The sequence below is a fragment of the Drosophila elegans genome, unplaced genomic scaffold (genome assembly GCF_018152505.1).
Source record: "Drosophila elegans isolate 14027-0461.03 unplaced genomic scaffold, ASM1815250v1 contig_476, whole genome shotgun sequence".
In the NCBI taxonomy this organism is placed as follows: Eukaryota; Metazoa; Arthropoda; class Insecta; order Diptera; family Drosophilidae; genus Drosophila; species Drosophila elegans.
Window position 1 is genome coordinate 19,710,657 of NW_024545863.1, and position 119,313 is coordinate 19,829,969.

General features: G+C 40.5%; 14 protein-coding genes across 21 annotated transcripts; 13 read left to right on the top strand and 1 right to left on the bottom strand.

Annotated features, from left to right (window-relative positions):
• Window positions 1-4,219: 4,219 nt before the first annotated feature.
• On the top strand, window positions 4,220-29,907 carry LOC108139230 (histone-lysine N-methyltransferase trithorax). 3 transcript variants are annotated; one of them, XM_017261896.2, is made up of 9 exons: window positions 4,220-4,847; window positions 13,225-13,642; window positions 15,385-16,698; window positions 17,671-18,862; window positions 18,919-19,125; window positions 19,183-27,475; window positions 27,542-27,675; window positions 27,791-27,966; window positions 28,030-29,907. In XM_017261896.2, the coding sequence occupies exons 3-9, from the start codon at window positions 15,538-15,540 to the stop codon at window positions 28,201-28,203; spliced, it is 11,337 nt and encodes a 3,778-aa protein (XP_017117385.1). In that variant the 5' UTR covers window positions 4,220-4,847; window positions 13,225-13,642; window positions 15,385-15,537; the 3' UTR covers window positions 28,204-29,907. The 3 variants fall into 3 exon arrangements, with proteins under 3 accessions (XP_017117385.1, XP_017117386.1, XP_041565593.1); XM_017261897.2 differs by lacking the exons at window positions 13,225-13,642; window positions 15,385-16,698; XM_041709659.1 differs by lacking the exons at window positions 4,220-4,847; window positions 13,225-13,642 and having other exon boundaries at window positions 15,373-16,698.
• On the bottom strand, window positions 29,892-30,821 carry LOC108139231. Its single transcript, XM_017261898.2, has one exon. It carries the CDS (start codon window positions 30,759-30,761, stop codon window positions 29,952-29,954), a length of 810 nt encoding a protein of 269 aa, XP_017117387.1. The 5' UTR covers window positions 30,762-30,821; the 3' UTR covers window positions 29,892-29,951.
• A 579-nt stretch (window positions 30,822-31,400) lies between these two features.
• Window positions 31,401-32,386, top strand: LOC108139156. Its single transcript, XM_017261774.2, has one exon. The coding sequence runs from the start codon at window positions 31,482-31,484 to the stop codon at window positions 32,271-32,273; it is 792 nt and encodes a 263-aa protein (XP_017117263.1). The 5' UTR covers window positions 31,401-31,481; the 3' UTR covers window positions 32,274-32,386.
• Window positions 32,387-32,634: 248 nt separating this feature from the next.
• LOC108139353 (methionine--tRNA ligase, mitochondrial) lies at window positions 32,635-43,018 on the top strand. Its single transcript, XM_017262077.2, has 6 exons — window positions 32,635-32,807; window positions 32,868-33,148; window positions 33,630-34,052; window positions 34,145-34,409; window positions 41,521-41,718; window positions 42,388-43,018. Exons 1-6 carry the CDS (start codon window positions 32,714-32,716, stop codon window positions 42,849-42,851), a joined length of 1,725 nt encoding a protein of 574 aa, XP_017117566.1. The 5' UTR covers window positions 32,635-32,713; the 3' UTR covers window positions 42,852-43,018.
• A 2,890-nt stretch (window positions 43,019-45,908) lies between these two features.
• LOC108139105 lies at window positions 45,909-49,196 on the top strand. 4 transcript variants are annotated; one of them, XR_005977691.1, is made up of 5 exons: window positions 45,909-46,302; window positions 48,487-48,662; window positions 48,723-48,728; window positions 48,787-48,891; window positions 48,950-49,041. XR_005977691.1 is itself a non-coding variant. In XM_017261718.2 (4 exons), the coding sequence occupies exons 1-4, from the start codon at window positions 45,933-45,935 to the stop codon at window positions 49,057-49,059; spliced, it is 825 nt and encodes a 274-aa protein (XP_017117207.1). In that variant the 5' UTR covers window positions 45,909-45,932; the 3' UTR covers window positions 49,060-49,196. The 4 variants fall into 4 exon arrangements, 3 of the variants coding, with proteins under 3 accessions (XP_017117207.1, XP_041565567.1, XP_041565568.1); XM_017261718.2 differs by having other exon boundaries at window positions 48,723-48,891; window positions 48,950-49,196; XM_041709633.1 differs by lacking the exon at window positions 48,950-49,041 and having other exon boundaries at window positions 48,723-48,724; window positions 48,787-48,805.
• A 964-nt stretch (window positions 49,197-50,160) lies between these two features.
• LOC108139160 lies at window positions 50,161-50,925 on the top strand. Its single transcript, XM_017261777.2, has 3 exons — window positions 50,161-50,395; window positions 50,458-50,626; window positions 50,720-50,925. Exons 1-3 carry the CDS (start codon window positions 50,192-50,194, stop codon window positions 50,776-50,778), a joined length of 432 nt encoding a protein of 143 aa, XP_017117266.1. The 5' UTR covers window positions 50,161-50,191; the 3' UTR covers window positions 50,779-50,925.
• A 7,958-nt stretch (window positions 50,926-58,883) lies between these two features.
• LOC108139154 lies at window positions 58,884-60,102 on the top strand. The gene has a single exon (XM_017261771.2). The coding sequence runs from the start codon at window positions 59,025-59,027 to the stop codon at window positions 59,916-59,918; it is 894 nt and encodes a 297-aa protein (XP_017117260.1). The 5' UTR covers window positions 58,884-59,024; the 3' UTR covers window positions 59,919-60,102.
• Window positions 60,103-61,561: 1,459 nt separating this feature from the next.
• Window positions 61,562-63,557, top strand: LOC108139368 (serine protease gd). The gene is made up of 3 exons (XM_017262093.2): window positions 61,562-61,818; window positions 61,879-62,050; window positions 62,288-63,557. The coding sequence occupies exons 1-3, from the start codon at window positions 61,612-61,614 to the stop codon at window positions 63,232-63,234; spliced, it is 1,326 nt and encodes a 441-aa protein (XP_017117582.1). The 5' UTR covers window positions 61,562-61,611; the 3' UTR covers window positions 63,235-63,557.
• Window positions 63,558-64,408: 851 nt separating this feature from the next.
• LOC108139370 (serine protease gd) lies at window positions 64,409-66,638 on the top strand. Of its 2 annotated transcripts, none has more exons than XM_017262096.2 (4): window positions 64,409-64,540; window positions 64,815-64,980; window positions 65,080-65,797; window positions 66,178-66,638. In XM_017262096.2, exons 1-4 carry the CDS (start codon window positions 64,424-64,426, stop codon window positions 66,584-66,586), a joined length of 1,410 nt encoding a protein of 469 aa, XP_017117585.2. In that variant the 5' UTR covers window positions 64,409-64,423; the 3' UTR covers window positions 66,587-66,638. The 2 variants fall into 2 exon arrangements, with proteins under 2 accessions (XP_017117585.2, XP_017117584.1); XM_017262095.2 differs by having other exon boundaries at window positions 64,485-64,740.
• A 1,910-nt stretch (window positions 66,639-68,548) lies between these two features.
• LOC108139106 lies at window positions 68,549-69,144 on the top strand (the record flags this gene model as incomplete). Its single annotated transcript, XM_017261719.2, is given in 2 exon segments — window positions 68,549-68,659; window positions 68,661-69,144. Coding segments are annotated over 2 exon segments (585 nt in total), but the record flags the coding sequence as incomplete, so codon positions are not given.
• Window positions 69,145-69,558: 414 nt separating this feature from the next.
• On the top strand, window positions 69,559-71,782 carry LOC108139372 (serine protease 44). Its single transcript, XM_017262099.1, has 4 exons — window positions 69,559-69,768; window positions 69,994-70,159; window positions 70,219-70,972; window positions 71,176-71,782. The coding sequence occupies exons 1-4, from the start codon at window positions 69,559-69,561 to the stop codon at window positions 71,591-71,593; spliced, it is 1,548 nt and encodes a 515-aa protein (XP_017117588.1). The 3' UTR covers window positions 71,594-71,782.
• A 2,319-nt stretch (window positions 71,783-74,101) lies between these two features.
• LOC108139379 (serine protease gd) lies at window positions 74,102-76,645 on the top strand. Its single transcript, XM_017262105.2, has 4 exons — window positions 74,102-74,422; window positions 74,810-74,975; window positions 75,402-76,038; window positions 76,096-76,645. The coding sequence occupies exons 1-4, from the start codon at window positions 74,213-74,215 to the stop codon at window positions 76,517-76,519; spliced, it is 1,437 nt and encodes a 478-aa protein (XP_017117594.1). The 5' UTR covers window positions 74,102-74,212; the 3' UTR covers window positions 76,520-76,645.
• Window positions 76,646-77,127: 482 nt separating this feature from the next.
• LOC108139135 (serine protease gd-like) lies at window positions 77,128-79,431 on the top strand. Its single transcript, XM_017261748.2, has 4 exons — window positions 77,128-77,438; window positions 77,713-77,878; window positions 78,262-78,886; window positions 78,944-79,431. The coding sequence occupies exons 1-4, from the start codon at window positions 77,229-77,231 to the stop codon at window positions 79,365-79,367; spliced, it is 1,425 nt and encodes a 474-aa protein (XP_017117237.1). The 5' UTR covers window positions 77,128-77,228; the 3' UTR covers window positions 79,368-79,431.
• Window positions 79,432-80,056: 625 nt separating this feature from the next.
• LOC108139278 (dopamine receptor 1) lies at window positions 80,057-117,856 on the top strand. 2 transcript variants are annotated; one of them, XM_017261974.2, is made up of 6 exons: window positions 80,057-80,876; window positions 90,669-90,774; window positions 91,077-91,256; window positions 95,049-95,178; window positions 102,499-102,744; window positions 104,767-117,856. In XM_017261974.2, exons 1-6 carry the CDS (start codon window positions 80,565-80,567, stop codon window positions 105,305-105,307), a joined length of 1,515 nt encoding a protein of 504 aa, XP_017117463.1. In that variant the 5' UTR covers window positions 80,057-80,564; the 3' UTR covers window positions 105,308-117,856. The 2 variants fall into 2 exon arrangements, with proteins under 2 accessions (XP_017117463.1, XP_017117464.1); XM_017261975.2 differs by having other exon boundaries at window positions 90,669-90,729.
• The last annotated feature ends 1,457 nt before the right edge of the window (window positions 117,857-119,313 follow it).

The following is a 119,313-nucleotide window of genomic DNA, read 5'->3' on the forward strand; positions in this document are numbered from 1 at the left end:
TACTACTGAAATATAAAAAAATATTTTTGAGTATAAAAATTTAATAAAAAAAAATTATATATATATATCACATATAGTGCGAAACATGTTGCGATTTGGATAATTTTTAGAAGTGTATAATAGCAAAATAATGTTGATAAATTATCGTAATTTTTTCGAAAAATACATAAACGATTTTGAGAGTTTTTGAAAATTAAAGTAAAGAAGCAGCGCACAGAGATTGTTTTGGAACGAATACATTTATATTTTATCTGTAAAATGTTACATACCATAAAATGTTTTCTATCAGTTTTATCAATACAAATATTCAAATTCTTCAGAAAAAACATTTATACTTTCGTTAATAAATGTTTAGTTGAATTTTTATGTACTTATAATAAAAGTATAATCATTACTTCACCGATGTTATTAGCTACAAATAATAGTTAGTGGACAACGTAGTTGACATCGGGGTAGACGGTGATTATTTTGACTACAATATGTATAAGCTGTCCCGAGAGATTAACTGCTTAGGCGAACAATAAATATTTTGTATTAAATATATATATATATATATATATTACATTAGTATTCCTTTGGGTAATGTATTGCCATTCAAAATATTTTATTATTATTTTGTGGTAAAAAGTATCTAGAGATCATCTGACATCGATTAATATGACTCTGATTAAACGAAGTTTAAGTGTCTTCCTTTTCAAATTACAAGTATAAATAAGCATTGTTTCTTCTTTCTTAAAAAAAATATCACACATACGTAGTGTTGGCTTGGCGACCCTAATTTTAACCTTGTCTTAAGTTATTTAACGTAATATGTATATGAAGTTCTAAATATTTTCAACTCAGAATCAGAAGCATACTCATGTAATAGTGTCATTGAAAAATACTATACACAGTAAATACTGTATTGTACGACACTGTACTTACATATATGAAAAAATGTTCCTGTAAATTTGTGATAATCACTTAAGCAGCTCTCTCTTTAGTTTTCTGGCGCTCTCCCCGATTATTAAATGATAACGAGATGACGGTGATAGGTGCACAGATATAATGATAACATTGCTTCTCGCGCCCTCTATGTGTTTTGGTTTTGTTTCGCTAAGTTCGTCACCAGTTTAATTAACATGCAAGATAAGCTTTCGATCTGAGGAGGAATCCCTTTTCAGCGATGAGCAGGGAAATTTCCAACCAGGTGACGTCATTACTTGCAATGCAGATTGCGGTAAAGTTCAGAAACTATTTTTAGAACTCCGGTGATAGCGAAAGCATGCCCGCATGTTGTCAAAACAAAAATTTCATTATGACTTGGTGGACAAAATAAGCCGGGAACGACAGTCACAGTACAAGATAATCCATGTTAGATGTATTGTTATCGATGCACCTTATCTTTGCGTGGCCTAAACGGACCGACTAACGATGATGATGTGGAATAATGTGTCAGTAGACCTAAACATTTCCTGTTACCAATAGCTGATAATCGAATTTGTTATGTGTTCATAACATTCAGAAAACTATTTAAAAAAATTATAATATTATAAAGTCCAATTTTTTAACTTATCATTGTAACTTATCATTATTAGATAGTTGTTTTGTATATTTTTATTATTTCTATGGGAGCTATGTGATATAGTCGTCCGATGTTGATGAATTTTAATTCTGAAATAATTAACCAATACTATATGTCGAAGAACTTAGAAAAAAATTAAAAAACAGCTAAGTTTTAATTTTGTTTCCTTTTTTTTCCGATTGTTCCTATGGGAGCTATATGATATAGTCGTCCGATTTCGATAAAATTTTGACCGTAATTCTGAAATAATTCTGAAATTATAGGTCGAAGAACTAAGAAAAAAATTAAAAAACAGCTAAGTTATAATTTTTTTTCATTTTATTTCCGATTGTTTCTATGGGAGCTATATGATATAGTCGTCCGAACCGGCTCGTTCCGACTAGTATACTACCTGCAATAGAAAGACAACTTTTGGGAAAGTTTCATGCAGATAGCTTTAAAACTGAGAGACTAGTTTGCGTAGAAACGGACAGACAGATGGACAGACGGACGGACAGACGGACATGGCTAGATCGACTCTGCTAGTGATGCTGATTAAGAATATTTATACTTTATAGGGTCGGAAATGTCTCCTTCACTGCGTTGCAAACTTGTGACTGAAATTATAATACCCTCTGCAAGGGTATAAAGACAAATCTCTCAGCCCTATAACTGCAAAATAAACATGTTTTTTATTATCCACTTTTTGAGAACCCTTAATTATCCTAAATATTTTATTGAGTAATAAATGAAAATGTATGACACAATGATTAACAAGTCCTTCGTTGGGAACTTTCCAAAACGATCGCTTTTATAAGATAACATCTTATGAATGTAGGTTACCATTCTTTGTCACCGGCAAAAAGATTTGCAGGCGACCAGTGATTCAATTTCGTGCGAATAAAAGTGAAACGCCTTCGAAATGACGTTGATAAAAACACCCAAAATTTCGTCCGCCCTTCCTGTCTCGCCCAGCAACAATTGAATTTACTTTGTGATCCAAAAATGTGTTAATTAGCCAGACACGTTCGAATCGTTGACCAAAATTTATTTGTTTACTTCGCGCCTTGCGAATGTATAAAGCGTTTGTGTGTGTTCCCAAAAATTTGGTTAATAACTTTGGCAAAGTACCAAATTCGAGTGGTCGCAGCTGACAAGTTGTTTATGTGTGTCCGCACATTATGGCTTCATTATGAAATCGCAACTAATCTGAACTACACATACTGATAAATAGGTTTGCAAATGAGGTGATTGATATTTGCCAATTTGACGAGGGCAAAACAGATCATATGGGGCTGAGGAAGAATTCCTGGTTACCCAGTCGGTTTCTTTTAATTAGCCAGTCTTAATAGTAAAACCAAAGTATCGGTGAATGAAAAGTGTCCAAAATGTGGTAACTGAAGGCTGATGTTATTCACAATAGCAGTTCTAAGCAATTCAATTACCATATATTATTAAAATTAGCAGTTACACCAGTTTCAAATTTTTTTTTACTTTGTTAACCACAAACTCGTCCACTTGGTTCACAAAATGTTTAATTCACAACAAAATGATTCTAAAACCTTTCCATTTTATTCGAACAATATTTGTTTATTATAATACAGAATAATATATTGTATCCATATGGGAAGGGCAACTAAGGCTTTTACATTTTTTTTTTTACCGTTACTTTTTTCTCCATTCTTATTTGTCCCACATAGAAATACGAACTTAAAACATGAGCAAACTAGGTATTTTGAATTTTCGTTCAACTGCTATGCTTAATTTTACTGCACTTTGTTTTTTATTTTATTTATTTCAGTAAGTTGACAACATATACTGTACTATTTAAATGGCGCGCTTATTTTTTTAAATCTGACCAGATCGTATTTGCGCCGCTGGCGTTGCCCCATCTAGCATAACTTTAATGTTGGCCCTTAGCAAGGACACCATCCATAATTAGCGAAGACGCGCTTCGATACAAGCAAAGACCCGCAATAGCGAAGACACGCTCCGATATGAGCAAACTGGAGAAACTCTTCCCAGTTAGCGAAGACACGCTCCGCCGTTAATATTTGTTAGGGACAACCGCTGTTGTTGTCATCGCTATGTAGGTGTAGATGCCTTTCCACCTCTAGCGAGAAAACTTGAATTTCTGTAAGGAAAACGTTGTATTTAAGCATTACATTAAAGCAGTTGCTTCAAAATTTCTTTCGCTAACTCTGCATGTAAACCATGAGTGTGGATGCTGCACTCGCTAAATTACATGTCTGTGCTAAATACTAAATTTTAATTGCAAGCTGAATAGCCACCTATCGGACTGTAGCGAAACTGGTGGAAATAATAAGTTTCTAGCAGTTGTTTCTGCCCTCCTGTAGGTGTAGCCAAAATTTTTTTTTTTTCAAAAACGGACACTTGGCGCCACCTGTTGGTTGAGAAGAAAATATCGTCAGAGACGGAAAAGCATCGATAATCTCTGCCAAACATCGATAGGAGCTATATTTTGAAAACATCGATGACATCGATGTTGGCATCGGTATTTACGCACCGCTAGCGGAGAATTTGCGTGCATGTGGTGGGTTTCTGTTTTGTAGTGAAATGTTAGCGAAACGTCGAACTAACAGCGAGAGAGAGATGGACGGATAAACATCGATAGTCTCTACCAAACATCGATATTTTGAAAACATCGATGTTCGCTCGATGTTTTTCCACCTCTAGCTCTCGAACTCGGTCGTTTCGCTCGTCAAAAAAGTCAGAAAATGTGGAAAATAATTGATAAACTGTTCTGAAAAGTGTGTGTAAATGCTATGTAAAGTGTCTGTTTGTGAAATTTCATTGTATTTGCAAACCGGAATGGCCGAAAATGTGTAAAAATCGAGAGCAGCAAACCTGATTTTTGTGAAGAAGAAGCAGGCATTTTTCATCGTCGTAAAACGCGTACATACAGACACTCACACACAGATATATATATATGTATATATCAAACGCGCGGGCGCGCGAGAGTGAGAAAGCGAAATAACAAGAGAGCGTGTTTTTGTGCGTTTGTTTTGTGCGACAAATAGAGAGCGTGAGAGCGGCGAATGTGAGAGCCAAAGCAAAAACCAAGAAATAAGTGAACGAAAATAAAAACGAAAATCGCAATGTCCAACCCTGTGTTTTGTGTTTACTAGTGTTTTGGATGTTTCTGTGCCGTTTTGTTGTGGAAAATATAGGATTTGGATTATTCGTGCACTAAAAATGTAAAAATGCCGAACGGTAAATGCAGCCTAAACAACCCCTGAAACTGAATCTCAATCTGCATCTGGATTATTCGCTCGACAAAAAGGTAATTAAAAGATCGACGCGATAAAAGGCGTCGCCGGCTGCCGATGAGTCAGTCTACCGTGAATATATATGTACTCACTATATATGTATATTATGGCAGATATTGATTTGGAATGCATCCGGAGACATCAACACAATCAAAATCGAACACATTACATTATCATACCTCATCATTATCATATTCATAATCCCACACTAACCTTTGTAGACCTCTAGTGAGTAGTTTTAGAGTGTTGTTTCTAGCTAGAAATACCAGCAAGTGTCGTTCAATTATTCACTCGATAATGCAAATTAAGCTGCACAACCAATACTGTTAGTTTATGGCCCACGCTGCGTTTTATGGCTACAGAGGCACCTTGATATGGTGGATCTACAGTTGCCGCGCACTTCTGTATTACCCTAAGACCTCAATTAAACCCTAACGTATTACTTTGTCTTAAAAGATTTTTGTATATTTTTGTTTTCCCCGAGTTGATTCCCAGAAAATTGTAGATCAGTTCAGTATAACTTATTTGCCTGGATGTTTTGACTTTTTTATGATTTAAACTTTATTTAATGTTTGTCCATATAATTATGTTATTTCGACAATAGGTTTTATTCTCCTGAAAATGCATAATCTTTACAAAAGTTTATTGCACACAAAAATATGTAACGAAAGATTTAATTAATATTAATATTTCTAGACATTAATGAAATATTTTTTATATGGGGGCCCATAATAGCAAATATTAATTATATTGCTTTGGAACTGAAATGTTTTTTTAAAACCTATTAAAGACAGCTTTTTAAATAAAAACTTGCTTTCTTTATTTTGACTAAATTTATTGTTGAGTAAGTTCCACCGTAGTAAGTTCCAACCGAGATTTTCATCTACGACGTTTTCCATTATTTACCACCCGTAAAACGAACGGTAAATGACAGTCGCTGGCACACCCACACACAAGCTCTCTGCCGAGCTATAATAAAGCAGCATCGATAAATAAAACTTAATGTGTGACCAGTTAATTGCTTTTGTTGTCGCCTCATTCTAAATCAAATTCAGCCGCTCTCCTTCTCTCTTTCTCTCTCTCGCGCTCACATGGCCAAGTGTTTGTATAACTAAAATTGTTGTTTGTTTTGTTGCTGGCGCTGTTGAAACTTTTAATAAATTGTACAATAACATGAAAAACGATCTCAACAGCAGCAGCTAAATCGATTGCTGCTGCTTTTCGTTGCCTGTTGAATAATTACAAAATATATATATTTATACATAAGGTTGTTTATGTATTTGTTGACGCCATTTTTTTATTTGCCATCAAAAAGGCAAATTCCAAATCGCCTAGTCTGTTTGTGTATGTGTGTGTGGGAAACTACGCGCCAAATAACATTGAGGCGCAAAATCGCAAAATGAGTAATTGCGCATATTAAAATTCGCCTTTCAAAAGTCGGCCCATTTGACGGGCGACCAACTGAGCCGCAAGCTAATGCGAGATCTTGAATGTGAATGAAAATGCGAATGGGACGAACTGACGCTCATCCGAATGCAATTTTAACGGTCCACTGCACAAGCAACTCGCCGATCACACCTCGCTTAATCATTAAAATTTGGATTACAGTGGTATAAGACATTACGAAGTTAAGCGTAAGGAACAGTATAACTTTTTTAATTTTCTTCTCTACTTTAGTTTTAATTTGCTTTGTTCTTTATGTAAATTTTGATATTGACTTTATAAATTTTCAACAATATTTAAAAAAAAAAACAAGTATTTAAAAGCAATTATTTGATTTTAAAAAATGTTGAATTCATTCCATATTTTGTTAAGAATTCTTCGGTATTGATTTTTAAAACCCATTTCTCAATCTTTCTATTTCCCAATGATTTCTATTTGTTTCGGTGGTCAAAAAATTAATGTGCAGTATTGTTAGCGGTATTTACTCTTTTGTTTACAGTGCGATTGGAGAGGCTGCTTCTGGCAAGTGGGTTATTTTATTATACAAGCGTTTTGTTACCTTTTACCAAACATTAACCATCAGCAACCACTACAGCTACAAAACCAGATGTCCACACACACATCAACAAGTATTTAGTTCATGTTTCGTGGCAAATTGGACATCAAAATTGCGAGCTGCCAAATCGGCTCTCAATTTTCAATGCTCATTCATGGCCCAGAGATATATACATTCATCCCAATACTAAATCGTAACACACCCATACCAATACCCCCTTTCGCATATTATTGGCGCGCACATTTTTCATGTTTCACCTTTAGCTGCGTGTTTTGATTTACAAGCAAACACACAAACATACTCACTCCCCCGCGTGCGCTCTCTTGTACTCTCTTTATTTTTTATGGGATGGGGCTCTCTCTCATTTGTTGATTCAACTTATTCAGCTGCTTTCTCTGCGCTCTCCTTATTACACTGAACAAAAACTCGACGAGTTTTATATGGAATTATTTTAAATTATTATTATATTAAATATTGCATATAAAATTATTATTTTTTCTTTTGAAAAATGTATAAAAAAATCAATAGGATTAAAAAAAATTGTTTGTGGTTTCTCCACAATTTCTTGGCTTTGACTTGGGGCGTATATAAAAAATGAAATATCGACACTGAATTAAAAAAATGTATATTAAATTTATATTTACTAAGAAAAATATAAAGAGGCATTTGATCTAACATTATTCCCTTATCAAAATGGTATGGAAAATATAAATCGAGTCTTTCTTTTTTGCAGTGCAAAGTATTTAAGACATTTTTGCATAATTTCATACAAATTTACATATTTTATGTGCGAGGTTGACTTCGATTTTTTCCAACTTGTCAATCGAGTTTGTATATGAGAGTGTGTGGCATGCAGATAGTTGTCTGTTCGGTAAATGTGTGAGTGGGTTGTATGAGTTGTTGTGATTGTCGTGCTCGTGTTTATAGCTCTTAATAGTTCGTTACCTGTCTCTCTCTATATCTTCTTCTTACTCCCCATTTTCCTTCTACCTCCCACCCTCACTCATTTGCCATCTCATTCTGCTCTCGTGTGCTTGACTTTAATCTTCTCAATTACTCGCAATTTGCAAGTTTTGTACTCGCGCCTCTTTCCCGGTTTTTGGTATGCAGTGGGAAAGAGACAGTGAGTGTGAGAGCAGGTTAGGGTACACAACAAAAAACGTATAATTAGATGTCAATTTTAATCAATTAAGCAATTTATGAACATGTTTTCATATCACTTAGCAGCTCAGACCCATCAATGTGAAATTAAAAGGCGCTGATTCGACATGTAGTCATTCGAAAGATAAGATAGGGGATTTGTTTTGAAAGAGATGCTTTTTGAAAGTCAATGTAGTTCAAAAATAGTTACTTATTTATGTAAATGCTATTATTAAAGTTAAAAGTTCAGAAAAGTACAAAAATTTTTAGTTTTTCTCAGCTAACCAAGCATATCCTTGTTAAAATGACATCGCTTTTAGAAAAAAACTAATGAATTTCTAACTAAAAACTAAAGCATAAACATGAAAATAAAAAGAAAAGATTAATCAGATTTAAATTATCACATTAAGTTGCAATCAAAAATTATTTTTAGGCAAAATTTTCAATTGTATAGAACAGAATTTTGATTATACCTATTGTAAGATTTTATGATTATTCAAATAAGGGTAGAAGTCAATAAAATTCTCCACCTACATATGTATGTATATTCAATTTTGTTCAGTGCCCGTATTTCGTTTCATTTTTGTGGCCCATTCTTCTTATTCAAGTTCTTGTACGTTTGCGCTTGTTTTGATTTCTTAATCTTTTTACCATAATTGATGGCAATTAAACTAAAGGTGTGTGAGTTGGCTCTCTTTCCCTGACCCACCACCTTTCCCTCCTCCTCCTTTTTGGTTTAGTTTTCGTTTATCTTCGTGTTTGCTCGGTTGTCGATTTCGAGGGAGGCGATGATATGATGATGATGACGATGCAATCGAATTTCGAATTGGCCTGGCCAGTTTTACTTTGCCTCGTTATTCGCCGTTCGCCGGGAGATTGTTCGTTTGGTTGGCCGATTGTCTCTTCGCCCCTTTATATTACTCTCCCCCTCTTCCCACAGCTTCTGCCACTCCTCTTCACGGCCTCCCTCCCCCTTCACGCTTTCCGTGTGACTCTGGTTTTTATGACTGCACTTGGATTACAGTGAAGCCGACACTTGAGTTCCATTAATTGGGTCTCAGGATACAGTCAAACGGCTCAATTTCAAAACAGTCAAATAAATTGCTGCACAAACTAATAAAGAAAAACAAGAAACATTTGGAAAATAACTAGATTTTTAATACAAATATTTTTAGTTTATACTTAAATTAAAATTTAATCAAAATGTAAACCACCTAGTAATGTATAAGAATTTATAACTTTAGTCTTAACGGTGGCTTAATAACATGAATGTTTTTATTGAAACGTGACGAAATTAGGGTTTTGATGACTCAAATGTTGGTTAATAACATTAATTTTAATTTGACAACTTCGTTCAGCAGCAAAAATGAGGTTGGTAAAAAGCTACTATGATATAGTATTCATCAAAAATACGGCAACTAGCGTAGTTAATTTGTCGAATAATTTAGTTATACGACGAATTGTTACTCACCGTTTGTAAAAATATCCTATTTCTGAGCCATCATTTGGTTTACAAAAATGTGAACAGTCTGGTTGTAAATTACACTTCCGACCCCATAATTTCCAAAATGTCAAAGGAATAACTAGAAATAAAAAGTAGTAATTAATCCAAAATTGTTTGTCCCCCTATTTCTTTAAGTAACACCTTTTCTACTTAAAAACAAATGGTTAGTAATTAGTGAGCACCCACTGTTCAGGTAAACACACCGTATCCTTTTAAAAAAGCATCTCCCTATAAAATAAATTGTCCGTTCCTAAGGAGCAACCCCTGTGCAGTCTATCCATTTTAATTTGCTCATTTTGTCGTCTTTATCAACTCGTTTTGTCATCGTTCTGTGGGATTTTATTGATTCGTTGAAATATTCATGCTGAGTTCTCCCTGCGCCTTTGATGTTATTGCCGCCGTTTGGTTGGTGGCACATAATTAAAGCGTTTTAGTTAATTGATGTCAACACACAACGTAGTTAGCATTCTGCTGCTGTTTGGGCATTTTCTTGGTATTTGTGTGGGTTTCTCAGATACAATTTGTGTGCAATTTGTTGGTGAGTGATTTTCTGATTGTTTCTTGCTTGTCTGCCAACTTAAAATACCCTCCCCATTTTGCCCCTACATGGGTATTAAATTGTTGACAATTGTTTTGAGCTTGAGAGAATTAACCTTTAGTTTTTTATGTCATGATATATTTCTAGTGTTTTCGCAATTAAATGGCCACTAATATTTTATTGTTTATGTATTTCGTGGCTTAATTTATTTTTGATTTAGGATTAGGATTGATATCAGGCCTTGACGATGCGGTGCAGAAGATTACAAAAGTTTTTTAAATAGGTTTCCGTTTGTCATCAATCATAAAGTATGAGAAAATTATTCCACTCGCATCTGTCAATGACAGAAAATATATTATTTAACATACCTTATTAATTTGTTTCAGCAATTGATTATAATCGATTTGTTAATTAAATAAAGCAGGTTTTGTAAGGTATATAATAGCTTTAGTTTCATCAGCTTTTTTAAATAATTACTGTTGTTACAAAAGCAATCATTTATTACCTAAAATCTGAAAATATGTATAGATTTATATATGTATCTTTTTTTTGTAAAACTAAGCTACGAACTACTTTTTATTTAAACCTGTAAATAGTTTTGTAAACCTCAAAGGCATCAGATAAAAAGCAACAAATCACTTGCATCATTGGACAGATTAAAATCTTTATTAAGTATTTTTAACACTCCATCATCCATAGATTTCAAATGCAAATTTTCAATTTGCATATTGAGTATTAGGTATTCAACTCACGGCAACTCCGCAGCAATTAGTGTAATCGCCGTGCAAATACGGAGAAGTGTTGTCCAATTAAGCCTGGTTTAGTCCCAGTCCCATTCGCAGTCTCAGATCCCATGCTTACATCATGCCACCGCTGGGGCCATAAAGATACAACTCAATGGTAGAAACAAAAACCAAAGCAAAAGCGATATAAAAAAAACGAGGAAAATCGACAAATACAATCACAAATCGCAAACAACATTGGCAGGAGACCGAAGCTGAAGTACAGTGGGTGCACATTATTGCTTATTGTCTTAAGCATAATTATCTGACCAATATTTAAAGAACTTATACTATATTTGCAGACTTAAAAATATAAAAATGAATGAAATTTGGTTCAACTATTTTAGTAGTTTAAACATAAAATTTTTAATTAAATTTTTTCTAACTTGATGATGATAATTATAAATAACAAGAAAGAAAGCAAACTTCGGCAAGCCGAAGTTCATATACCCTTGCAGCTATTGCATGAATTAAATACTTTTGAAAACATTTAAATTATGATTTACTTGAGTATATGCTGAAAAACATTGAAACTATGATGATTTGCAGCTCAATTATTAGATAGTTATTTTATATATTTTTATTATTTCTATGGGAGCTATATGCTATAGACGTCCGATTTTGATAAAATTTAAAACATAATTCTGAAATAATTAAACATTGCTATATGTCGAAGAACTAAACAAAAAATTAAAAAACAGAAAAGTTATATTTTTTTTTCATTTATTTTTCCGATTGTTCCTATGGGAGCTATATGCTATAGTCGTCCGATTTTGATGAAATTTAAAACATAATTCTGAAATATTTAACCATTACTATATCTCGAAGAACGAAACAAAAAATTAAAAAACAGCAAAGTTATAATTTTTTTTCATTTATTTTTCCGATTGTTCCTATGGGAGCTATATGCTATAGTCGACCGATTTTGATGAAATTTAAACCGTAAATCGGAAATATTTAACCATTACTATATGTCGAAGAACTAAACAAAAAATTAAAAAACAGCAAAGTTATAATTTTTTTTCATTTATTTTTCCGATTGTTCCTATGGGAGCTATATGCTATAGTCGTCCGATCCGGCTCGTTCCGACTTATATACTACCTGCAATAGAAAGACAACTTTTGGGAAAGTTTCATGCAGATAGCTTTAAAACTGAGAGACTAGTTTGCATATAAACGGACGGACAGACGGACAGACGGACGGACAGACGGACGGACAGACGGACATGGCTAGATCGACTCTACTAGTGATGCTGATCAAGAATATATATACTTTATAGGGTCGGAAACGTCTCCTTCACTGCGTTGCAAACTTCTGACTGAAATTATAATACCCTCTGCAAGGGTATAAAAATGTTTTGATTTTAAATCCCGTTTTGCAAAATGTTTCTCCAACTGCATTTCTATATGTACGAATGCGCTGGAATTGACTTGCTGGAGAGCAGTATGCAGTATAGTTGACAAGATTGACTAACTAACGATGCAGGTAAGCCAGGTAAACTTACTGACTTCCAAACACCTTTGAATGGAAACCAGAGGCGAAACGGAAAACAATTACGACGTACTGAGTCATGCTTTTCGGAAATGTGGGGAAAGGAGTTGGGAAAACTGGGGAGGACCAAAGCGTCGACCGCCAGCCCGAAATCTCGAAAGTATTTTCACCTCATTTCGACCACTTAAGCTCAAAATGCACACAGATAAAAAGTAATAGATATTTTAAGGTAATCTTATAATTAAAGCGTTGTTTTATTAAAATATACATGCATATATATTTAGAAAGTTTTTCAATTATTTTAAACACATCTTTTACCTCATTAAGATATATTTTCCTCTACAAACGTAGTTTTTAATCTTATTGATTATCATTGTGTTAAATTAAAGTATTATATGAAAGGTTGAGATCATTAATTATCCATTGATAATTTTGACTTGCACAATTCTTTATCAACAAATGCTTAATGTTGACATTTTTCTGGTATAAAGATCCACTATAAAACTAATTTTAACAAAAAATCTGAGTATAAACTAAACGAAGATGACTTACTTAGATGTCTAAGAGCATGATATTTTATAAACTCAAAAGTTTGATTGGTAAATTACGAATGACTATGTTGTTAGAAGCCTTATAAAGTGTTTTAAACTGTTAAAACTAATGTTTGTTTATAAAAGAAAATATATACCTAATTATCCAAATTTCTTTCTGTGCACACTCATACTTACTCACTGATACACACACACACATGTATAATCATCGCACATTGTCACCCACACAAACATCCGCACACACGCTCAAACACTCGAAAAGTCAACTTTCAACTTGTTTGCCCAACTGCGACGATGCGAACTAATAAATTTCTACTTGTTTTTTTTTCTCGCCCCCTTTTTACCACCCAACCACCCACCGCCACCCCCTCGATAATTTTTGCAGATTTCAAGACACGCAGACTGCAGACTTTTATGCACCAGTGTGTGCGTTTGTGTGTAAAGAAGTGTGGTGGAAATGGGATGATGTAGACCGAGGATATATAGAGATGATGATGGGGATAATGATGGTAATGATAATGAGCACCATGTGGCCGCCAACACAAACCAGCATCAATCGAAACAACAACAGAAACAACAAAAGCAGCAGTTACAGATGAGAAAAGTTGCCGCGAAAGTACAGCAATGTGGAAAACTGTGAATTCGTCGAGCAGAAACTCCAAACGCAGAAAAACTAAACGCGCAAAAAGAAGAATTTTCATCAGGCCATAAAAGCGAGAACAAAGAGAAAAACTGTCGTAAAAAGAGGCAGCAGGGAAAAACCCACCACTTAATAGTGGCCCACAACAGCAACAACAACAAATGTAAGAATTTCAATTTCCAGTAAACAAAAAAAATATTCGAGAGAAAAAACAAAGACAGCAGCAACAACCAAAGCCAAACGAGAAAATCCTGCAAAGAAAAAAAAACAAAAAAAAAAGAAAAAGTTCAAGTCTGAAGTAGAAAAACCACTTAAAACGTCGATGACAACTAACCCGCGGGAGGGAAAGAGAAAGGTAGACCCAGAGAAGAAGAGAGCAACAGAGTAGTTGGAGTGAGAGAGCCTTTCTTAAAAAGGAGTCTGTGAGAGAGAGCGCGTGCTACGTGCCAAAGGAATGAGTTTAAGGAGCCCGCAACGCAGCAGTTGTTTTGCTTCAGTTTTTATATTTTTATTTTGTTAACTGCACACATTTAGTGGTGGCAAAGCGTGCAAAGGTGGTGGTATCTCAGTGCAGTCAGCTTGGTTGTTTTTCCGCTAGAACTAGCCAAATAGTTTGGAGTGTTTGAAAAGAATATGCGATACTTATAGTCCTTTTACGAAAGTTGTTGCATACCTCATAGCGATAATCAAAAAGAATCCTACAAAACGGTTACTTTGAAAATTATCCTATTGACACTAAGGGTTTTTAATTTTAAATGCACCAGTGGTGTATTGTATTAAAGTTATTTTTAATCACATTTTACTCGAAATTAAGAATATACGATAATTTAGTTCAAAGAAATTTGTAACACTTACAATACAATGTGTTGCACTTGTGCTACAAAAATGTTGGATGGACCGAACTAAATGTCCGGCTATTTACAGAAAACAAATTTTCAGGCATATCTGGCTCTGGTGTGAGGGTATTAGTGGTCACGCAAGACGTGAGACGGCGGCAGGAGGAGCGGAACAAAGGCAGCTGCAATGCAATTGCACCTTTAGCGCGTTCCTTTCTCAGGAGCAGGAGAGAGCAGAGTCGTGCCCGAGATAGTGCACTTAAAAAAAATGGTCAATCTTGTCAGTCATAAAAAAAGATCTATTTTTTTACAAACTATTTAATATTTTACCCGGTTAATATTCTGTAAAATGTATTTAAAAAAAAAACAGATATTAAACACAGAAGGAAATATCTGCATTTAAGTTTAAAAAAATGGTTTAAAGGGTTTTTTTTGCATAATTTTTCCTGAGAATCAAGAAAGAAACCCAATCTTTGAATTACTCTTTTCCTTTTCTCAAGTAATGTGACTCGCTTACCTTGTAAATAGAAATAAATTTTAAATAAAAAATTCAAATTATCTAATAAGACGAATTTTTTAAAGAAGGTCCTTTTAGTTTAAAAAATTGGAGTTTTTCTTGAAGTGTAAGGAGCGACTGAGAGAGCGCGTTCGGGCGCGAGAGAGCCACAAAGCCGAGACTGTCGAGCTGCTACGTCACCTTCGGCTTTGTAGTTGTAATTCGCAAAGCAAGGAGCGCGCAACGGAGAAAAGAAACGCGCGCGAAAAAGAAATAAATAAATAAATACCCAAGAAAAAAAGAGTGTGTGCAAAAAGGAGTGAGTGAGTGGGCAGTGAAGGGGGCGTGAGGCAGGAGTGCAAAATAAACGAGTTGCCACAGCAACAACAACGAGATTCGCAAAAAAAGGGGGAAAATTGACGCATTCCAAACGCGCGATTCGGCTTACAAGCATTGTTTTTCCATGGAGCTGTGTTGTTGTTGGTGTTTTTGTTTTTGTTAGTTTTTTTGCTAATACCGGTCTTTTTGGTCGGTCTCTCATACTTGAAGTTTGTGCCTCTCTCTTATCCACAGTGAGCTATCCACAAGTCCAAGAAATCAAACAAATTGAAGAAATCAAAGAAAACAAACTGCAAGTCGCAATCTAAACAGAACAAAAAACGAGGAAAATCAAATTAAAAGGCAGGCAAATGCAAATGCAAAGGCAATCGCAAACGTACTACTATTATGGGCCGCTCCAAGTTTCCCGGCAAACCCTCCAAGTCAATCAACCGTAAGCGGATCAGTGTCCTGCAGCTGGAGGATGAGGCCAACCCGGCAGCGGAATCGCAGCAGCCACCGGCGGAATCTCAGCAGCCAAGTGGATCGGGATCCGGTTCGTCAGGGGCGCGGGAAAAGGGCAACAATTGTGATAACGATGAGGATGACAATGCACCAGGTGGTGCCTCGATTAGTGGCAATGCCGCATCTTCGTCGGGCGCCACATCGAGCTCTGAAAACAGCGGTAATGGCAGCGGTACCGGTTCGGGATCGGGATCATCCGGTTCGGGGTCCACCAATGGCGGTGGAGTAAATGGCGGAACCCATCACAAAAGTGCTGCTAATCTGGATAAGGAGGCTGTGAACAAGGATAAAAATGGGGATAGTGATAAAACAAGAGCAGCTGCCTCAAGACCAGGAGCGATACCCACTGAGTCATCAAACTCTGGCTCATCTTCAGGAAAATCATCTGTAGTACCTACTGGAAAATTCTCTGGCAAGACTTCGAAAATTTCCTCAGGATCTTTTTCTGTAACATCTTCTGGGAGGTCCTCTGGTTCATCTCCGGATGCTAACTATGCAGCATCTTCTGATGGTGCATCTTCGGGAATATCTTCTGGCAAGTCTACAGAGACAACAACTGCAAAGTCCTCTGAAGCATCATCTGCAGCGTCTTTCGGAATATCCTTGGGGAAATCTGCAAAGGCAACTGTAACCGGGACTTGCTCTACTGGAAAGACCTCAAAAACATCTTCTGGAACCACTTGTGAGGCAACAACCTCCGGAATGATTGGTGCAGCATCATTGAAAGCTCTGTCTGTAGTCACACCGGCCACATCCACTGGATTAGCCAGTGCCCTTGCCTCCCCGGGAGCATCCTCGCCAGGAGGAGCCTTTGCTATAAGTGCCGCTTTGCTGAGAGCCCGCAAAAATAGCAATAAAAAGTTTAAGAATCTAAACCTGGCCAGGGGCGAAATAATGCTGCCCTCCACATCCAAGTTGAAGCAGCTCAGTTGTCCGGTGGTGGACAGTCCCACCACCTCGGCAAACGCCTCGGCTTCCCCGCTTGCTTTGGAGGGAGTTCTGGGAGTAGGGGGCGTGTCCAGCCCAGGCGAAGATGTGTCCCTGGTAAGTTGAGTTTCAGATTGTCGGTGCTTGGTTGCCGGTTTCATTCCCAGGTGTTGCCCCCTTTTGCTTTTATTTATGAATATGTTTAAGTCGCTTTTTTCTGCCACCTTATTCCCGCAATCCGGACAACTGATTCGAGTTGCGTGTGCACCCTTTGTACATACATCCTCGGCCAATGCCACAGTCCAATTCCCGCCAATGTAAATAAGTGAACCCCCTCAAGTTGGTTTACTCATGGTTCTGGTCGGGTTATTAGCCCCCTTTATACCCAACCACCCGCCTCTGACGCCATTGTTACCTGCTCGCTTACCTGCTTAATTGGCTTTTATGACGTTTTAGCGCTTGCAACTCTTCCACATGTGTCTGCCTGCCGCAGACGGTTGACGGTCACAGTGGCAATGGTGTCTGTTCCCCGCTTATACTTATGCTTAGTAACTTGTTTTTGCACCAATTCCCCTCCTTTCAACCCATCTTTGTAACCCCCTACGTCCAAGCAATCCCCATCGAAAAGTTGCACTTGCTCCTGGTCCTTTGCATGCTTCTTTGTGTTTTACCCTTACACTGGAAGATACAATTGGCCTAATTCTTTGTATTCTTAGTTTCTGAAACCTACTTAGGTGTATGAAAAATACCACTTAAGATCTTACGATCAAAACAAATGTTTAAATAAAAAAGGGCTTATGCTTCTGAAATTATATGTTAACTAACACTAATTAAACTAATATCAAATTTTACGTTCTTATAGTATTGAACTGAAATCAGAAATAATTTAACACAATTTACTTAAAGTTGTATAACTAATTTCTTGCTGTGTATATTTTGCTATATCTCACTGCATTGCTTTCCGCTTCGCATTTTGTGAGCGTGTAGTTAGTGCCATGAATTATTGATTTGCTCGGACCCCTACTCCAACCTGTCCTACTCAACCCTAACTAAAACCCACTGAACCCTTTTATTTGTGTACTTCTTCAGAAGCGCGTCTTGAGCGAAATGCCCAATGAAGTCGACCCCGAAGTCGCTTCATCCGGCTGCCCTGCACCGGCAAATGGTGTTACATCGGGAAAGGGAGTTGCTCCGACTGGAACACAAGCAACAGGAGCATCAGCTGGAGGCAGTAGTCCTAAACCAGGAGCAGACGCAGGATCTTCGACGGCATCAACGGCAGCCAAGCAAAAGAAGACCGTAACGTTTAAGAATGTGTTGGAGACAAGCGATGATAAGTCGGTGGTTAAGCGGTTTTACAATCCGGATGTCCGCATACCAATCGTCTCGATCATGAAAAAAGATTCTCTGAATCGACCCCTGAACTACTCCAGAGGAGGCGAATGTATCGTGCGGCCCTCCATCCTGTCAAAGATACTCAACAAGAGCTCGAACATCGATAAGCTCAACTCACTCAAATTCCGATCGGTGCCAGCGAGCTCATCTTCTCTAAACCGGGAATCAGGCACCAGCGTGTCTGGATCCTCTCCCAATGTCTTTGGTTTATTGCGTGCTTTTGGCGCACCCATGGATGAGGACGACGAGGGTGGTGTAACCTTTCGTCGCAATTATTCTCCTGAAGTTCAAAACAACGAGGAGAATGAAGAAATGGATGAAGATGAGGACGACCAAGAAGTCGAGGAGGAGGAGGAAAATGAGCCGGATGACAACGATGAAGCAGCCTCCGAAAAGAGTGCGGATACGGAGAAAAGTGCAGGCTCTGAAGAGCGGGATCCGGAAGAGAGGCAACTTGTCATGGACTCGCATTTTGTACTTCCCAAGAGGAGTACAAGATCCTCTAGAATTATCAAGCCCAACAAAAGATTGCTCGAAGAGGGTGCTATCAGCACAAAGAAGCCTCCGCAATGTGGCGACTCCAAGGCTAAGAACCTCTTTAGCGCAGCTTCCTCCAGTGCTGTTACCTCTGCGTCCACCTCTGGAAGTCAGAAGCTCGCCAAGGAGGGCTTCTCCAGCTTTGGCAGCCTGAAAACAAATAGCAGTGCAGGTGAAAGCTTTGTGCTGCGACCTCCGCGACTGCAATTTCAGGCGGACAGCAAGCAGGGACCCTTCGCTGTTGCCAAAGCCTGCCCAACATCGCCCAGTGCCATTCCGACGCCAGTTAATTCTTTGGCGGTTTCGTCTTTTGGAACGCTTGCCAGTCCCAGCTCAAGTTCAACAACAGGTAAGTTACATAACTTTCACCACATTTCTTGAGATACTATTTTCATTTCTTCTTAGGAACACCTGCTCCCAGTGTCTGCTCCGTGTGCTGCGCGGCGGTCAGTAGCAAAGAAATGGCCCAGGCCCGCAAGTATGGAGTCGTGGCCTGCGACGTGTGCAGGAAATTCATTTCGAAGATGACCAAGAAATCCATATCGGCTACTTCGAGCAGTGCCAATGCTTCTTCCGCCACCCAACAGCAACTACAGTGCAAGGGAACCGAAGGTATGTCAAATTTAATTTTCCGTTACTTGCATTTATGAAATCTATATTCCATTGCAGGATCAACCTGCAGTATCCATTCGGCTAAGAGCCAGTTGAAGAACTTTAAGAAGTTTTACAAGGATCGCTGTACCGCCTGTTGGCTGAAGAAGTGCATGATCTCCTTTCAGCTGACGGCAGCGCACAGGAGTAGGTTGGGAACCATTTTGCCACCAGGAATGCGAGTGGAAGCCTCAACCCGCGAAGATAAAACCGCGGAACTGCTATCTCCAACGGGCAACCTAAAATATACTTCCTCTGCGTCCTCTACTTCCTCATCTGTGATTGCTTCTTCTGCAACTGTTAAATGGAAATCCAGTGGAGATTCCACCTCTGCGTTAACCTCTATTAAGTCCAATCCTTTGGTGGAGAACAATGTCACATTTGGGAGTACCCCTCTGCTGCGTCCAGCGATTTTGGAGAAGCCACTCTTCCTGAAAATAAGCAATGCAGCAGATCAAAAGCTCACAGCACCTGAGAGCGTTAGTCCCAGTCCGTCGAGAAAGACGAGTAAGCAGGAAAAGGAAAAGGTTAAGGAACAGGAGCAGAGCGAGAAGCCACTTAGTCCCACTTTGGCAGCCACCAAAAAATCTACAGCAGTGGAAACTCCAGTTACAGAAGCGCAAAAGGACGAGGCACCGCATGCTTCTTCAACAGCAGGAACAGCTATACATTCTGCAACTTCCAATGGAATGTCTCAAAGTGGTACTCAACCAGACGCTAATGGGGATACCAATACTACGGGCGACACCTTAAAGCGTCAAAGGATTGATCTGAAGGGGCCTCGAGTCAAACATGTCTGCCGCAGTGCCTCTATTGTGCTCGGGCAACCTTTGGCCACCTTCGGCGAGGATCAGCAGACCGAGGAGGAGGCTGAAGTGCTCCAAGAAATTGCTACTCCAGTGCCATCAGGAATTCCAGAGCCTGTCCCTAACAAACCAACTCAAATGGTTACGGATGAGAACGATAACTGTGCTAGCTGTAAAACTGCTCCTGTTGAAGAAGCGAAGCCTTCTAAGTCCTCTGGAACAACTCAAGCTGAAGTAAAGAAGCTAGCACCAGCAGTAAAAGAAGCACCGGCATCTACAGCATCTTTAGCAACAGCACCTGCGAAGGTCACAACAAGAAATGCAGCGGTTACATCCAACCTAATAGTGGCGCCCAGCAAAAAACAACGAAATGGGGACATTGTTACCTCCGGTTCAACCACTCAATCTTCTAACCAAACCCAAGGACGTAGGGCGAAGGAGCAGAGGCAGCAACGTACGCTCATCTCTATCGATTTCTGGGAGAATTATGACCCAGCCGAAGTGTGCCAAACGGGTTTTGGATTGATTGTAACTGAGACAGTGGCTCAGAGGGCACTGTGCTTCCTGTGTGGTTCTACGGGCTTGGATCCACTGATCTTCTGTGCCTGCTGTTGCGAACCATATCATCAGTACTGCGTCCAGGATGAGTACAACCTGAAGCACGGATCTTTTGAGGATACAACGCTGATGGGCAGCCTGCTGGAAACTACGGTCAATGCTTCTGGTCCAACATCGTCATCCCTGAATCAACTGACCCAGCGCTTGAATTGGCTGTGTCCACGCTGCACTGTTTGCTACACCTGCAACATGTCATCGGGGTCCAAGGTCAAGTGCCAGAAATGTCAGAAGAACTATCATAGCACGTGCTTGGGGACAAGCAAGAGACTTCTAGGAGCAGATCGTCCTTTAATATGTGTCAATTGCCTGAAATGCAAATCTTGCTCCACGACAAAAGTGTCAAAGTTTGTGGGGAATCTACCGATGTGTACGGGCTGCTTTAAGTTGCGCAAAAAGGGCAACTTTTGTCCGATATGCCAGAGATGCTATGACGATAATGACTTTGATCTAAAGATGATGGAGTGCGGCGATTGCAGCCAGTGGGTTCATTCAAAGTGCGAGGGACTAAGCGATGAGCAATACAATCTGCTAAGTACGTTGCCGGAATCAATCGAGTTCATTTGCAAGAAATGTGCGCGTAGGAATGAGAGTTCCAGGATAAAGGCAGAAGAGTGGCGTCAGGCGGTGATGGAGGAGTTCAAGGCCAGTCTATATAGTGTACTGAAGTTGCTTAGCAAATCTCGGCAGGCCTGTGCCCTCCTAAAACTGAGTCCTCGCAAAAAAATGCGATGCACCTGTGCTGCATCCTTGAACCAAGGAAAACTTCAACCGAAAGCCCTCCAGTTTAGCACTGGATCGGATAATGGCTTGGGCAGCGACGGAGAGTCCCAAAACAGCGACGATGTTTACGAGTTTAAGGAGCAGCAGCAGCAGCTGCAAAGAAATGCGAACATGAACAAGTCACGAGGGAAATCCCTGTCCTGCACCTGCCAACAACACATCAGTCATTCGCAATCCTTTAGCTTGGTGGATATTAAACAGAAGATTGCTGGCAATTCATACGTTTCCCTGGCGGAATTCAACTATGACATGAGCCAGGTTATCCAGCAGAGTAATTGCGATGAATTGGACATCGCCTACAAGGAGCTGCTGAGTGAACAGTTTCCCTGGTTTCAAAACGAAACGAAAGCCTGCACTGATGCCTTGGAGGAGGATATGTTTGAGTCCTGTTCGGGAACCAACTACGAGGATTTGCCAGACGGAGTAGGAGGCAGTAGCTCTGTCTACAACGAACACTCTACTTCGCAGGCAGAGTCGCGTTCTGGTGTCTTGGATATTCCCCTGGAGGAGGTTGACGACCTTGGCAGCTGTGGCATCAAGATGCGATTGGACACCAGGGTGTGTCTGTTCTGCCGGAAGAGTGGCGAAGGCTTGTCCGGCGAGGAAGCACGACTCCTGTACTGCGGTCATGATTGCTGGGTGCACACCAATTGTGCGATGTGGTCGGCGGAGGTTTTCGAGGAGATTGACGGTTCCCTGCAAAATGTCCACAGTGCGGTGGCCAGGGGAAGGATGATCAAGTGCACGGTGTGTGGAAATCGAGGAGCCACTGTCGGTTGCAATGTGCGATCTTGCGGTGAGCATTACCACTACCCATGTGCCAGAAGCATCGACTGCGCCTTTCTCACAGACAAATCCATGTATTGCCCCGCACATGCCAAGAATGGAAATGCCTTAAAGGCCAATGGATCCCCCAGTGTCACATACGAATCCAACTTTGAAGTATCCCGACCCGTGTATGTGGAGTTGGATAGAAAGCGGAAGAAGCTAATTGAACCAGCCCGTGTGCAATTCCACATTGGATCCTTGGAGGTGCGGCAATTGGGAACCATTGTACCCAGATTTTCCGATTCCTACGAGGCCGTGGTACCCATAAACTTCCTCTGCAGTCGTCTATATTGGTCTTCGAAAGAACCCTGGAAAATAGTAGAGTATACTGTACGCACCACTATTCAGAACAGTACGTCAACCCTAACAGCCCTGGATGTGGGCAGGAACTATACTGTGGACCACACGAATCCCAATGGCAAGGAGGTTCAGTTAGGTTTGGCGCAAATCGCCCGCTGGCATACCAGTCTGGCCAGGAGTGATTTCTTGGACAACGGCGGAGCCGATTGGAGCGGGGAGTTTCAAAATCCCAACTCTTGCGTACCACCAGATGAAAACACGGAAGAGGAGCCGCAACAGCAGGCTGACTTGCTTCCGCCAGAGATCAAGGATGCAATATTCGAGGATCTCCCCCACGAACTACTCGACGGCATCTCCATGCTGGACATTTTCATGTACGAGGACCTTGCGGATAAAACAGACCTATTCGCCATTAGTGAACAATCAAAGGATGGTACTCAGGCCATGACATCCGGTCAGGCTCAGAGTCAAAGTCAACAAGGCGGAGGAGCATCTGTAAGCATATGTGATGAGGACACTCGAAATTCGAATACGAGTTTGGGAAATGGCTGGCCAGCCAGCAATCCCGTGGAGGATGCCATGTTATCCGCAGCCAGGAACTCCAGTCAAGTGCAGATGCTCAAAACTTTAGCCTGGCCAAAGCTTGACGGAAACAGTGCCATGGCTACGGCTATTAAGAGGCGAAAACTATCTAAAAACTTGGCTGAAGGAGTGCTATTAACCCTGAGCAGTCAGCAACGAAGCAAAAGAGAGATGGCCACGGTGGCTGGCGTATCCAGGAGGCAGTCCATCAGTGAGGCATCCACCGAAGGCGTGGCCTCCACATCTGGGTCGGTGAGAAGCAAGAGCTTCACCTGGAGTGCGGCAAAGCGTTATTTCGAAAAGAGCGAAGGACGGGAAGAGCCAACCAAGATGAGGATAATGCAAATGGATGGCGTGGACGACTCAATCACCGAATTCCGCATAATTGCCGGGGATGGAAATTTATCAACAGCTCAGTTCACGGGACAGGTTAAATGTGATCGTTGTCAGTGCACTTACAGGAACTACGATGCTTTCCAGCGCCATTTACCCTCCTGTGGACCCTCAATGTCCACCAATGAATCCGAATCCGATGTGAACGCAGCAGGAAACACCAATAATTCCGCCCAGCTGAGTGCGGAAAGCTTGAATGAGCTGCAAAAGCAACTGCTAGCAAATGCAGGAGGCTTAAATTACCTCCAAACAGCAACATCGTTTCCCCAAGTGCAGGGCTTGGGTTCTCTGGGTCAGTTTGGCTTGCAGGGATTGCAGCAGCTCCAGCTGCAACCACAATCCCTGGGCAATGGATTCTTCTTATCCCAACCGAATCCCACTACCCAAGCGAACACAGATGAGTTGCAAATCTATGCGAATTCCCTGCAAAGTTTGGCCGCCAATCTGGGTGGAGGTTTCACGTTGGCTCAGCCAACGGTGACAGCTCCAGCGCAACCTCAATTGATTGCTGTCTCCACCAATCCCGATGGCACTCAGCAGTTTATCCAAATCCCCCAGACGATGCAGGCCACAACAACTGCTCCAACGGCAACGTATCAGACCCTGCAGGCCACCAATACGGATAAGAAGATAATGCTTCCCCTGACGGCAGCCGGAAAACCCCTGAAAACAGTGGCCACCAAGGCGGCTCAGCAGGCGGCGGCCAAGCAGAGGCAACTGAAGTCCGGCCATCAGGTGAAGCCCATTCAGGCCAAGCTGCAGCCGCATCCCCAACAGCATCAGCATCAGCAGCAGCAACAGGCCCAAGTGCAACAGCCCATCACGGTGATGGGTCAGAACATCCTCCAGCCGCAGCTGCTGTTCCAGAGCAGTGCCCAGTCGCAGGCACCGCAGCTAATCCTCCCGCAAGCCCAGCCCCAGAACATCATTTCGTTTGTGACTGGAGACGGAAGCCAGGGACAGCCACTGCAATACATCTCCATACCCACTGCTGGGGACTATAAGCCACAGCCGCAGACCACGGCGACGCCCACTTTTCTGACAACCGCTCCCGGTGGTGGAGCCACATACCTGCAAACGGATGCAAGTGGAAATTTAGTGCTAACAACTACACCCACTAACTCCGGACTACAAATGCTTACGGCGCAATCGCTGCAAGCTCAACCCCAAGTGATAGGAACACTCATCCAGCCGCAAACCATTCAGCTGGGCGGGGGATCGGATGGGAACCAGGCAGGCAGCAATCAGCAACCGCTGATTTTGGGTGGAACAGGTGGCGGTGCCACTGGCTTGGAGTTTGCCACCACCACGCCCCAAGTGATTTTGGCCACCCAGCCGATGTACTATGGTCTGGAGACGATTGTCCAGAATACGGTCATGTCGTCGCAGCAATTCGTGTCCACTGCAATGCCCGGAATGCTCAGTCAGAATGCTAGCTTCTCCGCCACTACCACACAGGTCTTCCAGGCAAGTAAAATCGAACCGATTGTTGATCTGCCCGCTGGATATGTGGTGCTTAATAATACTGGAGATACAACGACTACGGGGACGTTCCTGAACGCAGCCAGTGTACTGCAACAGCAGTCGCAAGATGACACAACCACACAGATACTGCAGAATGCCAACTTCCAGTTCCAAACAGTGCCCACATCTTCAGCTGCCTCCACATCAATGGATTACTCCGCACCCGTTATGGTCACGGCCAAGATTCCGCCAGTAACTCAAATGAAGAGAACGAATGCTCAGGCCAAGGCAGCCGGGATTTCGGGAGTGGGCAAGGTGCCACCGCAACCGCAGGTGGTGAACAAGGTGCTGCCCACCAACATAGTCACCCAGCAGGCACAAGTACAGCTTAAGAACTCCAATCTCAAACAATCTCAGGTCAAGGCCAAAACTGCATCTGCCACGGGTACGAATTGTGGAGCTCCACCGAGTATTGCTTCGAAGCCTCTTCAAAAGAAAACCAACATGATTCGACCCATTCACAAGCTGGAAGTGAAACCGAAATTGATGAAGCCCACGCCGAAGGTGCAGCAACAAAACCATGTAATGTTGCAGCAACAGCAGCAGCAGCAGCCACAGCTGCAGCAGCAAATTCCAGCCGTGGTGGTGCCCAAGGTGGCGATCTCTCAGCAGCGAATCCCAGCACAACCTCAGCAGCAACTTCAGCAGACGCAGTTGCTCCACATTCCCCAGCAGCAGCAGCAGCAACAGCATCAGCAGCAGCAACAACAACAGCTACAGATACAGCAGCAGCAGCAACAGGTGCAGGTACAGGTGCAACCCTCGATGCCAATTATAACAATTGCTGAAGCACCTGTGATGCAAACCCAATTCGTGCTGGAACCGCAACTGTTGGAGCAGCAGGAAATGGCGAACCGAGTGCAGCATTTTTCCACCAGTAGCAGTAGTAGTAGCAGCAACTGTTCCCTGCCCACCAATGTGGTAAATCCTATGCAACAACAGCCACCACCAACATCAAGTAGCTCCACAACAAGGCCAACAAATCGGGTGCTACCGATGCAGCAGCGCCAGGAGCCTGCTCCTTTGTCCAACGAGTGTCCAGTAGTTCCATCACCTACTCCTCCGAAGCCTGTCGAACAGCCGGTAATCCAGCACTTAAACAACGCCAGTGCCTCCAAGTGTTATGCCCAAAAGACGGCGTTACCTTCACCCGTGTACGAGGCGGAGCTTAAGACCAGTTCGGTTTTGGAGAGCATTGTGCCAGTTACCACGATGGATGCAATTTTGGAGGAACAGCCAGCCACGGAGTCCATCTACACGGAGGGGCTCTACGAGAAGCATTCGCCGGCGGAGGCCAAAACCGAACAACTTCTGCTCCAGCAGCAGCAGCGCGAGCAACTGAATCAACAGCTGGCCAGCAACGGGTATCTGCTCGACAAGCACACCTTCGAAGTGGAACCCATGGACACCGACATCTACAGGGGGGATGATCTTGAAGAGGAGGAGGACGAGGATGATGACTTTAGCCTCAAAATGGCCACATCGGCGTGCAATGACCACGAGATGTCCGACAGTGAGGAGCCGGCGGTCAAGGACAAGATCAGCAAGATTCTGGACAATCTGACCAACGACGACTGTGCGGATTCCATAGCCACTGCGACGACGATGGAAGTGGAAGCCAGCGCTGGTTATCAGCAAATGGTTGAGGATGTCCTGGCCACCACAGCGGCGGCATCTGCTCCCACCGGGGAGTTCGAAGGTCCTCTGGAAACTGCAGCTGTTGAAGCAGCAGCCACCTATATAAACGAAATGGCCGATGCTCATGTTCTGGAACTCAAGCAGCTGCAAAATGGAGTGGAACTGGAGCTCAGAAGGAGAAAGGAGGAGCAACGGACGGCACCACAGGAGGAACAGGAGCCCACGAAAACGGCCTTAGTGCCCACAGCATCTGCTCCAGAACCACCGCCACCAATTCGAGAGCCCAAGAAGATCAGTGGACCGCATCTGCTGTATGAAATCCAAAGCGAAGATGGTTTCACGTACAAGTCCAGTTCAATCGCTGAGGTCTGGGAAAAGGTCTTTGAGGCAGTGCAGGTGGCCAGGCGGGCCCATGGACTCACTCCGCTACCAGAGGGTCCGCTGGCGGATATGGGTGGCATCCAGATGATTGGCCTCAAAACGAACGCCCTGAAATACCTGATTGAACAGCTGCCGGGTGTTGAGAAGTGCTCGAAGTATACTCCAAAATATCACAAGCGAAATGGCAACGTATCCACAGCGGCGAGTGCAGGACATGGCGGGAATATAGGCGGAGGCAGTGCATCCGCTGCCATGGCGGCAGTTTCTGGTGGCGATCCGCAAGGCCTACTCGACTATGGATCCGATCAGGATGAACTGCAGGAGAATGCCTTTGATTGTGCCCGCTGTGAGCCGTATGCCAATCGCAGCGAGTATGATATGTTCAGCTGGCTGGCATCCAGGCATCGCAAGCAGCCCATTCAGGTGTTTGTTCAGCCATCGGACAATGAACTGGTGCCCAGGTAAATAAATATTTAATTTTTTATGTAAAAGCCTTTATAATGGGGAATTTATTGTTTTTTCTTTAGACGCGGAACTGGCAGCAATCTTCCCATGGCCATGAAATATCGCACGCTGAAGGAGACCTACAAGGATTATGTCGGAGTCTTCAGATCGCACATCCATGGACGTGGTCTGTACTGCACCAAGGATATTGAAGCGGGTAAGGTTTCAATTAAATGATACTAGTAGTCCTAACAAAGGTTTGATCCTTAACATTTTAAGGCATTTAAAACTTATTTCAAGATGTACCATTAATACTAAATTGTATTTTCCAGGTGAAATGGTCATCGAATATGCCGGCGAGTTGATTCGCTCCACTCTGACTGACAAAAGGGAGCGCTACTACGACAGTCGCGGCATCGGCTGCTATATGTTCAAGATCGATGACAACCTCGTTGTAGATGCCACTATGCGCGGCAATGCGGCGCGCTTCATCAATCACTCTTGTGAGGTGAGTAGAAAGTGACATGATCTATACCTTAGGGGATGTTAACATTTTGCTTTTGTCTTGCAGCCAAATTGCTACTCGAAAGTGGTGGACATCCTGGGTCACAAACACATCATCATCTTTGCGCTGCGCCGAATTGTGCAGGGCGAGGAGCTGACCTACGACTATAAATTTCCTTTCGAGGAAGAGAAGATACCTTGCTCATGCGGTTCCAAAAGGTGTCGGAAGTACTTAAATTAATAAGTAGGGTCAATGAATAGGGATGGGAACCAAAATAGACGCTGGGCGTCTAATTTAATCCGTTTACTCAGAAAATAGGGTTGGTTTTTGCAAGAGATCTTAAAGTTCTTAGGGGTGGAAAGTGCTATATAAGACAGATGTCATGGATACTTTGGTTTTAATATCTATTTTGACCTTTTGCCAGAAGAAAATCGTTGACATTTTCGTAGAAAGTATTGTAAAGCAATAGTCCAATACAAAAAACCTAAATAACCGTTTAAAATTAAAAAAAATGGCACACCACTAAGGTGTACATTTTCTTGTTACGGTTGGACTGTCGTAATCGATTTTTACTTATTCGCGTGTTTTTTTTTTTTTAGTTCTTTTTTAATATTGATCGATCAAATATTTTCTTAGACTGAAAACCATAATGAAAAAAGCTTTGTTTTTCTTTTGGAAAGAAGTAACGGACTCTTAATTGTGCAGAGATTACTTTCCCTCCTGAATTTTCTTTGCTTAAATCAGATAACCTGTTGTACACGAAGAACACACACCTGGAATGAGAATTGAAACACTTGTAGTTAACGGTTATATCGATCTATGTTTGGTCAATCGTGATACTTTTCGTTTTAAAACCCATATACGTCTTAAGTAGTTGATATGTAAAAGTTAAACAGTTGATATTATTATATATCCCATATATAAAAAGCACGGCACATATAAGGCAACGAAGCAAGTGGAAGCCGAGAAATCGGAGTGAATGAACAGAAACTCGACGATGTCAGTATTCAGGGGGAGAATAATTAAATGTATATTAAATATGTTACGTATTAGCTGTCTACCACATACGGATAACGATATGCAGATCAGTTAGCTAACTAGACTAAGGCTCCACAGATTCTATATACAGCATACACATAATAAGCTAAGCTAATAAATATAACACTTGTTGGGCTTAGGCGAATGACAGATAAACGATGGGAGACATTAAAAACGATTACTTACAGGGGCTTGTGTTAGATTGTACATACATTGCATACGAATTATAAATATCTATATTATATACCTACTGTAATGAGAAATTAACTAACCTTAAGTTACCAGGATTGTGTAAGAAGAAAAACTATTTTATGTAGAGCTCTGCGTATTTATGTTTGTTAACAATTAACCAAACGATTAATTGATTGAACTACGAATAATATCCGCAACCACATGCTTATATATCTATTTAGAGAACGAAACCAAGCATCACTTTTGAAATTATTGTATTGTGAACAGGCAACCACAACAACACCACCCAATTGTAATTGTACGAACTCAATTGATTGTATATTTATTTTTTACACCTAAGTTTTAAAGCATGTACATTTTTGAGACCATTTGTTTGCCTTGATCGGAGCCCAAGCATAATCATAACTTGTAACGCCTAATTTTAGTTCAGCTCCCTTGTATTCTATTATTTTAACGATTGTTTCGCTTAAGACTAGCTTTAGTCCGCTCTGGTATTTGTCCAAAATTGTACACACACACACACACACACACAAACAGCAGGCAGATATGTATATTCCTATCGGGGCGATCGGTCGGACTTGTACAGGCAAAGTTCCATAGCATTTTTGGCAGCCATTCAAGACGCGCGCACTTTTTGCACGCTGTCGAGGAATTTTATATTTTTATTCCCTAAAGAAAAAAGTTTAATAAACTACAGATTATAATTCAAAGCAATTTCTCGTTTCCTTTATACGTAAAATATATGTGCATATGAAATATCAGTGGAATTCTTTGAACTGCCGCCAAGCACGTCGGATTCTGCCGCGGTCGCACTTTTCGGTGGCTTCCGAATTCTCTATACGCTGCTTGGCTTCTTGGGCGGCTCTGGCTGCATTGTTTGCCGCCTTCTTGGTCTTCTCGTAATCTATGCGAGCTTCACTTAATTGTTGCATTAGAACACTAACCCTTCGCTGTGCAGCCTCCAAAAGAGCGGTTTTGTCGGACTGCGATTGTTGCCACACGGCGTATACTTGATCCGAAAGTTCCCGATTTTCTCTGGCTATTTTAAGAACCGTGGCCAGAATCTTCAGCTCCTGCAGGGCCAGGTTGTGGGCCTTCATGGCCAGCTGAGCATTCGCCTCGGCGGTGATCAGCTCCTGGTTCTCCTCCTGCACCACCAATTCGCCCTCGCGAACCTCCGCCTCCAGTTGCTCCAGCAACTGAGCTTTCCCCGCTAGCACTGCTTCGGCGGCTTTGGAGGCCGCGGCCGCCTTGTCGGCATATTCGTTTTTGATTTTATCGGCGGCCACCTTCACAGCCGTTGCCATGTCCTCGTTGGCCTTTTTTGCCTCATGGGCAGCCTGCATGGCTATGCCGGAGCCCCTTTGCTTGGCATTACCGTGGACTCTCATCGACTTCTTCTCCGGCATGTCGCACACAGCTCTATCCCCACCGCCATCACCAGCCATACCCATACGATCCATCAGCTGCATGGGTTTCCGGCGGGTTCGATAGTGGCTGCCAGTGGCGGATCCCAGGAGCGAGGACAACACAATGATTAGCCACATGATCTGAGCGTCTATTCGCATTTTCCGTAGTCTCGGGCATTTTTCTGGCTGTCAGACAGAGGGAGAGGTTGACAGATGGGGCTGTCAGCTCCGGAAATCGAGTTTATGCTATATTACCAGGCAATGTGCCTTATTTTGGACAACATTATCGTGCGTTGTCCGGAGCTATCTGATTAAAAGTTAGTCAAAAGCTATTTGTAAAAAAAAGTTCTTATTCGAAATTCTTTTCTACAGGTGCACAACAAACATCAGGCAAGGAATTACCCGGATTTTGTTTCGCTGAACGGGAAAATTAAAACTGGAAAGGGAGGAGGAAGCAGAATTTGATTCATCTCCAGCATTGCAATAAAGACAAGTAGGTGGCGGATCTCATACAGAATATCTTGAATCATTTGGGAAACGAGCTATAATATCACAACTTTCTGTAGAGCACACAAATGAACAGGAAAGAAACTAAAAAATATGTATTAGTAACAAAATCTGTTCTGAAAACTCTCTGAGCTTAAAAATATTATTCGTTTTTAATAATTCGACTTTTATCATTTCCATTTATCCTACTTCAAAAACCAGAAGTTCTAAGCGTGTAGGTTTTTAGTTAGAATACACCTTGGTAGTAGTAAAAAAAAACCTGTCAACATATGTCATACCGGAGTACCGAAAATCGTTAGTTCCAACTTCTCTGTCAGATCAGGCTTTCCGAATGGAGTCAGGGCCGTGTGTTTCCAAATATTCGATTGGAATATGCCTGGCACGAAAGCGCTGCTTGTCGTTTTGCTACTGCTGCATGTGTTCCCCCGACTGGAGTGCTTCCACTATCGTCCTGCCCAGTTGTACGGGGATTCTGGCGGAGGAGAAACCGGAAGCGGAAGCGGGGACTGCACGGATGCAAAGTCCAAGAAGGATTGCAGCAGCATGGACTTCAGCCGCGGCGATTCCAAGACCAAGGCATCGAACATTGCCCAGAAGGCCGCCCTGGAGGCCAAGGCCGCCAGCGATTCCCAAATGGCGGCAGCCGAAGCGGCCGCGTCGCAGGTCAAGTCAGAACTGGCCGCCAAAGCGGCCCAGTCGGCGAGGGCTGCGGAAGCGGCATTGGCCGGAAAACAGCAGATTGTGGAGCAGTTGCAGCAGGAGATGACCGAGGCGGATGCGGTGGTCAATGAGGTGACAAATTCTCTGCAAAATACCCAGGTGAATGCGAATGCCGCCGCTTCGGCCGCCCACGAGGCCCAAGTGCAGCTCAATCAGCTGAAGAACCTCGTAATAGCCGCAACCGCCAACATGGCCAATATCGAGAACGTGGCCAATGGGGCGCAACAGGAGCTGGCCGAGAAGACGCAGCTCCTGGAGGCCGCCAAGCATCGAGTGGAAAATCTCGCCCGCCAGATGACCGATGCCAGGACCGACTTTGAGAAGACCAAGCAGGCGGCCTACAAGGCGGCCTGTGCTGCAGTGGAGGCCAAACAGAAGGCCCAAAGGGCGCGGCGGATGACCAACCACTACCAGCAACAGATGCGATGGGGAGCTAAGATGTAGCACAAAAGCCTGGAGTCAGTCGATCTCCTATATATTTTGTTAAGGTTCAATTTTGGTTTTTTAGTTGGCCATTAAAAGTTATAGTTTTAAGGCATTTGTAAAGGCCACAACAAGAAAATGGCTTTTATATGAATAACGTCCGGTAAGAAGTGTTTTTTTTTTATTTTCACTAAGCTAAGCTTATCATATTTTTGTTTTGCACTGGTCCCCAAATTTAGTTTTTAAATCTTCATTTTTCTTTAAAATAAAATTTAAATACAAAACCGTTAAAACTGTCTACACTGTAAACTAACATAGTTGCAAAATGCCACTGTTAGGCGCACTGTTAACCGGCTGATGGGCAGCACTGGTCGAACAGCTGTTCAATGTTATAAAATCAACCGGCAAATGTTTTAAGATATTTTTATTTCGTTTTATATATAAAAAGAGCTTTAAAAATCATGCTCATAAGAAGAATTAAGTGCCTGCGGAATCTGGGAATCCGCTACAACAGTTCGCACTATGTGACAACTCCAATTTTTTATGTAAATGCAGGTGAGTGTTTTGATGGCTTTAGGCAAATTTATAATAATCTTAATCTTAAATTATGGATAGCCCCGCACATTGGCCACCTGTACTCGGCGGTTATAGCCGATGCCCACTGTCGCTATCAGAGATTAAGGTATCCGGAAAAGACAGTACGACTCTGCACGGGAACGGATGAGCACGGCACCAAGATTCAACAGGCGGCCTCTCTTCACGGGATCCCCGTGGCCAAATACTGCAATGATATATCGGAGCGTTACCGGGAGGTGTTCCGGAGTGCCAGCATCCAGCCGGACGACTTTATTCGCACCACGGAGGAGCGACACAAGCGGGCAGTGGCCCATTTCTGGGTAGGTTTGGGTATTTAATGTTTTCCATTAAGAAAATGAATGCAACGAATACCATGTCATATTAAGTTTTACTTCATTTATCTCAACCCTATTCACTAAAGCATAATGTCTTATAATATAAGATAAATTTCTTCTTTACCTTACATAAAATTTAAATTTTAGGCGTCCTTTATTAGATCTACTTTCTTTTAGATGTTGTAGAATTAAAAAACTTATTTTTACTACTTATTTCAAAAGTAGTAAAATTTTGCATAAAAATGTCGAACATTTTATGAAATACAAGTAACAACTTGGGTTGTAAATGTTATCCTTTTTATGCTTGAGTTTGTAATGAAATTAACTTTACAAGATAATATTAATATTAAATGCCTTTAAATATATTTAATTTTAAATGTTATACATTGTCCTTTTAAAAATTCGTCAGATTTTCTAGGGCCACTTTTCTGTTAAAATTTAAACATTGTTTGTCTTTAATCCTTAGCGAACACTCCACTCACGTGGCCATATATACTCGGCTGCCTACAGCGGTTGGTATTGCGTGTCGGACGAAACCTTTCTTACGGACTCACAACTGAGACAGGATGAGTCCACTGGGACGCGTTTTTCCATGGAATCAGGACACCCTGTCGAGTGGACGGAGGAAACGAACTACATGTTCCGGCTGTCGCAATTCCAAGATGATGTGCGGCATTGGGTGAAACAGGAGGCTCGCATCCGTCCGGCCAAGTTCGAAAAGATTCTGCTGGACACTCTCAGCGAACCTCTGCCGGATGTTTCGGTATCACGGCCTTCCAACCGCGTTCACTGGGCCATTCCCGTCCCCGATGATGACTCGCAGACTGTCTACGTCTGGCTGGATGCTCTGGTCAACTATCTCAGCTCCGTTGGATATCCCAATGAGGAGGTGAGTGCAATACCTTATTGGTATTTTTTACCTTAAAACTGTAGGCATTGGGTGACGAATTCCAAATAATTATTTATATCTCCTCATTCCAGTTCTCCGCCCACTGGCCACCGGCGCAGCACGTGATTGGCAAGGACATCCTCAAGTTCCATGGCATCTACTGGCCAGCATTCCTCCTGGCCGCCGGCTTGGAACCTCCTGGGCAGCTTCACGTTCACTCGCACTGGACCGTCGACGGACAGAAGATGTCGAAGAGCAAACACAACGTAGTGGATCCCGTGCAGGCGGCCCAGCAATACACCATGGAGGGTCTAAGATACTTCCTTCTGCGGGAGGGCGTGGCCCACAGCGATGGCAGTGAGTGAATCGAAACCGCGAAATCCCTTTGATGTCTGTGGCGTGTTCACTTTGCGGCTCCAATGCCATATGACCACCATGAAAATTCGGTAGAGGGAAGGATTGTGGGCTTGAATGCCCTGCCTGTGGTTATTCAAATAGTTTTTCCATCAAATTATCAACCGAAACTGTTGAGGTGCCCCTCAAGTATTCGTATGTGAGTGGCCATCTGTCGTCGTTAGTTCTACGACTATGCTTACCTCTGCTTTAATTTGCATTTCAATTTTATGCCCGAACTGACAAACCAAAAAAGAGGGAACTAAAGTCGAGCGCTGAGCAAAAGTTTTTGGTCTACCAGGGAGGCGAGATCTGACTTTTGTTTATTTGCCCCGAAAGTTTTCGTATTCCCCGAACTTGCAGAATTTGCATAAGGATGGGAAAACAGTTGGGGTAAAGTTTTCGTCCGGAATTAATCAATTGTCCGACAGATATGATTAGGTGTGGAATCGGTTTGGGCTATCGAAAGCAATTAACACACTTCGCTGAGTGTCACGGGATGCGTTTTGATTGATTCGCCAAACCTTTTCGGTTTTTCATTTGCATAAATTGCTGGCCTTACGCTCTTAAAATTTAATTTTCAATTATTGCTGACTTTGCTTTAGCGACGGATTTTCCAGACTTTTGACTATTTTCACGTTTGCCTTTATTCAATTTGCGCTTGTTGATGTTTCTCATTTTTTTTTTTTATGGCCCGCTGCCTTGCGGCTAATTTAATTGCATTTTTATTGCATTTGGCCAGCAAATTGAAACCAAAAAACAAAAAAGTTTCGATGAAAATGTGCGAACTGCTGCAGTGCGTCGTCGTCGCATAATTAAATTACAAAAGTTCGACATCGCGAACATTTTGCATATTTGTCGGGCCATGAATGATTTATGCGCGCGGCAGATAAATTTACTTTAATTTGAGTCGACTGTCATCCATTAGGTGGAAAATCACTCATTCTCCCCATCAAACAGTTGCCTTCAAATTCGATATTGTGGCCCAAGGCCGTTCTCATAATGCTGTTAGGACAACATCATTATTAAATGCTCAAGTTTTCATTACAGGCCAAACTTCCGCAACACAGAAATTGCATTTCGTATTTGCCAACATAACACAGCTGCTGCTGAGGGAGCAGAAATATTGAACGGACCCTCTGCGCTTATGTTAGAAAAAGTTGCCCAGGAAATGCAAATGGGGGAGGTACGTTGATGCAATCAACTTCCTTGGGGCGTCACTCAATTTTTAAATTTGAATTCTTAAACTTGTCACTGGGGACTGTTTATGCTTGCGAAAGTTTGGTGGCGATAGAAAATGTATATAGTATTGCTTTCCTTGAAAATTATTGTGGCCTGTTTTCAATCTGAGAAATACGGTTTACGCCCACATCAAAACTTTTACATTTTAAATTGGTGAAAGTATAGAAATAATAAAACACAAAGCTGGTTTTGAAACCTTGAGCATAGAACAAGGTTGCAGAGACTTTGGCTGTTTTAAATAACAAATTTAATCAATTGTGCTGATAACAACTACGCTCATTGATCTTAACCTTTCGCCTTATTTTTGTATTGATTGATAACAAAATTAATTTAGTTGTTTATATCATCATCAATTGAAGTCTTATCAATTAAGCCCACAAGTATATAGGCTGTTTAATGTATTAACACAGAGTGAAACATAATTGAAATTTAATACGAAAAGAGGGGCTTACAAAAATGTGGTACAATTGAATTAGAAGACTTAAATTTCTTTCATTTTTTAATGCATTAAGTGAAGAGAAGTTAGCCGCTTTGTCTATATCCCAGCCTAGGGGCTCGAAGTATTTCTGAAACATGCATACTACGGGCTATGCGAGCTGTAGTCCTGGGTTTTTCGTCTGTGGGGAGATTATATAGTTATCAGTAATATTTTTTCAAAATACTTATCACTCACATTTTGGGTTGGAGCAGAGGGTATCCCCATTTAGTCGAAAACCAGTCAACATGGGCAGCTCGCCGTTAATGTTCATAAACTCCACGACCATTTCGGCGGGCTTACCGCTTCTGACATTGTCGTAGCACTCCTCATTGGATGGATATGGATTGAGATAGTCGACTTGATCCTACCAGGAAACACAAATTGCCAACGTTTTTAAATTTTAGGTACAGCTTACCACTTTGTTAAGCTATCTGTCAACATACCACATTGGCCCCGCGAGACGTAAAGTTTGCCTCCCAGTAAAACTGATTAATGTCGGTCCTGTGTGCCCTTAGAACGCCGAAGTATGTTTGACCATTGTTCACGGTAGAATATCTAAAATAATCGCAATAATTATTCGGCACTTTAATAGGCTGGGCCGAAATCAGAGATACGTAAAAGCAAATCCAAAAAACTTTAGACATCGCGCGGCTGAAAGAGACTAATTCAAGACTAATGATTTGCTCACTTGGACCGGGAATTTATAAGAGCTGTGCGCCAATTTCTTATCGCGCGATTCCACTGAGAAAAACTGAGCCAACAAAATATTAACACATACATACATGGAGATATGCCAGTTAATCCTTTGTTTGATCCAAACTTTCAAATGGCTGATTACCAAATAAGTCGGCCGATTTTAGTTTACTCTTAAACGCAACGCTGAAATTCAGAATACCTTACAACTTAAAAACCGGTTTAAGAAGAAAGCTACAGAAAAAAGTGTATTTAAATTTCAAAGTTTGTCAATTTAAAGAAAGCGAAAAGTTCCGAGAAAAGCTTCTGATAGGAGCTATATAGTATGAATATAATCGTAAACTTGTTGTCTTGGGATAAGAGTTTTTTTTTTTCAATCTCTTATCAGTCCTCAAGAAAAACCGAGCTATCAAAAAAATTCTTTTAATATAATGAAAATACTAAAAAATTTGTGAAGTTATCTTCTCCTAAAGACATAAGACAAGCTATTTAAAGGTATTAAAAGGCTAACCTGCCTGATTTATGTAATAACCAGTAGTCGGTTTTAAAATACGTTGGTATAAGCCAAACTGTAGCGGCAACAGAATTCATGGTTTTAGAGATTCTGTGATTTTCAAATGAAAAAAAAACAACTTAAAATGAAACACAATATATTTCGATTTTGGCCAAGAACTTTAATAAAAACAAATATTTTTTTATTAAATAAATTTACTAGGTCTATTCATTTATAATGAAACAACTTCGCTGGTTAAATTTCTTTTAATAATCCTTGAGGAATTTTCGTAAAATCGGACAGACGGACATGGCTAGATTTAATCTCCAGGTGATGCTAATATATATAAACTTTATGGGGTCAGACATATCCCCTTCACTGCCTGGCAAAGTTCTAACTGAATCTATAATACCCTCTGCAAGGGTGTAAGCAAACGCTTAGAATTATTAGGCTTTGTCCTATTGGTAAAAACCCTTTTTTGTCTCATTTTCATGTTTCTTCGATTAGTGTTTGATCTCCATTCAAACCTTTTGGCGTCTTCCATACTACTGGCAATGAAAACTGTAGTTGTGGGTGGTGAGTCTGCAAAATTTCATGGTGACCAGTGGTAACATTTCAAAATATATTATTTTACTCACATGTCGGATGGGAGCAGAGGGTTACTCCATTAAGTGTAAAACTAGTCAGCATGGGTAATTCGTCCGTAACATTCATAAACTTGACGAACATCTTAGCGGGCTTTCCATTTTCGACATTTTTACGGCACTCGTCATAAGTGGGATATGGATTGAGATAATCGACTTGATCCTACAAGGAAACATAAATCATCAGTATATTTCTTTTTGGAGTATAAATTACTACTTTGTAGTGTTATCTGTCAACGAACCACGATACCGCGAGACGTGAAATTTGCCTCCCAGTAAGATTGATTAATGTCGGTTATGAATACTGTAAAAACACCGATGTAAACACCCCCGTCCAGGGTGTCATATTTAAAGTGCTCATCGCATTTATGATTTGGGAAATTTACTAGGGCCGAGACTAGAGCAACGTAAAAGCAAAGCCAAAAAACGACGAACATAGCGCAGCTGAAAGAGGCTAATCGCCAACTAAAGATAGTTTAGCTTAGGCCGGGAATATATGGGTATTAGACTTACTGATAGAAATCGGACTCTGATCGCCAAAAAATGTAAATCTCACTCCAATGAAACATATAAGAGATTTCGAATTCATTTTATAAACGCTTATCAGAACACTTTCACTAAGAAAAATCCGAGCACTACAAATATAGATTAAAATTTAAACTTTAAAACATTTACATTCAAAAACAAAAAGTAAATAAAAAAAAATAAGTTTTGATTAAAAGTTTTCATTTGTGAAATTCTGATTTTATTTTAAAATTAAAAAATCAAGCATTGGAAAACGGTTATTGTTAAACAAATTTAAAACAAGATTAGTTTTTGTTTACTCAAACCCGAAATTCTGTCACAGTTATTTTCTCTAAAATTTTCTTCTTTGTCCCATTTAACATTTATTCAACCCTATATTCTTAGTTTACTCTTTTAAAGGGCAGACATGAAGTTAATGTTCCTGTGTTGCTCAGGCAAATTTTTGCTGACGCCTCCGACTGGCTGTCTCCGATTGCAGAGCGGCTGGTTAAATATTTGATGGCCCACCTCTGTACTTAAAGCCAAGTTTTGTTGGAAAAAATACAGGAGGGCTGGAGAGCACTGCAAAATTGTGTCAAAGTTCTCAGCAGGCGATGGCAAACTAGAGCAGAGCGACAAGTTATTCAAGTTATTTAAGGCGCAGCCGAACAGGCAACAGTCCACATTCGAAGTGCAGCTCTTGGGGCACGTAAAAAAGTATTATTTATATTACTGCCAGGAAGAACGGCTGCATTTGTCTGAGGTGGCACACCGCCTCCTCGGTCACGTGGCAGCATGTGCAGCGTGCTTAGAGTTGGTAGCAAGTGTTGTGCCCGGCTGCCTCGTGCCGTCAGCAACTTTTGCTTTTTTGCACAATTTGTAGCTGCTCACGTAAGCAGTTAAGAGTTGCCCGGACCAAGTCCGGACTTGAGCTTCGGCAGGTAATGCCACATACAAAATACAACACGAGTTGCGGGTCTCTTCGCACAATTTCATTAGAAAGCAATACTCGATTGGCAGTCGGTGGGGAGCGTGCGAGGAGCTGCTAATAAAGGCTGATGCAATTCACATTGCATTTCTGGCCAACGGCAGTCAAACGTTGGCAATGCCATCGAAAAGCAATGCATTCAAAATGAAAAGCCTGCCAATCGGTTCAGTTAGCTCGTGAAAATCCACAGGACTTGATGGTTACCCTTTTAATACATAGTTTTGTCCTGCTTTTAATAATTTGAAACAAATAATTTAACAATGGTTTGGGTCTTTAAACAATTAAAATGTTATAATTATTGTCATGTTAAAAGAGGACTTATTGAATACAAATTTTTATACTTTGCATAAGTCTAGCTAATTTAAATTGTGCTTAATTTAGTATTTTTATTCATGTTTAGTTCAAAAGAAGTTTAAGGCTTTAATGGCCAACATTTTGCAAACTAAAGTTGCGAGGTAGCAGCAATTCTGATAACAATTCCCAGTTTTCACACGCCGAGTGGCTCCACATGAATTTGATTTGGAGAAACTAACGTCTATGCTGTGAATTCAACGCAACTCAACTCGACACTCTTTCATTTGAATTCGGTTGACAAGCAGACTTTTGCCATTTGGGGCGGGCGAAACTTTCTGCTATGTTTCTTCTAGTTTCGCAACAAATTAATGTTTCAGGCAACACTTTTTGGCAGTTATATTTCCCCAGAGAGTTCGGCAAAGGAAACCTCATTTGGCAGCACAGGTAAAACAAGAGCCCAATGGAGATAGTTGAAAATGCATCAACGAAATGTACTTGCTGTTGGTTTTATTTCCAATCCGAAATCTGATCATCAAAATTTCGAGCAGCAATTATTGCTTGCCAGCAGCAATAACCCGATTATTGTCTTTGCAGGCAGTGCCTTTTTAATTACCAAAAGGATGCAGCTGCAGTTTCAGGAATATTTTTGTGGTTCCATTAGCAATTGCCGCAGCTACTGCCGCATTTTTGGCCGGCACTGCCATTTTTATGGGTTTTATTTTTAATTGTCCAAGATTGGCTTTGACATACGTAATTAAGAGGATACTCAAAAAAAAATGTTATTATCACTGCAGTTGAGTACATAAAATAAATGAATTCCCCTTAAAACTTCGTCACTATATTATTCTGGAGTATCATTTTGCATTTAATAAAATGAAAGTACTAGCTAATTAAAGCAGAGGACATTTATTATTTGCAATTGAGTGCATAAAATAAATGCAATGGTTGTCTACTTAATTCTTTCAAGTTTCCTCCGGCGAGCTTATCATCATGCTGGAATCATGTTCTTACGAGACACTCTTTTATCCCTTACACTCTCTTCTTCATTCAGTTCAATTTCCCTTCGGGCAAAGATTTTGCAACTATTAGCGCAGTTTAAATCCTTTCGTGTTCAGCTTTGCTCCCACAAAGCCACCTGCAGCACCAATTTGTGTGACGAAGGAAAATGGGGAAATCTCCTTGCCGGCTGGTTGTTGTTAACTTATACGGATTTTATGTTAACGGGCTTTGGTCGAAGGACAGGAACTCTGCTAATCCCCTTAATGGGCGGCTGGACATACGGCAGCTAATGCCCAAGCAGAAAATAGTTAAATGAAAGATTTTCATTTATCTCTCATACGCCAGGGCTTTCCACGCTAAGTAGTCGATTTTAATATTTACTTGGTCAGCACTAACAACCATGAAGTTAATAAAAAAGAAACTGTAAAACATATTCTTAGAAAAGTTTTGATTTGATTTTGTTGCAGTAATTTTTATTTAAAATATATTAAATACAAATTTAAACTATTATTTCATTTTTGTAAACCTTTAATTTTATTTACTTTTAAAATAAGATTAGTATTTTATTATAATGGGTCAAAAAAATGGTAACCTTAAGTTAACATAATGAATCTTTGTGAAAAAATCCATTATCCTTTTTAATGGCAAAGTGCTGTTAAAAATGGTTGAACATCTACATTATCTGGGTGCAGCTCCTTGCTGGCCAAACTGACAAGTTGTCTGCTCTGGTTTGCTTTCAGACTACAGCCACGTGAAGGCCCAGCGCATCCTTAACTCGGAACTTGCGGACACCCTGGGCAATCTGCTATCGCGTGCCTGTGCCAAGGCGCTGAATCCCGGCCAAATCTATCCATCAGCCGACGCCGAGCACTTGGCGGATCTGCTCCGTACCCTGGATGCGACCAGACGCCTGCAGGAGTCGCTTCTGCAGCTGTCAGGTGAGTGGATCGGAATTTAAAGCAGTGAAGAGGATTGCAGTGGAGTGGAGTGGATTGGAGTGGAGTGGAGCGCTGTTTTGTCATTTTAATATTTAAGCAGCCAGGCTCGAACTGAAGAGGCGCCTTCTCGAGATAGAGATGGTTTATAATCTGCATTTGCGTTTGCATCCGCATCCGCTTCTGCCCGAAGCACTTCCGGCCAATCTCCGTGCGGCAAGTGCACTCGAGAGTGTGGCCAAGCTAGCCAGCTTATAGCTTTAAGTGCGCCAAGTGAAGCTATTATTTTGTATATTGTATTTTGTGCACTTCAACAAATGGGTAATTGAATTCCTTGTTTTTAAACTAGAGTGTTAAATAATAAAAAAAAAATGTTATTATCTTTTCAAATTAAGTAATTAGTTGATTGATTAGACCTTGAATTTTATATATTTTCTTTTGTTGCATTGTTTTTAAAAATGCATTACAATTTTTGTTCTTAGTATTGAAACTATAACAACCATTGAACTAATGTTCTCCCATTTTATGTTGCTAAAAATGTTCTTTAAAATCTTTAAGAATTTGAAATTAACGATATAGAATCTCCTAATTTTAAACAAATCATTTTGTAATTTGTTCTTGGATTTGCGCAACATTTGTTCTCAAGTGCTTTCCATGTTTCGTTATTTGCAGAGCGATGCGAGTCGCATTACGAGTGCAATCACTTCCACTTGGTGGCCGACACTGCAATGGCGACTCTGCATGCGGCCAACAACTTCTTCGAGAGTTCCAGACCCTGGACGCTGAAGGCGGGCACGGCGGAGTCCAACCAGCCGCGCTTGGAGACCATAATCGCCATGACAATGGACGCGTTGCGGCTCTGCGGCATTGTGCTGCAGCCCATAATTCCCCAGCTGGCCACCCGTTTGCTCGATAAGCTGCGAGTCCCGACCGCGCAACGTGGCTGGAATTACTTGGCCAAGAGTTTTGCCACCAGTCCCGCGCATCTCGACGGGAGCCGTCAATTGGACGGGCAAACCAGTGCGCTGCTCTTCCAGCGGATTGTCGAGGAAAACCCCACTAAGGAGGAGCACAAGCCGCAGCCAGCCAAGCGGATCAAATCGAAGAAGAAGGACCGCCGCGAAACAATGTCCTGAAGTGGCCGTAATAAACTGATTCCAAAGCCAAACTACCGGCGATATTTGTTCATGACGAGGACTTTATAACACTGGGCTACAGGAATCTTTCACTCTACCAAAACAATGTTCTTAAAACGAAAACTGTATTCAATACATTTCAGTATAAACGGCAGGGTTTCTTTAAATTTACTTTTTTAATACTTCTCAGTCTCTAAATTACATATTTTTTAATAGTTTTAAAATAGTATATGTTATTTATTCATAAGCTGTAGAAATAATATTTTTTTTAGATTAACTTCAGTAGACAAATTTCATGTTGAGGTAATTAAATTATATATGTTTAGCAAAAATCCTTGTAAACTAGTGCTCCCTCGTTGCGCAAGTGGTCGCAAATCAGAATCGCAGGCCAAGCAACTCGGCTAAGCCTGGTTTTTGTAGGTCTCTTGCTCCAACTCCGAGTCTCATTAAAATCCACTTAATTATGTGCAGGAAGGAAAAAGCAGGGCCGTCAGCAGCATTGCTGTCTCATATTCCTTTGTAATTTATTACGCGTAATTGAAGTCAGCATCAGGTGGCAAGAATGGGAAGTTATTTATGGCCTTCAATTGCCAAACAGGTTGAGGGCTAGCCACCAGGCCAAACTTGAAGCCAGACTTTTATTTGTTAATTTATTTTAATTTCCACTGGCCGGAAAAAAAGGAAAAAAGGAAAAAAGAAACGCACACCATAAAAAGAACCCACAAGCAGCGTAATCAAAATAAATGGCAATGTGGCTCTCCATCCAAGTAGGAGTGCATGTGCTAGTGGGTTGGCTGAGGGCCAAGTTAAGTGCAACCATTCGAGTCAATTGCTGGCTGGCCGAGAGGAATAGACAAAGCTGATTAGATTATTCAAAAGCCAATGCCAGACCCGCTTCAGGAAAATAGTTTAATTAAGGTTTCCCCTGAAAGTCCGATCGCAGCAACAATTAAGTTTCAAGTCCAGAAGTCGAAAATCATTGGTTAACAGATTGCAGTTTTCTTCACTATTTGCTTTTCCGCCTTTCCTCCAGTGTGTTGCAGTCGCTGATGTTAAAGGATGCTTAGGTACATGTTTTCTTTGAATTTTCTGTATTTGGTACTTAAAACATTATATATGCGTGAATCGACAGGTAGTGCTATAAATTTATTCTGAATATTTTTGGCCATACATATTCTAAATTAAAATTCCGCATTTTAAACCCTACTAGAGTAGTCACAAAATCCAATACCTTTTGCATCACTAGATTCTGTTGATTGTACGCTAATGGCAGACATTACCGCCGCTATCAGATGCAGGTAAACAACAATTTAACTTCATTTTGCAGCTGTCCGTCCATCACTTTAGCCCTTGCTGCAGTTTTCTGTGCCCATGTTGGCAATTAGCCAGCCAAAATGTGCGGGCTTTTGGGCCCAGTTAACCTGCACTTTACCGTGCACGATGAAGCTAGGTAGATTCTGATGCGAAAATGGATACTGCTGCTGGTACATGGATGCACATGTTGATGCAGACACTTTACTATTAAGACCAAAAGCTAACACATGAGATAGATATCCCAAAACCTAAAGGGGGTGAGAAATTAGTGAAATGGTTTGCTGCATTGTTCGCAGTAAAATCTGGACCTTGCCATCCCAATATTTAGACATTAATGAGGCTATAATTTGATTTACCTTTTAACTTACAATAGGAAATTGTATTTAGTAAAAGGAGGATAGAGGAAGTATCTCTTAAATGAGGCAACATATACCTCCTAGTGTTGTGTTTCATTATTATTATTTACTGGCATGGAGATTTTATAAATTAATGCTTCCGAATTTACCATTACATTAACATTTGTTGCGAAATTTAAAAAGTATGAGCTTCTCAAAAGATTTTTAAATTCTTTAAGTGAAAACATTAAGATATGTCCTTAATATCCGCAATCGCAGTAACTTCGTTAATCGACCAAAAATGTAATAACTCATTGACTGTGCAACACATAAGCCCTCAAAACTAATGTTTGCATTAAGACTTGAAACAACTTTAAAAGCAATGGTTAGTTTGTGATGGAAAACAATGAGTGGTTGGCAAAGTGTAGAGTTGAAAAGTTTAATATAACCAACTTTAAATTTAATGTTAGCTTAGGTTATTAACTTGCCAACTCTCTTTTGGCAAGATGTATCCTTATCGATCTGCTTTTCATAATTTAACATCCCACAGGGAAAAATTAAATTTATAGTGCAAGCAAATTAAGTTGACGTTAATGAGACGTCAGAGGACAAAGAGAAAGCATAAACATGCTTGACTTGCAAAAAGTTGTTAAGTTTGCATTTAAAATGAAATTACGCAGACTGTGGTGGTGAAGTCAGGTAATGAGGTTAATGGTTCACTTTAAATGCTGCTTAAGCTCGAACGCAAAACCCAAAGCAGTTGTTGTTCCAGCGGATGCTGCCTCTTGTTGCACTTTGATTAATTATAAAGTTGCTTTGTCCTGTCGAGATTGCCGCCGTCTGCCGGCCACAACTTTCCACCTTGGCAATGCATAATTTAATTTGCCTGCCAGCCACGTGGCGTATGCGCAATATTGTAAATGAATTAGCCCGCACTCCAAGTTGCCACTTGTAGCTTAAGTATTGTTTCTTAGTGACTACTCCAAGAGAGTGAAATTGATTTGCTTTTAACTCCTGTTTTTTATACAGGAGTCTTTTTCAGTATATATGTATTAACCAACCGGCATCTAAAAGACTTTTGTGATATATGTAAATAAATATTCACTCAGTTTTCTTATTAATAAAAAGAAATAAACTTAATGTTATTAAAAAAAAATAATAGGAACATAGGCAAACAGCAAGCAATGCGCAGTGCAAGACCATAAATTCGATGCGCAAATCATATTTCATATTTAATTTTGAGTGTTTTAATGACCTTTTCATAAGTTAGAAGCTAGAAATAATTGATTTCGGTTTCGGAGTTCGCGAGAGGTTTTGTGCAGATCTTTAGACCTTTACTGATAAGACAGTCTCGGTGTTTTTATACAAAAGTTCGGATGACGACTGATAAGGAACAGTCCGCGCACAGCCTCCGTCTAGAACTTATATCAAAATGAAGTTCGGTTTTCAGGTTTTTGTTTTCGTCAGTCTGGGTGCTGCTTTAGCCATAACATTGCCAGAACACAATTGCACCGAGTTCTTTACATATGGCGTCGAGGACGGAAATACTTTTGTAGGTTTATTCACGGCACCCAAGGCGGGTCTACAAAGTATATCATGGCATATAAAGCTAACGTGGCTGGGATCGGATGACAGTCCTGTGCACACAATAGATCATTATCCCTCGGAAGAACAGGCGGTTCAAAATATAAACAACGGACTGTGGGCCCAGCTGGTTGTACGATTTCGAAATACCTCCCTCGAGATGCCAAAGCTTACCCTTTTGGAAGTCAATAACATGACGCTTTGCAGTAATCCCAAATGTGAGTAACGCCATGGTCTTGCTTTCGTATAAATCTAGTATTCCCTGCCTTCACAGCTCCTCTGCCTTCAAATACTATTACTATAAATCGTGGAATTGTCTCCACACGAGAAATAACTACAATTAAAGCCGAAAGAATGAAAATGCATCCCGTTCTACCGAAAATAATGCCAACACCTTTTATTAATTGAATGTGCATGGGTACAATAGCAGTTTTACATCCAATCGTTCAATGAAAACAAAAAAATTAAAGCATTGTCGGTATTTAAAGCTCTAAAGATTAACATAATTTAGCGATTTTTCGAGAAATTTCCTTGGCTTTCCTTTAACATTAATCAAGAGAATAATGCCAATAGCTACCTGTAACCAAAGCACAAAACACAATTAAATTCTTCGATTTTGCATCTATCAAGAGCCTTTCGACTTCGAAATATGCAAATTCCACAATGGTTGACATCCGATGAACGAAATAATAATGGCGAATGTCGCTTAACTAATTTACTAAGTCAGCTCAAAAGTGTTTAATGTATCGTTGCCAGGGCCGCAAAGCAAAACAGTTGTTGTACTTCTCCAATAAAAGCAATAAAATGTGTAAATTAAATCGAGCGTGTTGGGCATTTAATTAGAGCCGATTTATGCACAACCGAGTTGGATAAGTGGACGTAAGTTTGCCACAGATGCGACATCAGTCTCAGTATAGATTTTGGCTGGCTCACATAATCCGTAATTAAATTGCACTAAAAAATGCCACTCGAATACTTAATCCTTGGACACTCGTGGCCCCACTGCCACAGCAACTATGCGAGTCGTTATCCCTTTTAATGAATTTTTTTGCTGGCCCGCCCGGCCTTCGCTTTTCATTTTGCCGGGCAGCAAAGTTTATTTTCCCATAACCCCTCCCCATTTTCTGCAACCTTTTTGCGCCAAAGTAAATATTTTACTATGCCACTATTTAAAGCATACTTTCAGGCGGCTGTCGGCACAGCTGGAAAACCACAGCTGGAAAACCTGCGGCGAGTTGGCGAAGGAGAAGGAAAATGCTGCTGAAGCAACAGCCCGGCAGCCATTTTATTTTTGCAATATTTTCCAGGTCAAAATGTCGTAGAACTTTTATTAACTTCATGCCAAAAACCCCCAGTTCGTTTTTGTGTCTCGTCCCTGTGTTTGTGTCTAAACATTAAAAGTAGCTTAGTGTTGTCGGTTGTTGGTTGTCGGTCGTCGGTCGTTGGGCGTAAGTGTTTGGGTCTCATGTTGATAACTTATATTGGGGATGTCAACAGCCGAATGCGTTTCGAGTGGATTTTGCATCACAGTCAATGGCCAAGAATCTTTGTCCTTGCCGGGACTTGAGCGTCCTCGTTTGGGTTGTTTTATGGCCTGGAAGGAGGCCACTCAAATGACCAGAGCCGCAAGCTGATTTTAAAGTTTCCCACAACACTTAAAATGCGTATTTCAAGAGCGAACTCTTGAATAGGTTTTCAGAGAAAACTTTCCTTAAAGCATTGGAGCGCTGTTGATAAGTAAGACACATTAATGTGCTGCACTTTTTGCATTACAATGCAGGATTTATGAACAACAGCGGCCAACACAAAGGGCAGGGGAAAAATGAAAAATGTAATTTCAACGAAGACAAAGGCGTCGACAGACAGCAAATGAGAGCAGGAAAATTAAATTCACCTTCGAAAAATACTTGTGCTTGGCTGGCTCGGTGTTATTCGTGTCTATCGGCCCTGTTCTCAGTTTGGTTTTCGAAATATTTGCTTAACAAATTCATAAAACTTGTGTGCTTTTCTTGGATTTCCATTAATGTTAGATTTAATATTTACGGAATTGATGAATTATGCGAAAATTACGCATCTATTTGCCTATTTTAAATCATTTCGGATGTTTTCCTAGATTTTGTTATCAGTGTTTTTATCAATTTTCGGTTTTACTGTTAGGATAAAATATAAATACTTCTATAATGGTTTTATTAATCCCTACACATCCAGAACAAAACGTTTGATAGTGAGTCAATCTTAATTCCAGCTTTTGAACTTTGTTTTTGAAATCTTCTCTGAAGAGCATTTTGATACGAATGTTTTTAGTGTGGAAGAAGAACAGAATCGCGCACAGCTACCAGTCATTGTTCAGTCTTTATCAGCAGAGGTTCTTGACATGTCTATTATTGGTCTGATTTTTTTAGGTCTTTGTCTGAGCTCTGCCCAGGCTCTACTCGTGCCTCAGCACAATTGCGATAACCACTTCAGATACGCCACGGAGGATGGTGGAAGGACCTTCATAGGCATTTTCACGGCGCCTAAGTTGAACATTCACAATTTTAAATGGCAGGCGATTTTCGAAGTCCGAGGATCTCGCTCGGTAAGCAATTACTAAGTCAAGTGCTGCAATTCATAATCAGACTTTTTGTATATTTTAAAGTTGTTTGTAAGTGCTTTGCAAACGTATCCCAACAATGATGAAGCTGCCATTTATCTTCTGAAAGGTGAGCCGGCTCAAGCTTATGTGCGGTTCTTAAATGTCACCACCGAGCTGCCCAAACTGTACTCTTTGATTCTCAACGGAAATGAGCTGTGCTCTAATGCAGGATGTGAGTACAAAATTGGGATTCCGCAACTATCCACAGTAATCACAAATTTTTTTCACAGACCCTTTTCCCAAGACTAGAGCTACTGTAAGGCATCATATGTATGTTAACGTTAAAAAGACAGTCAAGGAACCACACTACGGAGGTGTATCCACCGATCTATCACAATAACATCCGAACCTTTGAGTAATGTGGCAACTAATGTGATTTATACTTATATCTATTGAAAAAAAAAAAAATTTGCCCTTCCTATATCACATTATTTCAATTATAACTTTTAATTAAAAGGTATACAATTAAATCGCACAGAGGGAATTCGTTTGTGTTAGTTTAAAAGGAAGAAAATCAAATATTTTATGGGTTTACTAAACTTAATTCGATGTAGTTGAAAATCATTGCGGCTGAATGCGTCTATAATTATGCGTTTAAAAACTATTTGTTCAGTAATTTATAAGCTGCAGGGTTCTAAGTTATGTGCCCAAACAAGTTAATTTATAAATTATAAGTCAATAACAATACGATTTAAATAGGTATTGTTTTTCATTTCACTTGTTCGAACACATCCGTTAAAAGCAGGGACCGTAATCACGATAAGTTTTCTAATAAAAGATTCACTTTAATAATTATTTTTTGAGCAAAAACTTATTACATATCGAAAAATTTCGCTCAAAGTCAAATTACTTTTTTTACAGCATTCTTCAAAAAGATTGTATTGCAAAAAAACCGAAATAAAACCAATTTCAAACTAAATTGTTTTTTATTTTTCAATTAAAAAAAATTTTTTTTGAACTGTGTTTTTTTTGGTGCGGGTGATTCACTTAATAAGCTAACAATACGATCTTATCGGACTTTGTTTCGCTCACAAAATATTTATTTTGATTAAATCTAACGCACAAGAGAGCGGATTACTGAATTTCTCTTTTGTGTTTTTCGGTTTTCTTAAGTATTGTATAATTTTGTCCACTTCGCAAGTAATCTCTTCAAATTTCGAAACTATAATATATATGTCATTACTTTTATACAATAAGAATATTAAAGTTAAAAAAAAGGGCAGGTATGTTTAACAATTTAATTAAAATTTTTAAAAATTTAAAGTATTATGGATTCATTGATACCTAAAAAATGAACAAAAATTTTCATATATTTCAAAAAATATTTTTAAATTGATTTAAAATTGTACTTTTTAAGAGAATCTGCTCTCGATAGAAATTTTGTGGGAAGAGCGTTTCATTGGAAACAGATAACCAAAAGTTGTTCAAAGCTATCAGTGCTCGGCCAGAGTTAATCGGTAGTGGGTTCTAAAATGTCTATAATTTGGCTGTGTTTATTCTGGATTTGTTTAAACTCAGTACAGGCCGTTTATGTGCCTGAAAACACTTGTACAGATTACTTTCAATACGCCTCGGATATCAATGGGAAAAGCTATGCTGGCATTTTCAAGGCTCCCATTTCACGGAGACAAAGGTTTGAGTGGAGTGCGACTTTTGTAGTACACGGTCATCACGGGGTATGCGGTTATCTGCTGAGGTGGTGCACTTAAATTTAACATTATCTTTATATTTTTTTAAGGTCTTTGTTAGCTCACTAATGCCGTATCCCAACAAGGATGATTCTGTTCTTGACCTTTTAAGTGGTCAGCCAAATAGGGTTTATGTATACTTTGTGAATATCAAGAACGAGCTGCCCAAACTGACCCTTTTGAGTCTGAATCAAATGACGCTGTGCAATAACACCGGCTGTGAGTAAAGAATCCAATTCAATCCATAACAAATAATATAATATAGTAATATCCACTCGATCAATAACCTTTTGTTCCCGATCCCTTTCAAAGACGGAATTCCCTCGACTAAAATTACTGTGCAATACATAATGGACCAAACCAAAAATTAAGAAGAGGGAAAGAAGTGTTACCAAGTTCACTAAGAATTAAACCATAAACGAAATGAAACTCCCGGTGAAGATCTTATTTAGTAACATAGTTATTTAAAATTAAAAATGCTATATTGTATTGTACGAAAAAAAGAAATTTTTAATTTATTTTTAATGTTTTTTATTTTGTATAATTAATTTTGATTGCCTCCGTGTTTTGTTTTTCCGCAACCTATGCCAACCCGTTAGTAAAAAGTGATCATTAATTAACATTTTTGGTGCCTGCACAGATAAATTTATAATAATACATTTTGTTAAATTTGTTTTTACGTTTCTGTGGAAATAAATTTAAAACCAGTTCAAATTTGGCAAAAATGGGAACACCTTTATATCCTTTTTTGAGTATTTACCTGACGTTGCATGCGAATATTTGACAGCAAGTGAAATGGCGTTGTTGTGGAACTTTTTCGCTGGTGCCAGAGAGTTGCTAATGTTGCCTGCGCCCAATAATCAGGGTCCTCAACTGGAGCAGAAAGAGGAAAGCGAATGATGGAGGGCATCCTTGAAAGTGTAAGCCCCTTGTAAGTTGAACAGCGGGATGGCAACGAAGCCTTGAGCCTTGCTCTTCTTTGGCACCTCCTTTGCAGCTCCTGCACCCAATAAACATGCATATTAATGGCCGTGAGTCCGGTGCCGTAGAACTCGGTGTTCGTGCGCCCATTTGCCTTGCAAAGCGATCAAATGAATCAACGATACTTGCAATTTCCTTGTCGAGTCTTTATGTGAGCGCATCTCGGAATGCTGGAAATGAATCTGGAGCTGGATGAAGATGACGATGACAGCGGCAGCGGATGCAGTAGCTTACCCAGAAAGCAGTGAATATAAATCAAAATGGAAGGCATTCATAACGAAAGCTTTAAATACATGAAGTTTCGGGTGAAGTCATAAACTAATGGCTGTTGATGGAGGGAGATACCGTTTTGGCATTATTTTTAAAAGCGTTTTTTTAATTGTTTAATCTAGAAAGCTCCTCAAAAAAACATAAAAAAGGAGTCATAGGCCATAGCAACTAAGTTTCTGTTTATAATTTAGGTATTTTTTTTACGATTTTTAACAATACAAAAAATATAAATTAAAACAAGTTTAATTCTTATCGTAATTTTTTTTGCTACTGTACATATTAAGAATCCCTGAGAGCATTGCACTCAATCAGTAAAAATCATTATCAAGGCCGATGGCCTTTTAATGGGTTTCTGCCGAAGAAGGCAATTAAAAATGAAACAAACGAAGATTGACATTACATTTTTGTGACAATAAATCCACTTGACTTATTTGCCATATGATGGAGCCCAAAGGCATCTGAAGTGGGTCAAAAGAGGCTGTTGGAATAAAGGAATTTATTCCAACATGTTGCTCCTTCTGAGCGGCTTTAAATGTTTTATATATTTTTCGTTCGTTTGTTTCTGTTTGCCTCTGATTTCCTTTCAGCCCGGACAGGAAATAAAAAAAAGAAGCAACAGCCAGACATTTGGCTGCGAAAAACAGGAACAAAGGACAGATAAAATAAGACGACTATATAAAAATAAAATCAAAATACGTGAGCGGTGGGCGTTGCGAGCATAAATCTCATCAATCAAATGGAATTGTGCGCATAAAGTTATCGGCTCAACTTACAGCAGATAACTCAACCCGAATCCCTCCGCCTAACCTTCCGCCCCCGCCCGTCCCCTTCTGTCCTTGTCCCCCTCGTCCTCTGGGGCAATTTGAGTTTATTGTTTCAATCTGTTAAGGCAACCCCAGGGTCTGGAGAAGTGCGACCCATAGCTTAAGTAGCCCCCGACTTGCAAGCACAAATGGGTGCACTTGCAGAAAAGCATGATAGGTTTTATTAAATTACAGTATCAGTATGTTAGAACAGATTTGCCGTAAAAAAATAAAATTAGAGGCCTGCAAAATTAGTTACAGTAAATTAGTCTTTAATATTTTAGTAAAGTGTCTGTTTTAAATGTCTAAAATTGTTTAAAATGCAAGCTAAAAGATATTGCTTTAAATTCACCTTTAATTTCTATGTTATCAAGTATGTATATATAATAACTGTGCTAAACAGAAAAATAAAATAATAAATAGGCAATGAAACACATAAACCTATAAAGAAGTTAATTTCTCAGGATGAACTTTTTCTATTTCTGCATAAAGCAAACAAATCAAGCCACTGCCCCTGGGCCAGTTTTGATTGTGGGTCTCGATTTGGTCGCGGTTTTGGTGCAGCCTTCGGCTCTTGTTAGATTTCAGCTTTGTTTGTTTTTATTTTGCTTTTTATAAACTGCTTTTGCTCCTAGAACTTTCACACTTCTCTGCTTTTTGTGTAAATCCGATTTATTTGCATTTGCTTTGAGTTGTCAGTCTGAATTCTGCCTATAATTCTTAGAATTTTTCTTGTGTTTTATCAGTAAATGGTTTTGGTTTCGTGACCTGCCCGGCTTTATCTGAGCTTCATTCAGTCTCAAAACTAAAACATGGGGTCTTTAAAGGTAGAAAATCATCTAACATATTAAAGGAGACCCAATTACGTCGCCTAATTATTAATGGCAGCAATTGGCTTCGGGGGCATTTCGCAAGCAAGTCGCGCAAACAATGAAGGGCAAACAGTTGGTCCGTTCTGTATCCGCCCTTCGGCCATATTGATTAGGTGCGTAAATATGAGCAAGATGGCGGAATATTCCAGTTTATGTCAACTGCGATTCGACATTGATGGGCCCAATGGCCTCTGAAGAGCCACACTGTGAAGCGGGCTCTCAGGATCAGGTGGCGAATCGGAGTATGTATCGAAGGGATACTATCGGTACATATGTTATAGAAATTATGTACTTCAAACTTGAATTCGGATTGAATAAACAAATCTTAAAGTTATAGTAGGACAATTTTGTTTGGACATCAAGACATTTTTTTTTGCTGATTTGTCTAAGCACAGTTTACTGCTGCTTAATTATTGGCCATAAATGGTATTTTTTTAAGTTTTATGATCTGAGGCATATAAAAATTTTTATTTTTCAAAAAGCACTCTAACTGTTATTGAAATTTCTAAAAATAGGAAAAAAATCAAGAATCTACGGTGGCACGTCAAGTGCAGTTTATGCTGAAGGCCACCGCAGCGAGGGTTTTCCAGCGAAGTGGCCGACAGTTTCCCGAACTGCTCTAACAGCAATAAAGCGTTTAATGCTGTTACTTGCCGCACTGTGGGTGGCGGGGAATGGGGCAGGGGGAAAACGCAAACTTTGTTGTTATTGTTGTTGTCGATATTTGAAAAGTTGCTTACTAATTTCGCTTAAGGAGTTCGGAAACTGCAATTCGCCGTAATTAACTGAAACGTTTGCATTTTAATAGACTTTACATTAATTGTGCGATAAGTTTTGTGCAAACGAAACATCAGGGGGCAAATTGAAGGTGCAGGGTCAGGGCAACATTATGAATAAAGTTTTAGGATATATACGTTATGTGATAATCGATAAGTTGAGTTGTGAATGGGCATGCGGTTGTGGAGTGGCGCATCGAGTATACGCAACGTTGGCTAGCTCATGAGTGCGTGTTTGTTTGTGCAGCAAAGCATGACTAATGACAGCTTTGGCCCGAGCCATGTACACGCCAGTATATATCATTTCGTTTAGCAAATAACAAATATCACTGTCCGAGTTGGAACAGCGACATAGAAAGTGAAGAACGGCAGGCAGAACGAGACGGAAATAAAGATAAATAGTAATTTTGAAATGTTTTCATGTTGCCTCTGCAGATGAAACGAAAATTGTTGGACATTCGGACGATGTGAAGCTCCTGGGAGCATCCAGCTCTAGCTGCTCACTCTTGCTCCTCCAAAAAAAACTCCCCATTTCTCGTCTCTGTATCGTATAAATATATACGAAGAAAACAGCGCATTTGCAACATTTATTGAGTCGTTGAACGAGTTGAATGAGTTTGGGTTTGCGTTTTTATTTTTAAACGCTGGCTGGAAGCCTCCAGAGCACCAGGCAAAGACTAAACGAGCGTACACAGTTTAAATATTGATTTACGACCACACACACACGCTGGCGGAGAAAGATACGGCTAGGGGGCGTGGAAAGAGAGAGAGAGAGAATAAACGACCGCAAAACAATGCAGGCAACTGGAATTTGTTTTTAAAATATGACCAGCCGAGAATTTCTATTTAACTATGAAATCAGTTATTTTCATGATAGCACAGAGGATTTTAATAAGAGGAAACAGCCTGAAATCCGATTTTCTTGTTTTTAGACTGCTGTGGAAGCCCTCAATAATTTATATAGCATGGACACCACAATAAAATCATTGTTCAATAAATTAGTTATCGTACTTTTGTTTATACGGACACAAGAAAATAGGTTAGATTGCCCCAGCTTACAATAAAAAAGCCTTTAAGGCATTGCCTACTTTTTGGAAGATGTACAGCTTCAGTATTTAAGAGACAACCCAAAATATATCCTGTGATGGTAATATATGTATATAATAACGACCGAACTCACAAAGATAAGTGATTAATTGAGTACACAGTTTTATTTTAAAAAGTGACATGGGGAAAGGATTTCCTTTCAGTAAACCGCAGACCCATAAGACCCATTAGGCCATTCAATTCATTTTCGGGAATTTTGAGGAGTCTCCTGCTAATTGAAGTCATGCCAAAGCATAAAGCAATGCAGTTGCGCCAAATTCACCAGTCATTAGGCGGCTCTAAGGGAAAATTGAATGTCAAGTGCAGGCCGAGGGAAATTGGAGGAGAGCAAACTGCTGCCACTCCATGACTGCCTGCAGCCAAGAACAAGAAGAAATTCATGACGATGCGATGCGATGCAGACAGAATGCGCAAATTGGTTTCACTTCGCAGAGCAAGCGTGAAAACGATGTTGTCCTAGTCCTGCTCGACGCTTTCCCGCTCGAGTAGTGCTGGGAAAACTTGGCCCAAGTTGCGGTAAACTTTTGCCCAGCACGTTATACATTCGCCGCGTACGCCGACACGCCAACATGGCGGATGACAAATGTTTCCTCTGCTGATTCGCAAATCGCTTGGTCCAACACTAACCATTAGAATAGATTAGAGCAGCTGGGAGCTCCTGGAACACAGCACTCAGCACTCAAGGTGTTGGTAATCTCTTTGTCGGCCTCGGTTATTATTGCGGCCTGTTTGTGTTGCCCTCCAGTGTCATAATAATTAAATGGAATCTTTGCCAGGCCAGCCAGAAATTCATCACTCTCACCATCTTTTGATGTGGCTGCTGCACTGCAAAAAAAATGTTAATTTGGCTTAAAGTATAATAACAATTTATTTTAAAACAGCTTATGGTACGACACGATACTCACTATGAATATATATTCTAGGCTGTTGATATTGTGTGCTATAACCAATTTATCAGAATATTAACTCCATCAACATTTTATATTAAAATACTAAAGTGTTTGTTAACAAAAACTTAAATAAAATGATTTATATTTTAATGCTATTTGTGTTCCACTTTTTCTAATTGAATAGCTCTTTATAATTTACTCGAAAAAATTATAGTTTTTGAAAATTTAAACGTATTCTTAGTAAAGCCAGATACATCAATATTTTTAATTTAACAAGATGAATTTTTTTATAAGCTATAAACATTTTTGATTTATATTACTTCGAATTAACAATATTAAATATTGCTACTGTTACTATTGCCAGTTTTTAAAAGATTTAGATCAATTTGCGAATAACTCTAAACATTCTTGACATTTTTTTTCTTGTGTTCGGGTGCGTGTCGCACTCGTTTAGTTATTTAAGGCAAGGTGGCAGATTCATTTGTAAGCCAGTCCAGGTCTGCAAACCTCGGGAATCGCTTTGTTCGTTGGTTTTGTTTTCCTTATGGATTCCCGGCCTTGAACTAAGATAAAGAAGCTGTCGTCCGACTTCCACTCGACTAACATATTACGGATGTAGGCGGTCTTAGGAAAATTTTCAATAAGACCTTGTCATGCGTGTCCGACTTTGGCCTTCACTGCCCACGCGAATTCGAATGTGGATGCCTTATTTGCCCAATCAACTGGCCATTTCTGGACCTAACATAACAAGGATTGAATATTTAAGTTGGCGCATTTATCAATGTCTCTTGGTAGTGATTCATAATGCACATTCACATTCTGTCATCTAATTTATTTTAATATTTTAAGATGAGAGCAAAGCTAAGCTTTGGACATTTGTGTAATTGTGCCAATTGGAGTAGAAATTATCTAAAAATACGTACTAAAATATATATTTCTGATTTATTAACTTGCATTGAGATTAGCAGAGAGAGAACCACAAAATGTTTCCATGATTGATGGATGAACGCGCTTCATTAATCAAATTTATGCACTTCAGCGATAGTTTGATTGATATTCAATAGTCTGACGTTATAAACTTGAAAAAGTCCTTTTATTATTCCTAGTACTCAAGTAGTCTCCTTGTCACCGCCGAATTTCGCGAAGCGGTTTTTGCTTGTACAATTCAGAAAACTGATTATTTATGTAGTAAACCCGGAACCGCAAACGGGTTCAAAGCGCATCCACTGGAAGTTGGTTTGGCTTTTTTATGCTGCGGTGTGCCAAGTCAAATGCATAACCAAAAAAATATACAACTTTACTTTTACGCTCCAGTTTTGTTTATTTTTTTCCGTTTGATGTTGCGGGGCTGCTTCTCCATCTGCCCAATGCTTAAAGCCATTTGAAAATGATTGGCTTTTATGTCAATAAGCGTCTCAGTTGTCCTTACTTGTTTCAGTTATTCTTTGGCATGACTTTTTTTCTTGACTTATTTTTATACAGCGTTCACTGCTTTTTCTTTCTGTTTTTGCTCTCGCGGTATTCTCTTGTAGTCTGTCGCTTAAGTGCCCCAATTAAATACAATAAATATACACATAAATTTTTATATACATCGCGCATATATAATAACAACTTGTTTTGTGGACCAAAAGCAGCAAAAAGTTAGCGCTTTTAATAGACGAAAAAAAAAGAAAAATGTAAAGCAAATATTTGTGCTGACCTTTGAGTCATTTAAAGTGCTTGTTTTTCCAGCGAGGGCACATTAAATTTTCACTTTGGAGAGCAGCTGCCAAACCAAATGCCATAAATCTTCCGGCTGAAATTAAAATCCAGGGCTCAAATCAAATTTTCACACTGAAAACGAAAATCAGTAAAGGGTCTGCATCAAATTTGCAATAAGTTGCTAAACATCGAAGCGTAAAATAAGCATTCATCACTCAGTTTTAGGTGCGTCGACATAAATCTTAATTCAAACCTTTTGTGGGTTTGACTTTTTAGGTGGTTCGGATTTGGCACGCACAATTGATTTATGAAAATGTAATGCTCACATGCAGAGGACTAAAAAACACCGAAACATCCTGTGATAGGCAATATTTTCTCTTTGAAATTAAAGCCGCCTCACAGACGGCAATAAAACCAAAGCTATAAAAGCTAATGAGCCCGAAAACTCGTCGCCGTTGTCACAGCCATCGCCCCTCGAATTTGCCACGCCCACCCCCATAAAACTAATATACGAGCCGGAGCATAATGAAAATCGCGGCCATCGTGTTGCGCTTGCATTCCTTCATAATATCGAATTTCACCTCGCTGTTTTGGCTCATAAAATGATGGCGATCGTCGGCTACCGTAGGAATATACGGCGTGGAATGTCATAAAATTTACGCATTGTTGTTGCTGATTCCCGATTCCCGATGAGAATGCTTGCTTACCGTTATTGCCTGTGAGTGCGCATAAATTGAGGTACAAATACAAACAAACAAGTTTTTGTATAGAAAGCACGGGAGGTCTTTGTTATAAGGGGGCGTGGCAATGGCTGATTTATTTGCAGATAACAAAATGGAATGAAGGCACTTACACTGCTGGAAATTGGCTTATATTTAATTTATTTTAATTTAAAGTGTCTGATTTTGCAAATTATCATGAAATATTTGAAGATTTTGATAATCTTTCATGAATAATTTATTAAATCAACTAAAAGGTCGTTAAAATACTGTAGCTTTTTTTAGCTAGCATCAAAATTTTCTGGGTATCTTATAGTCTATTTTATTTATCGTTTGAAATTATAAAATTCCATGTAAAATATGCGAACCATATATTTTTCAAGGTGTAGACTAGTAGATTTTTGTCACTCCACTGAGCAGTAAATAGCGAGGCGAAGGCAATTCACACACTCGCTGGGCAGGCCAAATTAAAAGAATAGAAATTCCAAGTACCTCAAAATGAGTGAACATCGAAATCCCTCCAAGGGATCGTCAGAAGGTGGGCGAACGATGGGCGTCCCATTCTTCGATGCGCTATGGCCGCTGATCCTGGACGAGAATCCCTGTCACATCGAGAGCAAGGTGGAGGAATATTTTGTGCCCAGCAAACCCTTTAATCGTCTAGAGTGGCACACTTATTTGGCTCGGGTAGGATATCCTTTCTACATGGCGCCGCATGAGCTGCGCTGTTGCAAGGGCGCCCGGCAGGAGGAAATGGAGGATGAGGACGCGGAAAAGGCCTTGAACAAGGAGGTGGAGGAGCGGAAGGGACCCGCACAGGCTGACTTCCTGTGCCGTGGAGCCCGTCAAATACGACCCGTAGATAAGGAGGTGGAGCAACTGAAAATGGAGCAGGAGCGTCGACAGAAACTGGCCTACGACTTTGCCAATCGCCGATATCCCTGGACCATGCAGACGCCCAGCCACGAATTGGGATTCACGATTACCGAGGAGCTGCAGCAGTGCTTCAAAGCACCCATGGAGCTGATCATTCTGCAAAGGATCCATGACCACGACTGCAAGCTAATGATCATCGATCTGGGTGCCGAGGTGGACATCAAGGACTGCCAGCGCTGGATCAAGTTCCGACCTTATATCCAATTGCTAGCCCTGGTGCGAACGCCTCAAATGGAACGATCGCTGCAGCTGCTAAATGTCTTTCACACCCTTCTGGTGGAGGAGTCGGCGGAGAACTCATGGAATGATGAGTTGTCCTGCTCCCTACGCACCGGCTTTATGTACGCCCAGAAAATACAGCTTCTCAAGTCCTGCGGCGAGCCATTGGTATTCGTCTTTAGCCGACTTCGCGGTATCTGCACCTGCGATAACTTCAAAATACTCCGTAGAGCCTAGAAAGAGATCCTCCAATTATTGCACACCTCACTAAACAAAATTAACTTGAAAGCTACAAAAAAAAATTGGTTGTGAGTTGAGGAGAATATTGTGTTTAATTAAAATTATAAAAGTGAAAAAAAATCAAATGTTGATGCAAGAGACAAATGCTAAGAATAACTTGCAATAAAAACATCAAAATTGTCAGAATGGTTTTAAATAAATGGGTTTTATAATAATGTTATGCATTTGTAATTATTTGATACTATCAGTTTATCTATTTAATAATATTTCGATTGTGTAGAATACAATTGTTTCAATCTCGTTTCCCAGTTCAAAGGGTTTAAAGCCTGGATTTGAAATGAATGAAGAACAAGCCGAATTTTAGGATCCAACACTCTGCTGGTAATTTTGGCCTAGTTTGGCCGTCATTTACGATTCCCCGTTCATGAAGCCTAATTTAATTGGACTTGATTTGGATGGCTTGGCCAGGCCCATCATGTTGAAGTGGCGCCCGAGCAGGAACCGCTCCAATTAGGGCGCTCAATTGGCGCTGCCTTCGAGTGCAGTCAGACGCACTGCTACCTTCCATTTGCCACCCGATTATTGACGCAGCCGGAAGCCTGCACCACCGTCTTCCGACGTGGTGTCAAAGTGCCTCCGCTCGGCTGGCAAACTTGAGCCCCAGGCACAATTCACAAGAAATTTGTTTGGGGGAAAAAAGAAATCGGAAAAGCAGCGAAAATTTCGCGCCAAATCTCAACAAATTATTACAAAGCTTAACAAACTTGGAACTGATTATAAAAGTTGCCGCCAGGCGGTTGGGGCAATTGGGGAAGCCGGCGGCCACAATGCAACAACAATTGAGTTGCGGGTGTCGCGAAGTTAGGTGCCTCTCTCCCTGCCCTCGTTTCATTTTTTTGTTTTGTTTAGAAAAGTTTTTGGCAAATGTGTTGTCGCTACTTACGGGGCTCCAAAAACACAATTTTCAATAGACATTCACATAAATCGCCTTGAATTATATTATTAAAAGTTGCTCATGCCTCGACAGATAAAGACCCCTAAAAAAGCTTTCATGGAAAGCTAAATATGAATCTTACTGAAATCCTGAACTCTATGAAATAAAATCTTTAATAAAGACCAGAACTTCAACAATTATATTAGTAATTTTCGCATCGTTTTCGCAGTTTTCAATGAATGAAGATATCTGTTTAATCAACAAGTGTGACATTCATTCGAAAATGTTTCCTCGTTGATAATTAATTTAAGATAGTTTAACTCAAAAACTATGCTGGAAACTTTGTTGTCTTAATGAAGTACTAAAGTAAATATTATTTATCTTTCAACTTTGTGCATTTGAGCAAGATCATAAAAAGAGAGATAGTAAGAGAGAAGAGAACGTTGCCTAGCTACATAAAAATGTTTTTAGCAATTCAATCCCAATGTTTATTTATCAGGGGGTTTTCCTCCAGAGAGCAGCTTACCTGAATGGTTTTAAGTAGAATCGAGCTCTGTAATGAGCACTTGGACGGTTACAAGTTGGGGCTTGGGGAGAAACACCCACCAAGTCAGTCTCAGTCAGTGGGGTGTTCCACAATCTGCGGAGAGATCAGCTGTTGCACCGAGCGGATCTGCATTGAAATCCGAGTGAGAATTGTGGCCCCCAGTTCCAGTTCTCGTTCAGCTCCAATCGGCATCGGTTGTTCCCATCGCAATGACAATCTCGCGGCTGACCTTCCTCGGCCTTTGTCTCAATCTGGTTCTCTGCTCGGCGTTGCAAGTTCCGCAGCACAATTGCGAAAGTTATTTTTCGTACTACAGAGAGGACAGTGGGGCCTACATTGGCGTTTTCACGGCTCCCCGCCCTGGAATCAATAGTTTATCATGGGAGGTGGTCTTCACGGCTCACGGAACTAACCAAGTAAGTGCCTTCCTATTTTGCATCTTTAAACCTTTTATTCTACATTCCCCTAATTTGCAGGCGCACACTGTCAGCTCTCTTATGCCGTATCCCACTAAAACTCGGGCCTTCGAAAATATTCACAATGGAGAACGTGGGCAAGTGTTTGTGCGCTTCCAGGATTTCGGGAATGAGCTACCCAAACTTACCCACGCGGAATTTAATGGACAGGTTTTGTGCCAAAACAATGAATGTGAGTAAGGCTTAAATATGTTTGATTGTCATAAATAAACTTTCCTCAGAAAAACGTTAAACAACTTAGTAAATCACATTTAAAGAAAAGCATTATAATTGTTATTTACAATTTTATCATTTAAAATCAGTAAGGTTCTGTAGGTTCTAGCATTTAGAAATGTGAGCTAAGCAGTAACATAATTTCACTCTTTAAAATGCAAAGAGGACTACCCTAACATTATTCTAACTTTTTCAGACGATGCCCCTTCCAGCACAATGACCAGAAGGCAGTCGATGTCCACCTCAACGCCCATTAGTCAACACTCCGCTCCAAGAGAAATGGCAGTGCCTCAGTCTCGTCCAAGACCGACCACAACGACCCAAAACGAGCTTAATCCGTTCTTCAATCGCCCGAGGCCACGGGTAGAGACTGACTTTGACCAATGCGGAGTGGAGGGCTTTGCGCCCCTGCAGATCGGAGGTGAACAGGTGACCAGGGGTCAGTATCCCTGGCTGGCGGCCCTCTACGAGGGTGAGTCTTCCGTCAAATACATGTGCGTTGTCTCGGTGATCTCTAAACGGACTGTCATCACGGCGGCTCACTGCATTCACGGCAAAAGTGCCAACCAACTGTGGGTCTATCTGGGCCGGCACGATCGCAACGAGAATCCGGAGAGCGGAGCTTCGTTGGTCAGTGTGGGCAGAGTGATCACGCCACCCGCGTACGAGGGCAGTCCAGTTCCGGACACGGACGTGGGTCTTCTGGTGCTGAACCACCCGATGGTGTACACCAAATACATTCAGCCCCTCTGCCTATGGAGCAAAGATTTCAGACTGTCCGCCAACGAGGGCGAGAGTGGCGCCGTGGCCGGATGGGGATATGATCGCACTGGCGAGAAGACCCGTTTTCCCAAGACAGTGAGTGTGCGATTGGTGCCGCAGGCTCAGTGCCTCAAAGAGATGAAGCGCGCGGAGGATTTCCTAACGCCACGGACCGTTTGTGCTGGAAATCCGGAGGCACATGGTCCCTGCTTCGGAGACTCGGGGTCTGCACTGATTGTGCTGCGAAATAACCGGTTTTACATTCGAGCCATCGTTTCCATATCGCCCCGCCAGGGAAATATCTGCGACCTTAGCAAGTACGTCATTTACTGTGATGTCTCCAAGCATATCGATTGGGTGCGGGAAAATATGGTGATGTAAGCAGATCATTTGGGTGTTCAAATACTTTAAATACTGGCAAGTTATATAATATTAAGTATAACATTTGCTGTATTAAATCTTTAATAAACCATTTATTTTGGCTCCAAGGATAGGCTTTTGCCAAGTTAGCGCGAATATTTTAATTTTACACTAAATAGACTTTCATTAACCCAAATATAAGAAAATCGTTCTATACCTGATGTTACTTCAGATTTGCCAACAACATGGAACATTTAATATTATGAAATTAATACTTAGTTAAAAGCTTCTGACTAAATAATCAGATGTATACATTCACTGATTAAATGTGTTTTTAACAGTAATAATCGTTTGACTTATTATACTCAGAGCTTTGGGAATTTTATTTGATTCGATGATCAGCTGCGAGGAAATTGAAGAGAATTAAGTATATATTGAGCTAGCAATATTCAAAAGCAAAAGAGATTACATCTATCTTGTCTTATTTTCACTTAAGAGTAAATAACAAAATCAGTTGTATCTCGTATTCTTATCAATAAAACGATGAGCCGGTGATTATCCCCAACAAAATGTCTAAAGTGGAAATTAATTCTGTGATTCCCAATTGGCAGGGAAAACTATAATCTCTTACAGTTGGAGAACACTTTGTATGTGAGGAAATAAAAACAACAATAATAAAGTAATCTGAAAAAAATTAGTGACGCCATTTGTTTGCTTATTCAGCATCTTCGATGTTTATAATGTGAATTTCACTTAAAGCGCAGATGAGCAGATCACTTATTAGCTTCTTAGTCTGACTAGCTGATGCCCTGCCTTCATTTAATACAGGTAGTTAAACATACCTGTATAATGTGCTAATAGAAAGATTTTCTTAAGGTAGAAAGTCAGATAACTTACACATTGAAATAGTAAAGCGAAGGCTAACTACATGGGAACTTGTTTCTACTTGTGTGTTACAATAGTGTACAATAAAAATGAAATTAAGAAATCGCTGTTACGCTTATATTAAACAAGGTGCTCTTTTCTTGAGTTCTTATTTTTATGTTTAATAATGCTTTATTAAGTAACCAGTGTCAAGTATTAAAACGTCGCCTGAATCGTTCTTTACTGGTTGGCTGGCAGCCGTGCCTTATAGGCTCTGCACGATGCGGAATTTCCAGTTTGCTCAACTCCGAAGCGCAGTGACTCAACAACCCGTCGTCGAGATTCAATGTATGTAGATGGGAGCGGGAACCGTGAGCGATACCTGATACTCAATCGGTTTTATTTGCCCACCGTCGCTTGTCGCGTGCGGAACCGAGCTTCGATTGTCCGAGATTCCGGAAAGGTATGGGTCTGGCATTGGCCGTGGTTGTATCGATAATCGCCCTTTCCGGCGGCCAACTTCTGCCGGAGAACTCGTGTCCCGACTACTTCGCATATGTCAACGATCCCTTCGAGGGTCTCCAGGGCGAGGTGACACTGCCCGCCTTCTCGCGCGGTCGCAATCGCATCGATTTGCGGTTCTCGCAGCGGGGTGATCAAGATGTATGAGCTGGCCAGCGATCTACGCGCTGGAATGACAACCGACCTGACCTCTTTGTCCCCTTCGCATTCCGCAGGCCTCCGCCGTGGGCGCCGTTACTCCGTATCCGGATGAGAGCGCGGTTCGCTCCAGCAGGGGGTCCTCCAAGTTCCGGATCTCCCTCAGACCGAATCCCACGGGTGGTTGGCCCAAGCTAACGCGTCTCACCTACAACAATCAACTTCTGTGCTCGGCCAGCGAATGTGAGTAAAGTGTTTCTCTAACTAAATATAGATTGGTTCTCCAAATAAGTCTTTTCTAATTGATTTGTTGTTGCTGAACATTTTTGAGCCCTATTTCAGACACACCACCCAACAGTTTCTTTAATCGCTTCTATGAGCTTCAGATCAGTGGATCGCTGGCGCCTTTGCCTTCCACTGGATTCAATACCTTCCCGAGAGATGGCTTCGATGTGGATGTTCAGACCGTGTTCTTTCCGCCTTCTCGCGGGATTGATGTTTGGCCTGGCTTTATGCAGACCTGGCAAACGACCCCTTCCTTGAAACCCCAGTTGGCCACACCAGCGCCCACGCCGCCTGTTTTCTGGCCAACTCCTGGGCCACCTTTGACTACAGAATCAGCACTATTACCATCACCGATTGAAACCAATTCTCCATCAATGTCGGTTCAATCTGTACGGTTTAATCCGCGATCTCCTGCTGCTTCCATAGTTTGCGGGAGAGAGGGCAGCCTATCTCCGTATATTGTGCGGGGCAAGGAGTTCCCGCGTGGAATGTATCCCTGGCTGTCGGCCATCTACCACAAGGAGTCGCGATCGTTGGCCTTCAAGTGCGGCGGATCCCTGATCTCCGCGAGCATCGTGATCAGTGCCGCCCACTGTGTGTACCGAATGGCGGAGAGCCGCGTGGTCATCGGACTGGGACGCTATGACCTGGACGACTATGGAGAGGATGGCGCCGAGATGCACAATGTGATGCGACTGCTCTGGCATCCGGAGTTCAACACCCGCTTGCTGTCCGATGCGGATATCGCCCTGATCACCATAGAGCGCCCTGCCAAGTATGTATCTTAATGCCCAAGAATACTTTATTTTCTTTTCGATATTTTACTTTTAGCTTTAAGAGTAATGAAATAGAAGGCTGAACATTATTTTTCCTTGGCGAGAATATTAATTAAACTTAAACAAAGAATTCGGTAACAGCACAAAAATCAATTACACTTAAACAAAGAATTCGGTACCAGATTCTTGATTCTAAATTCATAAGGCTAAGTTAACAAATTTAATTTTAAAAATCTTGTATAATTTAAAAAGCTCAGTTCAGTCAAGGAAGAACAAAATTCAATGATAATTTATTACTCATTAATTGCAAAATACTACTTAAATCTAACACTTATCCAGTGTTGAAATTATATTGATTCGCATGTTTTTTTTTTTGCAGATTCAACGACATTATTGGCCCTATTTGCCTTTGGACAGTGGAAGCGAGCAGTACGTTGTCCACATCCGGATTCATTGCCGGTTGGGGCAGAGATGAGCAGGGAACCTCAAGGACCCAGTATCCCCGTATAGTGGAGGCGGAGATCGCCAGTGCCACGAACTGTGCCAGCAATTGGAAGGCATCGATGGTTTCGGATAGAAGTCTGTGCGCCGGAAACCGCGATGGATCTGGACCCTGTTTGGGGGACTCCGGCGGAGGACTGATGGTCAAGCAGGGCGACCGCTGGCTTCTCCGGGGCATTGTGTCCTCCGGAGAACGAGGAACTAATGGCACCTGCCAGCTGAACCAATATGTACTGTACTGCGATCTGTCCAAGCACATCGACTGGATAAACGATAATATCCGCTAAGCCCCGGATTCGCTTTGTTTATAATTAGATTAAAAAACCCCCGAGGCCAAAACATGTATGTGTTTCATTTTGTGGTGATTTTTGGCAAAACGAGTTTGCGGCTCACATATCTCGATTATTTTGCTAGGATGGATGGTTGATTAGTTTGTCAAAAAAAAAAAAACCACAAACCCCTCAGCTTGTATGACAAGTAATTGCTATTCGCTTGAGGGAAAATAAAAATTACTTGATCAATTACTTATGAGGGGATGGGTTGAACAGTTGTGGTATGTCTGATTAAAATAATCTTGAACGATGGTCATTGAAATCCAAACTTATATATAATATTTTAATATTTATGATTGATATTTCGCAAGTATTAATATGCAATTTAACTATCTACAAAAACTATTTTTTTGGACTAACTATCTTTAAAAATATATGTATAATACTTAATTGCGCCTTGATATCATTGGCAATTAAAAGCACTTTAACCTTTAAGTTTCAAATTTAAAAACAAGAAAGAAAGCAAACTTCGGCAAGCCGAAGTTCATATACCCTTGCAGCTATCGCAAGAATAAAATATTCTTGAAAACATTAAAATTATGATTTACTTGCGTATATGTTTAAAAACATTGAAGCTATGACGATTTGCAGCTTAATTATTTGATTGTTCTTTAATATATTTTTATTATTTGTATGGGAGCTATATGATATAGTCGTCCGATTTTGATGAAATTTAAACCATAATTCTGAAATATTTAACCATTGCTTTATGTCGAAGAACAACCCAAAAATTTAAAAAACAATAAATTTATAATTTTTTTTCAATTATTTTTCCGATTGTTCCTATGGGAGCTATATGCTATAGTCGTCCGATTTTGATGAAATTTTGATCATAATTCTGAAATATTTAACCATTGCTATATGTCGAAGAACTAAACAAAAAATTAAAAAACAGCAAAGTTATAATTTTTTTCAATTATTTTTCCGATTGTTCCTATGGGAGCTATATGCTATAGTCGTCCGATTTTAATGAAATTTTAACCATAATTCTGAAATATTTAACCATTGCTTTATGTCGAAGAACAAAACAAAAATTTAAAAAACAATAAATTTATAATTTTTTTTCAATTATTTTTCCGATTGTTCCTATGGGAGCTATATGCTATAGTCGTCCGATTTTGATGAAATTTAAACGATAATTCTGAAATATTTAACCATTGCTATATGTCGAAGAACTAAACAAAAAATTAAAAAACAGCAAAGTTATAATTTTTTTTAAATTATTTTTCTGATTGTTCCTATGGGAGCTATATGCTATAGTCGTCCGATCCGGCTCGTTCCGACTTATATACTACCTGCAATAGAAAGACAACTTTTGGGAAAGTTTCATGCAGATAGCTTTAAAACTGAGAGACTAGTTTGCATATAAACGGACGGACAGACGGACAGACGGACGGACAGACGGACGGACAGACGGACATGGCTAGATCGACTCTACTAGTGATGCTGATCAAGAATATATATACTTTATAGGGTCGGAAACGTCTCCTTCACTGCGTTGCAAACTTCTGACTGAAATTATAATACCCTCTGCAAGGGTATAATAAGGTCTTTTTTTGTATTAAAATTGTTTGTAAAATACGTATTTTTACGTTTTTTTTTTGCGGTGCAAAAATATTAGTTAGATATGTGGCGTAATATATAAACACGTTTAAGCACGTGTTGACTGCTCACTGATTGGCATCAGCTGAACAAATGTTTGCCAAAGCGAGCGGCATGTTTAAATGGCCAATGCGTTATCTTTATAAGGCCAGAGCGATTCGAAGCCATTGACGAGGCTGGCGGAAAGTGGCAGCGGACCATCTGGCTGCTCTTCCTGCTGGTCCTGTTCGGCAGGGATGGCGAAGTACTGGGAAAAGATCCTGCCAATGCCATTAGGTAGTAGTCAGGAACCGAAGGAACCCTACCCAATGAACCAGAGCAATCAACAACCTACAGAATGCAAATGAAGAAACCATTTCCCAGTACATGCTCAACCTTGAAAGTGCACTGAAGGAAATACTATCCGATCTACCCGATACCCGGAAGAAAAAAAAGGCGTTAAGCCCTGCAGAAAGCACTGGCAGGATTAGCTGGTTTAAAGCAGCAGAGGGAACTAATTTGGCAACTTAAGCATCAGGAGGAATGGATGTTTTCGGCTGCAGCTAAGGCTGAAAAATGCCGGAAAGCTGTGAGGGACGCACTTAATGGCCTCCAGGATGCACCACAGAATCTCCATGACCTGTGGACCGAATCCGATAAGATAAAGGATACCCAAAAGCAAAGTAATCTTTGCCTGGAAAAAACTTTAGATGAATACGCCGAAGAGCGGATTGAGTTGGAAAAGCAGCTGAAGAATATAATCGATGAATATCGAGAGAGTGTAACCACCGTCCAATATAAGGTGAAATTTATATATTTATCCATATATAGCATAAGCAAACATAAAGTACAGACAGCACATAAGCAGGACATCTACGGCACCAACAAGTCTAAGGGCAGCATATTAATAATAAAGTTATAATTTCATTGCGTTTGATGTTTATTAACGTTTTAATCTAGCCGTATTGCGGAAAAATCATATTCATACTTAAACACGTTAGTTCAAACACATTGTTAATCGCAGTCGCAGATTGATCAAAATGCAAATGATCAATCAAGGCAAATTATAAATGGAATTCCAGCTTCAAGAGAGACATTTTTTACATAATTGTTCTAACAGTTGAAAATGCAAGCTTCGCCCAAGAATATAACTCAAAACAAAGCTTAGATATTAAAAAAAACCTACAATGTGGGGAGAGCCATTGACGTTATGAATAAACTTTAGCTTAGGGAGAGTCTTTAGATCGGGTAAAACACGTGCTCTTTGAGTGAAATGCTTTGGCATTTGAGTGAGTGAATATTTTTCATTAAAATGGATTGGGAAAGCTCTCCCCTAAGCAGTTGCAATGAGTCCGCTTCAGCTATTGATCGCTCTCCTCCTGGTGGCTCTGATTAAGTCGGGTCTTGGCCAGCTGCCCCAGAACGACTGCTTTCCGCGTTTCAAGTACAACTCCTTCCAAGGGCAGTTCATCGGTCTGGTGGAAGTGCGTCATCCCCCGGTCAACAACCATACACTAATCCTTCAGTTCTCCCAATTGGGCTATCACGATTTCTCGGTGAGATATAGCATTTTTTAGCGGGGAAATTCTTCACTCTTCCGATTCAACTGCATCTGAAGCTCTTATCATATTGCTTGCTTGCGGTTGTGCTTTTTCCCAAGCGGCAATGGTAATTGTTTTTGCAAAAGCAGAAACACAATCTTTGTAAACACGTCTCAGGGAGAACGAGCTGCTAGCTTATAATAAAAAAATATAATAATTTCTATTCCTTTTTATTTTTAGAACAATGTAGGCAGTATTTCTTTGGTGGACGATGATGAGACGACTCAGAAGAATTTGCGCCAGGGATTTCCGGTTCGATATCGAGTGGATTTTCCGATTCCCACAATTCCGCCCAAGATCACAAGCATGCGATTAAATGACATAGAGCTTTGCGGTGGATCAGAATGTAAGTGGTGGCTATAGACTCATGCCTGTAAATCCGTACTTAACTAAATTGATTTCTAGACCGCAAACCAAGAACTGGCATTACGCTGCGGATCACTTGGACCACCCCATACGTTTCTATATTTGAGGTCAATCCTCAACCATTGCCATCACGACCTGATCCAGTTTGGCGACAGGAAGAAGATCCACAAACCGAACAAAGTGATTGGACCTATAATAGTCCGCCAAGGATCACAAATAATGAAGAGAGATTTGGAGGAAGTAATGGATCGTTGCAACTATTCCCCAGTCCTGGAAGGGGTCCTGTGCCGCAGCAGACTTTATCTAATCCAGTTCGAGGAACTGCCCCCCGGAAGCCGGTGCCAATTCCTGGTACAATTAATACCCCCCAGCAGCCGGTCACAAATCCTGGTCGCAGTTCTGCCCCCCAGGCAAGCTCTTCCAATGGGATTCCGTGCGGAATTGAGAGGACGAGCACCACTCCCCTGATCTTCCAGGGCAGAAACCTGCAGCGCGGTCAGCTGCCATGGCTAGTGGCCATCTTCGAGAGAAGGGAAAACAACGGTCCCGCCTTCATTTGTGGCGGCTCCCTGATCTCAACTTCCACGGTACTGTCAGCGGCCCACTGCTTTCGGTTTCCTGGCCGGGATTTGACCGCGGATCGCACGGCCGTCTCCCTGGGACGAAACAGTCTGGCCATTCACTCCGAAGGTGAAATTCGGGGGGTGTCCCAGTTAATCATTCACGAAAACTATCAGATTAAGCAATTTACGGAGGCGGATTTGGTACTGCTCAGATTGGATGAACCAGTGAGGTGAGTCTGTGAAAAGTTGTAATTTAAAAAAAAGGTGTTGAAAATGGAATATAAGCTTTCCAAATTGATAGATGAAATAATATGTTTATAAATTAGAAAAAACTTTTTAATAGGACAGGATTTTGTTTTTACTTTTCTAAATAGCTGTAAGATATTTATAAAAACATATTAAAGGTAATTTCTAAAATATCTATACATTCCAGGTACAACGACTACATAGTACCCATTTGCCTGTGGAGCAGCAGTAATCGGATGGACCTGCCGCAAGGGCACACGACATATGTGGCTGGCTGGGGACCGGACGAGACCGGCACCGGCAACTCGGATGTGTCGAAGATCACCGACCTGAAAATCGTAAGCGAATCGAACTGCAACCTGGAGCTGCCCCACACGTTGGTCCAGCCGAGCACGCTGTGTGCCAAGAAGACAGGCAGCGGACCCTGTGCCAGCGACGGAGGCGGACCCTTGATGCTGCGGGAACGGGACGTATGGGTGCTGCGGGGAGTGATCTCCGGGGGGTTGATTAACGAGAAGGAGCACACCTGCGAACTAGCCAAGCCATCCGTGTTCACCGATGTGGCCAAGCACATCGACTGGGTGCGCCGGAACATGTGGGACTAAGAGGAAAAGTGGAGTTTGTCTGCTCTTTGGGATTCACATAGATATATGCATTTCAGACACGTAACTGGCAGATCCAAGTGCTGAGTTACTGTCTCTTAACTGGCCTCTACTCATCGGGTAATTCTCACTAGATTCATTAATCATTGAATGAAATAAATTGAAGAAGCTTATCTTGTGTACACTACAACAGATTATTAATTGTGTTCGATTTAAAAACATAAATGTTACAACTTTGTTATAACTTTGTTCATTTAGAACTGGCAAGAAATCGAAAAAAACTCTTTAACATGCTAAGCCTGTAAATTAATTCTGCAGTTTAATGTCCACTGGTATTTCAAAACGATAGTTTGAATTTGAAATCATTAATTTATTTGGCATATATGGTAATTTTTAACTTTATATACTAACGGTATATAATACTGAGATAAACAAGAAAGAAAGCAAACTTCGGCAAGCCGAAGTTCATATACCCTTGCAGCTATTGCATGAATTAAATACTTTTGAAAACATTTAAATTATGATTTACTTGAGTATATACTGAAAAACAGTGAAGCTATGATGATTTGCAGCTCAATTATTAGATAGTTATTTTATATATTTTTATTAGTTCTATGGGAGCTATATGATATAGACGTCCGATTTTGATAAAATTAAAACCATAATTCTGAAATAATTAAACATTGCCATATGTCGAAGAACTAAACAAAAAATTAAAAAACAGAAAAGTTATAATTTTTTTTCATTTAGTTCTCCGATTGTTCCTATGGGACCTATATGATATAGTCGTCCGACTTTGATGAAATTTAAACCGTAAATCGAAAATATTTAACCATTACTAAATGTCGAAGAACTAAACAAAAAATTAAAAAACAGCAAAGTTATAATTTTTTTTCATTTATTTTTCCGATTGTTCCAATGGGAGCTATATGCTATAGTCGTCCGATTTTGATGAAATTTAAAACGTAAATCGGAAATATTTAACCATTTCTATACGTCGAAGAACTAAACAAAAAATTAAAAAACAGCAAAGTTATAATTTTTTTTCATTTATTTTTCCGATTGTTCCTATGGGAGCTATATGCTATAGTCGTCCGATTTTGATGAAATTTAAACCGTAAATCGGAAATATTTAACCATTACTAAATGTCGAAGAACTAAACAAAAAATTAAAAAACAGCAAAGTTATAATTTTTTTTCATTTATTTTTCCGATTGTTCCTATGGGAGCTATATGCTATAGTCGTCCAATAGAAAGACAACTTTTGGGAAAGTTTCATGCAGATAGCTTTAAAACTGAGAGACTAGTTTGCATATAAACGGACGGACAGACGGACAGACGGACAGACGGACATGGCTAGATCGACTCGCCTAGTGATGCTGATCAAGAATATATATACTTTATAGGGTCGGAGATGTCTCCTTCACTGCGTTGCAAACTTCTGACTGAAATTATAATACCCTCTGCAAGGGTATAAAAATCAACAATATGGAAAAAACGTACCTTTCCACTTGTTTTTATACCCTTGCAGAGGGTATTATAATTTCAGTCAGAAGTTTGCAACGCAGTAAAGAAGACATCTCCGACCCTATAAAGTGTATATATTCTTGATCAGCATCACTAGGCGAGTCGATCTAGCCATGTCCGTCTGTCCGTCCGTCTGTCCGTCTGTCCGTCCGTTTATATGCAAACTAGTCTCTCAGTTTTAAAGCTATCTGCATGAAACTTTCCCAAAAGTTGTCTTTCTATTGCAGGTAGTATATAAGTCGGAACGAGCCGGATCGGACGACTATAGCATATAGCTCCCATAGGAACAATCGGAAAAATAAATTAAAAAAATTATAACTTTGCTGTTTTTTAATTTTTTGTTTAGTTCTTCGACATTTAGTAATGGTTAAATATTTTCGATTTACGGTTTAAATTTCATCAAAGTCGGACGACTATATCATATAGCTCCTATAGAAACAATCGGAGAAATAAATGAAAAAAAAATTATAACTTTTCTGTTTTTTAATTTTTTGTTTAGTTCTTCGACATATGGCAATGTTTAATTATTTCAGAATTATGGTTTAAATTTTATCAAAATCGGACGTCTATATCATATAGCTCCCATAGAACTAATAAAAATATATAAAATAAATATCTAATAATTGAGCTGCAAATCATCATAGCTTCACTGTTTTTCAGTATATACTGAAGTAAATCATAATTTAAATGTTTTCAAAAGTATTTAATTCATGCAATAGCTGCAAGGGTATATGAACTTCGGCTTGCCGAAGTTTGCTTTCTTTCTTGTTTTTTTTTGGTTTTTTTTTCAGTGGATGTAAATAAACCATTAAAAGTTTAAACGACGGAGGAATCTCCCAACACACTCGTGCCGGAAATCGAGTAACTAACTCTGATCAGGTTGAGAGAGACCAAAAGCTTTGTCTCGAATCTGAATCTGACTATTCAGCTAGATCGGAAACTAATGCGAATTAGCTGAGCCAATACCAATCATTCATCGCGCGACTTTCATTGAGTGCGGTTTCAATCTGTAATTCTAGAGCGCAAAACTCTGGCATTGCAGTTGCATTTGTTTTTTGTTTACATTTATCGTTCCGGAAGGGCTCTACGTTCGTCATGTGCCAAGTCAAACTGTTCGGTTTCCTGATTACGATATTGCAAATCTGCTTAATAAGCAGTCAAAATCTGCCGTTTATTGCCTGTCCGGATCTATTTCGGTACCTGGAATACAATAATGAGTATATAGGACATCTCCAACTAGTTTTGGATAACCAGAACACGGATAACGTAGTGCGTGTTGAACTTTCGCAGCGTGGCAGAAGGACGGTAAGATTTGATTCGCTTAAAATTAGGTGTTATGTCAGTGCTATTGGGCATTGACCTCACTTCCAGATTGGATGCCTGATTTCCCTTTATCAAGCTTGACGAGCTCGCTGGTCAAGTTGATTTTCATGGGAATTGCATGGCTGATAAGACAAATCACGCTCGGGAAAAACCCCTTCGCCGAAAGCTCCCCAGTTCGATTCTCTGCCGCTTTTCTCAAAGTTGTGGAACGGGTTTGCCGTACGCTCGAAGATATGTCGCCCGGGCTCAGCCGGCAATGTTATTATTGTTCTGCTTGAGGTTCGGTTTTGCCAGTTGAGTTTTGTTTGCAAATTTGCTCCCTGTGACAACGATTGGATTTTATAGTTGCCCTCTGGTGTTTTCTTTCAGTCTGAACCGGGATCCCTCAACTTCTTGGAGAACGAGGAGTCGCTCAAATTTCGCTTGTCCAACAATGAGCCTGTCAACTACCGAATCGACTTTCCCACGCCGGGTGTGGTGCCCAAACTTACCATGGTTTCGATCAATGGAGAAGTTGTGTGCCAAGCCAAGCCGTGTAAGTATATCTTTGGATTGACTTACACGAAATTCACTTGAAACATTTAAAGAAGGAAAAGTGCTTCTGAATCCATAAAAAATGTATTGTGTTGTAAATTCTAATTTTTGAATTACAAGCCAACCAAAAACACTATTGTACCAATTTAGAAAAGAGATAAGGTGGTTTATTGACCAAAAATGTATAGTTTTTTCCAAAGTCTTAAATCGTCTTTGAGGATATATCGTATATTCCTTAAGGACGATTTGAAAAAATGTTCGTTTAAAATTTCACAAGCCTAGATGTCTAGTTAACTACATCTTGTTAAAAACAAAACAAGTTCTGTTTTTAATTTACAAGCATAGATGCCTAGTTAATTATATGTAGCATTTTCTGCATATCTTTATTATATTTAATAAATTGATAACCTATTTTTTTTCTTAAAAGTTGGAGCACCTAGCACAAGGCTATCTTTATCCCGTACTCTGCGAACAACTGTTCCTTTGGCGGCTTTGCCGACACCTGAGCGGTCCCAGCCCCCCCTGCGGTCCCAGGAACAGGATCCCTCTCAGAGAAGCCGACAACAACAGCCTCCTCCAAGGCCGAGGCCCCAAGGACCCAGGTTCGAGAGCACAACCAGAACACCACCACCACCACCACCACCTTTGGTCCCGCCCGTGCAAGCCACCAAGTCCGTTCCCCGGACAATCGGACAGCTGAGTGGAGTTTGTGGGCGGGAGAAGACCATCCAGACGCCCTTCATCCACAACGGAATCGAGGTGGAACGTGGTCAGCTGCCCTGGATGGCGGCCCTCTTCGAGCTCGTAGGCAGGGACTACAACTTTTTATGCGGAGGAACCCTAATCTCGGCCAGAACGGTGATCTCGGCGGCCCACTGTTTCCGCTTCGGCAGCCGGAGTTTGCCAGCTGAAAGGACTACGGTCTCACTGGGTCGAATTTCTCTCGACTTGATATCACCCGGAAAAACTAGTGGCGTATCACTTCTTTTGCTGCACCAGGACTACAATCCCAATGTTTACACCGATGCGGATTTAGCTCTGCTCCAATTGACTGAGACTATTCAGTGAGAACTAGTGAAAATGATAAAAAATGCATAATTTCATTTAAAGAACACTTTCAGATTTAATGACTACATAAAGCCCATTTGCTTGTGGAACGAGAACTTTCTGCTGGACCTGCCCTCGGGCTACAAGTCCTACGTGGCTGGTTGGGGAGAGGACGAGAAGGGCAACCGGAACACGCGGCTGGCCAAGATGACGGACACGGACATCATCACCCACTCGGAGTGCCGCGGCAACCTCTCCGAGGAGAATGCGCGCTTCATCACCTCGCACACGATCTGCGCCAGCAATGCCCAGGCCTCAGGACCCTGTAGTGGCGACTTCGGCGGAGGGCTGATGCTCCAAGAGGAGGACATATGGATGCTTAGGGGCGTCGTTTCGGCCGGACAGCGAATGACCAACCGATGCAACCTTACGTTGCCCGTCATCTACACCGATGTGGCCAAGCACATCGAATGGCTGCTGCGAAGCATGTGGTTTTGAGACATACTGTGCGACGAAATAGTTGAACTAAGTGCCAAAGTACTGAGAGACCATATGGTTAATAGTGAGATTAACTTAAACTTATTTAATGAATACAAAACGTTTTATACCTTGAAGAAGGTAAAATTTTTGTTTAATTCATGTTGTATATACATTTTTTTTACCAATATTATGGAACAAGTAAGTGAAAAGCCATTATTATTCTACATTGTTTTGATAACTACACAATTTAAATTGTATATTTTTTGGAACTTAAAATTGTCTTACTTTAATGGATAAAAAATCAAAACATCGGAGGAAATCAGATTTAACTATATATTTTAATTTAAGATGCTAATACTGATTTAAAAAGGTCAAACTATTGTTTCCTTACATTTGCAATATTATTTTGATTTTAATTTAGTGCTCATTAAAAGAGCTCTTAAGACGGCTGAATCTCTCAGTACGGTCATGATAGAACAAGTATGTAATCGAGTTACTTATTCTGATCAGGTTGAGAGAGTCAACAGATTTGTCTCGAATCGTACTGTTCATCTAGATCGGAAGCTATTGAGAATTTATTGCGCTAAAACCAATCATTCATCGCGAGACTCTCATTGAGTGCGGTTTCCGGAGCGCTTTTATCTGTGATTCTAGACTGTAAAACTGTGAAATTGCAGTCGCATTTTGTTTTATAAATATTTATTGTTTCGGAAGGCGTGCGTTCGTTATGTGCCAGATGCAACTGTTGGGTGTTCTCATCACCATATTGCAGATCAACCTTATTACCGGTCAAAATCTGCCCTTTATTGCCTGTCCGGATATCTTTCAGTATCAGGAATACGGAAATGAGTATAAGGGACTTTTGAAATTATTTCTAAATAAAGATGTGGAAAACGAGATGCGTGTCGACTTTTCGCAGCCCGGTAGAACGGAACCGGTAAGACTTCCCGAGTTTACCGAGCATAAGCCTCCCTCCCAATGTGGATGCTTGATTTCCCACTACTGATAATGACTCCTTAAAGTTGGGAAACAGGTTTAACGTTGAGAGAGCTACTGTCCAAGCTCAGCTGGCAATTTTATTATTTTTCTGTCTGAGCTTCAGTCTCGCAAGTTGACAAAAGTGTTTATGTTTGCCCCCGTGACGTCGACTGAAATTTACAAATGTTGACTAAATCTGGCTTGAAGCATTTGATTACTAATTTTTCTTCTAGGACTCCCCGGGATATTTTGGCTTATCAGATGATGAGAAGTCGGTAATTTTAAACATGATAAACAATAAGCCCATAAACTTCAAAATTGATTTTCCCACGCCGGGTGTAGTGCCCAAACTTACAATGGTGTCGCTCAATGGAGATACTGTGTGTCAGGCTATGCCGTGTAAGTGAATGTTTTGTTTTATTTTTGGGTTATCCGATAATGTAAAATAGGTTTATACATAACATATAATCAAAAACTGAAAACATATTTATTTAATTTACAATATAATTTTTTTTAACTGTGACCGAAAATACTCGTTATATGGTCCTTTTATTTTTAAAATTCTTTGATTTGGCTGATAGTAGACAAGTGTTTAATGGAGCTTAATTGTTTTCAAATTTTAATGGTATTTGTAGTTTTGTTTGTAATTTTTTTTATAGCAAGAAAGGAAGCAAAAGCATTAACAAATAATTTGACCAACAAAAATATGACTTATTAAGAACAAAATGTAATCTTTTTATAAAATTAATGATTCTAACAATGTTCTCTTTTTCGGCTTTAAGTTGAACCCCCCAGCATTACACTAACTTTGACGCGAAGGCTGGGAGTGTCTATTCCTTGGAATAATCCCCACTGGACAGGACTGTCCCAAGGACAGGAGCCCCCTCAGAGAAGCCGCCCCCAACAGCTTGCCCCAAGCCCGCGGCCACAACAAGTGCCACAGTTACCAAAGCTCGAGACCACGTCCAGAGCTCCACCACCACCACCTTTGATCCCGCCCGTGCAATCCACCAAGTCCGTTCCCCGGACAATCGGACAGCTGAGTGGAGTCTGTGGGCGGGAGAAGACCATCCAGACGCCCTTCATCCACAACGGAATTGAGGTGGAGCGTGGTCAGCTGCCCTGGATGGCGGCCCTTTTCGAGCTCGTGGGAAGGGACTACAACTTTCTATGCGGAGGAACCCTAATCTCGGCCAGAACGGTGATCTCGGCGGCCCACTGCTTCCGCTTCGGCAGCCGGAGCTTGACAGCTGAAAGGACTACGGTCTCACTGGGTCGAATTTCTCTCGACTTGATATCACCCGGAAAAACTAGTGGCGTATCACTTCTTTTGCTGCACCAGGACTACAATCCCAATGTTTACACCGATGCGGATTTGGCTCTGCTTCAATTGACAGAGACTATTCAGTGAGAACTAGTGAAAATGATAAATAATGCATAATTTCATTTAAATAACACTTTCAGATTTAATGACTACATAAAGCCCATTTGCTTGTGGAACGAGAACTTTCTGCTGGACCTGCCCTCGGGCTACAAGTCCTACGTGGCTGGTTGGGGAGAGGACGAGAAGGGCAACCGGAACACGCGGCTGGCCAAGATGACGGACACGGACATCATCACCCACTCGGAGTGCCGCGGCAACCTCTCCGAGGAGAATGCGCGCTTCATCACCTCGCACACGATCTGCGCCAGCAATGCCCAGGCCTCTGGACCCTGTAGTGGCGACTCCGGCGGAGGGCTGATGCTCCAAGAGGAGGACATCTGGATGCTAAGGGGCGTCGTTTCGGCCGGACAGCGAATGACCAACCGATGCAACCTCACGCTGCCCGTTATCTACACGGATGTGGCCAAGCATATCGAATGGCTACTGGGCAGCATGTGGTTTTGAGAGATTATCTGATGGATTGGGTGCCGCGAATGCTAAAATAAATGATAAAGTAGCTAGTTCCGAATGTAACGTAAGCTTATTCATTACACTTACAGCCAGATAGAAACGGGTAGAGTTAACATATTTACTTTTTAATTTGGAGTTGCCCAAGAGTAAGCCCCAAACAGTCTTTAAAATTTCTCTTAAAACATAAAGAAACTAAAGTTGTTTTCCAGAACTTAGAGTACCCCATTTGCAAGGGTCTTTCAATTGAAAGATTGCATCGGCCTGCAGGTCTGCCGGCGGCGATTTGTCAAAGCCAGCAATTGCATTCCATTTGCATGCAGTTGAGGCAGTCACAGTCACTCGGCTTCGTATCATCGTTCTCTGTCTGCTAATGAGAACAAATGGAGGTGGCGGTTAGAATCGCGCCGGAATCGCTTTCAAATCGCTGGGAAAACGCGTCGGTGGCACAACAGGTGCTTTTCGCTCTTCTCAGCTCTCTCGAAAGCTGCGCGGCGCACATATTCCGTCTACTGAACGGCGCATCCTGTTGAATGGACACCTTCGGCTCCGGCGGAATTGGAAAGTTGTTGCATACTCTACGGCATTGGTCGCTCGCCGCGGTCTCCGGCGTTCTCGGCGTACTCGTATTGAAACTGAAACTGAAGCCGTTAGTCGTGCATGTCCAGACAGTCGACGTTCAGACTTCAGTTCGCACGGTTCGGCAAGCGGTGGCAGCCATTAATAACAAACCCCACAAAGAGCCATATCTAAAATCGCAGGGGCTCGGACTTAATCCCGTGTGCCGATCGAGAATTCTTGACGGGCGTGCGTGCGAGTGTGTGCAAAGTGTTGCGGAGTGTGTGCGTGTGTGTGTGCAGATGATATAAACCACCCAACAACCAGCATATATAATTAATAATTCAAGGACTGACTTTAATGCTGCAATTTGGCCTGATTGATGGCTAAACATGACTCTTGGTCGCGTTTTCCGCGATGTTTGCAAAAGGGTACACCCAGCCTGAATCTGGTATCCTGCCGCATTTAGAATCGAAGCTTATTAGCAGAATGCTGCATTGCCGTATTCGGGCAATTTGTTGCCTCACCCCCAACTGAGAGTCGAACGGAGAGAAGAGGAAACAACCATCAGCCACACCCCTCCAACACGGTCCTAATTTCAGTTCAGCTTCATCAAATTTCACCAACTTTCATCCAATGACAAATGCAATGCGGGCGATTGCTGCACTCGCTCTGACGGCCGCCAGTGCAGGAGTGGTCTCGGTGGCTGCCTCGGTGGTCAGCACCACCAGTTCCAGCAGCAGCAGCACCTCCTCCACCACCAGCACCTCCATAACGGGTGGCGGCACCACCATCAGCGGGACCAGTGGCAACAGTAGCAGCGGACTCGCCTCGAATTCCTCGCTGCTGGACGCCGATCACCTGCCGCTGCAGTTGACCACGGCCAAGGTGGACCTGGACATTGAAATCGACATTCAACTGCTGACAAATGGCTACGATGGCACAACGGTGAGTGCAAGGAGGTGGGGCAAGGTGGCACGGGAGTGGGTCGATTGTATTTATGTGGCTGCCAACGAGGCATTCATTGGGCTTTGGCTTTGGCTTTGGCTTTCGCGCCGGCTTCAGCTTTAGCTTTATGTCCGATGTGCAGCTCGTTAAATTCGCTGCTCAGAGGAAAAAATACAAGTACACCTAAATATATATTCCAAATAAATATTTGGCCAGTGAAAGTTAGTCAAAAATTAATGTTAAAAATAATAATAATAACAAACAAAATGTTGATTCCTTATTTTCAAATGCAATAAAAAAAAAGTTTTCAAAATTTGACTGAATTTTATGATTTGGTTTCGTTTCAAATACCACAATTTAAATTTAAGACATAGCTTTATATTCTAATTTTTTTATAGACAATAAAGTACTAAAACGATAGAGAACTAAACTGTTTATAATCAGGTCGTGAAATGATTTTTTGTATATATTAGTTTTGAAACGCTATTTTGGAACTTTGGAAAAGGACTTCTGAGCAGTAATTTATTTGTATATTTATTTATTTTTGTTTGTGTAGCTTCAGGTATCCATTGCTGCCACTGTAATTCAGAATGTCTTTGTCTTCGATCGGGCAATGGCGGGTTTGGCGTGTCTGAACATTTCACTTTTATTACGTACTGGCATATTTCCCGAACATTGTCGTATAGTTCTGGCTGGTTCGCTGGTTTATGGGGCGTATACGCAATCTAGCAGCAGATTACTTAATGAATTGTCAAGACAATGGGGTACACAAAAATTCCCTTATGAGCGGGGTGATTATCACACGATTTTTACACATCCCACACGCCTTCATAATATTTAATACAAAGTTTAAATTATCACAAAAGCTTGGGAGTCAGCAAAAGTTTTCTCCGTTGGCATTCCTTTTAATTTATTTCACTTCTAGCCAACCAGCTGGTAAATGAAAATGAATGTGAGCCTCATTAGCAGCCAACACATAGGGAAACTTTTGCCAGCATACACACCTCCATCGATGCATAATCGGGCTCTCAAAAGGAACACCGTCAAGGATGTATACCGAAACCAAAGTTTATCCCTTTTTTCGCTCGTGTGTTTTTTATTTTTCCTTTTTTTCGGTGCTTTTTGCGGGAGAACGAGCAATTTACGTGCTTGGTGTGGCAGCAGTAAAGGATATGAGCCAACGTATGCTGACGACGGAGATATAGATCTAAATACTTGTTGTGCGGAACGACAAAGTTGTGCTCATCTGTTCGCACGTTTAACTTTCAATCGAATGTAAATAATGAGTACTACGTAAGTTGGGTAAAAACGCGCCGGGGGAACTGCTGACATTTATCGCAGGATCATGTTGTCATCACGTTTATGTGCCGCACATTTTCCACGTAAATAGATTTTCAACTAATTTATAAACAGTTGAGGGCGTATTTAATCTGTTTTAGCAAACGCTAATGGAACTGGGTCATTTTAAGCTAATTGCCAGATTAAACGTTTTAGGTTTTGATGATGAATTTTTAGTGAGTGCACTTCTGTTGTAGAGGCAATTTAGTTTTGACTCAATTGATGTAAGCTAACCGCAGGTTGACACTGACACTTGTCCCCTTCATCTGTTAACAGTAAATTGTCTTTCGGGGCGTCGTCGGTTTTCCCCGTTTCTTTCTTTTGACATTTGCATAATGCATCACGCATACGCCGCGTTGTGCAATCTAATTGAATTATTAGTCTGCACTCGACAAATCTTGGCTGCATGAATAAAAGTTTGTTTATGTTCGTTCTTTTCGTGAACAGTCCTCCGCTCTTCATCGTCCCCCTCAATCCATTGTGTTTTTTCGTTCTTGGATGGAATTTCTAGTCGCGAGGAAAAACTTTGGCTTGCCATTGTTCGCAGACTTTGCATAGCAATAATAATAAAATATTAATAGCCTTATTTGTTATTGCTGCTGCCATGTGGATTGCGCTTTCCATTCAGCAAATCCACCTCCATTGTTGTTCCACCGCATATATACATATATATATTTGATTTGAACCAGAGCCTTTGGAATTCGGCAAATTTCCGCAAGCAATTTGTCCAAATCAGTGGGCTGCAGACGTGGGGGGCGTGGCCTTTGGCTATCGATAGCCTGCCAATTGAAATCGGGCCTACGAGACCAACAATAATTGTTTGCTTTGGCGTCTAAGCAAATTATTTGAGTATAATTGAAGGCAATTTCTCATTGCCCTAAAGCTTATTGCTTTTGTGATATTCCTATCAATAGCATTTAATCAACGTGAAAACTAAATTTTAGCCTTATAAACAGTAAGGTAAAATCAAAAACTAAAGCTAAAATGCTTATCTCCATTCTATATATAGTTCAAATGATATTGATTATTTTCCGAGGGCTTAGTAAATATAGATTAATCATACTTATCACTGATTTTATCACTGAATTCTGAACGTTTATTAATTCTGAAATTTGAATCATATTTCTCACTGATAGCAAAGATACAACAATGAAAATAAGACTGATTTAAGCAATGCATGTTCCTAATTATTTTAAAATATAACTTTTTTTAAAAAATTTAAATCAAATTATAGATAGAAGAAGCTTACTCTTTTAATGATTTCTTTTTTATAGTTTATGCAGAACAAACGTCAAAGTGGTTTTTATAAAATGCTTCTTCTCCATCTATATAATCGTATACTTAGCTTAGTTATTGATGCAATTTTGTTGTTGAAGTATTTAACTTATTATTTTAATATTAATTTAATTAAGTTTTTTATTTGGTTTTGCAATTAAATGTTCCCATTCTAAATTTGATTCCTTCGCTCTGCTATTTTCAATTAGATCCTGACCCCAAAAAACAAGGAGTCTGAGACTCGGATAAATGGCACCAATTTCGCCTAATTAAATGTGTGTGACAGCTGCCTGCCATAATCACGGGGGTAGCCGCAATATAAATGAGCAACACGATACGGGTCACGAATATATGGGGTACATTTATGTATATATAGAAACCGCATGGGACACACACATGCCAGCACCACGGCGAAATGAAGGTGCATCCCGATCCGGCCATAGTGGCCATTCACATTAGTCTTGCCCACAAGAACCACAGTGTGTTTGTGTAGGTGTTGCCATTTAATTGCACTCTCCTCTCTTTTCCAAGGATCCGTTCATTTTTTACTCGGTTGGAGGCAAAAAAGGAAAAGCAAATGAAAATAGCAGGTTTTTCGTGATTTTTATGTTGTCTGCATTTCGTTTACCTGTTTCATTTAAGGGTCAGGTGAATGGAGCTAAAAATTCTCGACGAGCACTCAAAGGGATTCAGTAAACTCAAAAAGGCTCGCTGCTGATTGACCATAAACCCCATTTTTATTTGCTGCTGCTAGTCCATGTGTGTGCTCGGGTTCTTTTTGCTTATTTGTTGTCCTTTTGTAGCCATTTTTTATGGCGCTCTCCTCTTCGAGTTGAGCCACTGGCATCAGTGACTCGGCAATGACACAAAAGTGCAGAACGATTACTCGTGACAAGTCAATTTAATGGGGCCACGACCATATAATATTCCTAGGGTCATGTCAATCACCCGCGCCGGGTGTGCAAGTTTGCCAGCTATTGCCAAAAATACAATCAAGATAATCGACAACATTGTTATTGTTGAGAAATCTGAGTATTTTCTTAGACACTGAGCAAAACTATTTAAAGTAAATAAGTGGGTAGCTGATCTGGGATTCGAATTTGAAATGTATTTTATTTGCGGGCATCTAAGCATAATGAAATTGTAATCTGTCGTCCGGTAATCCTAATATATTTCATAGAATAGATTTTTTCCTCGTGCTAAAGCTTTAAAAAAATCCTCGTACAGAAGAAGGAGAAACTCAATATTTCTCAAACATGAGTCCTTCTGCCAATAGAACCACTGTTCAAGTGCGAGAAACTTGACACGGCTTGGATATATCCAAGAGATACAGTCCTATCTGCCATTCTAGTTTCCACTTTTACTACTTCCTTCAATTGAAACAAGTGCAGTTGCATTGATGTATCTGTATTTACACTCTTGTGACGTATGTAAAAGTGCATTGGTGTCTGTGTGCCGACGACACTTGTGCGAGTTAACGGAATGTTTGTGTTAAGCACACAACTGAGTGCCAATGACTGACAACGTTCACTTGCAAAGTTTTTCACTCCGGTTGAGAGGGAAATCCCAAAAGGAGAGTATATGCCTGGAAAAAAGTATATAATCGATGCAGCTGCAAAAGTGTGGGATGGGTAGATGAGTACCATGAAGATTAAGTTGGATAGAGTGACTGGTGGAGAACGGAGACTGCACTTACAATCAGCTTAAGCGCCTCTGCAAGTTCTTCCCTGCGATGCGCTCCAACCCGTCAAAGTCATCTCCTGTCGCAGCTAATTATCCTGACGTCGACAATATGCCCGAGGCAAATCAACAAGGCAATTTGCTGAATAGCTGCCAAAACAAGCAATCGCCGGCTCCCCGAAAATTGGCAGGCAATAGAGCAGCAATAAGGCAAACAGGGCAGAGCATTTGATTTACCTGCCAAGATACACACAATGGCCAATCGCAGCCAAGCAATCTGGTTTTCGTAATTGTCATTGCTGCTGGGTGTACTAGCATACAGACGTTAGTTCTTATCAAATTTAATATTGATCCGATAGCTAACAAATGAGCACTTAAATAACGTTTATGAATTTTAACAAATAAATGAGAAACAAAGTTATGACAACTCATATATCAATCAATGATCGACTTAGATTGACAATAAAACAAGAAACATTTATGTCAATCAGAAAATATCCACAAAACATTTACCTAAATAAAAGTTTCAACATTTGTTCAAATTCTGACTTTATTAATATATACATTTTAAATAATAATATATATGCATTGGTTGAAAATAGAGCCAGAAAAATGAACTTTTAAATAAAGATCCTAGTGAAAAGTTGTAAATTTATAAAACATTAATTAAGCTTTCGTAATTTTCAAAGTAAAATTGTTATTTGCCCTCATCAAAAATTTACAAGTTTCTGGTCAGCTTATCTTCCTGAGGTAATTAACGATGTTAAAAGCGCAACCAACTAAAGTATTTTCCAAGGATGTGCCACATCCACATGACTAAAGTATAATAAATTTTTAACAACATTTAGCCACAGCCAGAGGCAGAACTTGTGGTGTCCTTACTTCATGTCCATCACTGGGTCAGTTTAATTATTTATCCGTAGACAAATTCGACAGGAGCGTGTCAGAGTCCTGCTTGCGGTCGAATAGTGTCCCTGCCACGTCCGAAAAATGCTCGTCACTCAGCGCAAGTGTGATAATCCCGCTGGAGGGCGAATAAACTTGTTATCCATCAGAGCCAGGCGGGGAATGTAATTAGTTCATTCATAATTGAGGGCGCTGCTCATCTTGGGAAGTGCTCATGTGGAGGAGGAAAATCCCTACTTAATGTCACACACTTTTCCGCGCCATCAGGCGCTCATTTGCATTTAATGCCCATGCATACATACATAGATGGGGCCTCAATTACGACAGTCCTGACAGCTAGACACATGTGTCTGCAAGTATTTCCCCCTTTCTTGACTTTTAGCTTCGCTTAATTAAGCCGAAATTTCAACAATGAACATATACACACACACAAACACACACATCAGCAGAAGCAGCATTGTTGACAGCTGTCTGCAGGAGCAACTCCTTCTTGGTATCCTGGAGGCCCTTGCAATTGTCAACGGGCATTGACAGCTCAGACAATGGCCATCAGATGAGCGATATCTGACTTTCGCAATTGTCACTGCAGTTAGCATCTGCTCGTGTTTTCCTTCCCCCACTTTTCCATTGCCATGTTGCATAACGAGCCAGTAAACTTGGCTTGGCTTAGGCAAAACTTTAAGTTCTGTTGGAAAGTTTGCGAAGGCAAACAATAAATATTTGCTCGGCGCATAAATCAGCTGTCTACGCTCTAGTATTATCGTTCCTACGTGAGATTCCCATCCCGTTGTGTACATATGCCTTCCCACGACTTGCAAAAAGACTCCCACAGCATTTCTTGTTTATTGTAAGAATTTAAATGTATGCTAAACACCACGGCGTAGCGACTTTAGTTGGTTTTGGCCACCCATTCGAATCGGGTTCATTGCGCCCCAGAAACTCTGAATCGTGTGGGCAAAGTTCAAAGTGCAGGGAAATTGAAAATTTATTATTGCACTGAACACAACACGAGATATTGCGAACAGGTTTTGTAAGAAATCAAATTGAAATCTGCAGGGAAATTTAATATGACGTAGTCCACTGAACCAAATATAAGAAATTTGGGAGGACAATCTTAAGTTTTTTTAAGATTATCAAGCCTATTAACGTAAACAAAAAAATAAAATATTTTTAAAGTTTTAATTAATATAAAAAATACATAAAATATTGGTTTTAAAACAATTAATGAAAACCTAAAAGAATTGTAAGCCAGTAAAGTATTTTTTTGCTATAAAACCAGCCAAGTTATGTAAAAATATTATGTTTGTAACAAATTGTAAGAGAACCAAGTTCAAGAAGCATAATTAAATTTTGGTAGTCCTTAGCTGTAAAGTCATAGTAGCTAGACCCCCTATAAACATTTAAAAAAATGTTTGTGTTTCAAGTGTGTAAATTGTAAATTTCTTAAACGTTCGACAAGGAAATCGCATTATACATACAGAAATGCTCTTTGAACTGAAAAGTAAGCTGGAACACGGCAGCTATGTTTTCCCAAGGTCCTTGGCAATTGTGAAGAGTTTTCGGTCTAGTAATTGTACGGAGCACATAATTAACAACTATGCTGTGCCCTGGGTCATGTAGCTCTGGTTCTGTTGTTTGTTATCGTTGCCAGTCGTGTTGCCGTAGGCGGAAGTGCTCGAATGACACTGTAAAGTGTGGAGTACTAGGCGAGTCCCTTGGTGCCGTTTTGCTTATTATTCAGCCTGTCTGCCCGTCCTTTTCCACTTGTAAATCACACTACTTCCGCCTACCCAGGCGGCCAGACAAAGGACAGACAGTGGGACGAGCGGGCAACAATTCCGCCTTTTCCTGTCGTCCTGCCAACAGGTTTTCTGCCTTATTATTGTATGGCCTCCAGGTGGGTTTCGAGTGTGGGTGTGTGCTGACGTTTAATCAACGCATTGTGCTATTTAGCTCTGCAAACAATGCCAAAGCACCCAAGTGCGACTCTAGTCTGGTATTTCTCACATCCCGCCACGCAAGTCTGTGTCCTTTATTCTTCCCAGGAGCTGCTGCCTTTGCTCCTTGTTTTCTCTAATGGCCTTCGGGGAACGTGGACAACGAACATTTGTTGTCCACTTTTATTGCCAATTAAATGCAGTAACTTCTGTCACAGTTGTTCCTTCTGCTCCCCTTTCTCCAACTGTTTAAATTTCTTTTAGCACACACTTGGCAGATGCTTTCTTTATGCTTTCTCTTTGCGCGTTGTTCCGTGAAAACATCTAAATATTCGCTTATAGCTTTTAGAATAGGAGAATGAGCTTTAAAGCCGTTTACAGTTACCATCTTGTTTTATAAATTGTTGGAACTGTAAAGGATTTATTAGGCAGACCATAACAAAGAGCATAATCTTGATTATTTTAAGACACACCACAGACACAGACATTTTGTTTAACTAAAGCCTTTAAAAGTTTTAAATTTAAACTGTAATATAAAATGAAAAGTTTTTTAAAACTGACAATCAATTATTTTATTAAAAAGACAAACTGATAATTAAAAATATTCTCATTCAGTTTTGTCTTAAAAGTGACATCTGGTTGTATTCTCAATAATAAAATTTTATTAAGACACTCTCAATTTATAAAAAAATTCAGGTGGGAGCATCCCACTCCGATTGGCTGCAAATTGAATTTTTATCAGGTCCTTGGCCCTCTGATGTTAGCCATCGCAGAGTCACGCTTCCACTTCCGGGCTGTTAACTGTTTTTTAATGATGTCTTTGCCGCTGAAAAGGCTGCGAAATGAACGTAAACATTAACATCAGTTAAGTATATAATGAATTTGTGCAGCAGCTGCCGGTGATTTAAATGAAAATTCACTTGACACGAGAAGGCATTTCGTGTCATTTTTATAATCTTAAGTGTCTTTTATTGTGAAACGCATTTCGCTCGAAATGTGAAGCATCAATTAATTTTGTTTACTGTTCATTTATGGTCCGTTTCACGTAGAAGTCCCTTTAGTAACTCTGCCCTTGTGAACTTAAGGGTTGTGCTCTGCTGGCTAATCGATAGTTTTCATGAATAAATAATCCCTTTTTAGTGCATTTATATTGCCGCGTAGAGCGCTAGGTGCTTTGATCCAGTTAAATATTTACGCAATTTAACTAATGTTCTGAGTGTACATGTTTGCCTCAATCAAAGCATAAATAAATCAGCCTGGGCAAATAGATAAATGTACAAGAAATTGCGCATACGTCCTGTTACGCGTTCGTTAAGTAAGCTTCATTTGTGGCATTCTGCAACCGCATTTGATATGATTATATCGAAGTTTCCATTTCAAATAATTAACAACTTTAAAGTTATTAAGCTTGCTACGCTCAGCGCACACCATAAATTTAATTAAACAAAAAAGAAGGAGGAAAATATTAAACAGTCTTGATAGTAACAGGGAAAACATTTATATGCCGTCGGCAATTTTAAGTTTAAATTAATTAATTGCGTATGTCAGCAGTTTCAGGTCCGCTGTTGAGTATTTTATTATGGCTTTCATTACGGTTATTTGTTGCCGGCTGCGCGTTTACATTCCCCTGGCAATAAAGAACAAGCGGATTCGGGGCTACTCCGAATCCCTTTTCCAGCCAGAGTAATTTCACTGTACCCTTCGGTATTAATTTATAAATTCGTTTACACAACTCAATTGTAAGCGGTGCGTGCTAGTGAGCGGTTTGGTTCAATCGAGTAAATAGTTGTAGCCACTTAAGCAAAGGCAACCGCCAAAATGCCAACATGTCTGGTGCAGTCAAAGAAACCGCAAGGCAAATTCCAACCCAAAGTTGCCACAAACAGATGGATAGATATACACATGTAAACATCTATGAGAAAAAGGCGATGGGCGGAAGGCGTTTAACAAAACAAATTAATTTCATTACGGGCCATGGCAATTTTCTTGAAATTTTGTCAATTTTAATTATTAATAATGGCAGTCATCTTTGTGCTTTTCTTCAAGGGGATTGTGTCCTGCGGTTCTGCCACAGATGCCGCAAATGATTGATAGTTCTTGCATGGCCAGGACGTGCGTGCCACACACGGCCACGATGACAGCAGCAGAAAAATGAATGGAACAAACTTCATAGAAAACCAAAGCAGATGCCAGCTAATTAAATTTGAAAAACATTTCACAAATTTAATTAGTTCGTGGACGGAGATCAAAGAGCAGGAAAAATGCCAAAATTCAGCAATTAAACCACGCTGAAGAAAATGTTAAAGTTTATATTAACGTGGGCATCGAAACTAAATTTTTGTAGTTTTGGGACTTTTAATGATTTATTGCAACTTTAGCTGCCAACTTAGTTTCATAAAAACTTAAACCAAATGTCCAATGAGAAATCAGAATTGAATACATAAGCCTCATAAAATAAATAAATATTTCTATTTTTGTTATTTTATTATCTTGACGCTACAAGTATAATATTTTTATATTAATGAGCCAGTCACAATTAAATTAAAAAAGGTTAAACAATTTTTATAATATTTATCTTGAAAGCATTTATGCCCTTAAACTCTAACTACATATTTTTCAGTTGTTAACAACCCTATCGAAACTCGTTCCATTGCAGTTGACATCGTTTTACAATGAGAGCAGCTGGACAAATGCCTCTGAAATGGATACAATAGTTGGTGAGGAACCGGAGCCGCTGTCACTTGTGTCAATTGTAGTTGTTGGTAAAGTAAATGTCGTTGAATGTACAGCAAGAGCCACCCACCCACTGCCATACTGTATAGCACCACCCACCGTCCCACCAATCCACTCGACCACTTTCACAGCTCTCACGGACACAACAATTATCTGTAAAATTGCATGTTGCATGTGACAAACACGAATCGCACGCACACACCCTCATGCACATCCTTCGATGTTCATCCGCCCATATAAGTATGCTTTATGCGATCATTGTCGGGCATTGATGGCTACCTTCGACCGAGCTTCGATTATGGGTGTGATATTTAATTTGGACTCGTCGCAGGCATTTTCCTATCGGTGCTGATATTCCTCTCGGTGGCCGGAAACATCCTGGTGTGTCTGGCCATCTACACGGAGCGCAGCCTGCGACGCATCGGCAATCTGTTCCTGGCCTCGTTAGCGATTGCGGATCTCTTTGTCGCCTCCCTGGTGATGACCTTCGCCGGTGTCAACGATTTGCTGGGTAAGTATATCGAACCGAGTCCCTAATGCCGTCAGTAGCTCTGTCTGGATAATGGAAAATTGCAATTGAAATTCGCGTTTGCCACCGCTGAAATTTATGCAAAATGCTGCAGGCTGTTTCAGCGCGAACAAAAAACATATAAAAGCAGCGATGGGAACGCACGAGGGTCCTGGTCCTGGTTCTGCTCAACCACTCAAAAACCCGCGCAACACTCGAGCCCATTTGACATGCCTGGCAGCGCTTAAAGCCGGTTTTTATGTAGCTTTGTCAATGCCTTTTAAAGTGTCAGCTGCACAAGTCGACGCACGAGTTCCCCGAGTTTTCCAAGTTTCCCGAGTGAGGGTCCATTGTGATTGCACAAGATTTCCTCCGCGCTATATAGCATCCACGAGGGCTGGCTTGTCATTTTTAATAAACTAAACACTTTGTTTATGTTGAGATAATAAGCCAAGTTTAATTTTAAGTCCACTGACATATCAAAGAAATTTGAGGAAAGCATTGTACAAAGCTGAAAAATTAAAGAATTTCATTCATATTTTCATTCACCCAATTTAAGAATTTTAAATTTAAGCACACAAAGTAGTGTGGCTTTTTAATATATGACTTCTTGAATAGTTTATCTACTTTAATTTTATAATCATAAGTTTAAGTAGTTTAAAAATACCCTATTTGAATTTAAAACTTCTAAGAAATTTTTGTAGTCTTTGAGTTGTCTTTTTAACTCAAGCAAAGAAAAGAATATATGCTTTTATTTTATTTTCAAATCCACAGCAATATTACAAAATCCGCAATTTATGAAGAGCGTTAAAGAGCAAATACAAATATTATCTTCTTTGAGTATTTTTTGACTTAAAATTGTTTTTCCCAGATTCTATTCGCAAACTGTGCCCAAATCTGTTAGTTATTAGTGAAAAATCTTCTGGCAAAAGTATTTTAAATGCCTATTTTTATTATTTTTTTAACTTTATTTTTTTACTATATAGTTTCATAAACTTTTCCGCTGACCCTCGACACCCCTTCGGTGGACAAATGGTTATAGTCAGCCAAACAGGAATTTCATTTTATTCCAACTGTACTTCTGGTGCCGGCAAACATGCAGATGCCGAGTGCAGCCACACATTCTGATTATTTTCCATTAGCAATTCCGAGAACAGCAATGGCAGTCATTCCTTGAGTTATCCTGCCAGTAGATCCTTTCCCGCACCGATACTTTTTCTGACGTTGAGGCTGACAAAGTTTTGCAGCTGCAAGTTTGCGATGCCCCAGTTTCAGCTCCCCATTTCCCCTTTTGAGTGCCGTTTATGGGTGCACTTTATTAATTCCAGCGGCGGAGATGGGAAACTCAAGATGAGGACTTGACGGGCGAACATTGGCTAAGTAAATAAGAGGCAAATTAGGCGAATGGCGGGCAAAACTTTTTCATGGAACAGGGGCAATCGGGGAATCCGGGAATCGAGCCGGGCTAACAACGTGTTCCGGTTCAGAAAACATGCAGCTGACATCAATGTGTAAGGACTCGCACACACGCTGCAAAAAAGTGGAAAATCATAAACAACAAACAAAAGAACAAAACTGCGAGCTTGTCATGTGAGTCTAAAAATGTGAGCAGAATCCTAACCGATGCGATGCGGTGAGGGGAGTGAAGTCAGACGGCGACGAGATGAGTTGAGGTAACATGCGACAAATTCGCTGTACAATAAAGAAAGAAAAAGGTTTTTTTTTCAACCCGCTCAGCCTGAACAATAGTTTGCTTTTGCATTACTTGCTAAAGAAAAACAGTTAAAAATGTATTTACTTGAAAGAAAGAGGTTTTTGAAAATAAATAGATAAATTAAAATAGTATGCATTGTATTACAAGACCACTATAGTTTTAGCTTTGTTAAACAAAAATTTTGTTTTATATAAAAAAACTGATATTTTGACTTAAAGCTTAAACTTCAAATCAAATAAAATACCACGAAAATTCTCTGGCCACTGAAACCCCCTTTAAAAAAACCCAGAACGCCTATGATGCCACCCAGTTTCCCCAAGAGTGTGTGAAAATAATATACGACTTTGGCACTCGCAGGAGACGATTGGAGATGGCGCTGCCGCGTAAGCAGAAGTGTGAAAAAATAAATAAAAATGCTCAGATGCTCAAGACAAACAGATGCCTCGGGGGTCCTCCGACACCCACACTTTGAGACACACACGGAGGCAAATTATTTTCGCCAAGGCAACATTTAGCTCACTCGGAGACAGGCAAATCAGCAAATAAACATCGTACGCAATTGGACAAATTCAAACAACAACAGATTCGGCGAGAAACGACAGATGCTGCCAGCCCGAGGAATCGCAAAAACATATAGCATACTTTTTTGGCCAAGAGCAATTCATATGCGTATGTACGATGTGAAGTGTATTGAAAGCAGCATGAATTATTTGCTGACTTGTCTACATACTCCCAGTTCGACATACATCCTACCAGTATTCCATTTTCTCCAGAAATAGCTTTTTTCGGTGCCATGAGCATTTCATGATGCCTTAGTACAATCTGCTCTTCATTTTGTGGCAAGGAATGAATCGTGCCAAGGCTCAATACTCTAAAGTGCAAATGTGATACTTCCGAAACAATTTTAAACATCAACGCAAAGCTTGAACAAAAATTTAAAAGTACTTGACCAGCTGATAGAACTCCGGAAAGGTCATGGAAGTAGTTTGGACAGTTGGCTTAATGTTTTAGGAAATTTATAGTCCTATAAAATGAACTTGAGTTTGTTTTTAAATGGTTTGAATATTTATGTCCCTTTAATCAAATTAAAAATTAGTTAAGTTTGCAGTTGGAAGTCAACTACGTAGCTTTCTAGCTGTTCTAGTTAAAAGCATTTCGTAAAGTCATAGCTAAGTCAATTTTTTTAAAGTAGATATTTCATAAATTATGTTACACAATTCAAGCCACTCTATCAAACCTTAACAAGTGAAAGTCATTACTGCTGACTGGGTGTGCCAACTTTGAAGTCCTGATGTCCTCGTCTTTTGATATCCTTATGGCTGAAGGCTGAGCAGAGTCGGATCGAATCGGCTTTGCTTTGACCAGTTGCGTCGGCACATCCTGTGGCATTTAAGAGCCGTATCCTGCAGTACGCTTGATTAACTGGCATGAAAGCTTTAACGAGCATGATATGCATATTCTAATCGCCACAAATCATCGGTCGAAAACGACAGCAGGATTAAATAACCTTTTTCTGTGGCAAATCTGTTATTGAATTTATGTGTATGTCGTTGGTGTGCCCTGAGTTTATTCCATGTGGCGAAAACCTTTTTCCCAGGACTCAAAGGACATCCGTTTCTGGTCACACACGGAACATCAATCGACTACGGCGTAATTGCAACGCACTTATGAAATTGCCAAGCGCCGGAAAAATGAATTATTTGTTTTCACTTTTGACCCAGCGAATGAAATTTAAATAGCGCTCAGCCCAAACGAAACCCTCATGTGAGCTTGTGTGCGTGGTAAAAGGAAGGACAGGAAACGGAAATGAATTTATGAAATCATTTAAACTCAATTTACGTCATGAATAAATAAAACAAGAATCTGGTGGCTGCGACACTGGTTGCCTTTGCACATTCTGTTGCCTTTCCCCTTTTTCTGGCTGCATTTGTTGCTGGCGCCGTGCAAATGAAAAAATTTTTTTCCCCTCCGGCCGCAACCTGGCAATTTCCGCCACGTCCAGACAGAAAGTACTTATTAAGTATTTTAAACAAGCAATCAAACACTCGCTTACCCCGCTCCATTTACTCCCCTTTTCGCAGGATATTGGATCTTCGGAGCGCAATTTTGTGATACTTGGGTGGCCTTTGATGTTATGTGCTCGACGGCGTCAATTTTGAACCTGTGCGCCATTTCGATGGACCGCTACATCCACATCAAGGATCCGCTGAGGTGAGTGATTGTCAGAATTCTGCCACATGCATATAACGTCCAATCCATAATTTATTGTCCGGGCTGTCGTAGTTTGATGCCGCAGCTCCGGGACCGAATCGATTCATTAATGTCAGGCGATTGCAGGTACTTTGTATGCACGTTACTCATACGCCGTGTTGTCATGCCCGTCACGTTTTTCTGCTACTGCTACTGTTCCTCATTGCCAGCGGCCTACAACTCGAGTCTTTATGGCACTGGGGCTCATTAATCGACGCTCATAATTATTTCATTAGTAGCAGATTTATGGCGCATTACCAGGGTTTTTGCCCTTCGCCGAAGACTTCATCTTGAAGTTGGCTAAGCACTTTCGGATCAGCGCTTCAGCTGTGGTTTTGCGGGGGCAAACAAAGTTCGGCCAAGTCATTCTCTTTGGGTATCTGGGTCAGGCCAACAATGATCAACAAAAGAAGTGTCATTACCAGCTGGCAAAAGTGCGAAAGTGGCAGTTTGAGATGCTCAGTCCAGATTGGACGACGATGTTGGTTTATGAAATAGTTCGAGGTATTGAGACTAGAAGGGAATTTACCAAATAATAGGGAACAAATGGTAATTTTAAAAATTTAAAGTATAAAAATACCAAGTTAAATAAATATTTGCTAAATAACATTTATTAATAATATAAAACATATTAAGATTTGTTTTTTTAGTAATAATGATAAATTAACTAGTTTTATCACGAATTTCACCATTATAATACTTTCAAATACTTTCTTTTAAATATGTTAGCCAGGTTAATTATTCCTACTTTTGTAATTTAAACATAAACTAAAACAAACAGAGGTGTATATATTTATCGAGTAACGTTTAGTGCATACAAATTTTTCAAGGATACAATAATACTGATTTCTGTTTTACTGGTTTTTATCCCAATTAGTTTAATTTAAGTCGCATTGCTTTAAAATTTCTTTACACAGCTTGCCCGCTTGAAAAGTAATTTAACCTTTGGCCAATGACTTCATCTGTCAGCGGGCTGAAGGCCGCCCAAATGTTCCATTATCACAGTTCAATCTACCTTGTATATCCGGCACGTTGCTCCAGCTGCGACGTCCCGGCAGGAAGCCCCAGAGACAATCAAATTCTGCTGCCTCAGGTGCTGTGTGCCGTGTCCTGTCTACTCTGGTGTGAGTGTCTATCTGGGTATCTGTGTACATCTCCGACTACGACACTGACAATGAGCTTGTATTGCTGTCGGCGTGGCCTAAAACGCTGCCAGTCAGTCGTGTTGGTCTGCTTTGTAGTCAGTAGTCAGCAACCGTTGAAATTGATTTCCAGTGGCCAGCAGTTCGTACAAAAGCAGTCAGTCAGAATGTCAGCTTGGCAAACTTGAAACTTGTTTATCAAGTACCTCCTCCTCCCAAGCCGACCCCCACTTTTCGGCTGGACCACAACCATTGTGTGTTAATTAAATTTTCAACAATGCCCCGGACCCCACAAGTGCAATCCAACAAACGTTTTTTGGGCATAGGAATATTACATTTGCGGCCAAGAACAAACGCACAAATTTATTATGTGTTAGCAGCCACAACTGAATTCCTTCATATGTGAGTTTCGAGTGGGTAAACCTTTGTCTGCGGGTTTTTCTATTTTATTTCATAATGTGAGGGCACTGAAAAAAATGGCCTACATTGAGTTTTTTTTTCACTTTACTTTACAATTTATTCCAAAATTACAAAAAGGTTTTGGTGTGGATAAAGAATTTTCCTGAATTGTCAAGTATTTAAATGTCACAAAAATATAGATTTAGATATTTATTTTAAATAGTGTAGCAGTCTTTGTGACATTTTAAATTAAATACCTAATTTTCATAAACTGTAAATTATTTTAATTATCATTAAAACGCTTTAATGGTTTTAAGTCGCATTTAAAAACAATTAGAATTATGCATTTCAAAATTTACATTTTTATTTTGGATATAAATAATCTTAAAGCATAATTTTCTCACGTTTTGCACTAAATCAATTTTATTTTGTTGATAGAAAACTAATAATCTTTTTCTAAAAGGGGTTGAAACCATGAAAATTGTCCACAAAAGATTTCGGTGGCACAAAACAATTTAAAAATTGATATAATAATCGCTTTTCTCAGTGCAAACAATTTGTGTTAAAAGCGACGTTGGTCAAGTCGCTGACAGACGCAGAGCAGGGAGTTGGCTCCGAGCGATCAGCCCGACGAAATGATTGCAGGACACCTTGGGGGAAAGGGAGTTGTTAGAGGGGTGTTAAAACGAATGGGAAAATGGACAACAGGGGGCTACTACAGAAAATCGAGACAGTTGCCAGCCCTTACCCTAACCCCCAGCACCATGCCATGAAAGAGCCATAATAAATCCTTTGATGCTATTTTCAGCGAAAAGCCAAAAGTAGAAAAATATTTTTTTCTACACCGCCCTGTGGCTGTTGCGTTTGCTGTATCAGTGCCACCTGGGGCAAGCTTATTCGCTTATGGAAAACGACACGACATTTGTATTGGTGTGCCAGAAGCTGTACCCGCCACCCACCTGCTGAATTTCCCCCCATTTTCCATCTATCTGTGCATCTTTTGTGTCGACAGGTTCACGTAACGAGTTGGCGAGCATATAACGCTTCATTGATGTGGCAAGTTGATGTTGAGGCGAGCTGAAAATTCAGATTGCAAATTTTGTATGCCACGGCAAAAGGATTTAAATGAGGTCGGGTCGGGGGGTCAAAGGGGCGGAGCGGGTGGTTGGGAGGTCTGGGCCAGCAAATGACAATTTCCATGGAACATTTTTCCTGATTTCAAATTCCGTTTGCCATCGGGAGTGGGGAGGCTACAGATAGACGGAATTGAAAGTGAAATTAAGCACGGCGAAGAAATACATTTTCCGCAGGAGGAGAACGTTTCATGCTCGACATCAAAAGGTTGATGATGGGTGAACGACACAAATCGCTCGATTGATCTTGATTTATTCGTTCTCTTCTTTACATCAAATATCTGCCTAGATGACCTGCATAAAAGGCTTAAGCAATTTTATTATATTTATATATAAAATTTCGCAGTCATTATTTTGTTTAAGCCAACACATTTTAATATTCTCCGATTATACCCATTAGCTAGTAAAAAATGCAAAAACCTGATAAAACTATAATGGTAAGAGCTATTTATTAATTTAAATATCCAAAGTCGTCCTTTTTCCTCTCTGCCTATTATACGCGTTAGCCAGTAAAGAATTATGTAAAATTAAAAAATAGAAAATGGACTGAATAAGGTTTGCTGAGAGATTAAGTCTCTTCAAAGTGCTTAAATTGATTTAAATTCCCATTCTGGCCCGTTTGCAGATAAGCAAGCCCAATGATTAATGTGCCCTTAATGTAAATTGTACCCTTCAAACGCTGATTAAGGCCGCCTAACGTTGTCCGATATTAATTTGAGCCCTTAGGTTAATGACATTTGCATAGACCCCCAGACGCTGTGCCCGTTGGCCAAGTTCGCCCATCGCCTGGAAATTGAGTTTAGCCACCTGGATTCGTTTGCATTTGCACCTAGGGCAGAGAAAACAAACCCACCTAGACCGTTCAGGTACCCGAGACATTTTACACTTCAAATGTCAAGACGGCGCTCACACCACTCTCTTTGAATCAGAATCCGAATCCGAATCCGAGTCTGAATCTCAAGAAGCTGAACTTAACTGGCAGAGGAAAATTGCATAGAAAACTCAGCGCAGCGCAACTCAGTTGCCAGCTTTTTGTGACTGAGAAATGGTTACGGGTATCCATGGTATGTGCCTAGCATACCAGTCTTTGACTACAGACTCCCTCTTTATGTAAATCTGATTTATTTGCATGTCAAAGTGGAGGCAGTAGCGCAATTTTTTCACCCCTGAACAAGGGGCAAAGTTCACGGGCCGGCGTCTCATTAGAAGTCGAGAGCCAGCACCCCCCATCTAAGACCATTCATCTAGGACCTGTCCCTCGGCCGATAGTCGGAATTGCTGATTCAGCGTGTTTTCTCAGCGTTTTAGAATAATTGCAGTCGTTTAATTTAATTGCGCTCGCCTGGATTTTCCGAGCCGGTAAATTGGCAAAAACAATTTGGATAATAAGCGCGTGCAAATTTAATTAGTAGCAGACAAAGTGAAGATGAAGCGAGCCCAACTTTCACACCAAGCAAAAATAACGAAAATGAGAAATTTTCGTTCTTTATGTGACAAGTTGATGCTTCGCCCGTTTTTTCCCTTTTGTCTTCTTGTCGCTTTTTGTTGGAACTGCCATTGACTTTGGCGCCTGTCATCATCGTAACTGTCAGGCGCATATGTGAAATTCATTTTAAACTGCAATAAAAACTGAAAGAACAATGAAAGTTTGCCGCAGGCAAAAGGATCTTGTGAAGGGTGGGGTGTACAAGGGTGTGGTAACATACATGAATTTTTTGTGGGAGGTTTAAGGGTTTTGGCCAACAACCGAAGGCACAACACTTAAACGCACACCGCAAAACCTGTTCCAGCAACAATGACGCACCTGGGAACTTTTTATAATTGTATTTTTCCACCTGTCTTGGCCGTGGTGGAGGAAATGTTACAACGAACTATGGGGTTGTACCCTAAAGTTTGAAGGGATCATTGAGGACTCCTACCGGGTTTTTATTGAACAAGATTGAAAATTGATGTGGGTTGATAAATCAATGACATACAAGCAGAGGTATACATTTCTCCTGGATAATAAAGCAATTGAATTGTAAGAATTCATTTTAAAATCGTACTTTCGTAATTTTATACTTTATGAATTTTGTGCAACTAATTTAACCAAGAATTGGTCTTTCACAAAATGTTATCCAAAGTTTAACTAATTTATAAATCACAGAGCATTATCTTAAGCACAAAAACGTGTATCAAAAAACAACAATCCGTCTATATTAAAACTGTTCTTGAAATCTCTATTCCATTTCCTATATTCCCTATTATGATTAGGGAGTGCAATAGTTTTCCTTATTCCAAAACGTACGGGAAAGGTATTTTTCAAATTTATATTTATAATATTCCGTAGGCATCCTTAATTTCCGTTTCTTTCTTAAAAAAATTTATGTAATCGCATTGCAGGCACCTGCATAAAAGATATTAATATTTCAGATTAAATATTTTAATCTGCACATTTAGATTAAGATGAAATGTCCACAACTCTCCTTGCCACTTTCTTAACCTTTTGACCCACAGTGCCCTGAGCACGTGCTAGCAATGACAGTTACGAAAACGCTCATAAAGAGTCATCAAATTTCCCATGCCAAAACAAAAGCGGCCAAGCTGACGTGGCAGGACTTGAAAAAAGAAGGAAAAGGAGCGACTCGAACTATGCAAATAGCGGCACAAAAGCCAGGGGAGGGGGTGAAGGGAGGATGGAGTCCTGGGGCGGAAGGATCGTTGTGCGTGGCTTGCGGTAATTTCTTGAGTGCATGTGGAACAAACACAAAAGCCACCGCATGCCACGCAGCCAGTCAAGCCGGCAGCTTCAGTACGAGCGTTAAATGCAAATGTCCTTTGGTCGGAGCAGCCTGCTCCTGGCACCCAAACACATATCCATCCACACGGCAGACCTGGAGGAACACTCTCGCACACGATTTCAATTAGCCCATCGATGGCTGATTGGCCCTCCACTCCGCAACTGAGGGCCAAATCGTGTGTCACCTAATGGCTGCAGGTTTATGTGCATATATCAAAGCTCTACCTCAGCCACTCTAAGATACCGAATTAGTGCAGGTAAAAGGAACAGGAGAGGGGCCAATGGGGATGCTAACAAGCAGTGATGTTGATCGGGTGCAAAAACCTCTAGAATATATTAGATTCAAACGGATATCCCAGGTGGCAGTTTGGAAAACTTTTCTATACAAAGTGTTTGATATGGAAATCCTAAATTGAATTTTTTTCAAAAAATATATTAATTAGGTTTCTTAATTTTGTTTAACTTAAATATGTATTTAAGGCTTAGGATTTTTCCATTTGTATTGTTATTTTATACTTTACTTTAGAAAAGTTCCTTTCTAAACTTACGCTTAAATTATTATTATAATTGTTATTTGTGTTTGCCATATTTTTTAGAAACAACTACTTATCCTAGTTTAAAATTCTTTTTGTGCCTTTGTACCTTGCCTTAGTAAATATAGTAAATAATACTAGTACCTTTCCCACCACTGTGGGCTCGAGCTGCGGGCTTTCGTCGCATGGAAATCAATTTTCGTGCCGAAAACGAAATTGAATTTGTATGTGAATACAATTACATAAACTTCCGTTTCCGCTCAGTCATCGTCCTTGAGCGTGAGTGTGGTATATAAGTGCGTCTTTGTATTGAAATCGAATTATTCTGTTTGATTTCCTGCACAAGCCAAAACGATGAGGCATATGGCACCAAATTCGTATACCACCCTCCCACACGCTTGCCTTGCGAGTTTCGGCCTTGGTTTTGGGTTTTGGTTTTTGCGTTCGCTGCAGAATGCTCATTTCCTGCTGTAAAAGAGAAATCGAAGTGCTTGAAAAGGGGAGGCCTTCGAGCATGATTTGCATATGCCATTCCCCGCAATGCGTGTGCGGTTTGTCTTTGGGCTCAGAGCGATTTGTCGCCCGGCCAGGGCAAGTAATTAATGACATGCGGATGGAGCCAAACACCTGATCCGGAATCCCTGATCCCCGAGCCCGTGTCTGGGAATCCCACTTTTGGGGACGGCCCAACACTTGTCGCGTACACCCGAAAATGATGTTGTCTAATGGCTGCTGGGCGCTGAGGGACTGCCAGGGACATGCAAAGCCACAATCTGGACATCAGGACATGGTCCATGTTCGTGTTGGCCGCGCCCCTGATTCCGCTCCGCCCACGTGTTGATCCAGCTGTTGTACACACAAAAAAAACATCATCATTATTTTTCGATCCAAAATAACAAATGTAAAATTCTTGTTGCTGTTATTATTTTCTTTCTTTTTTTTCTGAAAAAAGGGTTTCTGTCAGTCAACGATTTAATTTTTGCAAACAACTTTGTTGGATGTAAATTTATGTAACGGGGCTTAGTAGAAAAACTTTCAGCTTAATTAAACACGAACTTTAAAACCCAAAACTTTAAGCGAAACTTTTGCTGAGTGTGAGTGTCGCTGTGTGTTTACCCAATGCTGGTTACCACAAGGGCAAAAGGACGAAAAGAGGAACGCCAGGAGCAGCAGGATCAGATTGAAAACGGGGGAGGAGGGAGAAGACAGGGATGCAGGCATGGCTCGTGTATTTCCGCATCCTTTGTCGCAAATTGATGCAAACCTTTGACCTCTCCGCCGCTCCTCTTTTGCAGATATGGCCGCTGGGTGACACGACGCGTGGCTGTCATCACCATCGCGGCCATTTGGCTGCTGGCCGCGTTCGTCTCGTTTGTGCCCATCTCGCTGGGCATCCATCGCCCCGACCAGCCGCTGATTTTCGAGGACAATGGCAAAAAGTACCCCACATGCGCCCTGGACCTCACGCCCACCTACGCCGTCGTGTCCAGCTGTATCAGTTTCTACTTCCCCTGTGTGGTCATGATTGGCATCTACTGTCGGTAAGTCAAACGAGCCAGCCTGAAATGGGCTCTTTCGTGCAGATTGGAACAAAAGTTGAACGTGCATAAAACATGAAATGCATAAAGTAAGATATTTTCAGCCGCCTTTGGCTGCAATTATGTAGATACAAATGGCCCAGGGTCTCACACAAAACCACAAGGCAACAAAACTTTTACAGGCAGAGAGAAAGTTTTGCCAAAATCTCTCCAAATAAAGGCAATACGAGAACTCAAATATTTTTATGAGCTTAAAAAAATACTGGAGGCATAAATGCAATCTCTTCTAGATGTAGCTCCGTTGTTATACCCTTTCGGCAGTGGAAATTTACATAACATGGGCATGTATTATTTAACACAACAAACTTTAGAAATTAAATAACATATTTAATTACAAAAGTTACAACTAGTTGTGACAGACTTGAAGTTTTTTATTCAGCAAATTCCTTTAAACTTAACAAAATGTTTTTATATCAACAGTATGACAAGTAACTTGTAAAAGAGTAAAATAGAATGCTTAAACAATTTATTTAAACCGATTATTTATTTAATTATAAAATGAAGACCTAAAGAATATAAAATTCAAGTATAAAGATTAGGATAATTTTTACCAACACAAGCTCGTTTTGGAATACCCTCTGCAAGGGCATACAAAGTAAAGGCAGTAAGCAAAACAAAGGGGAAGTCGAGGCAAAAGTAGTAAAAAGTAAATAATAAAATGTTGTAAAAACTGGCAAAGTTTGCTGCTATCGCATTGCTGAATATATCAGAAAAATGCCGCAAGGACTTGAGCCCCCTGATGGCCTCCAGGCACGAGAGAAATGAGGCAAAATGAATGCGGGCAAGGGGTTTTGGGTTGAACAAATAAGCGCACGCATTAGTGTCCATCTAAGTAATCCCCAGGAGCTGGCAAAAGACTGGGGCGTGTGCAAAAGGACTAGGCAAGGACATACTCACACCCCGGCTGACAACCCCGCAGCAGGACAGCGATAGTTGCTCATCAACTGTTCGGCCAGCGGCACGTTGCCATTTTGGCTTAACGAGATTTGCAGTCATTCGCCTCCCCTGTCCTTAGTCCTCTCGTCAAATGGATCCCATGTTGGCTGGCATTGGAATTTTCTATCAAATTTCGGTTAAATTGCAGAATAAATATACTTTTATCGTCATAATTTGTGCCTGGCCTGATCCGGCCCTGTTATCCTTTTCATATGGCCACTAGCCAACGAGTAAACACTCCCACAGAGAGACACATATGCTCGATTATTTGTTGTAAGATGGAAGATGAAAGGGGCGGGAGGGGAGTGGCACAGCTTAGGGACGACTCAAGTGGAAGATTGGTTATGATAGTCAGACATAGCGTATACGCAACGTGTTTCCTTTGGTTATTGATGTGGACAGAGACATTGTTGTCGGCCTCCACTTAATTGACATGCCAAGGAGCCCAAGTGAATAATTATCATATCAATTACAAACCATAACCAGTAACTATACAGCGCGTATTCAGTGGCAAAGTAAGCTGAATTTGTGTCGAGCAACAATCAGGACCAGTCATAAGGCTACGAATAATTGATAATGTCATGCTGACACAACAGGCAACAAAAGTCATTAAATTGTAATGTTAAACTGTCATTATGAATCGTTTAATTTCGTTTTACAAGCCTGTTGTAGCCAATATTTCTTGGCTGTGTTTTAAGCTGTTTACCTAAGCTATTAATGCTCAAAATTTTGATATAAACATTCCAAACTAAATTTGTAACCAAAACTTAATTTAATTTAAATTTTACTTGATTTTATAAAAAAATAAAAATCTTAAGTCTTGGAAATGCTAGAAATTTTTTGGTATATGTTTTATAAACAAATGAGAAGGTGATAAAAATATAAGCTCCAGGGTGTTTTATACATAAATAGAAACTAACACATCAACATAATTAAACAAATTTAATGGACATTTTAATTAAGCAAATAACCCTTTTAACATTTTTTATAATTCTTAATACAAAGATTTTTGCTCCATTTATTAACCAGATTATACTGCTACGCCCAGAAGCACGTGAAGTCCATCAAGGCAGTGACTCGACCCGGCGAGGTGGCCGAGAAGCAGCGTTACAAGAGCATCCGCCGGCCAAAGAACCAGCCCAAGAAGTTCAAGGTGCGCAACCTGCACACCCACAGCTCGCCCTATCACGTGTCCGATCACAAGGCGGCCGTCACGGTGGGCGTGATCATGGGCGTCTTCCTCATCTGCTGGGTGCCCTTCTTCTGCGTCAACATCACGGCCGCCTTCTGCAAGACCTGCATCGGCGGACAGACCTTCAAGATCCTCACCTGGCTGGGCTACTCGAACTCAGCCTTCAACCCGATCATCTACTCGATCTTCAACAAGGAGTTCCGCGACGCTTTCAAGCGTATCCTGACCATGCGCAATCCCTGGTGCTGCGCCCAGGACGTGGGCAACATCCATCCGCGGAACAGCGACCGCTTCATCACGGACTATGCCGCCAAGAACGTGGTGGTGATGAACTCCGGCCGCTCCAGTGCCGAGCTGGAGCAGGTGTCTGCCATTTGACCAAAAGGCTGTCTGAATCTCTCCACCACCTGGATGCCATGCGGATGCGGCGGTCTGCGCGTGGACGACGATGACGATGGGGCGCTGACCACGCGGTATGTTCCATGAGATTCGGTCACGGCGGCCACGGCCACCATTGTGGAGACCGTGGAGGCCGCGCAGATGGAGACGGAGCTGCTCTAGACCGCCAACTGGGTTCCTACGACCGACTCAATGTCTCAAAGCTTCAAGTGCAAGCAATCATCCCAACCCTCTGCCCTGATCCAGTGGATGTGGAAACCTGTAAGTATTATCAGTGCGTCCCAGAGACTAAGCAATCAACTTTGCGTATACTTAATCGCACTAGTATCTAGCTGTAAATCCAAAAACATAAGAGATAACCAAACCAAATCCAACCCAAAACGTGATTAGGTCTAAGATCTTCAACCCGGCACCTAAGAGGTTCTAGTTAAGTTTCTGTTTGGATATTCATGGCGGTTTGGCTCCATGCAAATGCGATGATTATGGAGTGACACATGTCACTTGCCACACTTCTCACTCACCCATCCACACGAACAAACATTTACGCACACAAACAAACCACTCGAGTCCTGAAAAAAAGAAAACGTTGCATACATCGCGGCGCCCCCATATTGGAGCAGCTCTACATTTGATTTATTGATGAGAATTTATGGTCATTGAACGAACAGGGCTGCCAGCTGCACTCGTAAATCATGCAAAATGATTATTGTTGTTATTATTACGGGCACAGCACAAAAGCTGTAAAACTCACCAACCCCCATTCGCTATATATTCATATCATGTTTAGTTGGAGTGCCACGATGATAGCGAGTTTTTACGACCAAACTTTTCAGACTGATTTGAATTTATGCGTTGAAATCTGTTCCATAATGTTAATTAAGCCAACTGTGATTGACACCGGCTAACAAAAACAATGCCACCCAGTCGAAAGGTTAACCCGAGAATCCATTTGGGCACTCTGATTACCGCGTGATTTTATGAGCCGCACCTGCGAAAACACAGCTATCAGCCTGCGGCATAATAAACCCCCTGGCATCGTTTTCGTTTGCCCCTTCGAGTGTCTTGTCTTGTGCCCCAGTTCCCGGATCTGAGTCAGTAGGGAAAACAAATGTAAACAGTTTGCTCTTCACGCCACGATGAAAAATTATGCCAGCACGGCGATAAATATTAAATTTATTAGGTCTGACGAAGGCATAAAAATCAAGATTATAAATTAAACAATTCATCAGAGAAAAAGAATGTTAAATGGCTTATCTCAGTGTACATAACCTGGGGAATTATTTAGTATTCTATTGTTGACTTTTTAAATACTTCCGTTTTCTGGTATTAAAATAAATATTTAAATTATTTGTTTAATATTTATTATTTGGTTTTTTTGCACTTACTAACAACAGCATATTAAAATCCACTCTCCGAAATTTAAATCATATGGATATGCTAAATATGATTTTTTATTTTTCTGCAAAGCTAAGCCATGGTTTGTGGAAGAAATTTAAATAAAGTTGGTTTTTCTCTGTGTGACAAAGCTTCTGAGCTGTTTGCCCCCTTCGGCACTCGAGTTTCAATTCCTGTTATTTGCGGATGCCACAACTCTTGCCCCAGTCTTTCTCGGTTCTGTTATTAATACAAAGTACTTATGCTCGCTGCCCCAGTTTTTCCCCTTCCTATACAAGGCAATCCGCTTATAACCTTTTCAGTCTTTGTTTATTCGATTCCCTTTCGCGCGCTCTCCTTTTTGTATTTATTTTGGCAGTTTATTAAAACTTTGGCGCTGCTTTCGTCATTTTAATTACGATATTCGGAACAAAAGCGAAACGGCATTTGTTATCGTGGGCCACGCCCTCTGTACCGCCCAACGCCCACTGGCAATCGTCATTGCCACAACTGGCACGCAATCAATTCAACTCAACTTCAACTCCACTAACGATTTCGCACGTGTCGCAAGTTCTTGGTTGAGTAAAGGCTTGAAATTTGGGGATTGAGTGCTTTATGGCACACAAGGAATGGTCTTGCCCTCAAACCTCCAAGCCCCCTATTCACCCACTTTCCACATACCAAAAACCTGGCCGAATTCCCACATTCCATTTGGGTTTATTTGGGGCACAGCCATTGACTTTGACTTTGGAATTTGTCGTGTCCAAACTTAAACCTCGAAAAAATGGCTAGCCCATGATAAATGTGCGTGGCGTGGCCATAAGCCTTAACCCGTTAAGTTCCAAATTTGCCTTTATTCAATATTGATACAAATAAATCAACAGCTAACTTGAACAGCCACAAACGAATTTTTAAAGAAAAGTGGTCGCAAAGAGAATATAAACCATTTCGGTAAATAATAAATAATCCTTTAAATAAGCTAACAATGCGAGGAAAATTATTGACACTGGCACTTGTTTTAAGCAGCCAAAATTCTCCAAACACTCAGACTTTGTCAACCATGGGTTAAGACTTTTACCATAACTCTTTCTTTTCGGCTTTGCATAATTAAGATAATGCCCGGAGCTTGCTCTTGTTATGCTTTCTCGTTACAGAACTTCCTGTTTGTACCACTTCGCTACTCCTCTTCTTTCTTTCTCCTCCGAAATTCTCCGACTTTCTCCTGCGTTCTCCGACTTTCTCCCCTTTATTCATCTTTGATTTGCTGGAAGCAATTTTGTGATTGTGACTATTGCTGATGGAACCAGGGAGGTTCCTTTTGTCCCCCAGTCATGAAAATCCTTTTCTAGCCTGCAATTTTCAAAGGCCAAGGGTTTTTTCAGGGTTTTGGTTTTCGCGAGTTTTAATTGGAACATTTGACAGCCTGAAAGTCGATTGTTGGCATGCCTTTCTGTTGGATTTTGCGGCCTCTGGCTGTCTGCTTCTAATTGTATTAGCCAGATTCATGTTAGAAGCCTACGTGACCAGAATGAAAAAGTGCTCCTGTCTGCGACAAGATTCTGCGAAGAGAGAGGTATCCAGTAAGCCAAGCCAAGCTGAACATGTCCTTTCATTAGCATAATCGCCCCACAAAAAACTTACTACACTAGTAGGGAGAAATTACCCCATTCACTTGAAAGTCTGAACTTTTTTGTTGACTATTTGCTGCTTAAATAAACAGATTTCCCGTAATTGCTTTTGCAATTGAGTCAAACGAAAAAAAAGGCATACAGAGAAAAAATCACAAGTTCATGTCAATAACAGCTACAATCAATTACATTTTTGTGTAAACAGCCGGAAAAAATTTCTTAAATGAAAGCGCTCAATTTGAAAAGAACTTAAATGAGAATGAAGCAAATATTTATATCAAATTCAATGGCCACAAATGTATGTTTACTTATTCTTGTAAAACTTCCAGCCCTCTTCAATATTTCATGTCGTCTGCCTGCCCTTGGCACATAACTTGTCTGCAATCCTTTAGGCAGCCATCTGGCTAATCCCATGTATACATAATGGGTGTCATATATATTCAATTGGCAATCCTTTAAGCCAACTTTAAAATCTGTTTGGATTTCTCCGTTTGCCGAGTGTTAAACTTCAATCTGGAGCCGAAAAAGTCAAACGATGAATGTCAACATTTCGCATAAATTGCATGTCGACTGCCAAAGCGATTCCAAAGCAGTGGGTTCCCATTAAAACAGGGCCTTTGACGTTGACTGGTTTAGGCCCGCTCACTCTCTGATGGATTGATTGATTGATGGATGGATAGATGGTTGGCTGAATGGCTGGATAGACGGCTAAAGCGAATTTTGCTGCTTCGCTGGCATCGTTTCTCATATTTTTTTTTTGGCTTTGACACGGCCACGCCTTCTAAGCACTGACAACTATCAACAGTTGGCCGCCAAAGTTTTCGCAGCTACCTTATGCTCTTTGCTTGGCTTAACTTTGGTTATATTTTGGCATTTTTATATCTTTTACGCCTGCCAGTGTTTATTTTGCTTTACGACTTTTCACAAATTCCCGCAGTCTTCCTTATTATTTTTTCCCTTTTGCCCCCTTTTTTCGCAGCTATCCCAACCAAATCTTTTCCTGGCGCGTGTCATTTTGTAGCCTACTTCTAGGCTGAGCTCGCATTCCTGCTCCACATTGCGTATACTTAACGTATGCCCGCGAAAACGTTTTATTACCAACGTTGCCTGGCGTGCTAATTTATACGTTAGGACCGGGGGGGCCTTCATTTAATACCTCTAGCGGCCCAGTCACGTCCAAATGGATCATAAAAACACAATTTTAATCACAATTTCTTTTTTTTTACTTTCTCCATGGCATTTTTCGCATAAGCAAATTAGCGAAAACATTTCGATAAATGCAAAGAATTTAGCACATATACGTTTGTGGTCGCACATTTTTATGCGAAATTTGTTCGACACTTGCTTTATTTTATTTAAATTCCCATTTTCATCTAATTAATTTCATAATTACCTAAAAGTGAAATAACCAAAGTTGATATTTAGTTTAATACATTTTTAAATTTCTTACTCGCAGAGGAATTCTTGTTCTCCCACTTGACCTTCCAGGCCGTTTTGGCCAAGAGCCTAGTTCGATGCGCATGTGGTTGCATTGGACTTGACATTTAAACTCCAGCAGCACTGCGTATACGCGATCTTTGACATTTGGCAACTTAAAGTGCTTTAAGCTGCCTCTAAGTCGTTGGCCAGTAACTTTCATTTGATTTTCAACTTCTTGCCGCCGCCCGCAGAAAGTTTCGCTCCCTTCCGAGCGTCCTTTTGTCGTCGAGGGCGCAAAAAGAAGGGGAGGAAAACTTTGGGCACGGAAAAAGTTTTTCAAGCCCTGCAACAATAACAAATGCAGGCAAAGTTTAGATAGACTTCCCTCCCTTCGCGGCTCCACCTGCCGCAGCATGCAATTAAAATTATGTGCCCCAAATGCAAAAGAGTTGTTTGCTGCTGCAGCCTCGAAATCATTTCGTAATGCACTTGGCTCCAGGCTTTATGCCAGTTGCGGTAATTTAATCGGAAGGCAAATTCAATTCGAAGGCAAAAGTTTCTGAATAAATGATGGCTGTCCGGGAGTATCGAGTGAATTGGGAGCATTTCCATTTGCCACTTACAATGACAGTTATTTAATTCCACCAGGAAGCCGCTGCCGCTGCTTAACCTTATCCCTTTTCGCCTGCTCCCTGCCGACGAGTATCAAGCGATTTAAGCTGCACTCAATCGATTTTATATCCCGACCCTTACATGCGATGCATTTTAATTAAGAAGGTAGCCTCTGTGTCCGCAGGCGGACTGTTACAGACGCCAGCCTACAACGTGCACCTTTTTATCAAGGTCCTGTCGCCTTGACATGCCACGCCCACCGCCCACTGTCCCCGCTCTCTGCAGTTTGCAATTTTAAACCCAAATTGAATTACTTCTCTATCGCCGGCATCATTGGCGGTCGGCTGGTTGGGCCTTCTACCCGAATTTCCCCCGTGGGCTGCAAAGGCTGCCTGACAACCCGCATATTGATCGAGCTTTAAGAACGCCGCCTTCCTAGCTGACGAAGAACAGGTGAAAAATAAGACAAGGATGTTGAGCCAACAGTGTTAATTGGTCTGGGAAACTCAATGAATTTCACACTTGGCTTAGATGGGCTTAGACAAAGCAAATAGTACCAGTCCTTAAAGCGATTGAAATGTTTATAATATTCGAAATCAATTTTTTAAACAACTAAGTAAATATTTTTAATGTTGTTGTATAGCTCGTTTATCTGGTCTTTATGCAGTATATCTACATAGTTTATCATTTCATTTGTATTTTTAATTGCTTGAATTAATTTGAAAATACTTCTAAGAATACAAAAATAATTAGAGTTTAATTCAGCTTCTCAAAAAACACAGAGAATTTTATTATATTGCGAAATTCTTTCGTCTAAAAATACCTGACACAGGTTAAGAGAAATAACTTTTCAATTTAAGCACTTAATTTCGCACAAAGCAATTAGCTCTGCATTCCGCCAAATTAATTGTAATCAGTCATAAAAGTAACAAGCCAACCATTTTGAGTGAGAAAATCTAATTAAATACTCAGCATGAAAATACTGAACAAAATATGAATACTATTTGATTACAGCACAACGAGGTGTTTAAGAGACGCAAATGATTTATTTGATTATTCTCCCCAAAAACCACCCTCTCTTTTGAAATTTAATTAATTGACAAATATTTGTGTAAAGGCGGCAACTGGCTGGACGAGAGCTGGCCGCAAATTAAACAATAACACAACGGGCACTTCAATCGAAATTTATTTGATAAAATATTGTTTTCCCCACCGATGCTGCATGGTTTTTCAATTAAAGTCGAAATCAGACTGTGCTGAAACTAAAAACAGAGCCAAGACCGAAGCAGACCCAACCTCTGTCCAGCGGTTGGCCATGTGCCGTGCTCCTGACAGCTGCCGCCCGAGGGGAATCAGGATCAGGGAGAGTGTCCTGCTAGAGCTGCGAGGCAACAATGCAGGCGTGAACATAAATTTCAAGCTTCACTGAGCCACCCAGAGCCCTTCGGTTGGTCCACCCCGCAATCTCCGCCCTTCGGCCGGGGCTAAAAGTGCCAAAGTTTATTATTAAATTATGTTGGCAAATAAAACTGTTGAACGTAAAATCAATTTTAGGAACATCTCTCTGCTTCTGGCCCACTGAGAAGTGTCCTTTGTCTCGGGGTTTTCCCTCTCTCTCTCTCTCTCTCTCTCTCTCTCTCTATCTATCTCTTTCCTCCTTTCAACACAGCCTTCTCTTTCGCTGCCTGTGACCGAATGAACCCAACTAATCAAATTAAGCTTATTTTTAAAAAATTCAACTTGCCCAAAAAACAATTCTTCTTCCCGGGAAACCCTTTTCGATGCTGGTAATCGAATATACCCCACTCATCGAACTCGTTAATGGCTCTCAACTCGCTGGCCGAGACCGCAAATAGCCGCTGGATGCCCGAAAATCGATTCCCGATATATAGCGATATATATATACCGAGCGAGAGACCCCGCACATGCGAAAGGATATTTCGAAGACCTGAAATAGCCCAAGTTCCGTTTAGCAGCTGAAAACTGAAATACTCACATTGAATAGGCAAATTCCCAGGTCAGGGCGGCCGGAAGGAGACAGAGGATAGGGCGGATAGGGAGAGCGAAAGAGAGGCTGACAGCTTTCTTTATAGAATTACTTCTGGCGCAATAACTTTTCCAACTGAACGAGCCGTTGATGGAGCACACTCGCTCTCTGCGCCCGCTTTTCCCACCGCTTTTCCTCCCTCCTTTCCCTCCCGCCCGCCTTTCATCCTCTTTCATTCCATTCATTGATTTGCCTTTTGCCTTGGCCAACTAGTGCAGGACGTGCAGGACATGCGACGTCGCCCAGAGAGGCAGACATGGGCCACTTCCTCTTAGCCCAGTCTCCTTAACACTCCAGCGCCCGAGAGTCCGGACAAAAATAGTTTGCGGTGAACTCTCTTCTATGCCTGGTAAGCTAACCCACTAACACATAATATTATTTATTAAACTGTTTGCCCCCCCCTCCCGATTTGGCAAAATCTCAATTTTTAATTTGACCCTCCGGCAGCCTAGTGGCCGTAAATAACAGCAGGACAATTAAGGTTTGTGGGCAAATTAACTTTTAGCTTCAGCTTTATACAATTTTTCTCAACAATCTTATTTCAATCTACTTCAGTCTTTAAACAAAATAAACAATTTCAATATTTTACAATCAGGATTTGAATACCACGCAGTACATACATTTTCGTATATTTTATTAAATATGCTTTTTAAGCTCCTTAAAACATTGTTAACGAAAAACAATCCAAAAGCAACAAGGCATTTCATTTTGAAAAATTAAATCTCTAATCCGCTATTTGCCGAACAAATTAGTTTACCGTTTTGCACGGCGATCTCTAGCAATTAGTTTGCTTTATGCATTAGTGATTTGCAAAACTAAATGCTTTTAAATTGAAAAACTTTTGTTCGAGCATTTGTAAAAACGATGTAAAAAAGTTTGCAAACGGTTTGGAAAACTGTTCACTTTATTTATTAAGATGTTTATTCAAGCAATTAAAAAGATAAAATAAAATCATATATCATAGGCAGAGCAAATTTGTCGGCTACAAAATGTTTATTTGCAAATAAATCATGGGCTAAGAAATGGTATTTCTGTTTAGCAAATATTAAATGACAAGCTACATAATTCAGAATATAATTAACCAGAAGGAAAAATTAAATATTGCAATGAAAAGTGTAACTTTTAATTTTAATTCAATCAACGTTTTTTAGTTATTAATTTAATTCATTTTAATGGGAGTCAAAATATAGAGAAAATAATTACTTACCTTCGATTAAACCCTTCGATTTCTTGGAATGTTTCCTAGGATCACCTAGGTGTTAAGTGTAAGTCACCTGAACTGGGGATTAAGGCTCCTGTTGCCTGTTGTCCTTGCTGTTTCCTTTGCCGCTGGTGTTGCAGCTGCTCCTTTTCCCAATGCTACTAAGTGGCCGTGCGGCTAACCAATCACTCGAGTGTCCTGCTCTAGGAATTCTCTGGCCCAGTGAGGAAGTGAGGAAAAGACACGAGCAAACAAATGGCGGCAAGTCCGCATCTGGCTGTTGACTCCCCAATTGGCCCGGATACTCCGACGATGATGTCGATGCCGCCGGGCCACTCAGCAATGATTAATTACACTTAATTGTAATTTATGCGGCTCTGGAGCAGCGCCCATTCTTCTCCATTAGTCGAAGGACTCTCAGGGAATCAACTTTATTGAAATCTAGGCCTCTGGGCTCCTACACCCATCAGTCTCCCGTTCCCGGCAAATGTCCTTTTGTTTCACTAATTGGCCATTAAGCTGCCAAGATTTTTAAAGCATTTAACGTTGACTTTCGTTTTCGCTTTCAATAGCTCGGGCTTAGGCGCAAAGTCCGCTTGACTCTTGTCCGACAAATTGGCGGAGCTCCGGCGGATGTTGGCCTCCTGCTGTTGGTCAGTGGAGTGGCCATCAGACTACGGCTCCGCCCGATATAAATCAAGCCGTTTCTTTGACTTTTCTTGGGGCTGTTTGCCAGCGAAAGCACCGCTCATTAATCAGGCCGACCGCAGTCAATGGGAAATGTTTACTTGATGGCAGCTTGTTGCAGTTCAACTATATCAGAGTTCATTTATTTTCAGTAATGATGTTGAGATACCACTTGTTCATCCCTGGGCTCAGAGGTCAGGTACACAATTTTCTTTAGTTTTTTCAACAAGTCAATTCTGGGTGTACAGTTTGGGGGTAAAAGCACGTTCTTAATTTAAGGTATTACAAAGTTTATTTTATTAAGCCATCAAATAACTTCGCTTAGCTTTTTCGTATTTTTATTACAAATGAACAAAACAGAATATATAAATTTTTTATTATTGGCCAACAAATAAATCAACTTATAGTTTTTACTATAACAAAAGAATCATAAAATAATTTCCCCCAAATGATGAGCTTTCCAAGAACAAAATGAATTGAAACTGAGCCCAGCGGCTGTCCCTGAATCAATTATTATTAACGAAAAGTTTGCTTTGAAGCTTTCATTGGACCGTGTCCCTTTCAATTCAGTTGCCTAATTATATCAATTCGGTGCAACAGTGAAGTGGCCAAAAGTGTAAGCGAAGTTTTTGTGGACTTTTTCGGGAAAACGAAGCACTCGACTGTAATTCGAGCATTTTTCCGGGCATAAAAATTACGAGGCTCCGCACTTTTTACGAGCAGCGTCAGCGGCGAACTGCTGACATAGATTTTGCACAAATATTTCGCACTACTTCTCATTTTACGACGGCACGCAATAAAAAGTGAAAAGCTGAAAGGCTTTTCTTCCCACCCTCTTTAGCGTTCGCCTTTTGTTTGCTTAATATTTCTGCCGTCCTGTTCTTTTTTCGAATTTTTCCCGGATTTTTTTTATTGTTTTTCCGCTGATTCTGTTGTTGCAGCGAAAATAAAAAGCGGAGCAGTGCAAACAATGCTACGGAGTGATTGCCGTGAAAAATGCTGCGATTTTGAGACCGACACGCCTACCAGCTGCCAACCCGCCCATCCATCAGGCCATCCAACCATCCATCCATCCAACCAACCATCCATCCAACCATTCATCCGTGTTTACTTGCAGCCATTTCAACACTTTTGTTTGCATGCTTAAATAAATTCAGGCGTAGTACCTACATTTTTTTTTATAGGAAAAACTGGTAGCTATTCAGTTGCTCGCATGAATAAACTGCGAAAATCAAAGATAAATCTTTGTGCTTAGTATTTAAGTGACCGCAAATGTACTATCAAGTGTTATTTCATAACTGGACTCATGATTTAAATTCAAACGTTTCAACTTCTTGACTTTACAGACCAGTGAGGCATTCGAAAAATTGCAATGACGATAAGTGTCCTAGCCAAGAGTGGCATCAACAAATTATCTAATCGACCCTTTTACCATACTTTGAATCCTCCACCTGCCTCTTTGCCCTTTTCTTCCGGGTCAGCAAAGTGAATTGCAGTCACTGGGTCCTCCGCTTCTAGTGCAACTGACAGCTGGCTTAGCAGCATTAAGTGCCGAAACTATAGAGAGTCCTGCGAAAATTCCCACCCACAAAGAATACTGCATTGACTGGTAGCAACAATTTTTTGATGGAAATAAAACTTTGCCTCTGGCACTGCATAGATAACATGAAATTGTCAAATGTCAAGTCTTGACATGTTCGAATAGGAAATCAGCACACTAAAAAATTGCAGTCGAGTAATAGAGTAGCCAGCTTCATGAGAAAACAAAAACTGTAACCAATTTTGTAGTCATTTTTTAGACCAAACATTTAAAAAGGAAACACAACTAAAAGTGAAGATACATTTTATTCTTTTAATATAAAACAAACATATTGACAAGCAAAAACAAAAGAACTCCATTAAATAAAAAATGTTCTAAAGTTAATTAAGTGACTCATCTTCAACCATTGATCATTATTAAACTGCTACTTTTTACCTTTAAGTTCTCAAATCGATCAAAGCATAATAATTTTTTTGGTGAGATTTATGAAAGATTTATGGAATGTTGTCTACTTGCTAAGCTTTAAATTTAATTTTTGAAAAACAACAGTTCTTAGGAATAAACATACAAGAGGAAGCTGTCTGCATTTCTTAAAACTCTAATTAAACAGTTGTTATTTTTGTTGAGTGGCGAGTTTGCTGAAGCTAGTTTAATGGCCATACAATTGACACAAAAGTTTTCACATTCTCTCAACTGAGCCGGTTTGAGCCGCCCTGAGCTGCGTCGAGTTGGTCGGGAGGCAATGCCGGTGCATTAGTGGCCAAATCCCGCCCTCAGGGACCACGGCTGAGCTGCATTTTCGCTTCAAAAGTTGGGCAAAACTGCAGTTTTATAACAGGCCCGGCAGTGCTTGCTTGTGGAAATTGTCCATGGGCAGGCACAAACCGACGAACCACCAACGCCTCTGTGGTGGGTGAACCACAGTTTAGCGTCCCTCGAACATATCAGAAAAGTTTTGAATTATTAATTGCTTAACGTCGAGGGCTATTCGCCCCAACATCAGCCACATATCACGCACACTCAGACACATGGACACGCATACACACTCAGCCATGGGAATTCTGTACCTACTACATATATGCTTTACTATTTTGTACCTTAAGGTGATTGCGTTGTGTAAACTCTACCCTTTAGTGTTTAAGGACGAGTAATCTTGAAATCAAATTATGTAAATAAATATCAGAAAAGGGGTACGAGTAAGTACCCCGAGAATATATATATTGTATTACCATATAAGCAACAAGATGATGAAGCGGAAGCGGAAACAGAAACTACCAAGTTTTTAGTCGTAAGCCAAATGGCAAAGTCATGTATCGACAACACAAAACACTGTTACTGTATGTAAGGCTCTTTTGTACCTCTTGCTCTCCCACTTTCGAATTTACTAAGAAACCCTTGAAAGCGCTAAGTGAAACTTAAACGTTTGTCTAGCTTTAAGTGTAGAAAATTAAATTAAATTAATTTAAATTATTGTAATTGCGCAGATGCATGAATAAATAGCGAATCGAAGTGGTCGGTGGATCATTAGCCACATTTCAACAATTATGCTGAAAGCATTTAATAGTCTAAACATGAACTACATAATCCGCATAGAGACAAATTAACTTGTAAATTATTGAATCTCAAACAGCATAAGTCAAGCAAATCCGTAGTGGCAAAAAAATATTGTTCATTGTTGCTGTCTAATACGCCTAGAATGGATAAATAAACTATGCATTAAAACAATATCAGTAACTAGTTAAATGTGTGTGCGTTTGTCATTGCATATGTAGCCAAGAGTCCCCAGATTAAATCGTTAGCTGTAAATGTTTTTGTGTATATCTGTATATGTCTCTGTATATGCTTAGATCAATAAACCCCGATGTATTCACCTCTGACCCTAAGTTGACACCCCTTCCCTTCAGCATAGTTTCTGTATTCTGTATAAATTGAAAATCTCTCAACTAAGTTTACTCAAAAGGAAAACTACTAAAGCAAAGTGAGAAATACTTAAATAAATACTGAAGCATATTGATAAGCAGAGGCATGTGTTTGGCTTTCAGTTAATTGCATTTTCAGCAGAAAATTCAGCTCAGATTGCTTTCGATTGCAGAAAAGGCTTTATTATTGGCAGACTGCAAAAACGTATTAAGCCGAGCAGAGTTTCATCAGAATTTTATTCAATTATTGTGCTGGCAAAAGCATCGAAAAGTGCACAGGTAAGTGTTAGTTTTTTTTCCAATATTGTATTTGTACCAAATACACCGGCATGTCACTGCCGATTGTCTCAATTTTGTGAGTCTGGGAGTGGATGGGTGGGGCTAGTGGGAAAAAAGTGTTGGCCTTGCTGGGTTCGCATGTGCCAGGAATTTCGAGTTCATTAAAAAGTACGCCGGAATTCGATTCAATGCACAGAACCGCAAACGAATATTTGTCTGGTGTTTTGTCCGCCTGAACTGCTCTAAGGATGCTTGGAATGGCAAACAGTAAGGAATAGCACTCGCACAGAAAATTTTAGGGTGGAGCTTAAAGTACCTATACGAGTAAAAAAACAATATATTAAATACAACAATGGCTGATAGATATTTTAATTTTGATCATGCATACTCAGTGATGAATGAACTTTTGCCAACATTTGACGTCAACAAAGAGCTTTATTTTTATTCAATTTCCAATTTCTTTTTTACCTGGCTTCAGAGGACTTAATTCAAAAATAGTATTGAATTGTCACACATGTCGGATAAAATGCTTTTTGGTCCATAAAGTTTTGGCCTAAAAAATTTTTAAATACTAACTTAATTGTTCCTTATTTGAAAGGTCCACCTATTTAAGCCCCAAAACACACACATTCTGAACTTGGTTGAGTGAAGTTTTAATTTCCGCTTTGCGGTGCGAGTTGCAACTCCGAAGCCAACGCCAAGAAGTCCGCTCCTCGTATTCTCGACTTTCTGATATTATTATCGCACTTTGTTCGTGTAATATGCAATATTATAACAGACAGCGGATGTAATTTAACTTAATGCTGCAAAAAAAGCTTCCCTAACAATGGAATCCTTCTGGAAGCAGGACTAAGCCCAGCAGCAGCAAAATGAACTTAAAAAATCGAATAAATATTCAATTATTTACTTGACTGGGAGTTTCTTTGGGTTTAAGAATTTTGCAGAGAATATAAAAGGGACACAAACACGCGAAGAAGTTAATATTGAAATTTTCCCGAGCATAATGCGGGCTACAGCCATTTACATGTACGTTTATATAAATGATATTGAAGCATCTGGCTGAGGGCAAATAAAAAATAGATGAACTCACTTTTCCTTTATGAGCACACACATGTGCCTCGAGCTGCAGGGGGGTTGATATGGGGGCAGAAGGACCAGCCAAAAAACTCAAAGCAGCCAGAACATTAAAATGAGCAAAATGTGTAATAAAAATCCAACCTGATCCCGGGCCAAATATTTGCTTATCTACAAAAGCCAGAAAAATACCCCAAATTGAAGT

Bases quoted from the DNA above. Each gene is read 5' to 3' on its own strand.
- LOC108139230 (XM_017261896.2), top strand. From the start codon at position 15,538: ATGGGCCGCTCCAAGTTTCCCGGCAAACCCTCCAAGTCAATCAACCGT. The intron at 16,699-17,670 runs GTAAGTTGAGTT...GTACTTCTTCAG, and splicing joins CAGGCGAAGATGTGTCCCTG to AAGCGCGTCTTGAGCGAAAT. The intron at 27,676-27,790 runs GTAAGGTTTCAA...TGTATTTTCCAG, and splicing joins CACCAAGGATATTGAAGCGG to GTGAAATGGTCATCGAATAT.
- LOC108139231 (XM_017261898.2), bottom strand. From the start codon at position 30,761: ATGCGAATAGACGCTCAGATCATGTGGCTAATCATTGTGTTGTCCTCG.
- LOC108139156 (XM_017261774.2), top strand. From the start codon at position 31,482: ATGCCTGGCACGAAAGCGCTGCTTGTCGTTTTGCTACTGCTGCATGTG.
- LOC108139353 (XM_017262077.2), top strand. From the start codon at position 32,714: ATGCTCATAAGAAGAATTAAGTGCCTGCGGAATCTGGGAATCCGCTAC. The intron at 33,149-33,629 runs GTAGGTTTGGGT...TTTAATCCTTAG, and splicing joins GGGCAGTGGCCCATTTCTGG to CGAACACTCCACTCACGTGG. The intron at 34,053-34,144 runs GTGAGTGCAATA...TCCTCATTCCAG, and splicing joins TTGGATATCCCAATGAGGAG to TTCTCCGCCCACTGGCCACC.
- LOC108139105 (XM_017261718.2), top strand. From the start codon at position 45,933: ATGAAGTTCGGTTTTCAGGTTTTTGTTTTCGTCAGTCTGGGTGCTGCT. The intron at 46,303-48,486 runs GTGAGTAACGCC...TGATTTTTTTAG, and splicing joins GCTTTGCAGTAATCCCAAAT to GTCTTTGTCTGAGCTCTGCC. The intron at 48,663-48,722 runs GTAAGCAATTAC...TATATTTTAAAG, and splicing joins AAGTCCGAGGATCTCGCTCG to TTGTTTGTAAGTGCTTTGCA.
- LOC108139160 (XM_017261777.2), top strand. From the start codon at position 50,192: ATGTCTATAATTTGGCTGTGTTTATTCTGGATTTGTTTAAACTCAGTA. The intron at 50,396-50,457 runs GTATGCGGTTAT...TATTTTTTTAAG, and splicing joins TAGTACACGGTCATCACGGG to GTCTTTGTTAGCTCACTAAT. The intron at 50,627-50,719 runs GTGAGTAAAGAA...TCCCTTTCAAAG, and splicing joins GCTGTGCAATAACACCGGCT to ACGGAATTCCCTCGACTAAA.
- LOC108139154 (XM_017261771.2), top strand. From the start codon at position 59,025: ATGAGTGAACATCGAAATCCCTCCAAGGGATCGTCAGAAGGTGGGCGA.
- LOC108139368 (XM_017262093.2), top strand. From the start codon at position 61,612: ATGACAATCTCGCGGCTGACCTTCCTCGGCCTTTGTCTCAATCTGGTT. The intron at 61,819-61,878 runs GTAAGTGCCTTC...CCTAATTTGCAG, and splicing joins CGGCTCACGGAACTAACCAA to GCGCACACTGTCAGCTCTCT. The intron at 62,051-62,287 runs GTGAGTAAGGCT...TAACTTTTTCAG, and splicing joins TTTGTGCCAAAACAATGAAT to ACGATGCCCCTTCCAGCACA.
- LOC108139370 (XM_017262095.2), top strand. From the start codon at position 64,543: ATGGGTCTGGCATTGGCCGTGGTTGTATCGATAATCGCCCTTTCCGGC. The intron at 64,741-64,814 runs GTATGAGCTGGC...CGCATTCCGCAG, and splicing joins CGCAGCGGGGTGATCAAGAT to GCCTCCGCCGTGGGCGCCGT. The intron at 64,981-65,079 runs GTGAGTAAAGTG...GCCCTATTTCAG, and splicing joins TCTGTGCTCGGCCAGCGAAT to ACACACCACCCAACAGTTTC.
- LOC108139372 (XM_017262099.1), top strand. From the start codon at position 69,559: ATGAGTCCGCTTCAGCTATTGATCGCTCTCCTCCTGGTGGCTCTGATT. The intron at 69,769-69,993 runs GTGAGATATAGC...TTTTATTTTTAG, and splicing joins TGGGCTATCACGATTTCTCG to AACAATGTAGGCAGTATTTC. The intron at 70,973-71,175 runs GTGAGTCTGTGA...TATACATTCCAG, and splicing joins AGATTGGATGAACCAGTGAG to GTACAACGACTACATAGTAC.
- LOC108139379 (XM_017262105.2), top strand. From the start codon at position 74,213: ATGTGCCAAGTCAAACTGTTCGGTTTCCTGATTACGATATTGCAAATC. The intron at 74,976-75,401 runs GTAAGTATATCT...TTTTCTTAAAAG, and splicing joins TGTGTGCCAAGCCAAGCCGT to TTGGAGCACCTAGCACAAGG. The intron at 76,039-76,095 runs GTGAGAACTAGT...GAACACTTTCAG, and splicing joins CAATTGACTGAGACTATTCA to ATTTAATGACTACATAAAGC.
- LOC108139135 (XM_017261748.2), top strand. From the start codon at position 77,229: ATGTGCCAGATGCAACTGTTGGGTGTTCTCATCACCATATTGCAGATC. The intron at 77,439-77,712 runs GTAAGACTTCCC...TTTTTCTTCTAG, and splicing joins AGCCCGGTAGAACGGAACCG to GACTCCCCGGGATATTTTGG. The intron at 77,879-78,261 runs GTAAGTGAATGT...TTCGGCTTTAAG, and splicing joins TGTGTGTCAGGCTATGCCGT to TTGAACCCCCCAGCATTACA.
- LOC108139278 (XM_017261974.2), top strand. From the start codon at position 80,565: ATGACAAATGCAATGCGGGCGATTGCTGCACTCGCTCTGACGGCCGCC. The intron at 80,877-90,668 runs GTGAGTGCAAGG...GTTCCATTGCAG, and splicing joins ATGGCTACGATGGCACAACG to TTGACATCGTTTTACAATGA. The intron at 102,745-104,766 runs GTAAGTCAAACG...TTTATTAACCAG, and splicing joins ATGATTGGCATCTACTGTCG to ATTATACTGCTACGCCCAGA.